This window comes from Galeopterus variegatus, unplaced genomic scaffold (genome assembly GCF_000696425.1).
Source record: "Galeopterus variegatus unplaced genomic scaffold, G_variegatus-3.0.2 Scaffold1643, whole genome shotgun sequence".
In the NCBI taxonomy this organism is placed as follows: Eukaryota; Metazoa; Chordata; class Mammalia; order Dermoptera; family Cynocephalidae; genus Galeopterus; species Galeopterus variegatus.
This window is the reverse complement of record NW_007727754.1, coordinates 136,149-280,327: the sequence shown is the minus strand read 5'-3', so window position 1 is coordinate 280,327 and position 144,179 is coordinate 136,149. Positions and strand designations below refer to the sequence as shown.

At 37.6% G+C, this 144,179-nt stretch overlaps 1 long non-coding RNA gene across 1 annotated transcript in view; it reads left to right on the top strand.

Moving 5' to 3' along the window:
• Positions 1 to 2,188, top strand: part of LOC103594912 — a 2,239-nt gene extending 51 nt beyond the window's left edge. The window contains exons 1-4 of the long non-coding RNA XR_550888.1: positions 1 to 91; positions 673 to 777; positions 1,360 to 1,488; positions 2,014 to 2,188. The exon at positions 1 to 91 is cut by the window's left edge and continues 51 nt beyond it. This is a non-coding gene — a long non-coding RNA (uncharacterized LOC103594912). The remainder of the gene's footprint in view (positions 92 to 672; positions 778 to 1,359; positions 1,489 to 2,013) is intronic.
• Positions 2,189 to 144,179: the final 141,991 nt, after the last annotated feature.

Genomic DNA, 144,179 nt, shown 5'->3' with positions numbered 1-144,179 from the left:
AACCAGCCCACAATGACAGCAGGGAGTATATTCAGACACACCCAGAGAAATCTGCCCAGGGTGAAACAAATACCTTTGAGGTTAGAATCAGGTGTGTGAAGAATGCTGGAAACATGATTCTTATTTTGCTGTTGCTGTTGTTGTTTGCATTTATGTTTGTCAAGAAAAGTGGGAATGCTTGGTGGTTTTTGCCCTTTCTTCCAACTCTTTCAGTTGTGTAAAACACACCCAAAAGTTTAACCCACTATCTCTCCTAGGATTTTATGCTCTACTCCACTCTTTCGAAGGTCTTCAATTTTATCAAAGCTTTAGATTTCAAAGGCATGACTGTGGTTTTTCATACTCAAAAATATTTTGATTTTGGAGATATTTTTAAATTGCAAATTGAACTTTGATAGGCTTTACCATTTGTCCATTTCTTTAGGAAAGTAAATGCTATTTATAGGCTATGAGTTAGCTGCAAGAAACCTAAGAAAATTATGTTCAAGTTATCTTTAAGTATAGATGTTCACATTATCTTTAAACAGTTGTTAAATGGCTCAGAAAAATCAAGCAATGTTAACATTTTTAGAAAATAACCACATTTTCTTGCAGGATGAAGTTGTGCTTAATAGCCTATGTTTAATTCATTCAGAAACTACACGATCTTTGTTGCTATATTTTGTTAGAAAGGAAGGAGAGGCTGTTTCTACAGGTGTCATAGAAAAATCAATACTGAGCCACGGATTATTGGATCCCATAGAACCATGGAGACTTGGCAGTGAAATTCTTCCAAAGGTGAGTAGGGACATCGATTTTCCTTCTCATGCCTAGAGAAATATGACACAAGGAATGGAAGCTAAATTTAGACTGGAAACAAGTCTTACATGAAACTATAGCTTTAAGAAATTAGCAGTAATTTTTTCAGAAAAAAATAAATGAGGAAATTTTATTAGAATCTGAACATATACAATTTTCTTATTTATTTTTCTTAGATTCACTTCTTTTTTTTTATTCTCTTGGGGACTTTGGGAAAAAACCTATTGACTCTTTGACATTTATCTGTAGTGCAGATCCAGTGATTTCCTTGTGGAATTCTTGTGTTAGCCAATATAAAACAGTCTCTTTCTTAAATCTATAACCAAGAATGCAATAGCCTTTCAGTTTCTAAGAAAAAGTATATTATTTACAGAATTGCATTTAAAAATATGAGCCCATCACTGAACTTCCTTATTTAAACTGTATATTTTTACAGCTAATTTGTGCTATAATTTTTCGACACAACTTGCTTGTTCGTTTACTTATTTTACAGTTTCTTCTAGATTTCTCAAAGTTGAAAACCTATTCATAATGCTTTGGTTGTTTCACTGCCTTGCTTAGCATTCCATTCGTGCAGGCAGGCAGTGTTCCTAGGTTTGGATGTATAAATCCCATGGGAAGTCAGCTGAAGAACATTTTATGCATCACTCATCCTGTTTTGAGCCCAGTGCTCTTCCATCTCTCTAAAAGGTAAGAGATTTATTGTGAGCTGCCTTCCAGAAGTAGAAAATGTTGTATGCTAATGGATCTTGCTTCAAAGTGTATGTTTTTGGAAATCATAATAAGGATATAGAAATTGTTTCAAAAGCAAATTGGAACAATTTAAGTTACCCACACACTATATAGCACGCTTACCTGTCCCTAGGTAGCATTTGGTTATTCTATTCTGGGACCCACATTCTATAGTATTATCTTCCTCATGTGAATGAGGTAGTAAATTGGTCATTTTTACAATGAATTTGATCAGAGTAGATAATTAAGGAGGATAATTCTGGTCTCAAACTAGAAAATTGCCAAATTACCATCTCGTTTTGTCTGGAGGTAGATATAAGTTGAGTTTTAGTAATTTGTGGGATCAAAAATTGATTATAAAAAAGTTAAATATAAAATGCTAGCAAGTTAGTGGTGATATATATAATGACCTTAGTATTGATTTTTTCTTTTTGCTGGTCAGTGGAAAATTCTTATTTACTTTTCTTGTCCTGAACTTTACAGACTGACTGAAACGACAATAACAAAAGTTGTTTATAATTTGTTCTCTAACTCTGGATCACCTAATTAGTATCCTGATTCTGATTATACCCGGTGATAATGCTTTATAAAAAAGAATATTTATTCAAAAGATGTTACTGCATTTTTAATAAAATCACAGGGAAAATGCAACATTTTGGATGTCTCATTTGACAAGGTAAGATTTTCTCATGTCCCATAAAATGAGATTTCATTGGATTTTATTTATCACTGTCCCAGGCCCAAGAAAGTTTGCATTTATCTGTTTAACACAGAAACCTGTAATACAAAGGTTCATATACATGGTCTGAGTTGTGACCAGTTTGAGACCTTTAAAGCCAAGCTATTTGACTATATTATATTTATGTATAAATCACATTATTTTTATAGTTTTCTATCCTTTACAGCTTAGAAAACTCAGCATATCATATAACAATTTAAATATAATATAAATTGTGTACATTATAATTCTCATGGGGGAAAATGGTTTTGTTATGTTAATTCTTAAACTGAACAAACCAAAGACAAGGGTATACTTTGATGTGTTCTAAAGTTAGAAGGATCACTGATGTCAAGGGTTCAGATCCCCGTACCAGCCAGCCACGGAGAAAAAATAAATTAAGTATAAATAAATAAATAAAGTTAAGAGGGGAAATAATTTCGTAGTAAGTGGCAGCCTCGCATTTACTTTTGTAATAATATAATGTCTGCATGGGAAGGAAGAAAAGTACAAAAGACAATGACAAGATCATAGAGGAGCTGAACTTAAGTTCCAGGTGCCTGTAGATACAACATGAGGGTGCTCCAATATCTAGCCCTCTTCATTCGGTACATGCACTGTAATCCATCGAAATGCAGGTGCTCTCTTTGTAGTCCAACATTGCTACCCTGGATGTTTATACTAAAATCTTCCATAATACATAATATTTACATTATCCACCTCTGAGAAATGGAATGTAGCCATTCACCCTTTGGGGTAAGCTTATCATACAACTTTTTAAAAAATGTCAACAAGATGGATATCTACTAGACACTTCGTAATTTGTAAAATATCATGAATTTCTGAAGGGAAAGCAATTAGTCGAAGCATAATTATCTTCCATGTGAGAATAGCCTGGGATGCCAACCTTACTGAGCACAATGTCTTTGACTCTATTATTTTCTTTGCTTGCTTTGTTGCTATCCTTCTGGTTCTTTCTGGATCCATCTCTCTTTTGTTTCCCTTTGACTCCTCTATTGTATTCCAGTTGGCAGTTAAAGAACAGAAACCTAGCAATATGACGGCATGCCTACATTTTCCCAGTCCCACCAACTGGGAGTTAAGCTGACTAACATTTTGAATGCCAGCCCATTTTGTTCACAGCAGGTTGTTAGATAAAAGCACGTCTATATTAAAGAACACACTCTGTTTCTTCAGGTTCTTGGTCTAATTTTTCTTGTTTGCCCATTGAGGGGAGAAATGAAATTAGGTTAGATCAAATGCCTGGGGTATTTAATCAAATGCCCAGTGACTCCTGATTATAGGATGCAGAAATTTCACATTCGAGGATTGACCATGGTGGATTTTGTCAACCAGAATGGGTGTCCCCTTCTACCCAGCATGCTCTTGGGCTACTTCCTACCATTGACTAAATAGAATGTAGTGGACAAATTCCAAAATATTTTAATAATAAAATGGGTTATTAGAAACTTGGGCCAGCCCGGTGGCGCACTGCTACAGTGCGCCGCTTGGGAGTGCGGCGGCACTCCCGCCAAGGGTTCGGATGCCACATACAGACCGGTTCCCGCTCACTGGCTGAGCAAGGTGCGGGCACAACACCGAGGGTTGCGATCCCGTTGCCGGTCCCGGTCCGGTACGGGCGCGACACTGAGGGTTGCAATCTGTTGCCGGACATGAAAAAAAAAAAAAAAGAAAAAAGAAACTAAATATGCAGGGTGAAAATTCCAGCTAAATATACACATTTGTAAAGTACCTCAAACAGGACATTTTACATGTCATTGTTTGCTTCTATTAGAACAAGAAATTGAAAACTGATTTCACAGTGTTATGTTATTTTGATTACTATTACCTAAGTGGTAAGTATACACCTCCTTATGTATTTGTGAAGCTCAGTTAATAAAGCAAATTATATCACACAACACAGCACTCTATTGACCCTTGACCTTTGACCTGCCACTCTGCCATGTGGGATGCTTTGTTCTGTGTCCATGCAGATGACAGCTTAGGGGCAGAAAGTGTCAGGAGAGGCATTAGCCCTTTTTGCTGAGCAGCAGTGGGCTGTGGAATTGTCTCCTTGAAGCGGATTTTCCCTGTGAGTGGTGAAATTGGGATGAATAACATCAGTTCACATTCATACTAAATGTATTTTTAAGGAAGCCTAGATCACTCTACAAGAGTCATTTAGGATGGATGAATGTAATAAACATTTATGGTGGGAAGGCTAAAGTTCTGAGAGGTGTTGAATTACTGTGGTAATATTGTCACTCACTTTATGAAGAAATCAGAATGCTCCTTAGTGGGGGCCACGTGCTCATATGCTGAAATAAATGTTACAAAGCCTCTTCTTCCACTGGAGTTAGAGCCTTCACGTGCGCCATCTTGTCATGGAGTATAAACCTGGTTTGTTTTGTTTTACATTCTATGACCATTCTCTGGATATTTCTTATCAGATTGGATCAAAAGTTAACAGAGGGTGCAATGGAAAAAATATAATCACTTTTTCTGTGAAGTTTTAGCCAGAAAAACATGAGTGATTAAAGGCCAGTGGATGCTCGTACCATGATCGTACCTGGAATTTTTTCAAGGAGTGAGGTCCCTTCTGTTTTAGCAGACTAATTCTTTAGCCAATTTGGCCTCAAGTTGACAAAGGTTTTCTATTTATAAATGTCCCTTGAGGTCCATGAGGAATTTTAGGGACTCATTTATTTTATAAAGAAGGGTTCAGGATCAATAACTTCAAAATGTTTCAAAGTTACCATGTCCTTGTTTGCTTGACTATAGCAACACTGCCATGGATAGAGACAAATTTATTTAGACACTGGTCAGGGCCACCTCTGCTGCACTTTAGTACTCTAAATGGCCTCCTGGTTGTCTAATAGCATGAAGCTTCACATTTATTTAGTTAGTGCCTTCTGATTTTTCAAAACCCTTTCCCAAGATAGTCATGGTTAAGGGTGAGCTTTGGAGGAGTAGAGCATAATGATGACTTTGTGTGTGTGTTTTCTTTCTAATCTTTTAAATGAAAAATGCCAGAGAATGAAATGTCTTTTGTTTTCAAATCAAATAATCGCATAAAATGTGAACCACAATGTAATTGTTACCGTGAGGAGAAAGGAAAGGAGGCTGTCCCCCTTTGGCTGCTATGGTTCTTAGGGGCCCACTGTGCTATCTGTTAATAGGCTTGCAGCAAAAAAGAAGGATGGACCATTTCTTTCTAACATGGCGTAAAGATAATAGTTCCCTTGGACAGATGCATTTTAAAGTATGAAGATCAATGATACATGATCCAGGTCAAATACCTGCACACGCATACTCATATGTGCATACGTGACAAATTGTTCAGCCAAGTTGGCAAACAGTGGAGGGGAAGAACAAGGACTCCTAAGGGTCTGGGATGTTGCCCTAAGCAGGTAGCAAAGCAAGACCACTCTTGATCTGAAGCTTTGGGTGTTAGCTGAGAAATTCACTCACATTTTGCATTTCATCCCATTATATAATGTGATTGCTTTATTATTAAAGAGAAGTTTTAATTTGCTTACCTTGAGTAAAGCTAATAATTGAGATGAGTGTGCCATGTTTGCTCTTCCACGACTCTGTTCAGAGAACATTTATTGGGCTTCTACTGTGTACCAGTCACTATTTTACCCTGTCCTCCAACACTCTCACATCTCAGACATACCTATTCAAGTCTGAAAAGCACAGAAGAGAGAAATACAAAGTTATCAGGCAGATGAGTTGACAATACATAGGTGAATTATAAATTACCATAATTATATGATACTATGTACATTTTTCTACCTAGAGGCATTAGATGGTCATCATTATAACTTAGAAAAAAGCTCCATCACAATTTGTAAAATTTTGTTTTACTTAAAGCGATTCTTCCTGGCTGAAGAAAGTTACATTTGTCTGCTTTCAGAGATACAAAAAGTTCTTTGTTTTCTATTTCTACCTTGATAAATGTTCCACACTTTAAGGTTTTATTCAATTTTCACTTTTTCCTTTCTTCTTTCCTATCTTTTTTGAAAATGAACTGCTGCATTTTTTTCCTTTTTAGTCCAATTTTTGTGTACTTTTTAGTCCAAATTTTGTGTTTTAAACCAGGAGATTAAAAACTCAGTGGATGGGGGCTCTGGCTTCCTTGCTATGGGGTCTAGAATATTGAGGGGTGTGTATGTGTGTGTGTGTATGTGTGTGTGTGTGTTATGATGAAAACATTGCAGCTTAAGTTTAGTACAGAAATGTGGTTGAACTGGAATTGAATTGACTTGTTTGAATTCCTGCTCCACCGGTTACTAGCCGTATAAATAGTTTCTAAACCTGCTTCTTCATCTGTAAAATGAAGAAGGTAGTCATACCACCCCCATAGGGTGACTGAAGATTAAATGAGATGAGTGTAAAGCACAGTGCTTGACATATGTTAAGAAGTCAGTAAACATTAGCAATGATCTTTGATATTATTATTTATTGTGTGTCTGTGCATATACTCACATATCCCATATACACAGTTTTCTATATGATGCATTATTATTCAAAGAATGTTGGCTAATATCAGGAAAATTTGTGAAAAGGAAATATTTTCCTGCCAGCTTTTATTGAGGAGGTGTACTCAATCCTTAATCCTGTAGAATGCCCAGTGCCCTGACTCTCTGCTTCCCTTTACTGGGAAAACCCCCTTTCAAGAAAGGACCTCAAACTCATCCACACAAAGGTCTAGATGACTGAGAACATTTGAGATGCTGCCCTTGTAAAGGTGACTGACCTCTTAGCAAGGATCAAATACAGAGCTGATGAGATTGCAGGCATCTGGTGGCAGCTGGAGAAATTTTTCTGAGTGTGATCTATCCCGTGCCTTTTGGAGAGCTCCCCAGAGTGGGAATAGTTAACTGGGCCAAGGGGTAAGGTTAGTTCTGCTGCTGAAGGTGCCTGCTGGGGCTTTCTGTGGGGTTTGTCTGACATCCTCAAAGGCCACTTCTGTCTCTAAGCCTGGGGCCATTTATGAGTGTCTGTCGGCTTTTCCTTTTTTTTTTTTCCATTTGTGTCTGTGGGTTTTGAATCTAGTTATGACTTAGACACAAGCTGTAGTCTTTTGAACACTTTTTCCTAATATTCATCTTTATTTTTGAATATACATGAATTTTCTCCTACCCACATCCCATCCATATATTCATTCTTGGTTCATTGTATTGCTTTCACGAAGGTCTACACTCATGATTTAAAGTTATTCACATATCAAACTGTTTTTCTGAGACCTTCTCCTGAAATATTCTTTTGTATATAACTTTGCTTCATCTGTATTTTCTATGTACAGATTTTAGGATTTGAAGGATCGGGCTCAAGTTTAAGGTATGCCCTTACTAGCAATATATGTTTGGAAAAGCATTTGATTTCTCAGCCTAAGTTTACTGGTTAAATGGGAATAAAAAGGTCTGACCATAGTGTCGTAAGAATCAAATCAGATTAAAATGTTTTGTAAACTCAGAAGTGGTGTAGAAGCTTTTTTTCTTTTTCCTGGTCTTCTTTTTACTCATTACAACTACCCCTCAAGTATTTTTTTTAAGAGGGCATGAAAAGACACATTATGTTAGTAATTTGTGAAAGAAGAAAGAGGATTATCTCTCTTTGCCATTTTCCTCCATTACCTGAAATAGCTAGTCTTTGTATTCTCATGATATGACTGTCAATTGCCTTCTGCCAGCATTATATCATTTAATGCAGAGACAGCCCAGAGACAAATATTCTCTGATGTAAATATGAGGAGAAGGGTCCACTGGTAAATAGAGGGGCCTATATCGATGGGTTACATCCACATACCTTCTCAAAGACTCTCGATCATTCTTTAGAGCATCAGTATATGGCATGGTCAGGTGGAGATGCCCCAGGTCACTCAGAAGTTTGAACTTAAGGCCATGAGCCACGATAGTTTCAGGATTCTCTATACAAATAAAAAGTTGATATTTATTAATTACCTACTATGTGTAATACATTTTCAATAATAATAACTGCTAACTTTTTGCTGGACACTGAATAGGCACAGAGCTGCAGACTTTCCCCAAGGTTTTGCAGCTGAGGAAACTGGGAGCTCTCTAATGCCAAGAATCTCGAGATATAGATTTCCTTATGTGCATTTTGCAGCTGAGTCCATTGGGATACAAAGGGTTTAAGAAATTTGTCCACATGGCTTTGTGTGGAAAGGCTGGAATCCCATCCTGATCCTGCACACTATGCGGCACTGCCTTTCTGAGTGTTTTAATTCTTGGGAAGGATGTTTCTTTCTTTTAATTTACCATCTATTGTGGATTGATACTTTCATAAAATAGAATAAAATTGAATTACTAGAAAAATAAAATTAAAACAGACATACAAAACACAAACTCAGCTTTTTGTTATTAGATTCTACAAACATAAAATTACTGTGTCATGTTGCTATAGGTATTTCTAAAGGCTTGCTCATAATTTCTGTGCCTGTCTCGTGGTGGACTAGTAACAAAACTGCTTGTCTCAGCACCGATCTGTGGGAAAGAGTTTGAGGAGCACTGCTCTAGGCTTTTGGAATATGATCTAGGTGAAAATAAGGCAGTGTACTCATTCATTAGCAGTATTGTAGCCATGGATTTAATATTAGTATTTACCAATAAGGCCCTGGATAATACCCAGGTATGAAATATAGCAAAAGATAGTTAAAAGTTAAAGTCATTGCCCTTACTTTTTGTGGTTTTTATCTTACTAAAGTTAAATAGAATGTCTTAACAATATACCTGTAAGGATTAAATTAATTTTGTATGGAATGCATATTTGAAGGCCTACTGCCTCAAAACCTATATAACCAAGAAATGTGGATCACTGTAAATTAGATTATTTGATATAACAGAGATACAACTATATTGCAGGTATATCGCTTTCTCTCCAGAATATAGGCTTGTTCTTATGTTGATTAATTAATATTCTTTTCCACTGCATCCAAGCAGGTTAAAGAAATTAAAAGAAGCATGATAACACAGCCAGAAGAGCAAACATTTTTGGTTTATTCCTACAGTGACTAGAGAAATACTTGTCGCCTGTTTCTTCTTGCCGGGCAGAGCAAGTCAGCTTACCATCAGTCCCTTTTTTAGCATTTCTGAAAGCAAATCTTAAAATAGAATGGCCATGAAAAATAACAAACACGTTTCCCAGTGGAGAACAGGGACTACAGCAGGTACCTATCTCCACATCCATCTATATAAATACCCGCAGAAAATAGATGAGAGAAAAGGGCTTAATAAATAGAAAATGTAAGCATTGCTATTTTTGATGTTTATCTAGCAACACTGTATTCTGGATTTCAAGCCAAAACCTAATTTGTCTTGATTCCTAGTCCACCCCTCCAAGCACACCACTGCTGTTTGGAAGGCTGCATTAACTGGATATTAGCTCCCATTATGATGAATCTTGATTGGGCTTTAACTTCAGAAGAGGTGCTAGATTAGAGGATCTGTGTGGAGCAATCATCATGTTATGTGAGTTACAGCCATGTCAATGTAGAACCTCTGTGCAATCAGTGGAGGTAAAAATAATGGCAGAAGATTCAAAGGACCCTCATTTGTCCTTAAAATGAAGACTTTGCTGCCCATTACACTGGTGACCTTAATACCATGAAATCCAAATGAAGCTCTATTGTTGTCTTAGGAAATGCTCTGTCTTGGTATCTAAGCCATTATTGAAATGTAGTGTAATCCTTCAAACCTTATTTATTTATGGAGTACCACTGTGTATCAAGTCCTGTAAAAGACTGCCAGATATTGGAGATACAATTATGAAGATTTGGTTGTTCCTCAAGAAGTTTCCAGCTGGGTTGGGGAGGCTCATAGATACAGAGACGTAGAGCACTATAGCACCTGCTATAATAAACGAAGGACAGACCGTCCTATGATTGTGGAGGAAATGACAAACTTGGGCTGTGGAGTCGGGAAATACTGTACACGATAGTTGACATTTAGTCCAGCTATGGAAAAATAAATGAGTTTTAAATGCAGTAGTAATAACTACTTACAACAATACTTTTGTACAATGTAGCTTGTGATCTTTTCATACATGATCTATTTTCTTAGGATTCTTAGTCTCCCAATAGAACAACCATGTTGATGAAATCTTTTATGCCGTTTCTCTGCTTCTCCACATCACATACCTGTGTCTGGACAAGAGCTAAAAGTTTGTGTGGTTAAAAACAACTTTTATTTATGCTTTCAATATCTCCCTCCTGTCTGTATGTGCCGTATTGATTGCCAGCAGCTTCTTTCTAGTTTCAGAAACTGAGCATCTGCTGATTTTTTAAATTTTCTTCTTCCCTTGTGACAAAATTCTTCAGTAGTTAATGAGCTTGTAACTATTAAATAGGACTTTGGCCTTGCCTCCAAGGATTTACAAGAAAAGGCACACCTAAGAGGATATTTAATTTTTTAAAAATAGGCTTATTCTTATGCAATTTAGCTATGGGAACTTAGACAAAATGCAGGCTTTTCTTTAAAAAAACTGAAAATAAGTAAATAATTCATATGGAGATTAGAGGATGTTTTAAAACACTTCCTTTTTATTTTCATTTATTTATTTATTTAGAATTCCAGCGGGAAGGTATGGTACTTATAAAATAAATAAATAAGCACTTTGAGGCATAAAGACTGTAACCATGAATTACTAACTGACTAATCAGATAAGGTTAACAAAGAAAAAAGACAATGTTGAACAACAGAAAACATTGCCCGAGTGAGCCAGACTGGCCGCCTTACAATGTTTGGCTACAAATTGAGTATTGGTGGATCCACACAGAATCTGAGTCACTAATAAGTGCCAAAACTACAATAAATGTCGGCTAAAAGGTGAAGGTAGCAAAGCCCTATATATGTCAAGAAATTGGCAAAAGTAAATCTCAGTATCTTATTTTTGTACAAACACATACTCCATCCCCATCCACAACAGTGCAGTTCTGATATGAATAAAGATTAATGCACCTGAAGATACAGATAGTAAGTGCTTGATAAATGTCAGTTGCTATTCATCAATTAAGATAGACTGATCCAACTAAAACACTGTTTTTAAAAACAAAAACTAGGTCTCACGCCTACACATGTGCCACAGTTCTTCTAAAGAGTGGAGACCCTGCAATGAAGGATAAACGCTTATTCCCTATCCTATAGCACTTGTGGCCCAGACAGGAAGACAGATATTCATCTCATTTAAGCATGTGACAACAGGGTAAGTAGAAGGCGCAATGGGTGTAACTAACAAAGAAATCTATACAAGTGTTGGGGGATATGTCTGAGAATGTTTCCTCAGGAAGTCTTTAAGCATGTGACAACAGGGTAAGTAGAAGGCGCAATGGGTGTAACTAACAAAGAAATCTAGGGGGATGTTGGGGGATATGTCTGAGAATGTTTCCTCAGGAAGTTAGGTTTCAGATGGGATCTGAAGGATCAATAGAAGCTAGACAGAAATGAATAGAGGGTGCAGTTGAGCAGAGTTTGGGGTCCACGGGTAGGATGGAGTGGAAGAAAATGCTGAGCAGATGTAAGAGAGAGGATTGGATATCATAATAGGGTTGACCTGTTGGCTAAATTCCAGAATCTAAGAATTGGAATATAGCCCGGGGACGTTGGAGGAGTAGAAAGACCAGTTACCAGGAGACAAAGACCGAAGATCCACATGTACCAGGGCAGGTGTGTCTCTTGGCCTCTCACAGCTTCTCTCCCCTCATCTGTAAGAGGGGGAATGGTGTATATCTTGCCTATTGCATAGGGTGACTGTGTAGCTCTAATTAACATACAACAGTACTTTTGTAAGCAATGAAGCACATATGCTTTATTTATAAACAGGTTTAATTTATTAGTACTTTATATGGCAAGAAAAAAATATCTGGAAAAAAATTATCTCAAAATATAAGTCATTCTTGGAATATCTAGATAAGAGATGGTAAAGTGAGCCAGGCAGGTGATATTAATAGTGAATGTGGCTCAGTCATTGCCATAATATGGAATAGTGGGGACTGTGACAAACTAGAGATAGCATGACCTGCCTGAAAATAAAGACAATGTATGTTCATGTGAGAATACAGATATAGCAATGCCAGATCTATGTTTAACTTCTACATTTTTAAAGATCTCATCTTAAAGCTGAAAATTTAGATGTTTACGTGAACCTAGTTGGTTACTAGTTCAAATATTCAACAAGGGCACAGTGTGGGTCAATGTATGACAACAGCACCCTCCATAGTTCCCCCACCCCTGCCCCACCAAGTCTGTGAATTCTGGCCTGTGAGCTGTGAAGTCAGGTTCAGATGAATGGAGGAGAGTAAATACATCCCTATTATTTGAAATTAATGTCAATGTCAATAAGTGAGCCATGTTCTTTGGAGCACAAAGATAGAATACTGGGCTAGAATACTGAGTGATGTAAATGGCAGTCTTTATGTTCCTTGTTGCCAGACTGGTAAGACATTTTGCTTACTCTTTTATCTTTTTTTGCCATTCTGCAAAACCTAATGCAGCCCTCAGAGTCATATTTGTTTTCTTTGATATTGAATGTGCCACTCCTTGTTCAAAAATTGCAAGTATCTCCCATCACATACTGCATCAAGCTCAAAGTCTTAACCTCAGCCCACTTTTCTTGCTGCTTCTTCCTCCTCATTCATTCCACTGGATCCATTTTTTCTGGATCCACTCTATTCTCTCTGTCTTACTAAGATCCAGCTGTGTGCTTTTACCCATGCAAATTGAGCCTTCTGAAACATTTTTATTGGCTATCAGCTCTCAGAGTTCTTTAAAATCACAAATCCACAATTGCAGAGCTTGTAGTTATTTTTAATGGACTCTGAGCAATTTTCTTAAGCTGAGCAAGAAATGTGAATCTTGTTAATCATTTATCAGTATGGCCCTGTCTTATTAAACTATATCAAATCTTAAGCCAACTGAAAGTAGATGTGAATACCTGATTAAGAACACACAGATACACACACTTGAATGACTGGGTTTAATGTAAACTTTAAAGACTAGATTTCCTAAAATATACTTCTTATTTTGTGTTAGCGTTTTCTTCATAATATTAAAACATTGCTCTGAAAAATTATTAACACAATAACCTGAATGTGTAATGGGTATGATATCAGAAAACCTCATCTTTTATTTTTGGCTTTTGCATTAACAATAAATGATGTTATATTTCTTTTTGTGAATTTGAAGAAAAAGGAAAGTCCTAGAAAAAATTACATTTGCTAAAAGGGGTCACTCATATTTATTTTCACCATATTTTAGATATCCTAATACATATGGCTTCAGACATCAATTTGTTTTACATCCAAGGTATGAAATATAAGGAAACTGAGTGATTTCTTTTCACATATTGCAATACTGAATTCTTCCCTTTGTATATGTGGAAAATGGCTGTTTGACTTGACTCTCATGATTAGAGAAGGAAATGGTAAAGGAGGTAATATAAGAAGGATTAGTTTCTTGGAAACCTTGGTCTCCTGTGTTATAGAACCTCTCCTTTTAATCTTCATGCTATGGTCACATTTCTTTCACTTTGCTAGTCATGGTTTATGAAAGATTTTAATTGGAAAATGTGATTCCCATTTTTTCTCTGTGATTTCTACTTCAAAATAGGTGAAATTTAGTTGTCTGATGTGTGCAAATTACTTTGAGGTGTCTAAGGCAAAATCGATGTAATGGATTCCCTTAAGGCACTCACAAGGCAATTAGAAAAATATTAGTACTTAACTCATTATTATACTTACAGAATTGCAAGTGAGCATCAGTTCTGATTTAAAAATATCTCAGTGACCAATGATGACTGCAAATCTCCTCAAATGAGTGGTTGCTTTTGGATTTTGACAAAAGTGTAAACAAAAATTGACAGCTGCATAGGGCTGTGTTTAAATCTCTTCTATGATAGTGCACTGGCAGGTGCTTGGGTCTGACAGCAAAGACTGAAAAGGTTTATGGGGAAAACTAACTGAGAGGAACACTTGTCTTCTGCAGTGATGAATACTTCAAGCTTCTCACCGTGAATTATAAATGCTTTCTTTCATGCAAACCATAAATATAAATGGTGACAATGCCGTGTATTACTAACTTCTGCCGTTCATATCCATTAACTAACAAAATATACATAGTTGCTGTTGCATATGGATAATGGGTGGATGACACACAGGTGGCTTCTGTTTTACTAAGATCACTTATTTTTATTCTTCTGGGGTTTTTGACATAATCCAAATAAAATTTTCAGAGCTAGATTTAGGTTTTGATATCACTGGTGTGATTGTGTTTAAAATGAATTTAAGATAATCTCTACTTATAAATTTTTCATTGCAAAAAAAAATTTCAACAATTTGCTTTGTACATTTTCAGATAGAATGGAAAGAAAATATGGTTAGATTTTGGTACACAAAAAGCAGTTTTTTAATATACATTACCACAGGATAAATACAAAATAAATTTGGAAGTCATTTTATTATTTTAAAAAGCAGGTATTTTAATAAAAGTGGTCATTATAACTATTACAAGTGCATTTAATGGTGCATTATATTCTTAATATATAAATCAATAGACAAATACACTGAAAAATGTAAACATATGTGATCACATTAAATTTTATATTATAATTAAAAGGCATTTATTAGCTATCAAGCTATGTTGTTAAAGTTCAAATTCATACGATAATTATAACTTTATAAAATGGCTTTAAAACCTACCTTTTTATTACTGATTTATCTAATTTATGAAAGTGATCTGTATTTAAGATGATAGACATATTGAAATAAAAATAATGCTGTCTTCTTCCCTATCTAAATTCCCATCATTAATTTTTAATGATTAATGTAAAATACTTATTTATCACAAATATTTATCAACATGATTATCTACTGTATTTATCAATACTGATTACATCTATATTTCAGGCACTGTGTTAGGCTCTGAAGATAATGAGATGAATGAAATACATTCACTGTCATAAAGGACTTTACTGTCAAGTGGGAATAACAGGAAAACAGTTAAAATGCCACACAAAGAATTAAAGAGGACAGTGTCAGTAAATCTCTATAGGGTAGCTGGAAAGCTTTCACATAAAAAGATGACATTTAAGATGACTGATAAAGTATGTAGAATGAAGACATAGGGGGAAGTCATTTCAGGCAGAGAAAATAACACCTGCAAAGGTATCCCATAGTTATGGTGGGAATTTCAATATGGTGGATCACTGAACGTGCATGTGCCGGATGGGAGGCAAACAGTGAATTAGAAAGATGTGATAAGACCAGATGGTAAAGAGCTTTAAATACAAAGCAAAGGAATCTGGATTTTTAATCTTGTAGGAAATAGCCAACCAAGGTACACGATTGCATTTTTGTTTTTTAAAAAAACCTTGTGATTTGAAATGCTGTACTGTTATTGTTTTGTTTTGTTTTGTTTTGTTTTTAAGATGGCCAACCATGGAAAAATGTACATACTGGCATGGGAGAAACAAGAGGGGAAAGATGAGGAATTTTTAAAAAAACCTTGTGATTTGAAATGCTGTACTGTTATTGTTTTGTTTTGTTTTGTTTTTAAGATGGCCAACCATGGAAAAATGTACATACTGGCATGGGAGAAACAAGAGGGGAAAGATGAGGAAGTTTCATAATTTTCCAGTCCCCCCCACTCCAAAAAAAAAGAGCTGATTTTAGGCATAGTAATGGAATGAGGAAGAGAGGCTTGACTCAATAAATGTTTCTGAGTTAGTATCAGTAAATGTCAGTGACCAATTGAATGTAATATGACGGAGAGAGGGAGGAGTTAAGAGTGGCACAGAATGTCCGGGTTTAGAAGACTATAAGCGATGACAACGCCATTCTGATCGATATTGGTAGCAGGCCAATTTAATGGAGATGGAAGGGAGATAAATATTAGGTTTGAAATGCCTGTAAGAAATCCTAGGAGAGATCTCCAGAGGTTAGTCCTGTGCGCATGGAACTCGAAGGTTGTGACTGTTTTGTTTGTATTTATTCCTCTTGAGACAGGCGAGTGTTGAATGGAGGAGGTGGTATTCACGAGTCAGTAGAGAGTACCTTTTCCCTCAACCCCTGATCTAGAAGAATAAATGAAAGCGTGGAAGAGGCCACAGCTGGAAATGAGGCTGGAGAGCTCACATTTCAAGGATGCGTAGAATGGAAGAGTCTGTCAAAGGGGACATGATGAAATAAGGGAGATATAGACGAGAGTGACACGGTGGAAACCCAGGCACAAATGGATTTTGAGCAGAAGGGAGTCATATCGATGCCGAATTTCACTAAGTTGCTCAGTAGTGTGAAGACGTGCTGAAGTAGCATCGGCCTTTGATTGGCAATGAGGAAGTTTACGGTCTACTCAGAAAGAGCCAATTAGTGGGGATGTGAGTTATATTGTAATGGATGGAATAATGAATATGACCGAGGAAGTTAAGAGTCAGCAATGGTAGGCGGCCTACATTTTCTACAAATTTGGTGTTGAAGAAAAGGTGGGAGATAGACTGGTGTCTACAAGGGGTGGCAAGATCAAAGGGAGGCTTTTGAGAAAGTGAGAGAATTGAGCACATTAATAGGGAAAGATGTTTGTTAAGAAAGAGAGAAAGAGAAGAGAAACACATTACTTAATGAAGCAACTCTTGGGGGAGGTAGAAGAGGCACCATCCAGTGCCCAGGAAGAGAGGCCTTGGAGAGAAAAATGTATACCTCCCACCTCCAGGACAGGAGGAAAGAAGCTAAAGGTGACTGCCAACTGGTAAAATGAAGACATTTCCTCGCTTTTATTCTTTAGGAAGTAGGTAGCAAGGTGGTCAGCTGAAAGCTGACAAGAGGAGAGGAGTTAAGATTTGTAACAGCTGCTGTGAGAACTAACCCTGTGTAGGAGCTGAGTAGGGGCTGGTGGAGGAGTTTCTGAGAGGCAATGAGGTGCCAAGTTAGGGCTGGAAGCCATCCCTTCGTAGCATCAATCTGCCCAGTGATGTAACTTTTTCAGCATCATTAAATAGCTTGGGAGCAGGAGGAGAGTAGATCTATTGATTAATTTACCCAGAGTAGATGATTGATCCCAGGGGTTGATGGAAGGACAATAAAGCAAAATGTAAATGTCTGAAAGTAGCAACGTGGGGTGGCAGAGACTATACAGTCAAGACTTACAACATCGCTTCTACTTTTTTACTACAACCGTGGAAGTTTAGGCAGAAAGACAATTTATTCCAAGGCAGCTTTAAAAAGAAGGCAAATATTTAGACAGGAATCAGCTTCTCTTCTTCACTAGATTCATCATTGTGTAAGGCAGCATAAATGGAGGAAACCTAGACTTATTGGCTTAATTTTCTTGAGTTTTTGTAGTAAAAACAGTTCTCAGAAAGTTCATTCTTTGAATAGGATTTTAACCAGGAGACCATCACTACTGTGACTCAGCAGCTATCTCTGCAATTGCTTAAATTCCTCCTTGCAATTTGAGTTAGTACGGGATAATAAAGCTTGACCTTTGGGAAGGGATCGTTATAAATTTATTTATAAAGATTCCGTTGTAGGCGTGCAGCTGATACTCGAGTTCCTCTGTTCTGCTGGCATCTTAAATAGTCAAACCTTTAATTTACTGCCACTGAAATTTGTTGAAGTCTGCCTTCAAGTATAAAAAGCTTTTTCATTAATCCATTCTACGGGGTGTGACATAGAAGACTATATACTGAACTTGTGGGCTGCATTCTGCCCTCAACCACTTACATCCAAATATGTCACTTTACTTTTCAGGGCCTCAGTGTAATCAGCATAAAAATAACTGTGCTTCCCTTCAAGGTTCAGACTGAGAGCCTGCCATGTAGCAAAAAATCACTTTTTAATCAAATTCCCTTGGATGGAGAACTACAAGGGTTCTGTCTTCTCTCTCTCTCCCTCCTTCACCCCTCCCTCCTTTCATACTAAATGAGAGCATAATATTCTAGAGACAAATTTAAGTAAAGTCAAGCGTCATAATAACATGAGATTAGTTAATAGACCTGTACAATCATTTATGCTCCAAGACTTATAATAGAGGAAATATATTCATGGAAGAGATAGTATAACTGCTATGTTAAATACCAAAAAAAGTACATTTAATTAATTTGATTTGTTCTGTGACCTCGGAAATTAAGCAACTTTGTGATTTTGGGGAAAGTTATGGCTAAATTTTTTAAGTGTTTTCTTCTTATAAAAACCAGAGAGAGGCAGGTTGAGTCCATAGAGAAAATAAGATCTTTGGTTTTCATTGTTGTCATCTAAGAAGTGATTTCTATGAGTCACTAACTTATTTTGTAATTGAGCGAGTCATAAAATAAACTGAGCTTCCACAGCTTTGTTACAAATGAAGATGGACCATCATGTGCTGTTATTTAATAAGAGAGTGAATTTTCAAGGTAGTTAAGAAAGCTGGTACATTGTGTGGTCAGAATGCCATGAATCAAAGACGTGATTATCCGGTTTCTTTCAGTAGAATATTAGTTAGCCTATTTGAAAGGAATATTTTCACTAAGTTAGCAATTGCTTGAATTTATTAGTCAAAATTGCCATAATCTTTCATCACAATCAAGTAGATGGGCTGAATTTTTTTTTTCATTCAGTTTTTTTTTTTTCTTTAAGTTGAATTAAGTAGTTGATTTAACATTGGGCAAACACAGTTTATTCACCTGGAGTCCATGAGTGGAATCGTGTTTCTCCTCTCCTAAATCTTTTTATCGTTTTCTACTTCCATCAGCTTCCTCAGCCACATGAATGAAAATTGAAAATCTGACTTAAATTTTGAAGTTGAAATTTCTTTTATTATTTTTATCTCTTAATCGTTTGGGACTGTAGAGCAGAGAAGAGAAAGTATCTTAAGGAAATTGGTTTTCTAGAGGGAAATTATAATAAACCCTTTGGGAAATTATACTTTTTCTCTCCATAAAAGGAAGATACAAAGTATCCCACAGAGTCTGTCTTTAGAAATTCCTTGCGTTTGTTTCTTTCATATTATCTTTCCATTTCCTAAAAAGAAATGCATGGGATAGTGAAAAGAATATAGGATTGGTTTGGATTGTCAGGTACTTGTTTCTGAATCCTGACCTGAAATTTACATATGGTGTAACCCAGGGCAAGTTTTTAATCTTGCTGTGCCTCAATTGTCTCATATGGGAAATGAGTGTTACTTTGAAGACTAAATACAATAACTAATTACAGCAGGATTAAAAGTGAACGAATTTGGGCCGGCCCGGTGGCGCACTGGATAAGTGCGCCGCTTGGGAAGCGTGGCAGCGCTCCCGCCCGAGGGTTCGGATCCCACATACAGACCGGTTCCCTCTCACCAGCTGAGCGAGGCGCGGGGGCAACACTGAGGGTTGCAATCCCGTTGCCGGTCCCCGGTCCGGTATGGGGGCAACACTGAGGGTTGCGATCCGTTGCCGGACACGGAAAAAGACAAAAAAAAAAAAAAAAGTGAACGAATTAACCTACAGAGATGTTTACTTTGTAGTTGAAAGCTATAGAGTATGACAATGACAAAATGACTGAACCCATTAAGTCTTTTAGGCTAACCACAGCCAGTACTTTATGGTCACCTTTACGCATACACCATCAGCTATATATGCATTTGGGTCTGGTTTTGACTATTGGAAACACTCAATCTAAACCATGAAGACAATATTCAACAGATACAAAGCCCTGTATTTAGATTTTTAAAAATCAATTTCATGAGTAGGGAATGGAAGAGACATGGCTTGTCAAAAATACAAATAAGCAAAGGTCCAGCAGCTTTAATTGATTGATTGATTTCTACATTAATTGCCCAAATATTTATTGAGTGCCTACATTGTGCTAAATGCTGAAAATGGAGAGTAAACAAAACAGATAAGAATTTCTGCCATCAGGGTGCTTCTGTTCTGGTCAATCATAAACTTAGCCATAAACAAATCTGATGAAGCTGTTATGAAAGAGAAAGAAAGAAGGAATTGTATTACCCATATACATGCAGTTTCCAAGTACGGTAAGTAAATCAGGGCTCTAATAGATTTTATTCTTATGTTTATTTCTGGTGATTTAAATTGAAAGAGCTATTGATAAATTGGATTGTCTTGGGAAGATAATGCCATGATTTTTCTGAAAACCCTGTACTATGGTGAATGATGTGCTATGAGAAATGGGTGAAGGAACTAGACAGGTTATGTCCAGAGAAGAAAAGTGTCAGGAGAATTGATAGCTGACCTGCTGATTCAAAGGAAAGGCCACAGACTGGGCTTATGCTGTTTCAATGTTGGACTAGAACCAAGGAGTGGCAGTTTCTGAAAAGGTAGATTTTAGCTCAAGATAGAAATTTTTCTAATTAGAAGAGTTATTCTGTAAACAAGAGGCTGTCAAGGGGCAAGATGTCACCAGCCTTCTCTTTGCTGAAGGTAAAGCTGGAAGGACAGGGTTAAGGGTCCTGTTTGGTGAAGCAGAAGTTGAAAGCACAGGGTCAAGGGTCATATTTGAGTAGGAGATTGGCAAGACTTGCTTTGGATTCTATAGCTCTAACACCATTATTGCTACGTAGTTATATAGTGCAATAATTTGTAGCCCCAAAAGACTCACAGCCAACGTATTTCCAGATGACAATATCCCTGTAGGTTTTTGACCTTTCAAGTTTCTTACAATTTTGCCACTCAAATTATCTCTCTACCTGGTAAATTTTATAGAAAAAGACAATGAGGCTTTTCTTATTTATCAGCCATGTTCAAGAAAGGTTTTCTTGGTGTATGGATTTCACTTTTGTTTTTTAAAATGATGACCCCTGGGGGACTTGACTGTCCAAATCCATTTTCTTTTCAGAATTGAAGATGGCAGTTTATTCTAATCCCCAAATATTAATTTCTATGGCATATCTATATATTTCATCAGCCAACCTTCTGTGAGTTTTCTGGATTTCAATTAGTATGTCCTAAACTCTTGGCAAGCTGGATTTCTCTAACAGTCTTCAATTCATTGCATTAAATGCCCATTCAGCCTTAGAAGATATATTGATTTTTTTTTCTCAGTGAAATGACAAATACCATTTTTATGACTATAATAGAGATTGATTACATTTTATGGAACACAGAGAGAGAAGTGATCTTAGTGAGAAAACCTAAGGGCTGGCAAAAATGAAAAAACCATTTGAATTAATAATGGAGTTAATGAATTCATCTGTTGCTGATGAAGTAGAAGTATTTTGAGAAAAGAGTGAAAAGTTCTGCAGCTGCACAAACACTGTGAAGAATTAAGACTACTTTCAATATTTTGGATGTGCTGGTTTTGTGAAACATTTTAAAAAGTTAGTAGTCATTGTTTTCAAAGCTAACGCTATGACATTTACCCCTTGGCACACCTGAGCATGCTGTGTAATAGTAATTATATTGAAAGACATTTTTCAATTAACTTAAGACAAATCACGATCGATGGGAACGGTATTTGAAATATTAAGAAGTCCATGGGGAGCAGTCTGTGCTTCTGATATGATTTATGGAGTCAAGATTTAAAATTTAACTGGTTTCCTTTCATTTTAGGCTTTTTATAGTTAGACCTAAACTAGACCAAATGTTAATGTGTTTTTATTATTTTGCCTTGCTGCCCAGTACCCTTTACCTTATAACCTAAAAAGTATTATAAACAACAACAATAACAAAAAATACACAAAAAATGCATACTTGTCGTAGGCTTAATGTACGTAAATGGTACGTACTATGTTTTTTGAAAATGTAGAGAAAGAAGAAACGAAAGGTTAGTATTTAGGATGTTGAAATAAGCCATGGCAGACCTGGAAAACATTTTTAAGGGAGATTATGGAATTATTTTCTCTGAAAAAACTTTGAAACAAGGAAACCAGTTCATGTCTATTTAAGAACCTTACCTACTTCTTCTTCTGTACCTGCCACTAGCATTGTACCTAACATAACGTCTAGGTAATAGTAGGAGCTCTGCAGTATTTGTTAAATGAATAAACAATTTTTCCTGATAGGGGAAAGAAATAAAAATCATCATAGCAACCAATTTTTGTTGAGCTCCTAATATGTGCCACGAAACCACATATTTCACCTCTGATATTTGTAATTCTTACACGGCTGCAGAGTGATAAGTCCCAGGGTGGAGGGAATCAGGAAAACAAACACTAATGAAGCTGAAGAATATTTAAACATATTCTGAAAATATCTGCTTACAAGTTTGGTAAACCTGAGGATTTGGGAAACACTGAGAATTTATTGTGGGTATTTATTGTGGCTTATCCTTTTATTCTGTGATTGCACGGGACAGAGTAACACTTTATTATTTTTAAAATATTTTCTAATGGTGTCACAGGTATATGCTTTGTCTTTTCTATAAGCTCTTTGTTGGTCCTTTTTTTTTTTTTTTTGGTACCTCCTAGATGATTTTAAATTTATGGAATGAGTACTTTTGCTCAAGAACCTAATGTTTGCTCAGGTATTCTCACTGTTTGTAAAACATGGCTTTAAAAATAACTTAAATATAGTAACAGGTGTAAGATTTGCTAACTGCCTTCAAATCCTAAGAAACCCTGCAGTAAGTGGTTTTCTAACCATTATTCCCTATGAGGGGGCTTGGCAGAGCTGTCCTTTTCCTGTAATATATACAGCCAGCAGGGATACAGGTGTATCATTGGTGCTGTTAAATATCTGAAACTTGATTTAATTTACCCTATAACTATTTTATAATTTACTTCTTCTTCATATTTCTTAAAATTGGAGTGAACCTAAACTCAGATGAGAAAAAATTACTGAGAAGTTGAAAAATGAAACCTAGGAAATCCATAAATCTACCTAACTATAGTGAATGTCATCATGAAGTTATGTTCTTTTCTATAATGTTTGAAAGTTCAAAGAAATTTCCTGACTTTAAAATAATTCATAAGTTAGTTTTGTGCTACTTATTTTAGAAATGGCAATATTGGATGTAGAAAAAAAGCCATCTTTATATAGTATAAAGTTAGTGACTTAAGTAGCATCTATTGGGCATCATTTTGAAAACAAATTGCTAATTAAACTACTTCCTGTATATAGTAAGCTGTGATATTCTATGGGAATCAAGTACCTAATAGTTGTGCATCCAAGAATGAGTGCCGTGGTCTCATGGTATCTAAGGAGTGATCAAGTTGCATAATTACATAATTTAGCCTACAAATTCTAGTATTTATGTGTATGTGTTTATTTCAGACCCTACTCTTTAATGATGTAAAGATAAAGTCACCACCATTAGATGGAAAGATTGATAGATTAATTAAAGTGGAAAGCTTTTTATAACATGGAAGTCAATATGTACATCATTAACTCTTCTGAATGATTTTTAAAGGCTGCAATTTCATTAAATTTTGAGAATTCATTAATCAAAAGGAAAGGAAGCCAGTTTTCTCTTCACACCATCCCCAAGTGACACTATTTTCTGAAGCTATTAAAATCTTTGGCAAGATTTTTTCAAACACTATATAAATAGATTTTTTCAAATACTATATAATAGATTTTTTCAAATACTATATAAATTTTTTAGCTACTTCAAAGTTAAAATTTTAAGTTTGTTTTTTTAAGTTACAGAAGAGCTTCTGCTCATTGTTAAAAAAGCTAGGTGATACAGACATGAGTAAAGAAGGAAAGCCTTCTGTTCACATCTTGTCCCACTCTCCAGATCTACTGTTGACTGAGGTTTTTCTATAAACAAAGAAACATACACATAAATACACATGTGAACACCCATAGCTTTTTTTTCATAAAAATTGGATTATTCTATACATGTTTTCTATAATTTCCTTTTACAAATCAGTTATTTATCTTGAACATTATTCCACAATCACAGATTTTTTAGAATTTGAGATTATAACTGCATAGTTTTCCATAGTATGTATGCACCTTGATATAACTATTCCCTTATTGATGTTCTTATAAATTGTCTCCCACTTTTTTCTGTAAATTAATGATTATATGACTGTCTGTGTGTCTGTGCTTGCTTGCTGTCTATCTATTGATCTATCATGTGCTTCTGTGGTTATTTTTCTAAGCTAGACTATAAGCAACTTTTTTTATTAAAGAATATGGTGCATAAAAATATTTTTTAGGTATTACCAGTGGTCCCTTGAGATGGTGTATCTATTTAAACATCCATATATACGTATCAATTATCCTCTTCCCAGTACCTTCACCAGCACTTAATATTAATTATTCTCTTAACTTTTGACCAATATTACAGTATTTATGGATGATTTGTTAATTTGTGTAATGATTACCCAAACTGACTTTTACTTATCTGAATGGTCAGTATTGAGTGAGACCCCTGAAAATGAGCACTTGAAGTAGAGTTATCAGAAAGAAGCAGAATAGTGTACTTTAAATTTTTTTTAAGATAATAGAAACATTTTACCGAATCAGTTGAACTTCAGAATCATTTTTAAAAATAAATTGGAATATTAATATACTTGTATAGGAAAATGTGATGAGATTTTTGGACTTAGAAATTCTGCTTTTGAGACAACTGGAAACGTTAATGTTTATTTGGAACAAAAATAATTGTTATTACCACATACTTGGGTTTAAATAAAGAATTCTGATTTGGGCTGTTGCTCAGAGTTTCTTCCTCTGTCTGTCCACCCTCCTTTCCCAAGTGCTTCAAACATACCCTTTAGTTCACTTTTCTCAAAACGTTTTAAAGGTTTTCTGGTGCCTCATTGAGATTAAAAATAATATCATAACTTGTGAGCTCTTTCAAAAATCCAGTTTCCAGGTCTCATCCCTGAGGGTCCAGTCTCAGTGCCTTAAGTGGGTCTGATAACCTGAGTTTTCAATAAGAACGTCAGGTGATTTTCAAGACTACATCTTGGGAAGGACTGGGGAAACAGTTTAACTTGTTTATGTTCTAATAAAGTCTCCTCGTAATGACCTTTGTTAACTTTTTAACTCGCATGTCTCTCTCTCTATCTTTAGCCGAATGGAATCACACTCACTCTCTCAAACTGGATTCTAGGCTGTTCTGTCTCTGTTCATTCCCCATGGGAAGCCAATTCCTTCCTCTCACCTCTGTCTTTAACTCATTAAGTCCAAATCAAATCCCACCTCTTCAATGAAGACTTCTATTTCTTTGTCCACAATGGGCAACTTCTATAACATCTGTCCTCATCACACATCTGGCACTTAGGGTTCAGTATTGTTACTTATGGTTCACTCGTAATTCTTCTCTGTGTCCCTCAGAGTGCCCTGCACGTAATCCACTTGATAAAAACATACTGGTTGAATGAGTGAGTGATGTGATTAGACTGTAAAGAGCAGGTCAAAGTCTGCACTTCAACCCCATGACGTCATTTCTTGACATTTTTGTGGCTTGTTCTATTCCAGGAGATTTTCATTGCTCTCACTTCAAATAGGGTATTGCTTGTCTTGATGATAAAATGAAACTAATGCTTACTACCATTCATTTGAGTCTATAAATTGCATATTTAAATCTTCCTATATCCAGAGCTTGAGGAAATCAATCCATACCAAAGTTAGGCTTTTTAAATTTCATTTGGAATCTAATGTTATAATACCATAGAATTCCCACTAATTTTATGTTGCTAAAGGGCCAGCTTGCTTGGCTTTTTAAAAAGTACTTCAGCTTTCTTAAGAAAATTGTTTTGATGTTCAGAATAACTTCTTATCAGTAGCTACAATCTAATATTGTGGTGAGGCCATTAGAATAAATGTAATGTTTGTCACAAGCACAGAACCTTAAGTGCGCTTGATTCCTGTGCTTCATTCTTACTAGATAGAACCAGATTATATCATTGAATATAGGTAGGAGTATAACCCGGCATGTCTTCATAAAATTTGGGATATACTTTATGCTACCGAAAATGGTAATTTCCTGAGAATGGAAAATGGAGATGGCTGCTTAGCTCACTCTGTAGCGTGTGGTGCTGATAACACCAAGGTCAAGAATTCGGATCCCCAAACCCGCCAGCTGCTAAAAAAAGAAAAGAAAATAGAGCTAGCATATATTTACCAACTTTTTCAAGATCGTCTCAAGAAAAGTACTATTCATTTGAAAAAAAAAAATTGATTGTGAGGTAGGCATCTTCTTAATACTGTTTCATGGTATAAGAAAATTCTCTATTTTTTTTCTTATTTTGAAAGTCAAGCACTTGGTAAATGACCTTGGAAAAAAATGGAGGTGATTTATTAATTTGTCATTTGTCTGGACTGAAAACGTCCTGACAAATGAAAAGATGCCCATCAGACACATATTTCTTTTTCTTAAAGCCAGCAATTTAGTACATTAGTGGAACGTCTTTGGCCATGCTGTTCTCCTGTAGGTTTGGCTGTGGAGGAGCAGGTGTATGCTTCCAAAGTGTCTTTACAAGTGTCTCAGTGGGGCTTCCCTCCCATGCCTCCGCAGGAGACAGCTCATCTGTTTAATCCTTACGTTTCAGTCAACCTTTCTTATTATGCAGACAGGGCTCTGAGGCTCAGCTGGATTTTGACTCTCCAGATGAATTGATGGGGCTCTTTGATCTTAACTATGTATTGCATCTGTTTTATCTTTCCACTTGGTGCATGGGCTTCCAAACTCCAATTCTAGCTGGTGCTCCAAAAACAAATTTATAATTATACAAACAAACAAATAAAAATTGTCTTTTTAAAACTCAGGCACCAACCCCAGTTTTTATTTTGAACTCTTTTTTTTTTGCATAATAAACTTCCTTGAAAAATCCCCCAAACACTGGTTATGTTGCTCTGTAAGGGACCACCAGCTTTGAAAATATTTAACTATGCACCTATGAGTGTGAATATGTGTTTTATAGGGTCAGATTTGCATAGAAAATGGAACTGCTGGTCTTTGCAATTTAGTAAATTGTATGACAGCATAAAATCTTATGAACAGACAGTATTGGAGCAAAAGGCATACAACCTACTTAGAAAAATCTACCATGCTATTCAGTTTCTCTTTTTGATGGGATGGAGGAAGGCTGAATACCAGAGAAAACCAGTTAGAATCAGAACAAATCCATATGGAGAAATCATTCTATGTCCTAAGATGCTAAAATATCTTTTTCTTTCACAAATTTTTCAAATGAAATGCCTACATTCCTGTTTGAGGTGGGCATAAAGACAGATTGAAGAAACAGTACGGACTGTTTGCTTACCCACACTAAAGCATATACAGAGTCATGATTAATTAAACCAGTTTTTATCTAAATAAACTATGATATTCTAATCTGGCATTTTGGAGACTTGTATTTATTCTTTTCATTTTTAATTCTCCATGAATCTTTATTTGTCTTTAAGTATACCACAATTTTATGATGATACTGTAATGTCAGAGCTGTCAGAATAATTTCAGCTGGGCAAAAAACTGATGTTTCAAAAGAGCCAGAGGCCCTTGAGAGAGTTACAAGAGTCTCTGTCCAAGAGGAGGAATATTGTGATATGACCTTCTAGTCTACTAAACATATATTTTATCCCGATATATATTCTAAATATGTTAATAATTATTAATGAATCGTCAGACTGCACATTTTCCGTGGATACATTTAGAGGAAAAATATATAAAAAATTAGATTCCTAATCATAACTCTATAATATTGCTGTTTTAAAAATATTCAGCTATCTTTCTTCTACTCAAAAGTATCTCTCAAGCCCCCGCATGGTACCCAACTCTGAACTAGGGAGATTTTCATCACTATTTTTGTACTTCCCATATGGAATCTGAGAATAACTGTGCAGAAAGGAAATGCGAAAGGTTACCCCAATCTTCTCCAGGGAGAACTACACCGAGACCCACTAAAGATAGCTTTACTCGCTTGTATCCAGTGTGTCTATCTTGCTGCCAGCTGGGATATGACTGATTGATTGATCGATTGATTTCCAGTTAATGTTGCAATTTGAAAGAAAAGATCTAGTGACCAGCCAAGCAAAGATATATCATTTCAATGTACTTCATTTAGGTTCCCTGACTTTATTTGCCTTAGTTTTAGTTTTACACACCTGATTACTATGTTTCTTCTATAAAAGCAAAACAAAAAAAAGCGACACTCTTATTCTATGACCATTCTGTGCTGTTTGAACTTCTTAAAGATACAATCTGGCCTTGTCCGCGTGAAAAGAATCAACACAAACCAAAATCTCTCAGTTTATTTCTGTGCTTTCTTATGATTTTACATGTCCCTAAACGTTTCAGTTTCCTTAGAATAATGTCCATTTGGGCCACTGATGTAACTCCTAGGTAAATGCAGTTTACTATATTAGAATTTATTTAAAAGATGCTAAATTGCCACCTGCACATTTCCTTGTGTTTATCAATTCTGACCTATATTCACTTTTGTTTTTTAACATTTACTTGTACATATTTATGGGATGTAGTGTGTCACTTCAATACATGCATATACTGCACATTGATTGATTCACTTAGGGTTGCTAGCATAGTTTTGTACCCATTAGGCCACTGCAATACTCATTCTTAAGTTGCTGTCTTATTATTTCCTAATAGTAATTGAGTGATTCATTTCACCTCCATTATGCTACCTAAATTTTCTTATATTATCCTGCAGAGAAGGTAGAGGAGAAAAGGGTTATATTGGGTGGAGATGTGGTTTCTAACCATTAACTGTCACTAAAATGTCCTTGTACAGGCTCCCTGCCCATGCCTTTTGGTCTATAACTGTCATTGTGGCCTCACTTCTTAAACATCTCTTGTACTCACAAACTTCCAGAGAACCAGCCTCATATCCCAGCAGTTTCCAAAGCTGTGCTATTTTCAAACTCAGAAGTTTGAATGACTCATTAGTGGGTCATAAAATCAACTTAGTAAATCACAACCAGCATTAAAAATAAAAAAGTGAAAGAAAAATTAGGAATATCAGAGCACATTGCATGTAGTAGGAGTAGGTTTTGTGTCATGAATACATTTTTTCAAACATATTTGGAGTGTGGGGAGGGTACTTGATTGTGCTATAAATATTTTCTTACTATGGATTTCAGTCAAAAATCCTGAAAAACAAAATAAAAAAACACTAAGTTAGACCATATAGCCTCCAGTAAGCTTTTGCCTAGATGCTGGGCTTCCTAATTTAGAGTATTATTTTACCATATTCAAATTCTATTATCTTTTCACCAGTTATCCTCAAGGAAATCAAGGGAATTAGCTCATGACAATGGAAAATAATAATGGAAGCTTAACAGATACTTTCCAGAATTGTTACGAGCTGGTCTGTATCCAGCTTTACTGACAGTACAATGTTCTTACTGACTAAACCATCTAGCTTTAGGTAATAGTGCATAAATACTATATTTAATTGCACAAGAGAAGCATACAGTTCACAGAAAAAGGATTTTGTTAATACCTTATTTTGTTGTTGGGGCAAACAGAATGAATAATCTATGACTGTATACTGGTGTTATGACAAGAAAGGAAATAAAGTTATCACTCTTTTATAATGTCTGAAGGTTAAAATCTTTGCCTTTTCATTTAAAAAAAGTTTTGTAAATGTGACCTTTCATTTCAATAAGAATAGTATAATTTTTTCCCCCTGCCTTTGTATCCACCAGGAGTTAACACAGGGAAGGAACTCTAATTGTATTTTTATTTCACATTTGCATTTTATCTCAGGACTGAGAAATATGAGTGCTATTCAGCATGAGAGAGAAAAGAAAAACATTGTAATTTGATCGTGCACATAAGCATATGGCGTAATATTCGCTGTGTTCATTACCAAACATGTCATTCTTACTCTGTAACTTCCATGATGGAAAATAACTGTTACTCCGTGACCAGCAGCAGCAGCAGCAGCACTTGAAAGCTTGGTAGAAATGTAGAATCTCAGGTGCCAACCCAGACCTACTGAATCAAAATCTGCATTTTAACAAGATCTTTAGGTGATTTACATGATCATGAAAGTTTGAGAAGTGCCGGTATATAGAATAAGTATTACCAATTCCTGTATGGACCTGTGTTCATTTCATGGATAGCACTTGCTCTGGAAAAGAAAAATTAACAAGTAGAATGAACTAGCAGTTTTTCATACCCTAGAGCTGTGACTGACCACATAATGGTTTTTAAAATTAACAATGATGGCAATGCCGCTGCTGCTAATGATGAGAACACCCATTATCAAGTGCTTCCAACCCATTTACCCATCATCTTTCCCCTGTGAGTTTCAAGCTGTTTTATAGACAAGGCAAGTGAAGCAACAGTTTGCCTAAGATCATCATCCCGTTGTAAATCCAGGCAGTCTGATGGCTAGCATCAGGAATGCCCAAGGCACACTCTGTGATGGGTAGTTGCACCTTTTAAAAGTAAGAAAGACTTCATTTCAGAGAGTAGAATAGTAGAATAATGGTCCAGAGGGCAGGGGAGAAACAATAGTGGACTAATGGATACAAAACTACGCTATCTACCCTGTGTGAATCACTGTGCAGTATATGCATGTATTGAAACAGCAGCACAGTACCCCACAAATAACAAATATGTACAAGTAAATATTAAAATATTTTGAATTAAATAATCAGGCAAAAAATAAAAATAAAAAAGAAAGACTACTTATTTCAAATAGGGAATAATGTGACACTTGAAAGATTCCTATGAAGGTATCATTTAACATTTGGACATCTGTTTTGATATTTGTAATGACAAAGATGTTCTCAAACTTTCAGGTTATCAGTTCATAATTCATTACGTACTAGGAGTAGTGCCACATGGTAACTTGTGCCCCATTAGAAGCCCTTAGCTCTAGACATCCATGGGCATCTAGAGGACTTAGCCTTGAGAGTAAATTGCCTCCCTGAGTACAAACATCTGTACGTGTGTAACATGACGAAAGGACTCCCTACTTGAAATGACTCTAGAATTGTACAGAATGTAGGAATACAGTCTGCCTCTTGCGTTCTGAATTAAATACTTTTTAAGGCTGTTGACACCAAGGTCTAGGGTTTGATCCCTGTACTGGCCACCTGCCAAAATAAATACATGCATACATACATGCATACATACTTTTTAAGGAAGGCACCTTTTGAGGAAGGAGATGCTACAGGAATATCAACATTTTGACATTTATTGGGTGAGGAAAATCAACTCATGGAACAAATGGTATTGAAAACAGCATCGAATGAGAGTTAGAAGCAAAAGTAGCATGGTCATGTTATGGTGCAGGAAAACAAGGCTATGTGCGCTGCTGATTAACCAGGCAGGCAAAGTTGGTGAATCAGATCTATCGGCATGGGAGAGTGGAGGACTTCTAGGCCTTTGAATAAGGAAACTGAAGTAGACTGATTGCACATTCAAGTAGAACAATAAAATTTTTTTTTAAAAGTTGTAAAATTTGTTACTGTTACAAAAGGAGAGCTATAGATAAATAACAAAATTCATACAATAGCAAAGGATGTATGTGAAGAGTAGTTCTTTCTCCTCTCCTGTCCCCTGGAGCAACCACTGTCAACAGTTCCTTGTGTATATTTCAGAGACGTTCTTTAAATACATAAACATGATGTACAACATTCTTATTAAATAAAAGGGTAATATACAGTACACATGGTCTGCACCATTCTTCTTTCCCTTGAAATGTATCATAGAAATGATTTTATATCAGTGTTTCTACTTAAACTTCACTCATTTTAATGGCTACATGGCATTCCAAAGTATGGATATAACACACCTTATTTAACCAGTTATGTTTGCTGGCTTTTTAGATCATTCTCAGCCTTTTGCTATTATAAATAGTGTTGTAACTGGGATCCTTGTTCATATACTACAAAAAATATGGGAATTTATGTATTCTCGGGTCTTCACATTCAAACTCCTGATTTAGTTTTACCAAAAATAGTGAAGCAATGGGAAGAAATAACCAATTAGCATAGAAGGCAGGGTAATAATAATAACTGGAGACATTATTTACTCTGTGGTAGTTTATAAGTAGACATTTAATTCTTATAACTCTGTGAGGAAGATGTTATTATTATGGATATTGTTATCAGTTACTCAAGTGAGAAAGACAGGATTTGAATTCACCCAACAAGCTTGACTCTGGATCCTTTGCCCCTATTTGCTAGACTGTATTTTTTCTAAGCAATTCTATTGCTGCTTTGGTGATGACAGAGCATTTATTGAATATCTACGATGTGCTAAGCAGCTGACATGTATTATTCAAAATCTTCAGAATAACATTACAAGATTGTTGTTGTTGTTGTTTAACCAAGTCTTAATGAGGTTGAATAACTTGCCCAAAGTCCCAGAGCTGGTAAGTAAGGAGCCAGGAATGCAATGGAAGCAGGATATCTGACTTCTGAGGCTATTGCACAACAGAGAAGGGAATTTCAGGCATTTGATTCTACATCTAGCAGGCTGAAAGGCAGAAATAAAATTAATATGCATATGAGACTTAATTAAACATATTCAAGTGATCAGAGAGATAGGAAAGGCTGTCACAAGGGCCAAAGATGGGCAGTTTGTGGCACAGTAATAAAAGAATCCCTAGCAGAAAGTGGGGCTTAGGGGTCCATGTAGATCTCAAATGGGTCCTTCTCTATGGAGAGTGCTTCCAAATGCAGGCTGCTTTGTTCTCACTGACTACTTCAACCTTTTAAAAATTCTACACCTATGCATTGTGTTTATATAATCAACAACCCATTGTGAAGTGTGGTAGTTGTATGCCCTAGAGGAAGAGCAGCCTTAGGTGACTCTGCTTTGAGTTGAACTTTGTGGCTACAGGGAGCAGAAGTCAGCAAGTGCCAAGGATGGAAAATAAAAGTAAGAGCTCCAAGAAATGTAAGAGCGCTGAGATTTCACAAAGTGGTGCCAATTTCTCCAGGTCAGTTTCTCCTATTTTAATCTCAGTGTTTCAAGCAGTTCCGCATCTTTACAGGCATGTTATAAGCAGCCATCGAGTAGTCTTACAGGATTTATACAGATTATAATTTGTAACTGAAGTTTTGTGTATCTGCTGGTTATTATTTAAAATCTAAGCTGTGTTTCTGTGCCTGACCTCTTGTGTTTAAAATACTGGGTTTTTCTTGTTTCAGAACGCTTCATTTAATTCAATGAATTTCTGGTAATGTTTCGTAGAAAAAACAAAAGATGTAGCATAGATAGACATGTAAAGATTATTTGTATGGTGGTTATAATAAAAATAACAACTAAGCTATACAAAAATAATAACTAAGCTGTATAATGAGTGCTGCAGGTCAGGAAATATGCCAAGGGTTTTGTATTCATTATCTGGTTTAACACCATAAACAGGGGAGTATTATTATGATGATTGCCATTCCTATTTCATAGAGGAAGTCTTTTAATCTACTTTTTTAGATTAACAATTATAATGGGGTTAAAGCAAGTTTTTGAAAAAGAAGAAAATACTTTCTAATCCTACAGAGCGTTTTCTGTTTTGGCATTTTTACTTTCAGTCTTTGTTCAAATGTATTCATTAGCTGATATATGTAAAATTTTGTATTCTGCTTTTCTCATTCAGTGTCATCATAAGAAGTTGGTTTTCTCGATATTCACTATCACATCATGACTACATACAAATAATTGCCAAAGTTTATTCACAAATTTCCTTCTTTGGGGATATTGAGTTGTTTACATTTTCTCTTATAGATACTACTGCAATGAAAAACTTCGTGTGCACGGCATATTTTAGTCTGTTTGGATTTCCTAGGAAAAAGTTCCTTTTTCAATTAGACTAAAGAGCTTTTGACTCATTCTAACTTCCTGAGTCAGAATCATTTTTGTAGGAGCAAAGAGTGAGCATTTTCGAAATACTTATTTTGGAATCTTAAGAGAAATGTCTATTTTGAACTCTTTTTAGGTATGAACTATTTCCAGCATTTTAAAGATATAATTTCAAACAAATATATGAGTAATTAATATATGCCAACCAATACAAGGCCTAATGAGTGAATTTTTGCAGTATCTAATTTTAAACGTAGGTAAATTGGGCTTTAAGGAGGATGATGTACACAGTATAAGTGTTCATTCTTCATCAATATGTGTTTCTTGAGAACCTACTATGTACCAGGCCCTGTGGTGGTTGCTAAGTCTAAAATAGTGAATGCTCTGGAAACAGCTCATTCCCGGACAGAGCGTTACTGAAAGTCATATCAAAGATTCTTTGTCCTTGACATTGTGTCACAACGTGCTCATCCTCTGACACTTCCGACTTCTTTGTTCTTTTGCTTTTATGGAATCTGACTCACTTCTTAATATCAGCACAAGACATAAAAGATAAAGAGTATCCTACCCTCAGAAAGATACCTAGATTGTTATTGACATAGATATAAATATATAATTTCCAAGAATTACTGAAACCATATTTTTTCTGTCCCATCACAGTTCTGGTGGGATTTTACAAATTCTTTGTCTTCCCAGGATGACAGTATCTTGATCTGTGGTTTGGGGGATTCCTAAATCATTTTGTCCCTGTTGTATATATCTGAGGTGTTGCATCCAGATACATTTATACATCTATCTTCTCAGCATTTTAGGCTAAATTAATTAAGTGCTGGGACTTTGGGTCCTTCATTACAGGAACATCCTCTTGTGAAAATAAAATGTAAATTTAGGGTACATACAATGATCTATTTAGGGTACCATAATGATCTATAGTGGACAATAAATGCAGTTTTCACAGAGATATCCATTTTGGTCCCTTTCAGGAGTCAAATATACAGAATTCTTATGTAAAATGAACTTTAAAACTACATTTTAACTTTTCACCAAATTTCTTCATCCAAACATACTTAACCAATTTGTTTGAATATAACTTTAATGTTACATCACATAGTTTTTCTTTTCAAATTCTGTGGTGCAAACTTTTTATTTTGTTGAAGCTTAAACATTACAATGGGGAAAATAATTTCTTAGAAAAATTGCATCAGTTTAATGGCTTACTGTGTAGATTAAGCTCTTTGCTAACTGACTGAATGCTTCAAAAATATTGTTGTAGATTAAGCTCTTTGCTAACTGACTGAATGCTTCAAAAATATTGTTGTATTATTGTGTAAAAATATTGTTATTGTTATATCATTGTGTAGAAGGAATGTTACTAGATGTGTTATATCATCGTGTAGGAGTGTCACTACATGTGTTACTAATAATATTGAAATTTCAGTATATTCAATATATATATATATTTGTGTGCATCTATTGATAGATTGATCAATAGATATATTCACACATACGTGATTTCAGTTGACTGATTTTTTGGAGAAGAAAATTTGTATTAGGATGTAGAGATGTCTGTCCCCCACCTCAAAGTTATATGAGTTATTTTTAGCTGACATGCCTAAATTGGTTTCTCATATTATTCTGTGTAAATATCATTCGAACTTCAATGGGATGATAAGTTTCCGGAACTTGAATTTATAGATTACTCTTCCTGATGAAGGAGGGATTGGTAAAGACAATTTTATAATGTCAGAATATTACTTCCCCAGGTCAGACTACTTAGCCATGAAGCTCACTTTGCTGATTATCAATCTGCCCATAGACATTATCAAGATAACATAGAGATGGAAAGAAAATACAAGGGCATCTGAAAAAGGAACTCTGATAGATTTTTAAAAACTCTCCTTCAATTTATAAAATCCTGTTGCTTTAGGATTGGTATTGAAGTCCTCCCTATTGCAATTTTGCACATTTTTTGAACTCCAAACCCTAGATGTCTGAGATCTGAATGCATTCTTGGTCCCAATGAATCTTGTCACTCCTCGGAAAGCAATGCAAGATAATAAGTAGTATTCACCTGATTGCTTTCCTGCTCCAAGACAGCTGGTGACGCGTGTCTCCCTGATAACCAGGAGTTTCAGATCTAAGGCAAGGATAAAGGAAAGCTGGGAGCTTGCGGAATCTAAATTTGACAGTCGATGGCTGAGGAGAGGGTCAGAAGGGATAGAATCTGTGACACGTATGAAAAACGAACAGAATTTATCTGCTCTGGTTGCAATGATTAGACATCTCTTTGTCTGGCTTTCTTACAGTGGGTGACTGATCATACCCACCAGCTGGCTAATATCATAATTAACAAAGTTGCCACTGCGTCTGCAGAGTTTAATCAAAAAATTTGCCAGCAATATGATGGCATTGTCACAAAGATCACAAGGGACATGGAGCTGACTTTTGCCCAAGGTGGAACGGCAAAGCTGTGTAGGCAAGATGAGAAATTGTGAACTTGTTCAGCCAAAGGTATGTTTCTTTTATAATTTCACATCTTGGGTTTTCCTATTAAGATATTTATTTGATGGTTAGTAGGTTCATTTTTGTTTTATAACTGAAATGATTCATAGAATGATCCATATGCTTTTTGAGCATTTACAGCATATTCTCTGAAATCTTTGAATTTTTGGGGTTTTTTTTCCAAATCTGGAAATTCGGTATATTAACTAAATAGCATTTGATACTGAGAATGGAGTATAAAGCAATATTTTGTCTGTTGAGTCTAGCTAATCTTTACCTGTTTTCACAATGAGTATTTGATAGCAAGTATCAATTGAAGATTTATATTGTGTAGCTTGGATTTATTTTGCTTAGTAATGTAAAAGCCGTTGCTCTGTTTTACTCTACTGTGTTAACCTAGTTACAGAAGAGAAGATACAGCAAGTGTAGTTATAAAATATGTAGAGGCTCTATTATAGTTTCAAGAATGCTCGTAGTTGGGGCAGGGAAAGCTGAGGTCTTGATTTAAGTCACATAAAGTAATTGGAGCTTTTTTACAACATTTATAGAAACCAGTATTTATGAAATTTTGTGCTATTCTCCAATGCCAGTCTATCCATTGACTGTCTTACCTATATTTTCTTTTTACTGTGATTTGCTTTGCTTGATTGAATACTCAAGCTCTGGGGAGTTTCCTAAATTATAGCCTTCACATATCGCTAATTAATGAGTGTAAATATTGATGAGGAGGGGCACGCGCCTCTGTATAAGCCTGTGCATTTCATCTGAGTCTAAAGAGGGAGGAAGGGGCCTCAAAAAATATGCAGAAGGCAAGTTTGGGTTATTTATGCTGTGTCACACTACTGCTATAATACCAAGGCGATCCATTTGCAGTATAATCAGGGATATACATTGAGGTTATTTTTTAACTTTTCCTCTGTAGTTATCCTGGTCATTATATCATGGCAAAAAGCAGTAATTTATCTTTTCCTCATTACTATTGTCTTTTGTGTTAATAGCAATTTTTAAACACCATGAAATAACGTTTTGGAAACAAATTAATGCACTGCATGTGTATATTAAATAAGACTGTTTAAAACGTCTCATGGTTTTATTCCTAACTATGGGAGACTAGACATTCTCAATATATTGATTTGAAAGGCTGACAATTAAATTTCATATTCTCAAATAAAAAATGAATCATTTTATGGGATGACAAATTTTAAAGCCTTTTAATGTCCAGATCATTTTAAATACTGTTTATCAAAAGTTTTGTTAAAATTTGACAGCACATTTCCAGTCTTCACTGCAATTTAATGATGTTGATAAGAAAAGCTGAAAGTGGAGATTTTGATCATTTTATTTCGGATGTCATTTTCACAAGAAAATGTTATTCTCGTGATAGAGACTCTTTTTTTCCTTTAACTTTGATTTCCACCCCCTCCTTCAGCCCAGTATCTGGCACATAATAGGCACTCGATATACATTTATCGAGTGAATGAATTAATGAACTTAAGTATTTCTACTGGTATTCAAAAATGGTTAACATTTGCTCCCTCCACATCAATAACTTTTGTACGCAGTAAACATGTGATGAATGGCATATTCACAGACAATAGGGAGGATTAAATTTCTAAAATAATATTTTGTCATTTTAACCTGTCTCCATAATATTTTGTGTAATTGATATTTGGTATTGTAAGAACTCTGTTGTAGTATCGAAGGTCTACAAGGATTAGAAAAGGACAGAAAAGTGATTCACAGCTGATGCCTTGTGTTTTTTTAAACAGGATTTTCTCCTGAGATGTGTAGAAATGAACTCTTGTCAGTTTCACAGGAATTAATATTTTTGGTAAAATGTGCTAATGTAAAGAGTTAGAAGATTAGTAATGCATAATGAAAGCAATGCATTCTTTCTCATGGAAATAGGAATATAAAAATGTCCTGCAGGTGATTGGGGCTGTAGCAATTTTATTGAAGATTAAAGTTTGATTGACCTCTGTTAGGGTGATTAACCTTTTTGAAATTAAAAGCTAGAGCTGAATTATTCTGTTCAATTTAAATGCAGACATTGAGCAAGTCCCATGTCATTCAAATAATAATAATAAAAAACCCTCCTATTTTAATTTTCATTTTTGTGTGTCTAAATGGTGTCCTGCTTTGGAAGGACCAAGAGCATCCCAGTGGCAGAGAATATATAATAATGTATAGATAATTGGGAGCACATGGAAAAAGAGTTCCAAGAACCACTCCCCCCATAAAGAACATCAAAACCACAACCCCAACAAAAGCAGGGAGTATGAAACCAATCTCCGCACACCGAAAATGCCTGCTGTCAATAGAAAAATCTAGAAATGTCCTGAAGAGATTAGGAATAAATAACCATGACATCTCTATTCTAATGTGATGCCAACCATCTAAACTGCATTTTATGTCCAGGCTAAATCTACACGGTGCCTCCTGAAAATGTGTGCTTTTTGGTACCATTGCTTAGGAAGTAGTTCCTAAAAGTTCATTATTTCTGATGTCTGGAATTTCGTTCCCCACCGTTTCTGATAGTCTCTGGATATATTCAGTATTTTCATTAAGTTCAAAAATGTTATTGGAGAAGCAAACTAATTACTTGCAAAGCCATTTAACGGTTTAGTTTTATTTTTCTTTGTTACATTTTCTAAGCCTTTGTAGAAAGTGACATTTTTATATTACTTCGGAAAACGGTTTCTATTTTTGAGATCATATTAAATTTCTTTATTACTAAGTCAGTGAATATTTTTAGTTTTAGGTCCCACTGCATAGTGAAAACTTCTTCCTTTTATGTGTCTGTGAACCATTAAAATGATAATAAAGGTCTCTTCCTTCCATATGTAATTTATTTCTCTCTCTTTTCATTAAAGAATTCACTCTGAATGTGTCAAGATAGAAAAGTCCAAGGCATTATAGTGTAAAAATTAAGAAGCCTGAGGTCCTATAGTTTACTTTTGCACAAGCTTTTCATGTGCTCTCTGAACATCTTTTTGAAAGATAGGCTTCTATTCCAGGCCTATGAAGAAAGCCAAAGATGAAAAAGTGATAGAGTGACTGAGATTATTCACCTAGCAAAGTGACTCTCGCATCCTCCAGAGAGTAGATAATACCTTGAAGCACAGATTAATAATATGTTTAACTAAGATCTGTTTGCTGTAAGGATGATTTCCTAATTCTTAATTGTTGGATAAGTATTCATCCATAAGTTGTAAACAAATAATGTTATTCTGTACTTTGATAAAGTGTAGACGACCAACTTTAGCTTTGGTACATTGAATTGTCAAACTTTTAAAAAATTCTGTGCCGAGCCCGCGGCGCACTCGGGAGAGTGCGGCGCTGGGAAGCACAGCAGCGCTCCCGCCGCCGCGGGTTCGGATCCTATGTAAGGATGACTGGTGCGCTCACTGACTGAGCGCGGTGCGGCCGGTCTCAAAAAGGACAAAAAAAAAAGAAAAAACTTAAAAAAAATTCAGTAGTTTCATGCTAATACTTGTTTTCTTATTAAAGATAATTTTTGCTAAAAAAAAAAGAAAAAACTTAAAAAAAATTCAGTAGTTTCATGCTAATACTTGTTTTCTTATTAAAGATAATTTTTGCTAAAAAAAAAAAGAAAACACAACCACTAAATTAAATCCCTAAAATAAGCACTATTAATTCTCCAGATATAATTCAACAATCTTCTCTAATTTAGATTAATCTTGTTTTCCTCTTACTAGAGCTAAATGAAAATAATTTTCAATATTAAAGTTTGTTGTAAATACAACAACAATCTTTAAGCATAAAAAGCTAATATACTAAATTGTTGACAACATCCTTCTCTATAATGTCATTATAAAGAAAAATGTCATTTTTCATAAAAGAAAATCATGGCATAGGAAAGTGAAATTCATACTGTTTTAATGTAGAGGAAAGTGTTGGTAAAAGAGCAAAGGAAAATAAGATTATGTTTTGTTAAATCCAAAATCCAATCATTCGTTTTGCTTCAGTATGCTTGTTTTCGTTTCTTTATATTGCCTTTGTTTTCTAGCAATCGGTTCCCCTCTCATCTACCCAGTTCCAGACCTGACTTTTCCTTTTATAGTTGTGAAATAACATTCTTTGCCATTAATAAACCAAGATTAATACATTTGATATTTTTATGAATCCCATATTTTAGCTGGGGTCCTTTAAAAAGTGACCAATGAAATTTAGTCATTACGTATTGTTTGTGAATCAGTGATTTAATTTCACAAAAATTTAGAGTAGGCCTACTATGAGCTATTTCATTCTTCTGAACTAAAGACAGATAAACAGTAGCAAACTCAAGGATTTTCAAAGGCTTTTAAATCATTCATAGTTGAAAAATAGTCACATATGAATATTTCAAGATATTATTCTCTTTAATAGACATTCATTCTAGAATAAAATTATTCAGTTAATAATGGTCAAGTGAATTATTTCTTATAATTTGTTTCATAAAAATCATAAAAATACTCTGGAACCAATGAATGCCCCAATGTTAATGTTGCAACTTAATTGGGAAAGTTAGTTCCCTGACACTAGTTTTCAAGTAAGTTGGAAGGTGACCTACCATAGTGTAGTGGTGTGTGGCCTATTTGGTAAATTCAGTGCTATTAGTATTAAAATTATCACACCACTTCTACATATTTACCTTGGAATCTGGAGAACCACTAAAAAAGATATCTCTAACTAAAGCTTCTTCAGCATTGGCATTTCCAGACAGCATTGACCAAAGCTGTCCTTGTGACATTGCATTCCATTTTGCTAAATCTTTGTGACTACAAAAACAAGATTCTTAGAAGATAAATTTACACCCCTTTCCCAGACAAATGAATTCACTAAAACCCAGAAAGCACAACAAAAGAATTAATCCTCTCCTGATTCACTCTGGAGGAAGAGAGGAGGTGGTTTAGCTTGCCTTGGATTAGTCACCCATGCAATGAACTTCACTGAGTTGGTTCATTTCATGGAGACTAGAAATTATCCTCCCCAAATACTGATCACTTAATTCATTGAAAACCAGTCATTAGGATCTTTTAGAAATTGTCCTTAAAATGTTTGGCATTTTACCAATGAGGGAAGAGAAATCATCATTAATATGTATATTATGCAGAGTAAAATGCCTAAATTAAATTTTAATTTTAATTAGCTTGTATTTTCAGAAATCAAATCATATTTTTCGTAAATGTTTTCCTCAGTGTTTCCACATAGTAAAGTTGATTCACATATGCATCTTCCCCGAGAGATGTCAATATTTACCTATCTCTCATTTAAAATTTATAAATAATTACATCCAACAGAATCTTAAAGTTGGAGGAGTCTTTGTCCCATCTTATAGAGTTTCATTGGTGTGAGTAATTTGACAACCTATTGATAAATGTGCCTCCCTATTTTATGATTTCTGCTCTTAAAACTGGGTATAAGCACAGAGTCTATTATGTTTATATACTGTAGGGAATTGTCCAATTGTTTATGCCAAATGCACTAAAAGCAATATGTGGGGAAAAAATCCTTTGGATAAATACTAAAATGTATACATACAAGTTGTATGCATTGCTGCAAGGTGAGAAAAGACGTTGTGCTAAAAAAATTGGCAAAACAATTTTTGTTCTATTTCCTGATTTATTTTGAAAATGGAATTATCCTGAGTTAGACGAAAAAGTAAACCTTTGTAAATTAGCCCAAAAGGTTCCAAAAGCTTGAAATTGAAAGATACATTTTCACTTGGTGACTTTGTCCACCTTTTGAGGGTTGATTCTGTGGTTTGTAAACTCTCTGAAGTTGGCTCAGAGGACTGTGATCAGTATAAATCCATCTCTGTATCAACCCACAGAGCCTACAAGAGTTTCCAATACATGGTAGGCACTGAGAAATGTCTGTTAAATTGGATTGAAAGTGACTATAATTATTAACCCTATACTTCATGATAAAAGCGGGTGTTTACAGTAAAATGTCATCTTCAAAGTCTGAAGGGGGAAATACACACACGCACAAACACACACACATATACATGAGTGTGTGTGTATATGTATCTCCATATATGTGTTCCCATACTTACTTCGGAATGCTTTTGAAAATGGTCATTTTCTCCTTTAATTTTGCTTTAACGTTATGCCCATGAATACTCCCCAACCCCAAACTTGTTACTCACTAGTTAGCCACTTACTACATACCAGCAGTTAAACTAGCTTTTCTGAACTGATCAGAATATTTAATCAAAATTATCAGCTTGGTTGATGTTTGTAGAGAGAAACGAAAAATAATTCACAGTAGTCATTTTGAAAATGAATGAGAAAGCAATGAAAGAGCATTGTATAGAAGGAGGGAAGTTGAAGAGTAATTGCAGGAAAGTAAGAAATGACTGTTGTGATTCCAACTGCAAATGAAAGCATTTTGTAGCAGCGAAAATTAAAGTGCGTAATAAAACAAGACATACTGAGATCCTTTTCCCTAAGAGATGCCAGGCAAGATGGAAGAGCAAGTTTGACCAACATCTTTTCTAATTATATAAATACTTGAGAATTCATTAACCATTTGAGTCCTGCTTGATGATGATTAAACCCTTAGGCAGATGTGAATCAACTCTACTATGTGGAAACATTGAGGAAAACATTTATGAAAAATATGATCCAATTTCTGAAAATATAGGCCAATTAAAGATTGAGATTTAATTTAGAAATTTTACTCTGTCTGCATGATATATATATTAATGATGATTTCTCTCCCCTCATTCTTCATCTTCCTAAGGAAAAGGAGATTTTTACTTATTGACATATTACTGAAGAATCTAGCTTTTTTCCAAAATTACACATTTTTTGCATAAATGTGCCTAATTACCTGAATTCAGTTTTGATTAGCAGTGTTAATTGATGCAGCTGTGGATGGTATCTGTTTACCTAAATTACCATGTGCAAACAGCAATATGTCTGGAAGTGAATATGCTAAACTGAAAATACTAATTAGCTAAGACAGATTGTTATTCAAGTCACATTGAGGAGCTTTCTAATGAAAGCCTGAATGTGTCAGGGTTTTATGATATTCAGACAGAAATGTCTATATTACATATGATTTCTAAATTTAATTCATAAGAACAGATGGGATGTCAGCCAGGGTTCTTCTGCCTTATTCCGGTATTAATGTGAATATTTTACTCAACTGGAGATATATTCATATGTTTTTTTTGTAAGAAACTCACCATGGGCTTTGACAATGAGCCAGCCTTGTACATCCAGACTCATCTATTTCTTAACCAATATATTCACAGATTATATCCACCTACTGTCCGGAAGATGAAGATAAATAAACCATCTTGCAAGTTTAATCACATCAGCTGGTTAATTTAATCAAATCAAATAGCAGAAAGTTTAGTTAAAGGGACAGCTTAGACTGAGCAGTATTTTATGGGTGTTTTCTTTTTTGCATCCCAAATAAATAATAATAATAATAAAGGCTTGATCCTAGAAATCACTGAGCAATTCGCAGGTCTGAACAGTGAGTTTTCGTTGCCTTCAGACTGTCTTGAATCTTCAATCACTTAAAAATATATAGTGAATCAGTGCTTATTTTTAAATTCTTGATTTTAAAGTGTTACAGTCTTTGTTGTGTCTTTGGTTCCCATTACCTCTTCATGAAGCATGACCTGCTTTGCTTAAGGTTTCTCTCTAAAGAAAGCATCAATCTTTTACCATCTGCTGTGGCACTCAGCACTCATTAATGGCACTGTAACTTAGAGGCATCTGAAGATTATAGTACAAATCCCACACATCATATAGTGAAGAAATAATGGACCCATCTTCCCTTTCCCAAGAGGCTGAATAACTGTGCTTAATGCATAATAAGTCTCCTCTTCCCAAAGGCTGTGAAAATAAGGCCTCTTGACTCAACCTTAAGAGTTTAAGATCAGATATTTTAAGATGCCATGAGCAAAATGGGGATAATTTTCATGATGCAAATTTGAACATAATTATAGTTTGGCATATTTAATTTAGGTTTAAGTGAGAATTATAATTGCCAAAAATTGAATTATTTCAATTATGCTAATTTCTATCCCTAAAGTTTTGTGTAATTTGGGTTCTCTGAGATAGGTTTAGATCCAGTAAAATTATAATGGAGTCTAATACTAAAAACAAGGAACGTGTGAAAATGACTCTGCTCTAGTTACATCTTGGCTATTAAAATGTTCAAGTACTGTTAAGTGGCCCAGGAAAACACAAAGTGCTTGAAATGGCTTAAATGAAAAGTGGAAATAAAGAACATTATGTATTAAATGCATGGGCCATTTTGTGTCATAACCAAAGGCAAGACAACTATTGTTGCTATTTGCTGTCTAATCAATGAAGCTAACCCCAGTATTTTAAAAATAAAATTCATGTGTGTTAATAGTATACTTTCAGAAAAAATTACTAAAGTCACCTTCAGAATTGTTTTGCCTTTGGTAATCATTTTAGCCTTAGTCCTTTCAAAGGTGCTTAATGTCATATTTATTTATTCTTGGAGATGAAAACTTGGAAGGTTTTATATCCCAGTGGCTAATGGTAGCTTGCTAAGTGTTCTGTGGATGGTCTAAGAGAGTTCATTGTTATAGAACCAAAGTGTGTGTGTGTGTGTGTGTGTGTGTGTGTGTGTGTGTACATGCATTCACAAAATCACCTAGGTGACGAGATGCTTCTTTGCACCAGAGTCGACCAACCAGTTAATTGTTCATTGTTATAGAACCACAGTGTGTGTGTGTGTGTGTGTGTGTGTGTGTGTGTGTGTACATGCATTCACAAAATCACCTAGGTGACGAGATGCTTCTTTGCACCAGAGTCGACCAACCAGTTAATTGTCAGGTATGTTTACTTTCTGTATAAATGTAAGTCTGCTTTAGAGCATGGACAGAGGAAGAAGATTCCTGCCTGGAATGTACAGCTATCTATCCCATGCAAAGCAATGCTTGGGGTACTCTTTGCTCATCAGGAGATTCTCTAAAGATTTTAGTAAAAGGTTTTATTTTTTTCTTCCATGTGTAAATGTGAAGTTGCTTTGGCTCAGTCTGTTTGTTGACATTTCTAAACAGTAACTTTCAAATGGGAAAAGACAACAGGTCAGTGATGTCAAATCAGAGATGGAATTATGGAGTTTTATCAGACATTTCAATGAACTGTCTTTAGGCAAATCACTTAACCTCAGCGTACAAATTAGTTAATTTTAAGAATAAATATAGTGATCTTTCTGACTTATTAAGGATTTATCACTTGTGCCCAAGGTTCAATGGATCTGTAAATGAAGTATATGAATCTTTTCTTTGAACTCTAATTGGCATGTGGGGGAGGCAGGTCTGACTGTGTTAAAGGCTGAAGAATTTAATCCTTTGAAGAAATTTTGATTTAGTTTTATTACTTCTAAGTATTGCTAATGTATTCCAAGATTAATTTAACTCTGACTGCTTTGTGTATTCTGATTTCCTTTCTGAAGGATAAATTGTAGTAGGCTCCCTGAGGGAAATCGACTTCCTTCGTAAATCCTCCCCTCCCCCTTCTCAGTGATTAAAGCCCTTAGTTTTATCACTGAGAAGTGGTGTGCACACAGTAGGGTCACTCAAGTTTCTCCTGAGGTGAACAATGGTTACCAATGAATAAAGGCAATATCCACTAACCCCATTTGCAACTCTTAATAACCTATATTATAGAATATGATGAATTACCTGTCTCAGGTGTGGTAAACCCCCTGAAGAAATTTAAAATTTTTAAAGCTCCTGATTATTTTGAAAAAAAACTACATATTTTTGATTAGTTTATATTCTGGTCAGAAGGAATCCTAATATTCACAAAAGACGAAATTCATTTGCAATTGTTTCCTAGAAAGTATAGCACATGGATTAATATTCACTTATATTAATGATAATTTCAAATGAATGGATTTAAATTGATAAGCAAAGTTTTGTAGACAGGTAGACCTAAATTCAGATTTTGCCTCTGGCATTTGCTAGCAGGGTTACCGTTGGGCATTTTCTTAACTTTTTTGAGCCTTTGTTTACCCATGCACAAAAGAGAAATAATAATACCTATTTGTACTGGTGTTACGATGAATGTACTATATAATGTGTATAAACACCTTAACCCAATGCATCAAGTTGACACTCAGTAAACAGTGGCTATAATTACTGTATAAAACACAGTAGCTCTGCATCAGAAAACAAGAGGCCATTGGAGAAAATTTTCGAATGTGGCATTCAGTAACTCACTTATATTTTTATGCAGTGAATTTTCCCACATATATATAGACATACAAACGCATACACACACACGCAAGCACATTTTGCCTGGTGTATATGTGTGCATGTGTGTGTGTGTGTGTGTACATGTACATATCATTTACATAAGGAAAAATGAGATACTTGGCTGCCTGAAAGTATATGATACATGAACTTCTAGCTTTCTTTTCTAATAATTTCTGACAGCTGTATAACACTTCATAGCTCAAAAATAGATCTGTACACATTATTGTCTGATCTTCACTACAGCAAGACAAGACAAATGACGTTATACTCTTTATACATGGGGTACACAGAGATGTTAAGTGATTTACCTAATGTCACTTAACTGCAGTGAGCAAAATAAGGGTAGAAGAATAAACTTGGAGTCTGTTTCTGGACTGTTTGGTAAAAAAAAAGCTAATAATGCTGTTCTTCCTTGGAATATTGGCAGAGTAATGTCCTAAATGAAGAGTATTACGTTTAAGTATAGGGCCAGGAATGAGCATATTATAAAATCCAGGACATTATTCAGATTTTGGCAGGTGGATGGAATTAGTTTCTCTTCAATAAATGTTTACTAAGACATTCTCACTTGTTGCATTGCTTAAAATAGCTAAACATTATCATTTCCACTGTTATTTCTAAGGCTTGTGTGGAAATGGGATGGGCCAGAGTTGGAAAAGCTGTCACCAGGAACTTAGGTCTCCCTCAGGCCTGGACAAAGTCCCGAAGAACTAAACATAGGAAAATGTCTAGGAATTTCTTAAGAAATTAGCACATGGAGCCAGATTCCAGAAAAAAAATCTATTCTTTCGTCATATGAGTTAGTCACAAGAGAGGGAAAATAACCCAAGGAAGCCATTTTATTCATTTATAATTTATTGTGTTGGGTTAAAATATTTCACTGATTCAGGAAATGTCTTAAAAATGCTTTCTTTTTTTTTAAAAAAAGGAATTTGTTGTTTTTTTTAAAATGGAAACTATTATACATATTTATGGGGTACAGAGTTATACTTCAATACACGTATACAATGTGTGATGGTCAAATCAGGGTAGTTAGCATATTTATCATCCCCAAATTTATCATTTCTTTGTGATGAAAAATTTTGAACTTCTCTCTTCTAGCAATTTGAGAACACACAATAAATTACTGTTAATTATAGATGCCTAGCACTACTGTATACCACTAGAACTTATTTTCCTATCTACCTGCAATTTTGTGCCCATTAACCAACCTCTATTTTGAGGTATTGCAAAAGGCACTGTAGAGACATAGAAAGTACAAGGCCCAATGCTTTCTAGCATTCTAAATAACTGTCCTATTATTGTATACCTATTAGTGCAATAGCAATATAGGTTAAGTGATGAATTCTTCTTTAATTCTAAGGAGATGAAGGAATGCACACATGCACTTATTCATTCACGTATTTATTCAACAAGCATTTATTTCTCCTTGCACTGGGTAGTGGAATACAAATGTGGGCTTTGAAGTCAAATGGCCTGAGTTTAGATTCCTGGTTCTCCACTAATTAGAGGTGGGCAAAATTATGTGAATCATTAGCTTTCTTGTCTCTAGAATTGACTTGATCATACGATTGATACAGGGATTACGAATATTTGTAAGGTACTCCCCACTGTTCATGACACACACAGTGCTATCATCACTATTCTGTGAAAGTGAATGCTTCTTCACTCAAGGGATGGAGAAGTAGTTGGAGAGTGGAAATATACATACCTAGAGCAATGGGAGATTTTTAATGTGGCATGTAGGGAAGTGCAATCTAATATGGCCCAGAATCCATAGGTGATGACAGAATTTAGAAAGGAGAAAGGGTTTTTAGAGAAAGGGAAACAATAGCAAAAATGCTTTGTGTACACTGTGGTGTCTAGAGCCAGCCATGCCTTTATGCAATATATGCAGCCTGATGAACATCTCCCTGGAGACCACTGTTAATTTAGGAACCAACAACATCTGTGCAATTTAAATAGGACCACAGCCCAAACCGCGAAACACGATTTCCTATTCAGTGTGGTTGAATAGGACCACATCCGTCCCTGGGCTTTGATTTGTGAACTACATGGGTCTAATTGACACTGGGTTATTGCCGTTTCAGATAGCACGCATGATAGAGTTTTGGTGTATTTGGACTTGTCCAAGGTTCTTATGTCCAGAAAGTCCAAATTAGATTTTTGTCATTAGCTTGTCAAGCTTGTCTTAAGCCCACTTAATGAGGTCTGCGGTGGAATGTCTTTTATGTTCTGCGGCCTTTATTCTTAGTCTCAGCAATTCTAAACTGTGGCTGAGAAGTTAATGAAGTTAACGCAGTGCTCACTTGAGGTCTGCTGCTTTTGAAAACACACCTCATATGTGTTTGGGTATTTAAATTCTGTTTTCTAGCTTTTAGGATTTATATCCTCGTGGTGCATTCAAGCGCTATGGAAATAAGACCAGATGGAGGTGACAACCAGCCATTCGGGAAATTACATACACATTACATTTTAGAAAACCAGTGTACATATGTCTATCTGGATGTGTTCATATGCTGTATTATTTTTGTTGCATCCAAATGGTTGAGATTTCAGTGAAGAAGTTACCTAGAATATGAGCATGAGGGTTCCCTTCAGGGAAAGAGCAGAGCCTGCACCAAGCCAAACACGGCCGGATGTAGGGACAGAGTAAAGGTCACTCTACATTTCTCTAACTTCCTTTAGTTTTCTCCATGGTACTCACCACTACCTTATAGTACAAATTTGTTTATTGCCTATCATCGCCTTAGAACGTACACTCTAAGGACAGGGAATTTTTCTGCTCTGTTTAATACTGTAGCATTTGACACATAGTAAGCACTCTATATGTGATAATGAATAAACTTGCTCTCACTGAGATAATGAAATGGTATTTAATTCTCTCTTGTGCTGAAGCCAGCATAACATGGAGGTTTTCTTTTGTCTCTTCAATGATGAGCATGACTGTGAATAATGATGCCTAACATTTATATAATGTTTACTATGTGCCAGGCACCGTTCTAAGCATTTTACACCCCATCCTGACAAAAACCCTTTGATGTGGGGGCTTTTATTCTCCCTATTTTATGAGTGGGAAAAACTGAAGTACAAATACTGTATGACAGAGCCAGGCTTCAAACCCACCAGCCTGATCTTCCACAGCTCATGTTGTTAAAATGTGGTTTCCAGGGTTTGAGAATAAGTCATCTCAGGAATTTATCCACCCCTTCAATTAGCAAAAATCATCACCTAACCATGATCTCTTAGTTCTGTTCTATTCTTAAATATGTTATTCATTTCAACCCAGTGGTGCAAGGAGAATTGTTCCCATTTTGCTCTAAGGAGTAGGAATATGTAGAGGCAATCACTTTTTCTATTTTATATCTCTTTATTGATTTGCCTGCCCTTCTGTGGAAAAGGAGACTAGATGATTAATGCTGTAAATAAATGCTCTGGGTTTCTGTGCTAGTTAAAATATTGTGTTAACAAGCCCAAAGCATATTGTCAAGCTAAATGGAAAAATTGGTATTTAGGATTTTATCTTGGCTTACTCATGGTTACTCAAATTCATTCTTACTGACTCAAATTGCAATAGATTTAGATTTTAAATTAAAACATATCATAGAACTTTTAGCAACAAATGCATCTGCCCAACTGGTTTTGGTAAGGCCAATATTAAAGATTAGTTTGTATACCTCAGTACAGAACCCATGTAATATTATAGGCTTTATCCCAGGTGAGTGCTGGAAAAAATGGAAAGGCCAAAATAGAATTGTAAATCTCCTAAAACCTGGTAAAAACATAAGCAGTTAGGTAGTGGACAGTGTGTGCAGTCTAATGGCTGACGAATCTTCAAAAAACATGGCACAGTTTTTATGGATGCATTCCTTGGCTAGGGAAACTGTGTTTCATAGCTAGAAAGCACCATATCTTCTTTAAAATTGTGAATTACATTCATTACATATACATTTCCTTGAAACCTTTCCTATTGTCTATCCACACAGCAGTATTACGTTACCAATTCATTTCCCTGGCCCTCCTCCAATCAGTCCAGATATCAAAATATTTTCTTGCATCCCTTTCTCTCCTGAATTAATCAGTTCCATGGAATCTCATTCAAAAATAAAATAGCTTTATTTGGGGTTTACATAATTCTATTGATTCCTTTTATATAATATGCACTTACATAATCTTGATATTACCTACCATGTAGCTCCCACTTACTTAGTGAGATAATTTATCCAACATGCTTAGCAATAGTAAGCACATGGTAACAAACTCCAAGATTAGGCATCTATTACCTGTAAACATATTTAAATACCTTGGAAGAGAATTGAAGAAATCCATTGCACACACAAGACCTTTTGGATGAGCCCATGATTTTTTCCATTCAGACTCAGATTAATGAAATCATACATTTGTATTAAATTATTCTCTTGGACTTCATGCTCTCTCTAGTCTATTTCCTTATACCTTTCCTTTCATATATTATGAAAACAACTAATCCTCATCTAACAATCATCATCATCACCATCATCGCTACCATGATAAATAAACCTCTGAAAAACACTACCAATATTTATAGCGTAGTTTACAGCTCATAAGGCACCTTCCTATATGTTTTCTTTCCACAACCCACAGAGGTTGTTGTTGCAAGTACAGAGGAAACAGATCATGGAGCTAGTGTGGGACAGATCTAAGATTTGGTGTATGACTCTTAGACTGAACACCACAATAATAAAAGGGAAATTTGTGAGATTATTCATGCTGCAGATCATTTTTAATAACACATGCAGGCATGTCTCACCTTCACAGAATAAACTTTTTTAACTAATCAGTTATTGAGCTTGACCTTAAAGAATGTAGACATTCTCTCCTATATCTCTTCCCCTGCCACCTCCAGTTAAAGTCTTTGGAGAAGGTTCTCAGACATTGGCTTCCAGCTGCCCCAAGCTCTTCTAGCAGGCAGAAAGGTACGCAGGTCCTCGGTGTATAAGGCTAGGAATATTTGCTTTGTCATCAGGGTTGTAATATGGCAAGGGCAGAAGTATGGCAGGTCATGGAATTTAATGAGGAAAACATCCTAGGGATGAACAAGTTCTATATAATGTTTCTAATACTGCAGCATTCCTTGTGACTCCACATAAATATGTCTAACAGCTTTATAGCTGTAGAAGAGATGAACGGCCCATGCTTTTTGCAAATTACTTGTGTTGTTGAGTAGTATGAGAAATAGGAATATGCCAGTTTCTTATTTAAACAGTTCACTAAGTGACATGAACATTTCAGATAACAGGAAAGATGTATCTGCTGGTGCAGTTTTGAGTGCTTAGTCCTCAAAGGTACAAGAGGAAGTGAGAAATGAAAGAGGAGGATTTATGTAGGACTGAGGGAGATGTGCCTTAACCATCACTATTATCAACTAACTATTATTATTGTTCCATCATATACCCTAAATTTGGATGTCATTTCCATCCTTAAATGGCTTATTTCTGAATAGATTGTTACTTTTGCTGACTATTTTTTTGAGTATCTGAAAATATTTTTTAAAATACGAAGTTTTTTTGGTGTAGAGAATATTTAATCTTTTGTATCTGCATTTTTAATCAAGAAAATGTTGAGGTCAAAGTAAATTTTTGTGACTTTGACTATTTTGTGGTGGTAGAGAGTAAGAAAAAAACATTTTTAATTGACAAAAATGATATATATTTATCATGTACAACATGATGTTTTGAAATATGTATGTATACATTGTGAAATGGCTCAATTAAGCTAATCAGCATATGTATTACCTTATATACTTATTTTTTTGTGGTGAGAACACTTAGAATCTACTGTTTAGTAATTTTCAAGAATTCAATATATTGTTGTTATTGAACTTACTCCTCCTAACTGAAATTTATACCCTTTGACCAACATCTCTCCATCCCATCACCCTTTGCAGCCCCTGTTAAATATATTCTACTCTCTACTTCTATAAATTTAACTTTTTTAGATTCCACATATAAGTGAGTTCATACAGTGTTTGTCTTTCTGTATCTGGTTTATTTCACTTAACATAGTGTCCTCAGGGTTCATCCATGTTGCTGCAAATGACAGGATTTTCTTTATTAAGGCTGAATAGCATTCCATTATGTCTATATACCACATTTTCTTTATCTGTACATCTGTTGATGGACACTTAGGTTGACTTCACATTTTGGTTATTGAGAACAATGCTACAGTGAATATGGGAGTGCACAAATCTCTTTAACATACTAATTTCATTTCCTTTGGATATAAGCCCAGTAGAGAGATGGCTGGAGCATATGGTAGTTCTATTTATAATTTTTTGAAGAACTTCCATATTGTTTTCCCTAACGGCTGTACTAATTTACATCCCCACCAACAGTGTGCAAGGGTTTTCCTTTCTACATATCCAAGATAATGCTTATCTTCCATCTTTTTAATAATAGCCATTCTGACAGGTGCGAGGTGATATCTCATTGTGGTTTTAATTTGCATTTTCGTGACGATTAGTGATGTTGAACATTTTTTCATATACCTGTTGCCCAGTGTAGGTCTTCTTTTGAGAAATGTCCCCATTATTCAGGTTCTTTGCCCATTTTTTAATTAGGTTATCTGTTTTCTTGCCATTGAGTTATATGAGTTTCTTATATATTTTGGATATTAACCCCTTAATAGATGTATAGATTGCAAATATTTTCTCCCATTTTGTAGGTTGTTTCTTCACTCTGTTGATTGTTTCCTTTGCTGTGCAGGAGCTTTTTAGTCTGATATAATCTCATGTCTCTATTTTTGTTTTTGTTTCCTGTGCATTTGGGGTCATAGCCAAAAAATTATTGCCCAGGCCAATATCGTGGAGCTTTTCCCTTATGTTTTCTTCCAGTAGTTTTACAGTTTCAGGTCTTATGTTTAAGTGTTTAATTGAGATTATTTTTGTATATGGTGTGGGATAAGAGTCTAATTCCATTCTTCTGCCTGAGGACATTCAGTTTTCTCAACACCAGTTATTGAAGAAACTTTATTTTTCCCGTTGTGTGTTCATGGCAACTTTGTCAAAATTAATTGACCTTAAACAGATGAATTTATTTGGGGGCTTTCGTTGTTTTATATGTCTGTTTTTATGCCAAGCACCATGTTGCACGTTGTTTTGGTTGCTACAGTTTTATAGTATATTTTGAAGTCAGATAGTGTGATACCTTTAGCTTTATTCCTTTTGTCCAACGTTACTTTGGCTATTTGTGTTTTTTCCTGTGCTTCCATATGAATTTTAGGATTTTTTTTCTGTTTCTTTTATACATGTTTTATAGGTTCCAGTGTATTTCACTTCCTTGGTTAATTTATTCCTAAGAGGGTTTTTTTGAGTTTTTTGTTTGTTTGTTTTTGTGTTTTGTTTTTTTGTAGCTTTTGTAAATGGGATTGTTATCTTGATCTCTTTTTTGATAGATCATTATTAATGTACAGAAATGCTGCTGATTTTTGTATGTTGACTTTGTATCCTGCAACTTTACTAAACTTAGTTTTAATTGCTTTTTTTTTTTAATGCTGCTGATTTTTGTATGTTGACTTTGTATCCTGCAACTTTACTAAACTTAGTTTTAATGGCTTTTTTGTGTGTGTGTGTGTGTGTGTGTGTGTGTGTGTGTGATATATTTAGGGTTTTCCATATACAAGATCATGTTATCTGCAAAGAGGTACAACTTAATTTCTTCCTTTCCAATTTGGATGCAAAAAATATATTTTGACCATATTTAAAAAAACAAATGAAGAAAAGTCTACCAATTGAATTCTAAAAATAACTAATGGAGATTGACTTAAAAGGTTTATTTTAATTTTATCCCATGCAATAGATATTTTGTCCATCTCTAACATCTTCTAAGTTCTGACAGCGAAACATTACGAAGTATAATTTGTGCACACTGACAAAACAAAAAAAGATTTTAGAATTTGCAGGAAGACAGAGCTGCTGGTTTCCTACTGCTCACCTGGGATGGTTTTAAACTCTGAAAGGGACTATAGAACAATCTGCACACAATTAGCATTAAAAGGAGTTCCTGTAAGAAGTCAAATATTCTTAAGGAAACAAATTGGCAGAGCTCCACATCCTGTTTGGATTGCAGAAGAGAACATGTTGTACCTTTCTGTACCATAGAGTTACCGGCAGAGAGGTGAGGATACCTTTTGTATACTAATGTACTTGTTTGGTTTGTCAAAAGGCCCTCTCCCTTCACAGCCAGAGGAGCCATTCCCAGAATGCATGCAGGCAATCAAAATATGTGCAAATCCTATAAGCTAAGGACACACCAACTTTTGATTTATTTATTGAAGTGTGTCTTGCTAAACAATTTTTTTAAAAAACTAACCCCAAAGGGCAATAAGCTAGGCCTCAATTAGTCCTACATGGATAAGAAAGATGAAGATTAAAGGACCTTCGGCAGGAATGCCCTGCACATGTTGTCTGTCTCAAGATGTAGGCTCAATCAGGTAAGTTTAAACAGGGAAAGGTAAACACAGAACCATCACTCTGTGTTCATGCAGAGCAGTAAGACTTTCTCAGGAGCATGCTCATCACAAACTCAACTCAAGTAGGCAGCACATTTCTCAACAAAACATACATATGAAAGTTTTTCTTTCTTATTTTCCTGTCCTAATCTCATTACTATGTGTCAGCAGTATGTTAGGTATTGATAAGGAAATACAGACATTCAAGAAATTGATGGGTAGGTTTTCATAAAAATGGCATGGTTGACATACAGCAGATATTAGATAATGAAGGATAGGTCAAGACCAGTGCTCTGTAGAAAGAGAACAAAATGACATAAACCAAGTTTGATTTTTAAATCTCTACAGGACTCAGTGTTTTGTAATGAATGTTTCCTTTCCATTTTATATGCCAAGAAGTCAAAACACACAACTTTTGCTAAGTAATGAGCATCAATCAAAAGTTCCAAGTTGAAAGCAAGTTGAGAAAATGAAAGGATATTATTGGTGAAACAGCCTTTTTGTGTGTTCTAAGTGCTGTATTGACAACCATTAAAAAGAAATACTAAAAGGACTGAAGTAATGTACATGGTGTCCAGATATGGGGGCATTTTTCTTTCAACAATTCAACTAGCTCAGGGAATTCACCTGTGTCTGATAATTTTTGGTACGATTAGCAAATCCTTACTTCCTTTGAATCACATAATATATTTGTGAGTTCCTGTCAGTTGCTGCAAAGTTAAATTTAAAACCCCAGTCTTGGCTCCATGAGATAAAATATTTTTATAGGATGTCTATTTTCTTGACCTTATTTCCAGCGTAATATGTATTACTCCTACATAATCCCATGCCACCATGGATCCAGAACAAAACATCATATTTTATGGCATCTCCCCTTAATAAATGTCTTTGGGGCCATACATTCATCCACATACATAAAAAGTGGGATGGGAAAGTGTTTGCCTTACCAAACCCTAGAATCACAAAAGCTATCGAGGAAGGTGAACGTAGCTGCCCTTATTGAGCGCCTACAATGTTCTAAGTAGTTTACATATATAACTTCTAATTGTCACAACAACCCAGGAAAATGGACAACATTATTACTTTTTTGTAGAAGAGAAATCTAAACTAATTGTGTTAAATCAACCTTTCAAAGGTTTTCCAGGTCAGATTTTTAAATGAGGGCTAACTCATATTCTTCTTATCAGACCATAATATGCTACTTCACTATCTTGAGAAGGTGTACCAATTTAAAATATTAAAAGAATCAATGGTGTTCATGGTCAGTTGTTAAAAAACACTAAGTCCTATCCTATTTCTCAACTGAGACTCCTAGGTTCTCTTGTAATCAAATAACCAAGTCCTGCATTTTGCATGCTGTCTAGGGAAACATAAAAAGGTGGATAAAGGAGAAAAAAATAAAACAAGAAAAGAGAATGTTGCATGTGTCTACTATGTGGCGGCTCTTAGAGGAATTAAAAAGAAGATCCTTGTTTTCCCACTAATTTATTTCTGTTTAGAAGAGAAAAGGGTGGCCTGGGGAAGGGTAAATAGAGGATACTGATGAGCAAAACACAGCAGAGAAGGGTTGGCTTGGGAGGTAATTCTCCCTTTCTCTGGTCATCCCACCCTTCACTGAATGAGAGTATTCCGTTTGGCTTTCAAGCTAGGGTTGTCATGCAAGAAGTCTATGTTAATTTCATATTTTCTCATAACTTTCTTTTGGGGATAAGCATTTTGGTTGTCTCCTGTTTATTATTTCAAAGGCATCTATATGCTAATATGTTTTATGCTAACTATTTTCATGTTTGCCCCTTAGGTTATGCTTCATATCACCCACTAGGAAGGATCATCTCTCATGAAAACTTTCGAATTTGATTTTGAAAATTATTCAGAAAAATTTAAGCCATGCTATCTCTCGATGTAAAAACGAATATGCTCTGGAGAATCTTATAATTCACAGAAAATGGACTGGGATAACATTTGCGTTCTCGTGCTACCAAATACTCTTGAGAAGGACAGCCAGGTACTCAAATCATTTGACACTGTGACATCCAAATGTCGGAAGAATGTACAGAATAAAAATCTAATAACAGACTATTAGACACCACTAAATTACTATGTTTGATCCAGAGTTGCAGAAGGAAAAGCTGTTTTCATCCTCCACAGTGTCTGAGGTGTATTAACTGCTTCTATTACTATAAATACCATATTTTAATTGTATGTCATCGTTCCTTAACATCATTTCTAGAAGGTTAATTCTAATGATATTAATACCTGCAGCTGAGTTTGTGCTTAGAGGTAAAATCAAGTAAAATAGGAATCTCATATAATCAGCTTGATGTTTTCTTTCAGCACTTTTATTACAGACATTTTAAAAATAAAGTTGTAATTTGTTTGAGAGCAGATTGCTATTTTTTAAAAAAAATGGAAGTTAGCCAATTAACCTGTCTTAAAAATTTTTTTTTCAGGCATCTTCTTTTTAAGATAACCAAGGCTTAAAAACTGATCCCTTGACATGAGATATTAAAACTTAGATTACTTTGGAGGGTATTTTACTCTTTTTCATTGGTGGGGAATTGGACTCCTTTTGTTCCCATGCACTTCACAGGTGCAAAGAAAAGTCCTCATTTCACTCCTGTGTTGTCCTCTGCCCTGTTCTGTGCTTAAGAAAAGTGAGGAGTCAGAAACACCAGGAGATTTCTCCTCTAGATTTAAGTTCACTTTGTGAACTGGCTTCCTCTTTATCCTGTTCCTCTCTCCACCTTTTCAGTAGCTTCACCTAATTTCCTTTCTATCTTGTAAATGCTTTCACTTTTAGACCTCAATAGTGACTTCATTCTGCAAGAAGTGTAGCCCAGATGCTGGTATTTCTCCCCTAGGCTCATTTTAATGCCTCTTAGCTCCAAGACAGCTTTGTTAATAGAAGAGTTTGCTTTCAGGATTGGAAGAAAGGTCTCCTTCTGAAAGGGGGCCTGACAAATAAACTAGGCTCTCCTCCAGACAGGAGGGATCAGAGTGGGCCTACAACAGGCAGGTGGAGACAGGTATCTGGACAATGCGTTCTGGGACTGCCACCCAGCCTTTCAACACTTACGGTTATAATCTCTGTATAAGTAAGTCGGAAGAACCAATGCTGGGGATACATTTGGTACATTGGCTAGAATAAATGATTGTCACATAAGGGTAATATAACATTTTGTTGAAACCTGGCTGTTTGGTACATTCTGTTGCAATAAAAGACCTTGCAGTAGTTTATGTGCTAAACCCTGTGACCCATCACTTTCTTTTTACTCTACATATGTGCCTGTGATGATAATAAAATAACTACACATTTTTCCTTTTAAAGTTGTGTTCGGAAAAGGATTTATTGAATCAATACATTTGGCCTTAATGCAGCCCAAGCTAAGGAGAAACTTTCTCTTCTTGTTCATCCCTGAACATAATTCAAAGATAAGTCAAGTAGAAAGGCAATTTGTGTGCAATTAGGCTCCAAAATTTATTAGGTGCTGGTGTACCATGCAACCTGATTAAGGAGGCTGCTATGAGAGTATTTTCTATGAGTGTATTATTCTCTCTTCATGCACTAAATTCCATGAGCACGGGAAAGATGCTTATCAGCAGCTATTAGCTGGTAGCTCTAGAAGGAGGCTGCACATTGTGGACTTTTAACAAATGTTTGGTGAATATAGGTCAGTCTACATGAGCAGTGAAATTTGGTTCAACACAGCACCATACATGCTGTATGATCTGGAAAGATTGGCACTCCTGAGCCTGTAATGTCCATGGAGCATATTTAAATGCTCGCTTTATGGTTAAAGCAAACTTTATGGCTTTAAGCCTGGATTTGAGCCTCAGCATCAATACCTACTTGTTTTCTGACCTAGATGAGTCTTTTGGTCTCCCTGAGCCTCATTCTTCTCATGGATAATATTCAGAGAAAAAAATCACATTTACTCAAGTTGGCTGTGAGGATTAAGTGGGCTGATGTCTTTGCATGGTGCCTACCCATAGTAAATGTTCAATTAATGGTCACTACGTCTATAATCACTTTCAATATTATCACTTACTATTTCAGTAGTAATAATACTTTTAGGATTGTTATTGTCATCATTATTAATGATATGAATGGTTATGCAAAAATGGTTATCAAAATTTTTCCTCACAAAGAACTCAGGTAGTGGAAATAAAAAAATACATGCATTAAATAGTTTTTCTGACAGTGAAACAGGGCCTATAAAAAAATGATGTGGAAAACTTCCAGTTTTAAATGTGATTCACTGGAGGCCTATACATCATCACGAAGTTTGAATAAATACTGCTATTTACAAAAAAAAAAAAAAGTCTGAGATGCTCCACAAGGTGAACACTTTAAAAATTCACAAAATTTTATTGCTTGTATCTAACCAATGCCAAATATTCAGATGAGATAAGGAAAAAAAGTCAGTTAAGAGCTAGATTTTTCTACTCATATTGCCAAGAATTCAGATGTCTAGCTAATACGTTTACTTTTCACTTTCTTTTGGATATCTGATACTATGAAAGCTATTTTGTGATTGGCTTCCTATGTTGCTGGTAGTGTGGGCTTGTTGATTACAGTGTGCAATATGAAATCCCTGAGAATGAAGCTTTCCATAGGTAAAGACATCTTGTTGTTTGAAGAGCTCTAGTGAGGACCCAGGACATCTTCCTGAGGCCAGAATATTATATGAAAGCATGCAGCAAGGTCTCAAGGCCATTACAAAATTTTCGCCTTGCTGCTAAACGAGAGAAGAATAAATAGGCTTATGTTTGCCTCTAAAACACATGGCTCCGCACAGAAAGAAAAGTCAGATGTTAATTAAACCTTTGCAGGGTTGAAATGGATTATGCCATTCTGTATTAAAAAGTCAGCTTTGACTTCTAATTGCATGCTAGAAAAAAGAATTTTAAAAAAAAAGAGGATCCACAAATATATTTGCTAACAAATGTACAAGTCTTATTTAAAGTAAAAGTAGGAATCTCTTTTTTTTTTTGTATTTGGAAGGGCTCTAATGACAATAAGCCTTCATTAAAATAATATCTTAAGTGTATATTTATATGTTTCTTTTAATTTTCACTCTTTCTTGTGTATTTCCCTCTTTCACAAAGCCACCCCTCAAAGAAAATGTTGGCAATAAATTAACATCTATACTCTGGTGTATTTTATAGTGTTTCATTTTAAACATTCACACTTGGATTAAAGCACAGCATCATTTACCTTTCACAATGCTTGGCATAGAGACTAAATAAATAGCAATTAGAAAATAACCTCACTAGAATCATAGTGATGTTTTCCTAGATTTCATTTCCATTCTGTCAGTCTTCAGTGAAGTTGGTATAATTTCTCCTCAGATGGGCAAGATCTGGAATTGTTCACAGTCACAAGTGAGAAACAAAATAAGAGAGATTTTTATTTATAAGACTGCCTTTCTCTTATCTATTGGGCTTGCTTTCCAGACTGTCTGTCTGTCTTTGGAAAGCAAAGTCAATAAAAATGATTAGAGTTGGCATCTCACAAATGTACACCCTTAAACCATGAAGCAGTAATGCTGTGCAGGAAATATTTGTCTGACCTTTTCAAATTGCATCCAACTGTCTTGGGAATTTCTCAGTGACTAGAGGTAATAAGGTTCAATCCATTTTACTGGCTGGCTTCGAATTTAGTTCTTCCAAAGCTCTCACTTATCTATTCTTTGCATCTTGGTCCTGGCATCATCCATTCAATACAGAAGTCCATGCATCTAATCTTTTTTCTCCTTCTCAGGTTTTTGCTAAAGGATCACACTGTGGAATCCACAACCATGACAATTGTCCACTTACTGCCCCCTTCCGGAACAAAATATGAGTATTAGATGTGAATATTAGTGGACAGGTTGTCTTTTGAGAAGCCCTTGTTGAATGTAATTAGTTTTTAGATTTCCTCCCATCTTACATCTCAGTTTTTACCTATGTGATTTATGCCTCAGCAATCTTCATTACACAAAACTTTTTCCACTTAACTATACCATAGGCACTCTCTAGAATATTAAAGAGGCAAAAATAGATGAATTTGGGGGGTGTTAAATTGATTTCAGTTTTTCTTCTGTGAGTCCGAAAGCAATGGACAAATTTTCCCAGTAAGGAAGGAGTCATCCAAGTGTGACATGCTAAAAGCTGGGTGGCTTCACCGTGTTCCCTGAAGGAGAACAGAAAACAGAAGCTGGGACACATTTCCTGACCTCGCAAAAGTGTTGTATGTCAGGAAGTCTTGACAAGGAGTTAAAATGCTTGTCTTACTTTCTATATTTAGAGCATGCTGAATGTGATTCTAGGGAGATATCAGTGTTTCCTCATTTGTAGGACACACCAAATTCAACAGCGTACTCTGTTGTTCGCTCCCATCCATTGCCTTCTGCAGAGAAGATTAGAATCTTGGCTGGAATTTCCTGTGGTCAGTGGAGCTTGGAGCCTCTTTCTGGCTTGGAAGGCATGTTCATGGGCAAACAGCCACCAGGAGCAGAAAGTCTTTTTGAAGTTGCCCTTCTAAGAGTCTGTGTTTTCTTGTACACTAATTGTCAAGTTTGATCATCATAAGATGTTTGGCTTTACAAAAATGAGATCATTTCAAACAATCCTATTTAGAATGCATTACATTTCAGCAATGTGTTTTTTTCTTAAAAGAGACTGCATAGTATACTTACGCCAAAATGTATCTTCATAATGTGGTTTATATTTTTCATTTTAATTTTTTTAATGTTTGGTTAAAGCTAAAATGAAATGTACAAAATGTGTTTAAGAATAAGCTACTGTTTTGTCATCTGAAATTTAATCCATCTTGATAGTAGAGTCACAGTCCTGCTGTTGTCCATTTACAACCTAAGTATGGTTAGCTGACATTTTGATGAGTAGAGATGAGGTATTCTGATGGTTTTGCAAAAATCAGATTTATCCAGTATTTGCAATGCAGCTTACTGCCTTTATTACCAGCTGGGGAAGAGTGAGACTTTCAGGTGCAGTAATTAAAGCAGGTCTGTTTCATGAGTGGAGCTGCAGTACACCTGAGAGGTTGTTACTGCAGGTGTGTGTATGTCTGCATGCGTGTGTGCAGTCATGTGTGAGATGTGCACGCTAACTTGAATTTGGAATTGGAAGACAACAATCCCTAAACCAAATGGATTCTAGTTTCTCCCTGTGGATGTCATCTCTCAGTAAATTGGAATCTTGGCTATACCTATGAAACCGTTTCAGAACAGAGAATGGCTTAGCCAGTTGGGTCTAATCATTACACATGTAGTGCCTCCTCTTTCTTATTTCTAAAATTCATCATCTTTCCTACCCTTCAGGACATGGAGGAGAAACAAAGTCAATGTTCAGACTTTGCAAGCATAAAGCGATTTGAATCTGGTGGAAGAAAGGAATGAGGTGGTGCTGGGGACCCTTTGTACTGTGTTATTTTGCTTTGCCGGGTGTTCTTAGAGTTTGGGGGTGGCTGGGAAATTAATCAGGAACTTTCAGGTAGAGAGGCACATGGGGAGCAGGACGCCTAGTCAACAGTGCCAGGAATGACAGTATCTGTTTCTTTTAGGATAACTAATATGTACAGGGTGTTATCATTGAGAACTGATGTAGCTTCATTCTATCTCCACAGGACCCCAATAAGACCAGCACAACTATCCCAACTAGCCTCGATTTACAGGAGGAGAAAGTGAGGCTAGAGAGGGGGATTGTGTGAAGAGAACTATTTTTACATGAAAAGGAATAAAGTATTTATTTGTTGTAATCAGTGGGTTTTTGACTTCTCCTCTCTTTTCTTCTAACTTGACTTCTTCTCCTTTATTTGTCTTTTTTCAAAGAGAGAATACAATGAGGCCAGATTGTTAAATACCGTCCCACTGGATCTTCTTCAACAGCACAGCCATTCTTCTCTCCTTCCTCATTGAGTTGCTTTCAGTAGAGCTACCTATTTAATTATTTTGAAAGCTTAATAAGGGCCAAGAGTTCCAGCTAGTGGCTTATATTATCATCACCTACTTTTTTATTACCTTAAAATAATATCGCAGGTGGCCGAAAATGGTGATGTGTGCTGATCTCACAAACTCTCATTGAACCCTGCCTAATCTATCTTTTGTCTGTGTTAATGATTGCCCAGGGATAAAAGGAGGAAAGTATAGATTGAGGAAAGCAGATGTTGAAAGGTATTTTTGTGGCTAACCCAGTAAAACCTGTTTCTATATAAATAATGTGTTTCTATATCAGGATATCTAGGAAATTAAATCTCTTCATATATACAACTGAGATCTTTTTTCTTCTTCTATTTGCCTTGCATATCAATATTACAAAAATAAACATCCTTGCTTGTCAAAGCAGGCTTGTTATTGTGCCATGAGTTCAGTGGAGATATTGATGCATAGGGATTCGATTTCACTCTTAGAGTGACGCCTAATAGACTTCAATTTGTATCTCAGTGAAGAGACTGGCTTATTTATCCCCGGCAAACTGGGCATCTTGTGTTGCCACAGCATCACTTTAGGCTCCTGATACGAAGGCCTGCAACCTGACAGGGCCCCATTTGTTCCCAGACATATCAGAAGACAGAAAATTGATCCAAATCTAAGCAGAGTAGTAGAATCTCAAAAACTGTGTCACCACCATTCACTGCAAATATACTCTTCCTAGAGTGGGGGTTCCAAAGATGCATCTCACTTGTGATGAAGGTCCCCTTCTAAAAAATTTCTAACAGAACTACACAGAAAAGGCAGCATAGTTTTAGATGCAAATATGACTTCAAGATTTCTCTCTCTCTCTCTCTTTCTCTCTTGAATATGCATGTGATCTCAGTTCATGGTTTGTAAAAGACTTTGTGTTTTGCACAAGGCCCCTTCCATTCCCACTATCACCCATTTTTGAAATAAACTTGAATAAATGCCCATTTTTGAAATAAACTTGAATAAATGGTTCTGAGACTATCTGCCACACACAGTTCATCTTCTACACTTTGCTTTCCATTACTGCCGAAGGAAGGAAAATGACAGCATCAGCTTTAAATCTGTAAATTGAGTAGTGGGGCACCTGCCTGTGCTTCTGTGATATACTAGTAATCTCCACTTACTGTCAGGGCTGCAGCAGTATTTATTCTCCCTTAATTGGAGCCCCACTGATACCCTGTGGGATTTCCTTTCCTTTGCAAGGCAATATATCCATATACACCTAGAGCATAGCCACCATGGTGTATTGCAATATTATAGTCAGAAATATCAACATGAGGATCAAAATTAAACCAACACCTAGGCTAATGGAGTTTCTAGACTGCCTTCTAATATTATTAGGAACTCACCATTTTTCTCAGTGTTTATCTTTGGAGTTAAAGCAATGTCAGCAGAAGCCCAAATTGAATACACTTTGTCACAGTATTTTCTCTTCTGTTTAATTTGTCATTTCATTGCTTCAAGGAAGTGTGGGGATAACTGATAAAATTACCAACTATTAGCCATAATGAGCAAGTAAAAAACAAACACAAGAGGTTTGAGCACTATATAGAAATGTTACCTTTTAAATATATTTTCCTCTTTTTTAGGTGAACAAGTATATAAGATGCCTGGAAAAGCCTTAATTTTATTAAGATTAAATTAATTAAAATTAATAAGCAAATCCCCTTTATCTTAACTTCGGATGTCAAAACAGAATTCGTTGTGTTGGACATTACAAAGCCACTTCATTGTTTGTATTTATGGTTTCAGCTTTTGCATTTGCTTTTCCCTTGTGCTATTTTTATTTTTGTCATTGAAGTTCATGAAGACTTAATCATTAGCCCTCTAATTTTCCAGGAAAAAAAAAATGTTGGTTTATTGAACTGGCTGCAGAAAAAGAAGAAGGGGAAGATCAATCTGACATTGTAGGTTAATAGTAGGGAACAAAACACATTCATAATTAGAAGAGAAAGGGACTGTCCTTGTTCGTTGCAGTTTATAATAAAAAAGCCCCTCGCCAAAGTGTCTTGGAAAATAATGCATTCAGACTGAGTCGAATTACAGCCTAGCAGATTCTATTTATCTGTAGCTTAAAAAGCAGCTGCGTTTTTATAAAAAAGCAATGAATGTGGCAGTCCTACTTAAAGGTAGAAGAGAAAGAACACCCCTTGTTTTGTAATAAGGGGATTTTCAATTTAAAAGAGCGAGCGAGCCTGTTGTGTGAAGTAGGGTTATTACATTCACTGTATTCTATCTCACCCACCAGGAGGCTAATAATGAAGGGGCCAGGGAAGGAGGCCGGTGCTACAAGGGTTATCTCACAACCTCAGATGCAGGATCAGTCGAAGGAGGCAGACTCGCTTTGGGATGACATTCAGAAAGGCCGGAGTGATGATTTGCAAGAGAAAAGCCTGCCTATTCTTTCCAAGGTAAACAGTTCATTTCATCTGTCAGCTGCATGTTTCAGTATAAAAATATGTTTGTCTAAAGATATCTATAAAGTTTGCCTTTTAAAAAATCATTTTAGGTGTGCGAATATTCTCCTGACCTGCCCGCCCAATGATGAATTATTGGAAACCTGCCTTAGACAAAGGATGCACTTGGAGCTCCAGCACACCTAAAGCCATGCTTTGAAGGATCTGCCAAGCTCACTTTTAATCATGAGAAAGAAATTACCCACATGGAGTCAGCAGAAAATGAGAAAGTAGAGCTCGTGCTGTGAATAATTCCAGCAAGTGCCAAGGGGCTAGTTGAGGAATTGGCTGCATGAGGTGAATATCCTTAGCTTGTACTTAGGGCTTGGTTAGCATATAATCATTTTCTCTTTTAGGAGCCATGACGATCCTAAGTGTATTTCCTAAGTAAAGAGTGTTCAGAGCATTCGTCAGGACGTTGACAGGTTTAATATCATTCTTGCCCTTGTTGTTATTTACTAGGACTAGGTTTATATTTGCAAGGATGCAAAGATCAGTTTAGGCGGAAAGGCTCTCTGGGCCAGTGACTCACCAGCTGTGTGGATTTGTGTGCCTCGCTGTGCCTGCGTGTCCGGTAATTTCTGTCCCTGTGTTTGTATGTGCCCTTGTTCATGTCTTCTCTCTGTTGTGAACACAGGATGGGAGAATTAGCCAACCAATGGGTTCTCAGATGTGGTCCAAGGCTTTCATTTCATTTTTGGAACAGGAAAAAAAGAACGTGTCACATCGTGATTAATGGTCAATCTGAATTTTCAATTCATATGAAAGGAGGAGGGGGGAGGGGATGGGAGTCGAGTGACAAGACTAACCTTTTCCCTTTGGGATGAGCATGATTCAAATTAAACATCACTTTCAGTGTGAAATTAGTTTGAAGGCCTCTTTTCTCTCCCCCGTTGGCCCCTGGTTTAACTCCTTGATGGCTGCTCTTTCAGAGAGAATCCCTTCCGTCCCTGCTCTGGGCCTGAGTTTATTCCCAGTTACCCATCCTCCCTCTTCCTTTGTTTTATTTTTTAAAGTTCAGGTCCAAGAAAAGAATATTTTACTATCTCAGGATTAGCGTGAAAAGAAGAGACAATCCACAGAACTAGCATGATTTTACCTTCTGTCTTTGTAGATGTGTATTTTGGGCTGTTATGTGTTTGTAGAGGTATATTTGAAACATTTCAGGAAAAATAAAAGAATATTTTACTATTTCAAAAGCTTCATTACACACAAGATAAGATTGTCCCTAAAACGTGATTTCCTTGTGTCTCCAACTAATGTCTCAATAAATTAAACAAACAAATATACAAATAACATTCTTCTTTCTTTAAGGATAATTTTTCCCGGGAGGAGGGAGAGAGAAAGCCAGGGATCCTTTGGAAAGACATTTTGAGTGCCCTCTGCTTTGTGCCAGTGTTTGCTGGCTGAGCGAGCCACAGAGCAAGAACAGTGACAAAACCCCCCAAGTTCTCTCCTGAGTCTCTAGTTCCCACATAACTGAGTCACACGATCACCATGCCAACCTTAAGCCATTCTGGCTTCAAGAAAGCATGCACCTCGACACTTTGAAACTACCCTTCAGCCCTGGTCCAAAGGACTCAGGCCCAGACTTGTAGAAAGAACCCGCTGTCCAAGAAAATGCTAGGTGGCTTTCCCATCTGTACACGTCCTTAGCAGCCACAGTTAAGCATTGGCATGTGATTGATTCTCTTCCTGGAGGATGGTGGCTTGTGGGGAAAGGGAAAGTATTGACATGGCTGAGAAACAGGATTATTCTTCCAATGTATTTTCCAAAGGAAAGTGGTAGCGCTGCTCTTCAATACCTCCTGTCCCTAAAGGAAGGAGAGGAGTGGTGGGGAAGTCAGCCCAGGGGGTAGCTTGAGGTAGGGGAGCTGGACGAGCTGGGGGTGGAGGTGGAGGTGGAGTGGGGAAGGTAGAAGGTGAAGACAGATGAGCAGCTGTGTTTATTTTAATATATATCATTTAACCCTCACCTAAAAACAAATTGGAGAGGTTTGGGAGTGCATTAATCTGGACCCAATTAGCATGTCTTTCTCCTTCAAAAGTGCAACCTGAGATTAATGAATGTAAACTAGAATTTCAGATGCAGTGCTGAAATCATTTGCATGTTTCATGCATGATAATTGAATTTATGTATGCACTTCCTTTCATTTAACTATTTCCTGGCTCCTTCTTGTGATTCACAGAAACCAAGATATCATTATAGTAACCTCTAGGTGCAAATAGCTTGCCTAGATTTTACTCCTAGTGAGAAACTCAAATTCTTATTTCCTTTACTTGAATTTAAATAATATAATATTTTTTTGGAAGCAGAGGGCAGTGCTTAATAGTCTGGAATACTGTTTCAGAGTTGGTAAATAGGCACCTCAAGTTTACTTTTGAAAGGTCAGAAAAAAACATGAGAACTTATGGTGCTGAGTTTTTAGTGGTCCCGGAGAATTGGGTTTCAGTGTGACCACTTTAAAGTGTACTAATAAAACTAAGAGCAATGTCACTTGAATGCAGCATAAAGAATGTTCTTGGGCTTTGGACCTGAGTTATTTAGATCACTGAGAGGTTTCAGTGCATGGTATTGTTTTTGGCATAGTTAGATATTTGCTTCCGTAGGTTGGGGTGGGGGATGGTGTCAGCCTCTATGAAAGGCTATAGGGGAGCAGTTAGCACTTGTGGTCCCTTAGTATGCTGTAGGTTTTATCCTTTATTCTTCCTTTTTGTTATTTAGCTGTAGAAGACTTAATGCTTACATAGTGCAAACAGGAGCTAAGGCCTCCCTCCTTTCCACCTGTCCCCAAATGAAAAGTCTGTAAGCCATGTAAGAAAGCTTTGTGGGAAAGAGGTTGAAGTGAGAGGCTTGAAATAATTCCCCTGGTATCAGTTTGTATCAGTGATTTGTCTGTCTTCTGTCTTCCTTGTGTGTTTCCAAGTTCAATGTCAAAGTGATGAGCTTTTCTCTAGGAATTCTCCCCAGTGTCCTTTGTTTTTGGTGAATCTAATGGTTGAATGTTGCTGAGTGTCTCCTGGTCTTGTTTCCTGGTCCTTGTAGCTAAGAATGTCATTGAAGGATAAAATCTTGTTAATTTGTGATGTCACAATTTAAGTGTGCTTCCTGTCACTTGTGTGTAGTTTAAAATGTTCTTTAATGTAGCATGAAATGATTGGTTAGCTTTGAAATGGTTGTGAAGTCATGTGAAGAAAATAAGTTTTGCATCCGACCAAGATAAATTCACTCTAGTGCTTTATGGCTTTTTATTCCTATGTGATAGTAATAAAGTCTCATGTAGGGATGGAAGCCATGAAATACATTGTGAAAAATCATCAACTAAGAAGGGTCCACCAGTATAGAGAATATTAGCCTGGGAACGTGATGGAGAAATGATTTAGTGTATAGCTCTGCTACGTGCTTGGTGTTCCTTTGAGTTTCTCTTTCCTTAGATTTTGACAGCTAAGGAATCTAGATTATAAGAGTCGATTCATCTTCGTAATCGTTGATTAACATGCACATTCGGGTTTGCACATTTCTGTTTATCATACATTTTTCTCCATTTTCTATTAACAAAGATGTTCTAGGGGAACTGTTAATAGTCTACCAGTCTGGTAGGCAGCATTCAATCCTTCTATGCCTTATTTTCGCCAACTGTTGAGGTCTTTCTTCTGAAACAAAGAAGAAATAGACAAATCAGACTTGCCCTCTTGGAAATGTGGTCCAGATTTCTCTACTCCCAAGCTCCAAAAAAGGTATACATTGAATGGGCTAGCTCAACACTTCCTGAGATCTGTAAATCAACTAAGAGTTGTTTTCCTCTGAAGGGTGTGGTAGAGTGGAGAAGCATCTGATGTTAGGAACGAAGGAGGACTTTGGAGTGGAGTTGAGTTCTAAACTCTTCACCACTTCAACTATGTGACCTCGGGCAAGTGATTTAAACTCTGAGCCTCTTTTTTTATCTTTAAATTGGGGAGAGGTAATACCTACCTTGCAAGAGTTGTGAAGATTAAAGGAAGTGATGCATATAGTACCTAACAAAATATTTGACATATATATATTTTAAAGCTCATGAAATATTAGTTTTTCTTCCTTCCCCTGCCTTTCCCCTTGTTTCCTTCTCTCCCCCTCCCGTGTCCTCCTCTTCCTTCAGATGTTTATCTAAAACAGCAGCTTTGGATCTAAGCAGCACCCTTGAGAAAGAAAAGACCTCTTCAAGAATGTATAATTGTACCTCATTTCCATATGTGGCTTAAATGGCTAGGTTGGATCAAGAGTTCAATTTTTTTTTTTTTTACTTGTACTGTTTAATGTTGGCTATTGGCCTATATTTATTTTTACTGTTTTCCATATAGTTATTTTTGCTTGAACTGTTTTAATATTAATTATTGACCTATAGTCATTTTTACTGGTTTTCTGTATTTTTTTCAGTGAAAATTCTAATAAAAATTATTTTTGTTATCTTTTGCCTCTCTGTTTCCTTCACACAATGAGACTTTAGCCAGTGCTCTCAAAATGTCTGGGCTACCCCAGTAAGACAAATGATACCTGTTCCTTAGAAACCACCTACTGGTAGTGCCAAGAGAACTATATCTCACCCCCAACTCCCACCCCCTGCATTTTATTTTCATATCAATGTGTTTAGGAAAACTTAACAATTTAGTTGTTACTTCAATGCTCATTTATTTTTTAAATGTATAAAAGTTAGAATTTGACTATCACCAAAGTCTGTAGAATAATTGTGGATAAGGAAGAGGATTTTGCAAGTACACATACTGAAATTTTTAAATTACAGGGTAATGTAAGGGTGTTGCTACCAAAAATAGAATATAGTAAAAACTCAATGACACCACATTTATATCCAGAGTTCTTTTATTATAATTGAATTTGTCCTTTAAACCCTATACTTACCCCGTATATCCCCAGTTTCTAGTCATGTCTCTGATACTTAGTAGATGTTCAAATATTTGTGCATAAATGAATGGGGAATGGAGGGGAAAAGAAGACAGGGGGAGGGAGAGAGGGAGAACAGTAAAGGCAATAAAGAAGTAAAAGGCCATATCACCATAGAAAATATTTTAGTGTATGTTTAGGGAAGCTGGGCAAACACACACAGACATAAACAAAGGCCTAGTACAATAGTGAAGAGAGTTTCAATTTGCAGTACAGTAGATATTACTGGGCCACTTAGGATAAAATGTAATATGAGCAGTATAGACAGAATCACTGTAGGGATCCAGGGCAAGAAAATTTCCCTAGAATCAGGGAAAGATCCATGTCAGGATATATAACACTTGCTAAATTTCCACAGGCAAGAGTCAAAGATTTGAGAAGTAATTTGTCAAGGAATTCATGAAAAACTTAAGTGAGTGGTTTTTGGAAAGTTTTCTAACATACAATGTGTTCTAGCCTGGAGAATATATTTACTTCTAAATATCTTCATGACTACCATTAGAAGCAGATAGTAGATTTTAATGGACATACTTAGATTAATTAATTGCTGCTGAGTCTCATTGGCTGCAATTAGCTCTTACCCACGTGAGATAGGATGAGTCTAAGCTGCCAGTACTCCTGTGATTTCAAGGATGCCCATGTACCTGCCCAGTCCCTTCCCGCTCTTTACTCTTGGTGTGGTTGTATTTAAACTCCACTACTTGCTTTAACTCTGAGGTAACTTGTGCAATAGCAGTTGCCTTTAAGAAGGGCTTCCCATCTCCCAACAGCTCTGGATATTGAATCAGTCACTAGACACTGGCCTTTCTAGGGTTATTGGTTGACAATAAGTCTCACAGGGTATTCCTATGTAAAGTGCATATAAATGTGGTAGCCAGGGGAGCAGAATGCAATGCAAAGGGATCTCACTCAGCAAATGAGTAAGTCTCTCGATCTTGCCGGTGGCCTTGGTGCAAGCAGAAGACATGAGCATCAGCAGAGGGTGAGAGCGTGCAAATGGGACAGAAGCGTCCTTCTCACTTAGTTTCACTCCATGCACTCATCAGAAGTTTCTCCTCATCAGAGATTTCACCTGCAACATTGTTTTAGTCAATGGAGGATAATATCCATGGGAACTGGGTTTGGGCAGCTTAAGGAAATCCACACATTGTCCTACACATCAAATTCCAAAATGGCGCTGTGGAGTCATGAGGCCTCTGAGAAAGGTGAAATAAACAGTTCAGAATTCTTTCTCATGCTTTGAGTGGTACCAGGTGCTCTGAGTTTGTGGTTCAAATAGCAAGGCCTAATCTTTCTAGTCACCTCACCAATAAGTGTGTATTCTGAGTTGTCTTTGCCCAAGTGGGAAGGGGCTCATGCAGGTCCCCACACGTTCTCTGTCCTACCTTTATCACCAACATCACCATGCCTGCATGTGAAGCGTGACTTTAGAGGACCTTCAACCAGCAGCTCTGGATCAGAGTGAGGTCTACACAGGTGAGCAGAGATTGGAACCTCAGTGAGCACCAAATAACATGACCCTCTTGGTCATAAACTTCAGGTTTTCTATCTCTAAACCAATTATTGGAGTCAGATCTCTTAAAGATAGCAACTCCAGAAAGGCTGTTCTTATGGATTAGACTATCCTTGGATTTGAAATGCTGATGATTAAAGGGTGGAATGGAATGGGACTTAAGAAAATCTTTCATGATTCTACTGAATGCCCTTCTCACCACCTTCCACAAGAGAGACTCCTAAACACAGGACAATCCAGCCAGGGAGGTCAAGTTCACCAGGCCTCCTCACCTTTCTCTTCTCCTTTACTCCTTATCAAGAATACGAAATAAATTGGTTGGTTTAAGGCAATAATATTAGCCTTCACAGTTCATTGTTTTATTCCATTTCACCACCTTCCACAAGAGAGACTCCTAAACACAGGACAATCCAGCCAGGGAGGTCAAGTTCGCCAGGCCTCCTCACCTTTCTCTTCTCCTTTACTCCTTATCAAGAAGAATGCGAAATAAATTGGTTGGTTTAAGGCAATAATATTAGCCTTCACAGTTCATTGTTTTATTCCATTAGCTTTTTTCTCTTTCATGTGATTCACAGGGCATTAAGAAAAAAAAAAAAAAACTTTATAGCCAAGACATAAAAAATATTCTGAGAGTATGTTTTAGCAGGGAATATATAAGCAACTTATTGGTAGTCCCAAATTAGGGTAGACAATAAAATGAGGGCTCCTTAAGTATTGATGACTTAATTGCTAGCTTAATTCAGTTCAGAGTCCTTACAGTGATCCACAGGCCCACGTGGCCTGCATTCACCGCATCTTTCTGACTTCCTCTCTGGCCACTTTCCCCCCAGCTCATCTACTCCAGCCTCTCCTGCCTACATGTCTCTCTCTCTCTCACTGCCTCAGGTTTCTGCTGAAACATCTCCTCTCAGTGAGACCTGCCCTGACTATCGGTCTCCTTCTCCTCTAGACTTCCACCACCGTGCCCTGGTTTGTTTTCCTGCAGGATAGCACTATTCATCATCTGCCACCCTACATATTCACCTGCCACCCTATGTGTTCACCTTATTGTCTTACTTCATAAGAACGTAAGCTCCAGGAGACCAGGGAATGATGAGTCTGCCTTTTTTACTTACTGCCTTGTCTCCAGAGACTAGAATTGTGTCTGCACATAGCAGACACTCAAATATTTGTTGAATGAAGTTATACATATCTGGCACTTCCTGGCATCAGTGTGTCAAAATGCTGACATTACGTATCATAACAACAGAAAATCACTTGTGAATTAACCATGCTTTAACCATCGTCTTCTTGTAAGACACATAGCTTTGCTTTTCTAGTTTCCCCTCTTATAAATAATGCTGTGATGCATCTTTGCCCATCGGCTTTTATTCCCGTTCTTAGAATAAATTCTTAGCAGTGGAATTACTGAGTCAGAAGTTAATGGGCATTTTTGTGGCTCTCTCTATATAATCAAATTGCTTTCCAAGCATGTTGTACCAACCCACACTCCTAGCAGAAGGCAAATGTTTGACTTTTTTTTTAACATGGATGTTATGATGGTTTCTAAAAAGCTAACCAAATCCCCTTGCTGTCTCCATTCCTTTGTCGTGTTCCTTCTGAGAGTGTCTGTCAAAGTGTGCCATTTTCAACTTGGATTCTAAATTTCTAGAATAAAATATTTTTTTTATAAATGGAAGAAATTTATAAATTATTTTTTCCAATTTCCCTATTCTACATATAAAGAAACAAAGTTCCAAGATCATACTACTGGCTACCAGCAAGGTTAGGAGTGAGGGACACAAGACTTATGACTCTCAAGTCAGCACCTGGAAACATTTGGAAACTGTGAGTCATCTAACAGGAATCAAAGTACATCATGCTAACTTTTAAATATCAGTGTCTACCTGTTCCTTATTAAAGTTAATGCCAAAATGTCCTCAAGAGTATCTCTTGATGTTGAGAGATTAGATATATTTATGGTGCTTAAGAAATAACTTGTAAGTTGCACTACTTGTTCTACTTACTGTTAACTTGTTCTAGAATCCTTTGTTTATCTCTGTCCCCCTTACACAATCTGGCTCCTTCACCTTTGCCTTCTTTCAGAATTTTGTAAAATTCTAAGGCAACCAAGAAGCTAGCAGCATTTTTTGCATATCTTTGAATACAAGCAAAATAATCAGATAGCTGGTCTTCTTACTAAAGCTTCTCTGGAGCTAACACAAATTGTCATTTGAAAGCTTTGTGGAATGACTATTCAAACCAGTGTACATTTATACACTCCTTCGGAAACATACTGTATTAATCCATTTTTGTTGCTTATAACAAAATATGTGGAACTGGGTAATTTATAAAGAAAATGAAATTTATTGCTTACAGTTTCTGAGGCTGGGAGGTCCAAAGTCCATCTGGTGGTGGTGACAGTTGACCCAGGGGTCTCACATTGCAAGATGGTGGAAGCAGAGAGAGCAGAGAGAGACAGACTCTCCTCTTCTTTTAAAGCCCTCAGAACAATGCCCCTGACCACCATTTTTAATCCATTCACTACTCTGTGGTCCCACAATCCAATCACCTCTTCAAGGCTCCACCTTTCAATTCCCTTTATGGATTTCCCACCTTCTTAACACTGTCAGAGTGGGGGCCAAGTTTCTAATACATAAAACTTGGGGGACACAATTCAAGCTTCAGTGAATTTTGAGGGGACATTATTCAATTCACTACACATACAAACATCTGTCTTCACAGATAAACACATGCAATCTCTCATTTCTCTTTAATATACATTAATAGAAAACCTGGAACTATACATTTTGAAGATTTCTTTGAAATTTTCAAAACTGGTCCTGTATTTTTTTTCACATATTCAATTCACTACACATACAAACATCTGTCTTCACAGATAAACACATGCAATCTCTCATTTGTCTTTAATATACATTAATAGAAAACCTGGAACTATACATTTTGAAGATTTCTTTGAAATTTTCAAAACTGGTCCTGTATTTTTTTTCACGTGTGTGCCTTCATAAGATTTTTTTTTTTCAGATAAGTTTTTCTTACTTTACCCATGAATTGAATTGTTGTAAGAATGCCATAACTGAAGATCAAATGGTGGTTAATACACATGGTAAACAAGAATCGTGAACAGAGTTTTTGTTTATTTTCAGACAGATTTTGAAGGATGTATCAGTTGAGAATTTAAGCAGGACACTGTTCTGATGAAAATCATTAGCATATAAATGTATGTCTTAACCCAGTGACTATAAATGCAGAAGATCTGAAATTCCAAACCTTTTGTGGCAAATATGCTATTATTTACTGATAGACATTAATGTCTGTAAGAAAATGTAAGTGCCCAGGTAAAATAAACAAATGATTCACAAATAAATTGACAGGAGAACTCCAAAAGGAACAATAATGGATGAATTTAACAGTTGCTGACTATGGTTGTATGTGTAGATGTGTACATGTGTAGATGTGTACATGTGTACATCTGTTTGTTTCAGAAGCAAAAATTTATTTTAAATTCAAGGGCAGAAAGGCATGAGCCTCACCCAGAAGAAACCACGCTTTGCACAAATATCACACATGATTTTGCAAATTTTATTTTCACTTTAAATATGCACTTCTTGGTTATGGCCCTCTCTTATACAGATTGTAAAAATTAATTTCAGTAGATATTTTCCTCAGTTTTATCAAATCCAAATCTTTAAAGCCCAGCTGGACCCCCAACATCCGTCAGGAGTTAGAGCTTCTCAAATCTGGAAAACAGCTTTCTCTTCAGATGTTCTGGCCTCATCACCTCTCTCTCTATTTCCACACCATCTTCCCCTCCAAGATGCACATAAAACTAAGAAAACAGTGAACTGCCAAGAGCCTGTTAGAAGCTGTATTCTTTACTTACATTCTCTAGATTAGTCCTCTCAATTTCACCAGGAAATGATTGTCCTCATTTTTTTTTTTTCAGATTTGGAAACTGAGGCTCTGAGAGATTGTAATAGGCTGGGCTCCTTTTCACAGTCATGTCCCTGATGTCATTCCTCAAACCCAAGGCGTGACTTGTACAAGGTGTGCCAGTTATCAAGATATTGTCTCTCAGCTGCAAACCTACCTTCTATGCTTTGTTCAAGGGTACTTCAAAAAGCTCATGGAAAAATGGGATTAAAAGATAATACGAATCTTCCCGTGCACTTTTTGAAGATCCCTTATATATGGTGATACCATAGAATCCCTTCACTTTTTCTACTTCTGAGAGCTTTGAGGTCAAAGATTGAATCCCCCAATTCCCACCCCTCCACATACATTTCCTTGCTCTTCTGGTGGTTGATCCTGCCCAGGAAGGGAAGCCTTGTAACCCCTCTAAACCCCTCTGTCCGTGTTGCCAGCCTTTCCCTATAATTCCTGCTAAAGATCAGAATGATGCTAGAAAAGGCAGGGATTGCCCTATCAAGGAAAAATGTCCTCTGAGTACCTTGGCAATAAGTTTCCTGCTCCCATGAAGGAAGCAAAGTATCAGGGGTCACTGGGTCCCCATAGGGAGGATTTTCAGATTTTCCCCACCTCCCTGTGCAGACAACATAATTGAAGAAAGCCTGTATCCTCATTCTACTCAGGCATGTGACATCAAGAATAAAGGAGAATTCCAAAGTAGGTATTTCAAAGAGACCAAACCATCCTTTTACAATCCACGGAAGTTTTTGAGAATGGAGCACAGAGCACATTGTGCAATCACACCAAGAGAACAGAGTAGTGGTGTTACAGTGAGAGGGGCCAACTCTGCCCCTGTCTAGAAGAGCGGCCACCAGAAGATCACTCACTCCCTGAAGCCCAAGTTCCTCCTCTGCAATCTGGGATAATTTCCACCCTTCCCATTTCAGTTTTTTTTTTGAAGAGATACATAAGCAGAAATGCTTTGGTAAACCATACTAGTACTTTAAGGGTAGAACAAATATCTTCAGGGTTATTAGGTTTGGGAATTGACACCAAAAAGACGAAAATGTCATTTCACTTGAAATTTAATGCAGAAATTTTATGTTCATTAAAATTAAGATTAAAATTAAATTAAAATTAAGATTCACATGCCAAGCCCTGTGCCAGGGGTTTGGGATGTCACCACAAACAAGGCAGGTGCAGTTTCCAATAGGGACTAATGGCATGGTGGGGAGGGACACAGACTGAACACGTGTAAAAGTGGAAAGAATGTGTGGAAAGGGACGTCCAATGCTCAATGGCTGTATAGAGGGGTTTCTTTGGGGGCTCTGAGAAGGTCTCCTCGAGAAGTGACATTTCACCCTGGTTTCAATAGTAGGAGGCCACAACTTCCTGACTATCATAGAATAACAGCACCCAGAACTGATATTCTCCCAGTCTCCGATTTCCACACTTTGAATAAGGAATCAATGTAGTTCCTCTACTGTTGTCCAGCTATAAAAATAAAAAGGAATTCTTAGGCTGAGGGTGGTAACTTTTACAGAAACCACTTTTCATTCTGATCCTCCTCCACTAGCTGAGCAGGGCTCAGTCTCTCCTGAACTGTGGTTGAGAGACACAACTCCTTTTCTCCCTCCAGCTACACATAGGGAACCGCGTCTTCACTTCTTTGAGGGGATACAAAATACATTTCCCACCCTACATAAACAAACCAAGGGCTTCCCTCTAAAGGTCAAGGACAAGTCAATCCCAAAGCTTTCCAGCTGCTTTCCTGAATAAATCTCTCCTCCCCTTCATGTACAAAACTTCTTTAGAGAATTGTCATTGCGTGTGAACTTGGACAAGTGATTTATCCCCTCTATGGAGGAATAGTAAAACCACAGGTTGTTTTTCCTATAGGGTTGTTCTAAGGATTAAATGAGGTGTGACTTAAAATAGTGCCTGGAACATAGTAAATGTTATACAAGTAGAAGCTAATATTTTTGTGATTATAACCGTCATATGCATGTTCTTACCTCCTCCTTGCTCTCAGTTCATTCCAATTTGCCTTATAACCCATGACTCATATCTGTAAATAGCTCTTGCAAAGGTCACCAATAACCACCATGTAGCTAAATCTAATGAATTATTTGAGTCCTCATTTTACTGATTTCTCCATAACAATCTATCCTGTTGATCAGTGACATGTATCTCTCTCTCTCTCTCTCTCTCTCTCTCTCTCTCTCTATATATATATATATATATATATATCCTCTCATTCTGGCCTCTATGGCACAACAATTTCCCCTTTTTCTTCTCTCTCTGCCTACAGCTCCGTTTCTTTTGCAGCCTTGTCCATAATTTAATTTGAACTTACTCAAGATTCTGGGGCTTTTTCTGGGCCTGGGTCTTTTCATCTTCACTTTCTAGGAAACCTCTTACAGGCCTGTGGCTTCAATAACTTCCTTTCTGATCTCTCTTCTGAATTCTTAATCCATGTATGCAACTGCCTTGTAGACATTGCCACTGGAATATTTCGAAGATACAACACTTGCAACACATTCAAAACAAATTAGTTATCTTCTGCCCTAAGTCTGGGTCTCCTGCAGGATTCCCCATCTCATCAGGTTATATCATTTGCATAAAGTAGAAATCCAAGAATAATTCTTGATCCATTTCTTGACCCATTTCTAATCTAATGTCAAGATACATTGGCTTTTAGCTCTTTCGTATCTATTAAATCCATCTACTTCCTTCTGTCCCCACTGCCACCAGCCAGCGTCAATACTCCAGAACTACTGCAACAGCCTACCACTCTAATCAGTTCTGTGTTATCTCTGTGACTCCAGTCTCAAGGTGCAGCCAGCCCCCTTCCAATTCCAGTCTGACATGCCAACTTCTTCTCCTTCTTAAAACCTTTAATGGTTTTCCAATGTTGTTAAAATAAAGGCCTGTCTACTTCTCCAGCCTTATTCCCAATGCTCTGTGCACTCCATTCACCTTAGCGTCCCTCAGTGCCTCAAACATGTTTGTGCTTTCCCACCTCCTTACTTCACGGCCACCTCCACCTGGAAGGCTCTCCAAGCCCACCATTCCACCTCCCTCTTTCTGGCTAATGTCTATTCAACCTTCAGATAGGCCACCTGCTAGCTTTCTAGTCCAGATCAGGTTTATCTGTTACATGTTCCCACCAAAGTATGTTTCATTGGGGGGGGGGGGCATTTGACTCAGTTTCTGATGATTCATTCATGTGAGAATTCATTTTTTTCCCAATCCATGCAAGGAGAGGGTCTTTCTAATTTTGTCCTTATTTATCTTCAGCACTTACCAGAGGGCCTGACACTTAGAAGGAACTACACATTTGTTGAATGAATGATTTCTCCAATCTGGGATAAGTTATCTAAATATTTCATGTTTCTTTTCAAAAATCTCAAATCACTTCCAAAACTTGATCTCATCACATAATAACTCCGATAAATAAATTCGAAGATTATAATTAAGGTTTTGGCTAAAACATAGCAAAAATTCCTTTATAATAGGTGTGGTCTTCCTATAAAAGTGAGATCATTAAAGTAGAAGTTGAAAGAATTTGTAAAAACACCCTCAAATAAAGTATACAGGATTCAAATGGGAGCATAGCAGCAATTAATTTGAAACCTAAATTGTATCTTTGCATCAACAAAGTTATAGAAAAATGAGTCATTAATTGCTATTGTGACATAACTTCATGCTATATTGAAGTACTTTGTGCTGCTATAATGTCAGACTACCTTGAGGTTTGTCACATTCTTTAATTTTCTGATTGATTAAATGGATTATTTGACATTCTGGCAGATCGTAGAAATTGCTGAATAACAGAGACTCCTTTTATTCCTTATTATATGCTGTCTTTGAGCTCAATGCAAATTCTTCAGAAACAAAGGTGCAATACTTCCTTTTCTACAATTTTATTTCAGTGTTGTATTTTTACTGATAATAGTGGCAGTTCCTACACAAAAATATCACATTATTAACTTTGCTATCATTCTCTCTAATTAAAATGTAATGCATAATAAGATTTGAACTTCATATCACATTCAGACTTTTGTCATTTGTACAGAGGATTACATACTTTTGTATTCTTGTCATTGGAACAGAGGATAAAAAAAAAAACTTCACTAGTGATGGAAAGTTTTTTTTAGTTTTGGTGCCAATGTATCCTTTGGGGGACTAGGTATTTCCAGGTGGTCAGTTAAATGATGGTTTGGACAGTGATTACATTGACTAGACTGGCCAGGGAAGAGCTTTTCGGTTCCAAGTTCATTTTCTGTATTCTATTCAGTTAGTAGTGATTATATAAATATTGCATAGTCACCTCTCATCCCCTGGAACACCCACAGACCTCTATTTACAACCTTCATCTAACCTCTGACTTGCAAAAGTTCCTTAGGTTAGCCTCTCTGATCCAATTCTCAGGGCTACTCAAGGAAAGAGGATATTTGTTACAGGACTGATGGTCTAGAAAGGCTACCCCACAAATATTCATTGAGTTCCTACCACATGACGGGCATCAGAAACAGACGCTGAAAAGACACCATCTTGTCTTTACAGATGCAAGTGGAAGAAATAATGATGATGTAGCACAATAACCGCTATATTAGGAGATTTAACCATCCTCTACACAAACTTGGCAAGCAGGGGAAGGCTTGTCAAGGAAGTCACATCTCAGCAGAGATTTGAAAGCTAGACAGGAGAAAACCCTGTGAAGAAGGGGGAAGGGGATGTGTAGAGCATTCAGAATAAAGAAGCAAGGCTGGCCAGTTAGCTCAGTTGATTAGAGCACAGCCTTGTAACACCAAGGTCGTGGGTTCAGATCCCTTTGCCAGGCCCCCCTTGCTCCTTCATTCTTCATTCAGCTGCCAACAACAACAACAACAACAACAACAATAATAATAATAATAATAAAGAATCAGCATATGATAAACGTGGAAACATCATCCACCAGGACAAGGTTCAAGATATGTAATCAATTCAGTACATCATGAGCACAACCTATAAAAGAGGAGATTCAAGTAGAGACCTGAAGGGTGTGTCAAAGGAGTTATATTTTATCTGTGCGCAATGGAGAGCCACTTAAGGTTCAGAGACAAGGAGGGCTGTGATCAGCTTTGTTCTCAGAAGATCTCTCCAGCTGCAGGGTGGGAAGAAAAGATAAGACGCAGTAGGATGCTAACTCAGTAATCCAGGAGGGAATTTATCAGGACCCAAACTACAGTGGTAGCAACGGAGATGGAGACAACAGGTGACAGATTAAAAGCAATTAAGAAGGAATATTAGGCAGGAGTTTACAACCGATTGAACACAGGCAGGGAGGGAAGAGGTGGAGTTGAAGGCATCGCTTAGCTTCCCTCAGCTCCTGCATGGATGGCATTATGTTCGTGAGATAACACATGCTTCCTATTGGCAGTGCTAATTAAAAATAGGTGGGCACACTCCTGGGTCCTGGGCATTTTAAGTAGAAGGGATCCATAGTGTCCTGTAGCTGGAAACTTTCCTCTCTATGCAAGAGATTAGTGACTGTGGCTTTTTTCCTCCATGGGGGGGTCTTCAGTTAAGTGGTTGTTTATGTTCTTATGTCCGCCCTCCCCTCTGGACTTAGCACTTTTATAATACAGATCAGCTGGTGCTATCATTTGTTTCTTTACTTAACTGGTTTCCCCACCAGACTGTGAGCACTTTTGGAGCAGCAACTGAGTCTTATGAATTATTACTTAGGTATTCCTGATCTCAGCAATGTACTCAAAGTTCTTAGTGCCTACCATGTGTCAGGCACTAATTCACTGGATGCTCCTGGCTGAGATTCCTGAAGAAGGCTTCCTATATAAAGAGTTATCTTGAGGGAAGAGTATGATAATTTTAAACTTAATTAAACACCATACTTTTTGTTATGAACAATTAAGATGTATGCACTTTGCATGGTACCTGGCACGTAGGAGACCCCCAATGAATGTTTGATGGATTGAATTCATCCCAGCATGTAATTCATTTGGCTACTATTCAAACACTTTTGCTAAATGTGAGGAAATCTCAGAGTGTAAGTTTTTTGCAACGCATTCAAGAGTAATCCTATTCCCATCCAAGCTAAACTTTCTTCTTTACTCACTTCCATCACTGAACTCCAGCCACGAAGGGACAAGTTTTTCTCCTGTCTTGTTTTATCAATCTCTTACCCTTCTGGTCAGGCTGCATCTTGGTAGTACCCCATACAGAGACCAATAATGTTTGCTATTTTTTCAGGATAACAGGGACTAACCATTGGTGCATTGCAATCAATCCAACCTGCATTCAAATTCTGATCCTGTCATTGATTAGTGAGATGTCACATCCATTTTATTTCATTTTCAGAGTTCCCAATTTCTCATCCTCATCAAAATGAGGATAGTAGTGATAGTACCAACATCACTGGATTGTGGTAAGGAATAAATAAATTATTAAAAGCCTAACTCAGTAGTTGACATACAGAACTCACTAAATTTACCTACAGTGATTCTGTTTATGGAAACACTTTTCAACTTTCAGCATTTATTTAATAATACTTATTGAAGATCTATGATGCATAAAACCTTGTAGCATGGAGGATGCAAGGACACGTATCTTAAGTCTAGTAAAGGAGGTAAAATAATGAATAGACACATTTCCATACTAAAAGGAAGCATCACTAAGTATTACAAGAATGGTCTGATGTGATTTCGCAGCGTGGCTTTTATAAAATATTGATGCTTAACCCCACCTTCAGAAATTTTGATTCAATTGGTATCTGATAATTTTTTAAGTGCACCCTGGGTGGTTCTGTGTATAGCAGGTTGCAGAACCACAGATATAGAAATTCAGTGAGGAGAAAATTTCTTCTGGATAAAATTCCTGAAGGCTTCCTATAGAGAGAGTTATCTTGAGAGAGGAGTATGATAGTTTTAAAACTTAATTAAACATCATACTTTTTTTACTATAAACAATTAAAATGGTAAAGACTATTTTGAAAAAAAATAAGAAAATCCCACTCCCAAATACTGTCATTGTTTTAGAACATTGTCTTTATTTCTATACAGCTTTTCTCCCTACCCATACTTTTTTGTTATGCTAAGGCAGAACTATTTCATAAAAATATAATGTGAGCCACAAATTCAAGCCACGCATGTAATTTTAAATTTCCCAAGATACATATTATAAAAATTAAAAAGATACAGGTAAAAGTAATTCTAGTTTTTTATTTAACCTAATATATCCAGATACTGTCATTTCAACACGTAGTCAATGAAAAATTGATGAGATATATCACACTCTTTTTATATACTAAAGCTTAAAAATACAGTGTGTATTTCACATTTACAGCACATCTCAATTTGGACTAGCCTCATTTCAAGTGCTTAATAGCCACATGTGGCTACCATGTTGGACAACATAGTTCTAGAAGGTATGATTTATATAAGACATAGTAACATTCAGAACTAGTCAATACACTGTAACTATCATTATTGTTTTTTGCTGATGATAACGTAGAGATCTGGTACAAGACAAATCCCATAGAATCAGACCTGAGTGTGGATTACCAGGTTATGGAATTTGGATTTTATTTAATGGCCATAAGAAAGCACTGACAATTTTGAGTAAGAATATGATTTAGCTGGGATATGTTCAATGAATTGGAAGAAAGGGCAGTTGGAAGTGAGAAGACATCAATTAGAAGTCCAAGGGAGAGGTAATTAAGACGTGGATTCCAGCCAAGGCAGAGAAAATGGGAAGGAAAGAAAAAATGAGATAACACTCACAAAGACACGCAGATTTATTTAATTTGAAATTGCAGTAGAGAAATAACAGAGTCAAAGATGAGAAAGTTGGGGCCGGCCCGGTGGTGCACTGGATAAGTGCGCCGCTTGGGAAGCGTGGCGGCGCTCCCACCCGCGGGTTCGGATCCCACATACAGACCAGTTCCTGCTCACTGGCTGAGTGAGGCGCGGGAGCAACACCGAGGGTTGCGATCCCATTGCCATTCCCCGGTCCGGTACGGGGGCAACACTGAGGGTTGCGATCCGTTGCCGGACACGGAAAAAGACAAAAGACAAAAAAAAAAAAAAAAAAAAAGATGAGAAAGTTGGGGAAAGGAGTTGGTCTAGAGGGTACAGGCATGATCCTATTCGGTTTTTGTCTTGTTGACTTTGAGATCTAAGCAAGAAGACTTCCTGATCCAAATGGGTAGCCAATGATGAAATGTGAAATTGGAGGTAACCTAGCGTGAGAGCTGAAACCAGAGAGTGCATTACACCACAAAGGAGATCTGTATGGGAATATGAAACCTGTCTTTAAATACCAGAAGAACTGATGTCTGGGAAAATAGACACAGCTTACCAGTGCAGCTCTGCAAGGCAGAAGTGGCACTAGTTGAGAAAACGATAGAGAAGGCAGAGTTTAGCTTCATATGTAAATAACTTATCTAATACATAGATAATTGTTTGTGCATAGAATAGGTTGCCTCAAAAGGCCCTTTCTTAGAGCAAACATCTAGAAACAAAAGTACATATAAAATACAGATCAGATGCCTTTCTTTCTAACTAAACTTTGCATCATTTCTATAAGAGCTTATTTAAACTCCAGTCTTAAACACACAGCCTGAGTAGACTGTTAGCCTCTAAGGAACTCCTTTATTCCTAAGATGCTGGGCTTCATACCATTCGTAGTTTAACCACTGGCAGACAGGTTCCGCTAGCTTCTCTGGATTAAATCTTCCTCTGCTTCCTCTCTGAGTCTTTCCGAGAGACTGATCTCATCACACAGTTCCTCAGTTCTCCAGCCAGAGCTCCGTCTTCCACTGGCTTTCTTCTCTCCATCCTACAAGGGAACTATTAAGAGGATGTGTGTGTTTGGGCTTCAAAGGACAGTTCATGACTCCCTTTACATCTCCTTCCTCTTCTTAGATTGACTCAGAATCAGTGAAGAGGACATTTATTCAATTATAGGGTTATGTGGTATGGTTTTGGTACGATGTGAAAAAAGTTCATATCTGAACCTACTACATGAGGCTGCATGTGTTCTCTCTCTCTCACCCCTTTTTCCATCCCCCTGCCTTTCCCTCTTTCTCCTCTTCTCTTGAATCTTTTTCTTATTTTTTTCTTAATATTGGAAGTACTAACGTTAAAAAAGGGGCCTCAGACTTGCTCACACTAGAAACATGGACTCTTTCCCTTCTACCTTTTCCTAACAAGCAGGATTCTGAAAGGGTTTTGAGCAAGCCAGATGACACTTCATTTTCTTTTTTGTTTTTGACCCAACTCCTGAAGGCAAAACAGACTTTGTGGATCCATATGGCCTAGGCTATTAATTAAATCCTCCTCTATTAGGAGAGAATACAATGAAGTAGCTAAGAGCATAGACTCTGGAATCAAGCTACCAGGTTTAGTCCTAGCCCACCACTCACTAGTAGTGTGTTCTGGATTAAATTGTTTAACCTCTTTGTTCCTCCATTTCTCATTTGTAAAATTGGGATGCATTATTTCTACATTCATGTGGATGACACTGAGGATACAGCAGTAATAAAACAGGTAATGTCTCTACTCTGATGGAGTTTACATTCTAGCAAAGAAGTCAGAAAACAAACAAATAAGTATAAAATTTGTCAAGTAGTGATAAGAAAGAGCAAAGAAGAAAAACCAAACAAGGTAAAGGGATGGAGAATGAAGAAAAGGTTAGTTTTATGGATAACTAGGTAAAGCTTTTGTGAGTAATGATATTTCAGCAAAAATTGCGTGTGTGTGTGTGTGTGCACGTGTGCGTGTGCATGTGTGTGTGTGTGTGCGCGTGTGTGTGTGTGTAATTAATCATAATTAAGCTGAGGGAACAGCTGGTATAAGACCCTGATGAGGAAAGCTGCTTTGAGTATTCAAGGAGCAGCACAGAGACCAGCATGACGATTAGAGTGAGAGAGGAAAAGGGTGGCAGGAGATGAAGTCAGAAAGGTAAAGGAAGGACAGATTATTTATGGTCTGGAGGCTACGGTATGGAGGTTGGAGGGTATTCTGAGTGAAACGGAAAGCCATGGGAGAGCAGTCAGAGATGATTGTGAAGTATTTTGCCAGTGCATTGATTCTGTATAAACTTGTCATTTATGGAGGTGATGGAAGATTGAGAGAGAAGCAGAGTATGAAGATCAAGAATTTATAACCAAATACGTTAAATTTGAGATGACTATTAAATTTTCAATTGAAAAAGTCAAGTTGGATGTTGAATATATACATTTGGAGTTCAAATACTGTTGTGAGTCCATAGGAGATGAGAACTGAGTACTGACTATTGAATTTAATAACAGAGAGATCATTAATGACCTTGACAAGAATATTTTAATATTTTTATATTTCCATGGGAAGATGAAAATCTGACAGCAGAGAGTTACAGAGAGAATAGGAAGACTCTGCTTCTAGCTATGATGGTTAAGCTTGTATCAAACCATCCCTCTGCTGAAATAACTAGAAAAGCTAGATTTAATAAATCCATTAGAAGATATTTGAGAGCTGCTAAAACTGAAAGTACTAATTGGCCAAGATCCAGAAAGAAGGGAAGTGTGTTGAAGAAAGATTAACATTCATTGCTATGTTTTTTTGTTTTTGTTTTTGTTTTTGCTTTTTTTTCCCACTTGAGGCATTTGCTTATTTATAAGTGGTAGTCAGAGTAGAGGCTGGGAGGCCAAGAAGAGAGTGACAGCCAAAGAATTAAGAAGGTGACTAGACCTGTAGACAGTCTAGTAGAGCTGCAAAGACAAAAGGTTAAAGGGGAGGGGGCTGGTAAATAACTAAGAATTTCACTTGAGAACCCCAAAGGGATTTACCCTAAGAGTAAAAAGAGCAGAAATAGACCAATCTTCCTGAAGAGTAAAACCCAGCTTCTACTTACCTCAAACATAGACTAGAGTAACTGTCTTCCTGAAGCAAAAATAAATCCTCTACAGTAAAGCTGTCCAAGAGAACTTTTTGGATGGTGGAAATGTTCTATATCTGTGCTGTTTAATGAGGTAGCCACTAGCCACATGTGGCTATTGAGCACTTTAAATATGACCAGTATGACCAAAGAAATAATTTTTAATTTTATTTAATTTTAGTTAAAATAGCTATACATGCCTAGTTGCTATTATATTGGACAATGTATATCTGGAGGAAGATAACATCATCCAGTACCTCAAATTATCTCTATATTTTTTTACATATTATGTCTACTTTTAATAAAAAAATTACCAGGCTTGTCAGAATGCAAGAGAAAATAAACAAAAGACAATTGAAGAAATATTTAGAAAGATAATCATAGAGAGACAACTATGATTAATATATTTTCAAAACTTAATGGAAACAATTTTCTGTTTTTAATGGAAATTTAATTCTTAATTCTTAATGGAAAAAATTTCAGCAGAACAATGGTGATAGAAAAATAGAAATGAGTAGAAATTACAACAAATACAATCTAGAAACTCAGTTTGACCATAGTTTAGAAACAACTAATAAGAAGATTTATGAACTGGAATATAGGTCAATAGAAAATATCTGAATTAAAATAAAAGAGAAAAAGGAATGGATAATATAGAAAAGCATCCATCAGGCATATGAGACACAGTAAAAAGATATCGTAAGCATGTAATCAAAGTACCAGAAGGAGAAGAGAGAGAATGGAGGAGAAATAAACATTTGAGATATAAGAAGTTCTCAAAACTGATGATAGGGCTTCACATGCAATTCAAGAAACTTCAAACATTCCAAGTAAGACAAATGTAAAAAACTACATTTGAGCACATTAGAGAAAGGCTACCAAAAATAAAAGACAAAAAGTAGTCTAAAAATAGTCAAAGTATATTAAAGATGCATTACCTTCAAAGGAGCAAGAGTAAGACTTCAGCTGACTTCTAAATGAAAATGATGGAAGTAGTAAAACAATGGAGCATCTTTATAGGGCTGAAACAAAAGAACTGCCAATCTAGAATTCTATACTTAAATGAAGACATCCACTTAAAATGAAGGCCAAATAACAGGGGTTTTTTCAGAAATACTAAAAGAGGTGTTCTAGGAAGCAGGATTTTACAGAAGGATTTAGCAGATTGTTTTGATCCCAGACAAAGGTACAAAAGTACCAGAGGAATGAAAATCACTAGAAAGATTAAAATGTGGAAAATTCATATAAAACATCATAATGGCTACTTGATGGCAAGGAGGGGTGAGCTATGATGGTACATATTTCAGGATTCTATAGTCAAATAAATCATATAATTCCCTTTCATATATCCTATATTAGTTTCTGACGCAATTGAATTATAGCACTGTATCTCTTACAACTCCAAAATAAGCTAGGATAAATCTATGCAAAATTCCAGATTGGTTAGCAGGTTATCCTTATAAACCTAAGTAATAAACCTTATTACAACAGGCACAGTTGGAAAAATTAAACACAACAGAGCAATGCATTTAAGAGAACATACCACACAGATGGAAACCAAAACTAAGCAAGAGTAGCCATTCTTATATTGAACAAAATAGACTTTAAATCAAAAACCATAAGAAGAGACAAAGAAGGCCATTTTTATAAGGATAAAAGGATCTATCCAGCAAGAGATATAACAATCATAAATATATATGTACCCAGTACCAGAACACCCAGATATATAAAGCAAACAGTATTAGACCTAAAGAAAGAGGTAGTCCTCAATACAATAATAGTGGGGGACATGAACACCCATCTCTCAGCATTGAACAGATCATCTAGGCAAACAAATCAACAGAGAAACACAGGATTTAAACTACACTTAGACCAGTTGGACCTGGCAGATATCTACAGAACATTTCATCCAACAACTATCAAATATACATTCTTCTCATCAGCACATGGAACATTCTCCAGGATAGAACCCATGCTAGGTCACAGATCAACTCTCAACTAATTTTATAACACTGAAATCATTTCAAGTACCTTTTCAGACCACAATGGATTAACACTAGAAATCAATAACCAGTGATACTCTGGAAACTATACAAATACATGGAAATGAAACAACACACTCTTGAATGACCTATGGGTCCAATAAGAAATTAGGCAGGAAATCAAAAACGTTTCTTGAAACTAATGAAAATAAAGGCACATCATACCAAAACCTGTGGAATACTGCAAAAGCAGTACTAAGACGGAAGTTAATTGTAATAAATGTTTTTATTAAAAGAACAGAAAGATTTCAAATAAAGAGTCTAACACTACATCTCAAAGAAATAGAAAAACAAGAACAATCCAATTCCAAAATTAGTAGACAGACAGAAATAATAAAGATCAGAGCAGAACTAAAAGTTATAGAGACCCAAAAAATCAATGAAACAAAAAGTTGTTTTTCGAGAAGATAAATAAAATAGACACACTATTAGCTAGGCTAACTAAAATAAAGAGAGAGAGAGAGAGAGAGAAGACCCAAATAATACAAATCAGAAAGGAGAGAGGAGACATAACAACCAATACCACAGAAATTGAAGAATCATTAGAGGCTATTATAAACAACTATACACCAACAAATTTGAAAACCTGGAAGAAATGGATGAATTTCTGTACATACAAAAACTACCAAGACTAAGCCAAGAAGAAATGGAAAATCTGATAAGACTAATAACAAGCAGTGAGAAAGAAGTGGTAATCAGCAGCCTCCCAACAAAGAAAAAACTGAGACCAGATCACTTTAATGCTCAATTCTACCAAACATTTAAAGAGGAATTAATACTGATTCTTTTCAAACTGTTCCAAAAAATTCAGACAGAGGCCCTTCTCCAAAACTCATTAAAGAGAATACAAACAGACAGAAAGACCTTCCATGTTCCTGGATTGCAAGAATTAACATTGTGAAAATGTCCATACTACCTAAAGCAATCTACAGATTCAATGCAATCCCCATCAAAATACCAATTGCATTCTTCACAGAAATAGAAAAATTAATCCTAACACTCATAGGGAACAACAAAAGACCCTGAATAGCCAAAGCAATCCTGAGCAAAACCAAATAAATCCAGAGGCATAACACTACTTGACTACAAATTATAGTACAAAACTATAGTAACCAAAACAGCATGGTACTGACATAAAAACAGACATTCAGACTGAAGAAGAGAATAGAGAACCCAGATAATCCACAAACTTACAGCCAACTGATCTTTGACAAAGCCAACAAGAACATACATTGAGGAAAAAACTGCCTCTTCAATAAATGGTGCTGGGTAAACTGGACATTCATGTGTAGAAGAATGAAACTAAACCTATACCTCTCACCATATGCCAAAATCAACTCAAAGTGGATTAAAGACTTATATATAAGACCTGAAACTATTAAACTCTTAAAAGAAAACTTGGGAAACACTTCAGGAAGTAGGACTGGGCAAAGACTTTATGAATAAAACCCTGAAAGCACAGACAACAAAAGAAAAATAAACAAATTGGATTATATCAAACTAAAACGCATCTGCACAGCAAAAGAAACAGTTAACAGAGTGAAAAGACAACCTGCAGAATGGGAGAACATATTTGCAAACTATGCGGTTACTAATATCCAGAATATACAAAGAACTCAAACAACGGTAAAAAAACAAGTAACATTTTAAAAATAGGCAAAGGAGCTGAATAGACATTTCTCAAAGGAAGACATACAAATGGCCAACAGACATGAAAAAATGCTCAACATCATTAAGCATCGGGGCATTGCAAATCAAAACCACACTAAGATATCATCTCACCCCAGTTATACTGGCTATTATCAGAAAGACAAAGAATAACAAATGCTGATGAGGATGCAGACAAAGGGGAATCCTACTACACTGTTAATGGGACTGTACATTAGTGTAGCCATTATGGAAAACGAAATGGAGGTTCCTCAAACAACTACAGGTAGAACTGCCATGCGATCTAGCAATCCTACACTCCCATGTTTATTGCAGCTCTATTTACAATAGCCATGAGTTGGAACCAACCTAAATGTTCATCGGTGGATGACTGGATAAGGAAAATAAGATATTTATACACAATGCATTACTATTCTGTCATAAAAAGAATGAAATTTTGTCATTTGCAGAAACATGGATGAACTTAGAGAAAATTATGTTAAATGAAATAAGCTTGGCACAGAAAGAGAAATACCACATATCCTCACTTATAAGTGAGAGCTAAGAAAATATACAAAAAGTAAAACAAAAAAGAAAAATATAACAATCACAATAATTTGTTGAAATTTTGAAAAGGGAGAACAGAACTGTGGTTATTGGAAATGGGATGGGGGAGAAAGGGGGGCTTAGTGAGAAAGTGGTAAAGGGCCACTAAAAATGATTATAGTATGTGAGATTGAATATACTAAATTATCCTGATTTTAGCATCTCATATTGCACACAGGTATTGATATTCAATGTTGTACCCCACGGATATGTGCAATCATGTTTCAATAAATAAATGAAAAGATAGATAAATAAATAAATAAAATTTTTAAAAAGAAGAGATCATAAATGAAAATAAATACTTATTTTGTGTTGAACTTCTGACTCTGTTTCCTTCTAGTCACACGGGAAACTGTAGGCATTGTATGTACTAATTCTAAATATTTTATTCACTACCATTTTGTTTTAAGACAATAGATTGGACCATATACTTAATAGAAATATGTTTCTTAGTTCTATTTTCCATATTAATACAAAGCACTACACTTCTTGGAACTTATTTTTAATGAAAGGGAATAGAGAATAAAAATATGACAATGAATCACAACAATTCCTTGAACTTTTTAAAACAAGTGAACAGATATGATGTAGGGGTGGAGAGGAGAGAGGGAGTGGGAAAAGAGGAACAGGTAAAGGGTCATGAAAAAGAACTACAATGCATATTGAGAAGTTAAAATTAAAATTAAAAATTAGAAAAAATATGACAATGAGCCGAACACTTGAAATGGGAACCTTACTTAGAAGTAAAATAATGTAACTGGAAAGGTCATAAAGGTCATTTAGTCCAGGCAGTTCTGGAGGTTTAGAAGAGGGTTGGGTGTAGGTAGGGTGGGCAGAAGGTCAGTAGGGGTCTTCTGGTTTATTCCTTTAGCTAGAGCTAGACAGGTGTTCAATTATGATTGTATATGAGGGAAGGTTTCCACTGATTACACAGAGGGGGAAAAAATCTTGCAAATTAAATGGCTGCTACTGGTGTAGTCCAACCCCCTCAATGAGGAAACTGGCTCACAGATGAAAAAATGAACAGCAAAGCTTCATATTCTAATTTTGTGTACCTTTGAAGTAAATTTTTGTTTAAATAATCCCAAAGCTTTATTCAGTAGGAGTACTCATGTGTGAAACCCCAAATTAGTCAGGTGGAGAAAATTACCCAGATAATTTCATTGGCAAATAAATCAGTAATCTGAAATGATTTAGCATGGGACTAATGACACTTTATATCATTTTAAGTGCAGTTAAACTTCTTAATTACCTACACTCTGGAGACAGAAAAATTGCTAAAATAATGGCATGTCATTAATTCTAAGGAAACACGGCTTCCTGGGCAACACCTGTTAAGTACAGACAGTTGCCAGGTTAATATGGGATATTAGGAATTAAGAGTTTCCTTGCTTTTATGCCACAGTGAACTCCTGAAATCTCTACCCAGTTGCCCTGGTGTTTACAGTTGCTCATTTCAATATGTTATGTTTATCTGCTTACATTTCATACCCTTCAGAGATTGAGAAAATCTAATACAAGTATCACGTGTTGGTCATAGAAAGGCTGAAGCATATTCCTCGGAACTGCACATTCTAAAAACAAATCTTTTAAGGAGAGTAGTATGTATGTATTTAGTGCAAGATTACAGAATTGAAAATAAAAGATGGCACCTCCATATTTTCACTTATTCAACTACAAAAGTTAAATAAACAGTAATGCTCTTCTTTTTATCATTTCATAGGTGTCTGATGGGCTAAGAAACATATTTATGTTCATTTTCTTCAGCTTTGACCAACTTATCCTTCAGCTTTAACTATGAAAGCTTTCAGATCTTCTGGCCCTCAGAATTCAGGCAGAATTTTGCCTGCACATGCTACATGTATTACAAAACTGTAAGGAGAAATCTGTAGCCATGCAAGTCATCCATGTTCTTTAATATCAGTGTGGTGATAATAACAGTTAACATTGAGTATCAACTCCATGCCTGGTCATATGCTTCGCACACATTATCCCAATACCATTTATTCAACAATGCTATACATACTGTAATACATATGTCTAAGCTCGGCCTGGATTCCTACTTCTTGCTCCAAAATCTATGCCTGAAAGGCATATTTAACTCTGCTTGAAATACTGTGGCCAGAAAAAAAATGCTATCTCACATTTGAATAATAAAGCTTTGTAGTTCACAAAGTCCTTCACGTTACCTGGTTATATCTGATCCATAAACCTCCTCAGTGAGGTAGAAAGGTAAGGAACCTAGGACAGGAAGAGGTTATGACATATCCAATATCCTATACATATTTTTTTTACTACAAAGCCCAAGTTCTTTCCTCTAAACTACAATTCTCCCCCATGCAGTAAAATAGTTAATAATAATAACAATAAAATAATGTAAACATGCATCAAATGCTTACCATGTACGAAGAGGCTTCTCTCCTCTTTGCCATTATCCTGTGCTCGAATATATTAACATTTTTATGTCTACATTAATGTTTATGGGCCCACAATTGTCTTTCAATTTGGAATTATCTTTCTATTATGCACCGTCCCTGTACATCTACACACATTCAGAATGAATGTAGGTTATTCCTTTACCCTTTTCTTGCTATTCTCAATATTACTAACTTAGCACAAGATCTCTTCATTTCACACCTGAACTACTACACCTTCCTGATCAATCTTGTCTCCTCCAATTTTATCTTCTTGCTTCTATACTATACTATCCCTCAGCTGTATACTCTTTAGCAAAGTAACTTACCTCACAAATTCTTTTCTTCTTTGCTGTAATTAAATCATTTGTGTTAGAAAAATGCCAAAGTTTCTTAAAATCCTGATATTTACTGACTCCTAAAGCACTGTTTCTACCAGGTCACCTTCCTGTTTACCTTTCCATGGCTCCCCATTACCTACATTTTAAGTGCCAATTTTTAAAAAAATGTATTTATTTATTAATATTAGTATTTCTTTTACATTCTAAGATGTTGCAAAGCAGTTGAGGGGGAGGGGGAGAAGAAAAAGGGAAGAGAAATAGGGTCAGAGGGGGAAGAAAGAAAAGGGGCATGGTCAAAGCTCATGCACCCCCCTCATTCCAGCAGGGGAGACTGGGGCCTTCCAGCAGTAGCTCGGTTGTTGCTGGGCTGGATGCAGATGTCAGGGGGATGTGGCTGAAGCCCTCAGCCCCACACCAGCCCGGCTCAGGAGCCCACGGTGTTTCCAGTGAAGCCTCAGTGGTCGTCACTGTTAAATGCCAATATTTTTAAACTTAAGAATATTTTCTTCTTCAATCATGTACTGACTTATCTTTCCAATCTTTTGTTCCTTTATTTTCATTATGCTTTATTCCATGAATGGCAAGTTGGCTGCACACTGTGTTCTTCCCACACCCATTATTTTTCTCATTAAGTCTCATAACTTTTCCCATCAGAGAGCTCCAGGATACCACTACGAATAGAACAGTGAAATCTGAAACAATAACATCAGCACATTTAAAATATTTGAAGAGATAAAGGAAGGAATAGAATCAATAATGGAAAAATAGAACCTTACAAAAAATAATAAGGAAGATTTAAAAAAGAACCAAACAGAGTTTTTAAAATAAAAAGCTAAATAGATTAGAGCATACACTAAATAAAACTGATAATAGAATCAGTAAGCTAGAAGATTGATTTGGGAAATCATTTAGAATGCAAAACATAGAGATAAAGTAGAAAATTTAAAAGAGCATTTAAAAGATGTGAAATCCAGAATGCGAAATTCCAATAACACTTCTAATAAGTGTTGTAAGAAATGAGGGAGGTGAGAAGATAATTTCAAAGAAATAATGGCTGGAAGTTTTTCTTTTATTTTATTTATTTATTTATTTTTTGGTCTTTTTTTGTGACTGGTAAGGGGATGCAACCCTTGGCTTGGTGTCACCCACATCGCGCTCAGCCAGTGAGCACACCGGCCATCCTTATATAGGATCCGAACCAGCGGTGGGAGCGCCTCTGCACTCCCAAGCGCCGCACTCTCCCGAGTGCGCCACAGGGCTGGCCCGGAAGTTTTTCTTTTAATTGAAGAAAACATAAACCCATTGAAGAAGCACTGATTAGAAAGCTGTTGCAGAAAATAAAAATAAATCTACTCCTATATAGATCCTATTTGTATTAGTCCATTTTCTGTTACTGATAACAGAATACCTGAACTGTGTAACTTACAAAGAAGAATGGTTTATTTATTTTTTGCCATTTCAGAAGCTGGGAAGTCCAAGGTCCAGGGGGCACATCTGGGGATACCCTTCTTCTTGGTAGGGGCTCTCAGCAGAGACCTGAGGCAGCACAGAATATCACATGGTGAGAATGACAAAAGCATTTTAACATGCTCACTTGCTTTCCTTATAAACCCACCAGTCTACACCCTGATAATCCACTAAAGCAGTAAGCCTTTACTCCATGAATGGATTAACCCATCCATAAAGGCATACTCCTCATGATCCAATCACCTCTTAAAGGCCCTTCCTTTCAAATACCATGCTTGAGATTAAGTTCCAACATGAGTTTGGGGGGACTTTCAAACTACAGCACTAGTGAAATTGTAGAACATAGAAGACAAATAAAAAGTAAGATACGGAACAAAATAAAAAGATAGATTACCTACACAAGAATGAATTATAGTGACAACAGATTTATTCATAACAATAGGTGATATAATACCAAGGAATTAATATCTTCAAATAGTCAACCTAAAATTCTATATCTTGATAAATTCTTCTACAAGAATAAGAGCAAAATAAATACCTGTACAGGAAATGATAAAATTACATGAAATTATGGTTGTCCCAGAAACTCAAGAATCTGTAAATGTATTGCTTACCTTTACAGAATTTATGCACTGCTAGAGAAAATAATGCATTCATTTCTCATTATTTGTCACTAATTTATTATCTTACACTAGGTCTATTAGTACAATTCTTCCTCCACATTGTTTTCTGATTAACTTAAAAATCAGTCTTGATCATACTACTTCATACTTAATTCTTAAATGTTGGCTGCCTAAATTATCTATATTATATCAGGGGTCAGCACATTTTTTCTCCAAATATTTTAAATGCTGCATGAATATTTTACACTTTGTGGACCATATATTGTCTTTGTTGCATATTCTTCTTTATCGTTTTTGTTAAATTCCTTTAAAAATGTCAAACCATCATGTACAGCTCACATGCTATATGAAAACAGGCTAAGGGCAGGATTACATGAGCTAATTTTGCTGACACCCAATCTAAACTTTCAACTTGTCATTCAATGTCTACTCTCTTTGCGGGCTTTCTTTTAAATACTACACCACAGAAATACTCTATTTTGATGTGCTTGACACAATAAAATATGTCTATGACAAATAATAGCATAGAAATATACGTTATCTTTCTGGACTGTCCCAAATACTACAGGTGAATGGGATAGTTGTTGGCCAGTGAAATTCAGAAAAGGTTCCTCTTTAACAGGGCTATGATTTAAAAGTAAAGCAGTCAACTGGAGGCTTTATCAGTTCATATTTATCCTTGGAACTATGCCATGAATACTAGACCACAAAAATTAATAAGGTTTCCATCCTAAATGTGAACAATTTAGCATAACATGCACATTTTATGAATACCCTGAACAAATCAAAAACTGGCTTAATTGCTGGGGTTGCAAAGATGAATAAAGCAGTCACTTCCTTAGAGGAACTTAGAATCTACAAAGAAGAGAATTCAGGTGACTTAGTTAAAGAATAACATTTTAAGTTAATAATCATCAGTTTCAAACCATTGTCTATTAAGAGGAAGTCAAAGACAAAGTCTAGAGATTAATCCTGAACACCTGCCACAAGCCACTTAAAAAACAAAATCAAAACACTTCTGCCACACAGAAAAATACTTGGTTATTTCATGGTTCTGTTTTCTTTGGGCTATAATTTATTAGTTACACAAATATTCAAAATATATCTATCTCCTCAGGTTCTTATTTGCTCATATACATCCTTGCCCTTTTCCTATCAACCCTTGTGTTTAGGGAGGGTTTAGAACAAAGATTGCTCAAAGTCAGTTATGTTTTCTGCAGAGAATGTGTCTGTCTGTGGGGTGTGTGGGGTGTGTGCCTGTGTGTGTGTGTGTTGGTGGGGGTGGGGGGTGAGAATGCGTATCGCTGTTAGTAGAGGGATGGAAAGGTCTCCCTTAAGAAACAAGGAAATTGCTTTTCCTTCTTGATCTTTTAAACAACCGAGAAATCCCTGTGAATTCTGTTCTGCTTCCAATCACCAATTACATCATTCAATCAAAACCCCAGTGCAATCACCTTCAGCTCCCCACATAGCCAGTGCTACACAACATAACTCCAGCTATCTCAGCACTGAAGCCACAGCACTAACAGAATGTATCAAGTTGCTTCTGATGCTTCATTCGCCGTAATCAGAAAAAGAAGTCAAGCGAGCACATTTATCATGGGGACCGTGGAGTTTGTAGGTGAGACGCTCTGAAGGGAGAAGATACCTTTGATTAAGTTAAGACAAAGTATAATGGATGAGAGTTCTGCTCAAGTCCAATAAATCACCTGAGCCCTTCTAGGCTAGCAGAAATAGGAATTATTGGTAAATTAGAATTTGCTGGGGTGGCTGTGCCGATGCCTTTAATGTGGATTCTTCCCAGACATCTCTGCAGAGGAAAGCTGGGAAAGGAAGTCTAAATATTTTTGAGAGGACACTCGTGAGTCGTGATTGACAACTACAAAATGTATTACCCATTGGGCTTATTCAGGGCTGTGCTTTAATGAAGCTCAGTCCCTTGAAACTGGGATGGTGATAGGTTGCTGGGCTCAGTGTTAGCCCTCAGATTGGCAGACTAAAATGGCAGTTGTGTTGGGACCATTGTGTTTGTGGACCAACATCTCCTGAAAGGGGCTTGGAGTCAGAAGAGCCATTTGAAATAAGAATCTGGGAGCTTTTTTGTTTTGGGTTTCTCTGTGTCTATAAATTTTTGGATATTTTCCCCCTTGGGATTCCGAGACCATGAATAAAATATGAGCATGTTCTATTTCTTTTTCCTTAATGAGAGATTACCCTGGATGGTAGGACATTCCCTACACAGAGAAAGCCACACACTGGATTTATTAACTCTTAGCAAATGTTTGTTCGAAGCTGAGTAATGAGGAGGTTGGCCAGTGCGGCAAGATAAAAGGCTTCCCCACATTGTGTTTATCCTCTGGGTAATGAAAAAACAAATTGGCGATTTTGTATTTTTCCTGTTGGAAATTCATAAGGTCACCCGGGGAAAACAGAGAAGGTTAACTGGCATGCACACTTGCCTGTAAGCAGAGTGTCAGGAGAGAAAGGTCACAAATGGATGAAATATCCCAAACCATAACCCGTACTGCTGCAAATGCAGGGCCCGGGGAGAAGGAATTGCATTTAATGAAAGCAGAGCCCTGGGAATTGCACTGACTGGCATGCAATGAATCCTGTGTTTTCAGCATGCATACGTTGAGAAAACTTTTCAGAAAGCCTGTAGTATAATATTTCCCTTGCAAAAGTCCTTTGCACTCTGCCACCTTCCACTATCTCCCATTCTGTTGGGGTTTTGGTTTTGGGGTTCCCCCCCATTATCCCTCTGTCTTCTGTTCCTCCACCCTTTCCTTTTTCATCTCTTACTGCAGAGAAAAGCTGCTTGCTAAAGGTCAGAAGGTGGCAGTAGGAGAGGCTTGGGGAACCTGAAGCTATAGCCTTCGCGTGATTGATAATCTACTCAGAGTTCACTGCTTCAGTTACTGATTTTTCTTAACACGGAGTGAGATTGGTCCTTTCTCTCCTTTGTTAGACACCGACTCATGAGAAACCAAAGAAATGAGATTTCCTGCAAGTTTGCAGAGTATTTCAGTTGGATATTTTGCTACAAAGTTACACTGGTCATTCCCCCTGGATGAATAAAACAGTTTAGTTAAAGATTCTGTTGAGTTGGAGGGCAAAGGCCAGGGTCGTTTCCTGCCAGCAATCTTATTTCTCTGCCTTGGGAAAAAATTGCCTTTCTCCATCTCTTTAGGAATCCCTATTCTGCTCCACAACAATCTAGATTGGTTTTGACTTGAAAGAAAACTCCTCTGATTGACCGATTGCTTTTCCAGAATGCAAAATAATTATTGTCTTTCATGGGGGAGACAGACAGGTGATGTTTGTCACTAGAATAGGAAAACTAAAGAAGAATGAGAGAGAAAAAGTAAGACGATGAAAGAGAAAGAAGGAAAGAGTGGAAAGAGAAATGGAAAGATGGTGACAGTGAAGGATCGATCTATGAGAAGGAGGGAAGCTGTGGAAGAAAGACAAAGAGACTAGGAGAAGTCAAGCTGGAAAGTGAAGTTGGAACAAGATGGAGTGGACAAGGGTTGCAGGAAATAAGTTAATTCAGAAATGGATAATGTTGGATTCCAATCATTCCCCTAGTTTTTCTGTCCTTCACAAGTGGGAAATGGACAGGATTCTGATGGGAAAAACTCAACCTCTTCATTCTGTACCGGGAAGGAAGGGAAGACCAGAAACAGCTCAGAGGAAATGGCGTTGTGCACATGTTGAGTCAACTTTGAAGCTTTGAAGAAGCCTATGGGTCATGGACTCTCAAAGTTGGAGAGGACCACTGACATCTATCAGGTCTAACTTGCTCATTTTGCAGATGAGAAAATCAAGGTCCAGACTGTTGGAGGGGCTTATCCAAAGTCAAGACAGTGTGTTCTAGCAATACAGTTGGGAGTTGAACCCAAATTATCTGCCTCCCTGTCATGTGACTTCTACAGCTGCTGCTGGAGCTGACCATTTATTTCTCGTCACAGGCACCTGGTCTCTGACAGAGCTCTGAGCTTCTGCCAGCTGCTCACCCCTCAGCTCTGACACTAGAAACAATAGGGGGCTACTAAAGGTTTCCAAGCAGGGGAGTGATGCAACAAAACTGGGCTGGCAGAGGATCATTCTAGCAGCCAAGAGTGGTGAGCAGGTGGAGTATAAAGAAATCACAACACCATAAGGCACCTGTGTGACCTTGAAAAAACCCTTATCCCCGAACCCAATTTTTTCATATATAAAATGATGGTGTTGGATGGTACTATGCACCTCTAACATTTTTACGGTTCTGAATCATTCCTGTCTGCAGTCGTGGCAGTTAACATTTCTTAATTGCAGCAGCCGACAGGCTATAACACGCCTGTCATTTATTTTACTCAATGTTAGCCACACAGGCCCTGAGATAAATTGGTCATTCTGCATAAATTCCCTGAAAAATGGCAACCTAGCAGTTTGCCAGAGCCTGGACCATGGGATCCAAATGGGGAAAAGAGAGGAGTACACAAATGTCTGTTTAACTCTGCTCTCTTTGATTAATGAATATTATTCAAGGTAATAGTCGTAAAATCTATAGAATTTACACTGCAAGAGACTCAACATCAGTTTCCCCAATCCCAACCAGCTAATAAGAATAGAATCCCAGGGGTTCTGGCTGAAGTAGTTCAGTATTTAATTGAAGGCAAAGAAATAACAGTCAGCTAATTCTGTCACTGGTAACATTGTCATTATAAAGAAAATCCAACTCCTGCATTGTTTCAAATCAGTTGCTCTCTTATTCTGTGTTTTAAAAAGTGTCTTTTCAAAGAAATGGCTATCTCTTGGCAGAATTTACCCTTTAAAATCTGATTGATCATAGCCCATTATGTAGAGAAAGGGGTCAATAATGACAGTCTGGAAAATAGTTACTTCTTGTCATATATAAAGAGAAAAGAGCCCTCTGAAAGAGTAAAACGTTATATGGAGAATATTCTTCTAATTTTTAGAAATGTGTGAGTTATTGTTTATAAAGCATTCTCTGAAGTTTGAGAAAAAGTTAGCTGCAAATGCTAAATTAACAAACAGCTTTGGGATGTTGATTAAAGACAGGAAGACTGAACCAGAATTGACTGTTGGATAATTGAACTTAATACCCACAACTGATAGGAGGAGCTGAAATGATGACAAAGAAATGGATTTGTCTGGAAGGAAGAACTAGGCAAGCACTGAACATCTGCCCACCTGAAAGTACAATACTGTGCGTCTCTGACTCACTGGGCAGACTGAAGGAAGACATGAGATTAGTAGGTGCCATCTTGCTCTTCACTGTATTTTTCTTATGAGTAATTCACAAGTCAAATCAGGGAATTTGCAATTGCATGACTAAGGTTTTTATTTTTATGGTAACCATTCATGAGAGATTTCCATTTACCTTAATTGAGATGACTTCTGTTTGATTTCTTGATAAGAGCTTTGTCTTAGGTACTATGCAGCAATATTTAGATAAGTCTAAAAATCACCAGCTGAACATTAACAGCATGGGCACCAACTCTGTCAAAAAAAGCAACGCAAGATGGGAAACGAAAGAACTAAAAGAGAGAAGTATTTGCTCTCTTAACAAATAGTTATATTGGGCTTCTATATGCCAGGCACTATGCTATAAACATAAGATCACTGTTTGAGTTTTCAGAGGTTTCCTTTGAATATTTTATTGAATGACATTATTTAACAAATGCTTTTATTCATAACTTATTGGAAGTCATATATTTGATTAATAGAGAAAGGTAATACACCTCAACTCTTTGTTCTAATTTCCGATAATTTTATCACATAAATAAATGTATATATCTCTTCTTTATTCAATTTTAAAAAGTATCTTATGGGGGCCGGCCCGGTGGCGCACTGGATAGTGCGCCGCTTGGGAAGCGCGGCGGCGCTCCCGCCCGAGGGTTCGGATCCCACATGCAGACCGGTTCCCGCTCACTGGCTGAGCGAGGCGCGGGAGCAACACCGAGGGTTGCGATCCCGTTGCCGGTCCCCGGTCCGGTACGGGGGCAACACTGAGGGTACTTAGAGGGCCGGCCCGGTGGCGCACTGGATAGTGCGCCGCTTGGGAAGCGCGGCGGCGCTCCCGCCCGAGGGTTCGGATCCCACATGCAGACCGGTTCCCGCTCACTGGCTGAGCGAGGCGCGGGAGCAACACCGAGGGTTGCGATCCCGTTGCCGGTCCCCGGTCCGGTACGGGGGCAACACTGAGGGTTGCGATCCGTTGCCGGACACGGAAAAAAGACAAAAAAAAAAGACAAAAAAAAAAAAGACAAAAAAAAAAATGTATCTTATGGCCATGCAACTTTTAAATAAAGACATTAGCAACATTATCTTTTGTCGCCTCTATTTCCCTCTTCCCCTTCCCAATTTTTTCAGATGTTGTCTATAAAAGTAGATTTTCTTTTAATTTTATATTATCAAAGCTGATAACATTTACATTTTGTTTTGTAATTATAATAAAACCTTACAATAAATTTTGCCTATACGTTGAAAGCATTTAAAAGTATATACGTTATTCTGACTACGTAAATGTATTTTACTGCTGAGCCAGTGTTGTGCTGATTCCATCTCTTTCTTTGTTTCTCTGTAACACTAAAAAATTGAATATTTCCAGAACCAAGGTCAAAGGATTCTTTATTCTTACACTTCACCAAATTCTAATTTATTTTATATTTGAAACACAACATTCTTGTTTGCTTTCTAAAGACTTTAATTGTTTCTTGCCTTAAGAGAAGAAAAATGCAATTGTTCCTGTCCAGCTCTTAATCATTCTAGCTACGCCTCTTCCTGAAGGCATGCTCATTGGGTGAACAACTTCATGTTCAATATTTAGCTGGTTCTGTTTCTGGCCATCGCACAAACGTCATCCTGATCATTCTTTTCACTGGACTCTTGGTTAATTCTCTCATTTCTTATGTACTATATCTTCATTTTTCTAGTTCTTGATATCTGTTTTGTTAAAGTACATTCTTAAGTAATTGAAGGAGATAAACTTTCAGAATCCTCACATATCTGAAAATGACATGACTTTATTCACATTCCTTGTGAATTTGATTAATTATAGAATTCTAGGATGGAAATAACTTTCTCAGAAGTTTGAGGGTTTTATTTCATTGTTTCTAGCATTTATTATTATTAGTGGTGAGATTTTTGATAATGATGTGCTTTTATTCCTCTGTAGATTATATTTTTCTATCTTTTTGGTAACTTTTGAGACCTCATTATCTTTGGCATTAAGAAATTTTAGAAAATATGGAATGATGTTTCTTGTTGTAGATCCTTTTTTTTAATACTTGAAAGGCTCTTTTTAAAGTAAAGATTCATTTCCCTTCAGTGCTGGAAATTTTTGTTTATATTCCTTCAGTTTGTTTTACTTCAAATTTTTATTTATGTATAATTTACTTGGAGAAAAATTAGTGTCATAAGAGTATACTTAATATTTTTTCACAGGCTGAAAATATCCTTGTAACCAGCTCTAAGAACAGGAAATGGAATGATCCCAGCACCCTGGAAGGTTTTCCCATGCTCTCTTCTCACTACCCTGCCAAGGTACCCATTATCTTGATGTCTAATAGGAAGAATCATATTTTCTGTTTCTATCTTTTATGTAAATGGAATCAATATATTATTTCTTTACTAATTTCCCCCTATTGACACGTTTTATCTTTTCTCTAGAACTCCTAGTAGTCAGGTGTTGGACCTTCTGGGCTAATACTTTATTATCTGTTCACTTTCATTTTTTTTTTTCTATTTTAGCTGCACATACTGGGGCATATCCTCATGTTGTCTTCTAATATTTCATTTTCGGGCCATTTTATTATTTAATTTCTCTGTACTTTTTTTGTTCTCTATTTTTTTATATCATCTACACTATTGATATAAATCTGGGTTGCTGTCACAGTAAACCCCCAAATATGTGACTTAAATAGTACCAAACTTTATTTCACTCTTGTGTCACTTATGTAAGATGGATGGGGGTGACTGTGCTGCCTGAAGCCATTCAGGAGCCCAAGTTCCCTCCATCTTGCCACCATATCATCCCTCAAGGCACTGTTCTCATTTACGTGGTCAAAGCTGTGTCATAGCCACATCCACATGTGGAGGGAACAAGAAAGTTCAGGACAGTCATTGCATACATTGCTTTTCCCTTTCATATGAAATAGAGTAGAACTTAGTCACATGTCGAAGGTATCTCTGAAGGACTAAGGACAATACATTGTCTAGCTGGATACCATCAGGAAGAAGGGTAGAATGGAATTAGACAGAAAAAGTGAAGCTCTGTCACACCTTCCTGTATTCGTATTATTGATAAAATATCTTCTCAACTTTCTTGAAAAATAAATAGAATCTTCTTTCTTTTTTTTCTTGCTTTCTTTTCTTCTCTCTCTCTCTCTCCTTTTCTTTCTTTCAGTTTTTGTCTATTTCCTGAATCATCTCTCTTTCTCCTGGGATCATATTTTGGGGGATATATTATTTAGACTTTAGACTGGGGCTTTCCCTAGATGCATGGCGAACCTTGCTCATCTGTTCACAGGGTTAAGAATGAGGAAAGATGAATGTAGACTGTGATAATCACACATATAGCTCAAATACTGTAAGGAAGCTTTTCCTCAATGTATGTGCACCAGTTACTACTATGCCGGGCCTCCCATATCCAAAAAAAAAAATAAATAATAAAATAAGAATGATGAGGCTTTTTATTCTGGAGCAGCAATATCCACAACAGCTAGTTTGAGTCTCTCCAGTTTGTTCTTTAAAGGAGAGATTCACTTGTGTGTGCATGTGTGTGTGTGTATCTGTGTGTCTGTGTCCATGTGCATTTTGTTTCCTTATTTCATATTGCTGTTTGTATTAGTCAGTTTAGGGTAAGCTATGTTATAAGAACAAACAACCCCACAAAATCCGAATGGCTTACAATAACAAAGATTATCACAAGTCTACCATGTATCAATTTATGTTCTGCTCCATGTCATTTTATTACCTGATCTGGGCTAAAGGAGTAGCCCATCTCAGGGATATTGGCAGTACCGTGACAAAGAGAACAGAGACATGGTGAAGGTGAACCATGTGCTGGCCCTTAAAGTTCGTATTAGTCCATTTCTGTTGCTTATAACAAAATACACGGAACTAGGTAATTTGTAAGAAAATGAAATTTATTGCTTACAGTTTCATAGGCTAGGCAGTTCAAAGTCCAGGGAACATATCTGGTGAGTCGTCTTTGGTGGTGGCTTGACAGCAATACAAGGGTCTCAGATGCAGAAAATGGTGGAGCAGAGAGAACAAGAGACTAATCTCCTCATTCACTCTTCTTTTAAAGCCCTTCAAACTGCTCCCATGACCACGATTTTTAATCCATTCGCTACAGCCTGGTCCTACAATCTAATCATTTCTTCAAGGACTCACCTTTCAATTACCATAATAGGATTTACCACCCTCTTAACACTGTCACAAGGGGGACTAAGTTTGGGGGAAAGCTTTAACCCAAGGCAAAGCTCCTGCTTGGAAGTGAAACACATCACTTCTGCTAACATTTATTGCCAAAGAAATCACATGACCATGACAGGACAACAGGCTATACAACTCATGAGTAGGCCTGGGTACCACAGAGAGGGACACTTCAGGAAAAGATGGAAATATTCTTAAATAAGAGTACAGCCTCCAAAAGGGTTAAATACTAGCCTTGTGTTTCTTTTGTTTGGGGCTAAGGGGTGAGGGATTGACTTTCCTATACACATACCTAAAATCTGCTGCTGTGTTGAGCCCCTCTTCTTATGTCTCCCTTTCACTTTTCCTATGACTTCTAGGTAGGGAACCTTCCCAGAAATGAGCCAGAAGTCTCCAGCACTCTTCACTGTAGCCCCCACTTACCTGCAATGAGATAAGTGTGCTTAGGCTGAAGCTTTTGAACCTTTTCTTAATCGGTCAGCCCCCCCATCTTCTATCTGTCATCCAGAAATTGTTGAAATCTGTCATCTGCTTACGATTCATCTTTCTGTTTTCCTTACTGTCATGAGTTCATACGTTTCAAAATTCTTCTACTATATGATATTCATGATTTCCAAAAAAGAAAGAGAAATTTTGTGCTCACTCTGCTATACCAAATGGAAGAAAAAACTGAAGTCATGTGAAAGAACTGCTGCAAGTCAGATAAGTGTTTACACATACACACGTACACATTCACATACACAACCTATTTTCTTTAAAAAAAAAAAAAACTCTCAAGAACTAAGAAAAAAAGGATCACGAAAAATAGTAAGAGGTTAGAATCTTTTGTTTTGTTTTTCTAATAACAGGTTTCAACTTTAAATATCATGTGTTGACTCCCTGCTATTAAAAAAGGACAAACTTGTCTTTTATCTCCTTTTTCCTATACCAACCCCTAACTTCTACTTAATTTGCTATTACATCAGAACGCCAACATTTATAACAATTATGTCTGATTCTGTAATATTGTTCCCCATGTTTTAAAATCATAATTTATGTTTAAACAGAGTCACGGCTCACCACCATAACTTGTATCATATTTCTCCACCTGCGAATTGTTTATTTTGAGTCATCTTCAGGTGGGTGGATGTAGAGACAAGCAAACAAAGAATGATTATGTTTTGCAATGATGAATATGCTAAATTATCCTGATTTGATCATCACATATTGTACACAAATACCAACAGTCAACTCTGTGTCCCACAAATATGTATAATCAATTATTTTTTAAAAAAAGATTTGGAAAGGAATGCTATAATTTACTGAAGTTATGCATGCTTGAAAATTGTTTGTCTATTTTTTTTTATTGAAGAAAAACTGATTTGTTTTAAATTTTTAACATTTAGCTTCTGCTTTTGGCCAAGATGGAATAACAATGCTCCTACTTGCTCTCCTGCCTTAAACATAAACAAATAAATAAAAACCAGACAAAATATATGAAACAGTGGTCTTCAAAATACTGGACATCCGATAACAAGTAAGATTGCTCTCTGGAAGCCAAGAAACAAAGTGAGCCTTGAGATTGCTTTAGGTAACTGCCCAAAGAGAGATTCCAGGTCATTACTCAGAGAGGGGGTGATCCTGGCAGAGCCTGGCAGTCTCCTTGACATGAACGGAGGAAGTTAGGGTGCTAGGAACCCACATGATCAGAGTTCACAGGGCAGAGTGCAGGAACGAAGAGGCCTGCACACAGAGAGAGAGAACTCTGGGGGTGAGCAGAGTCCACCTCTGTCTTCAGCTGAGAACTTCTGATCAGTACATGTGTGTGGAGACACACCCATAAAAAAATCTTACTCTCTTTCTGTCAGAATTTTAATAATCTTTTGCCTTCTCCTTAATAATTGAGTAGGGCTTTAGAAAATTATCACTTACTTTTAGGGAAACATATGGTTTTCTTCCTTTGGTGTTGTGTTCATTTTTCTGTCTTGACGATTACTTTTTCCACTTTTTTTGTGCTGTTTTTGTTCTTTGTTAATTTAGTGAGATTCAAGAGAGAAAGTAAAATAAAAGGATCATACACCCACCACCTTTACACTTTTATTTTCTCTGGAAGATAAATGTGTAGGACATACTTGCCCCTGGAAAAATGATGTGATTCATGCTGATCCCAGTGGGTTAGAATCATCATGATAAAACAACCTAGGTCTGTCCAGCAGCATAACTGGCATGCAGTAGAGCAGCTGAGGCAAAGACAGATCCTTTTCCAAGGATCTAGCTAGATTTATTACAAGATGAAAGAAAAAAAAAAACATACAATTATCACCGTATTGTTAAAACCTGGATTTTAAAAATTAATTTTTATTTAAAAAAAAATTTTTTTTGCATCACAGACAAAATATCTGCTTGGCTAGCCACCTGCTCATCAAGGATTTCAACTGGTCACAAACTTGACATGAATCAGCCATGTTGTACTATTGTGAAAAAGCTACCATTATTCTGGGTCATATTAAATAATTATGAGGTAAGAGAAATTGGAACTGTTACTTCTAGCAATTTGTCAGGCCCTTACTAAAATAAAATATTTAGTCCCATTCACAAATACTTACTATGCATCTTCTACCCGTGCAAGGCTCTGTGCTGAACACCAATGATACAATGGGGGAAACTCTGTGCTCCCCTCACACTTTGAAGTGCCAAGTCCCCCTCTGTTACCCTTCTATTGTAGATCTCAGTTGCTAGAAACACCTTCCTCAAAATTTCCCAGGTCCCTATTTCTCTGCTTTTGGAGGAGCTGCTCAAACCAGTAGCTGGGGTCTGTAAGATGCCCTGAGATGTTCCAGTACTTATCCCTATGGTGTCGTCCCAGGTCTGGAGCTAGGACCCGATTCCAGGGGAAAGTCTGGCAAGCAAATTTCTCCTGCTGGTTAGTTTGATATATCTTTCCAGGATGATGTCAACAGCCACGAGGGTGCTGACTCATACTGTTTATACAGATGGAAATCCTCAGGAATTTGCCTGGGACCTTGTCTACCTCAGAAGCAAACCTCAGATAAGGAACACACTTTCTGTTAGAGGAACAGAATGTTAGAGGCCCAGGTGCAAGAGAGCACGGTGACATAGGCAAGTCATTTGGATGGTAGAAAACGAGGTGCTCTGCACCCCACAGAAAGAAGGTGGACTTAAGATCAGTGGGAAGCCAATAAAGGGATTTAAATGGGGAAGGCACCTGATCAGATTAGTGTCACCCTACTTCAGAAAACTAATAAAGATAATGCCTAATACAGTAGAGCAAAGAGAAACAAAATAACCAAAGGAAAGAAGACAGTGGGAGGAAAGACTGCAAGGATAACTTAAGTTTTATCCTCTTCCACATGAAGATTTGGGGAAAAAGGACATGGAATTTCTCTATGACTTTCTAAGAGGAAATCAGCTTAGTTTATAGTAGGAGAAAATTTGTCTGAACATTAAGAAGATGTTCTCTTCTATAAGGGGGATATAAGAATGATCCACCCAATGTATTTCTGGTCTCTAGCTCTGGAAACTTATGAGAAAACATGCCACCTCCAGTGGCTTCTATACTCACCTGCCTCAAAGGATGATGAAATAGAGAATTTTAGGAATTAGTGAGGGCACTTTCAGTTTCAAGTGACAGGGGTGCATCTCAAATAGGTTAAATAAGAGGGAGGATTTAATGGCTTGCATAATTAAAAGTCAAAGAATAGACTTCAGGTATGGCTGGATCCAGAGACACAAAATATGTCATTTGTAATAGATTTCTCTTCATCTCTTCCTTTTGCTCTCCTTTTGTTGATTAAATTGCTTCAGGAAGCAGTTCCAAACTTACATTCTACTTCTTTAGCAAGCTCAGTGAAATGATAATGCTCCTCTCCCAAGAGTACCAGGAAAATCCTGCAGTTGACTCTGTTTTGGTGTGAGTCAAGGGCTCATTTGTGAAACAATGGCTGAGACTACATCGTTTGAACTGTTCGATTAGTCACTCTTGGGTCATATGCCCAAACTTGGAGCTGGGGGGATTGGGTCAACCTCACCTAAACTAAGGGTTTGAGCATGACAAAATGGTGATGATGGGGCAAAATATTTAAAAATATTTTTTAAAACATCCAAAAATAGTTTAGGGTGTTTTTAGTAAGGAAGAAAGGTATGCTAAACAGGCAAAACAAATAAACAACTCCGCCACCCAATCCCCATACACAGATGTCCACTCTACCTTTTAAAGTCTCTTTCAAGTCTGTATTTACAATGATAGCTCAGAATGATGAGCCCAGCCAAGAGCATTCCTAGATTCACTAAATTTTACACGAGGATTATTTATGCCTTTGCTGTCATTCTCCAAAAACTTGATTTAAGTTTCCCTCCTGCACACTTCGTAGTGATGAAATGCTGAGGCATAATGAAACTAACTTCTTGGCTGTGGGTCACCCAACTAAGTGTGTTCCCGTATATGCTCTGGACTGGAAATACTTCTTGGCAAAAAAATAATGGAGCTAGCTGCCCTCATTGAAAGGGAGAAGAGCCATGTGTAGCTTATGTCTGAAATAAAAAACCCAGTGTACAACCTTCAAACAACAGATTGTCCCCAGCATAGCTGAGCCATGGGCAGTGACAAATAAAGCCTTCTCAGGCTGTCCCCTATACCTTAGTTGTGTTCTGAACTGAGCAGAGCTGCAGCCGAGAGTGGCTGAGGCACCGTGCCCAGTTAATCCTTAGTGCTTGTGCCAAGACTGTCAACAAAGGGTCCCATTGTCATGGCACAGGGGGGATTTGGGGACCAGTATGCTAGGAACTGGATGGAGACCACCAAATTCACTGACTGAAATGCTTTCTTCCACCCCCACCCCAAACAGAAATCAATGTCTGGCACTTGGTATTCATGAGCTGTCCAACAATGCCAATCTCAACGTGCACATGCTTGTGAGGAAGAAGAGATGCGTAAGCTGAGCAGACTTCACTTCCAAACCTCAGAGGGACTGCTCACATCATTGAGAGAAATCAATTTAGCAAAATTATGGCTAGTCCTGACTGCCCTTTTAATTGCATGCTGAGTTTGGTGATGATGTCTCTGATTTTCCTCATGCCAAAAAAAAAAAAAGAAAGAAAGAAAATTGAAGCAGAAAGAAAAAAAATGGGAATCAAGAATCCCTGAAATTTCTTTTTAAATTTTCAGTCTCAGCACTACCGTGCTAGATCTTTCTCTTTATTCTTTGCTAAATGATCTCGCTTTCAGTGTTGGAGGTTATTTTCTTGAACCATTTCAGACAGTTTTCTGTTATTACTTTAATTCTCTGTAAGCTGTTGGCAATTGCTACCAAATTGCTTCATGGATCAATTCTTCCCTCATAGCCCATTAAATTTTGCTTTTTTGTCCTGAGTAAGAAGTCACAAACTCATTTGGTTACATTTGGTCAGCAGGCCATAAGCCCTTTACTTCTCTTTAGAGTTTACTTCAGGAGACTCACATTAGGATTTCTGAATGCCCCACATTTATGGGCTTTTCCATATTCAGTACCATTTCTTGCTATTATGAAAAGGTCTGTTGGAATTCATTGTTGTTATTTGCTTAAATTGGTAACCAGGAAGGGGAGTGAGTGACAGGGTGTAGTTATATTTGTTAAATCTCAATAGTCTTGTTGGAGATTTTAAAAATAGCCAAATATTAGTAACCTTTCTTTATCCAGGCAGCTTTGCAATATGGCTTGGCAGCACCTCTTACCAAGAAGTTGGTCCCTTTCCCCATCCCTTTAATATGGCCTGGCCCCGTGACATGCTTTGACCAACAGCATGTGGCAGAAGTCATGTCGTGCTAGTCCCATGCCTGGATTTTAAGAAGCCACTTTGTGTACCACAACTGGCTGCCTTAGAGCACTGCTTACTCCAGGAAAGCAAGCCCAGCCTAGCCTGCTGGAAGGTGACAGGCCCCTTGGAGGAGAGCCCAGGTGCCCTGGCCTACAATATACCCAGATGACCAAGCAGCTGACTCCACATACAGCTAAGCCCAGCCCATTTACTCCTAGAGTTGAGTAAATGGCTATTGTCTGAAGCCACTGAGTTTGGGGATGGTTTGCTATACCACATATAACTGATGGAATCCTTACCTTATTGGTTTTGGTGGCCCTTGCCATTCTTACTCTGTAAATATCACCATCTAGCTTCTATTCGAAACTGAGAAATGCTTGCAGCATGCCTACTCAGGAAATTAATAAATAATAGGCATCTATTACCAAAGCATTCATGTCTATGATGGTGTCACTCCCCTGTTAGAAGGCTATGAACAGCTCCCTTCTGCCTTCTGTACATTGCTCAAACTGACTGACCCACATGTAAGGCCCACCATAATTTGTTTTTAGCCCACCCTTTCAGCCTTGCATCTATCTCCTTCCACTCAAAACCATTTTTTTTCCAGACTATTTGTGCTATTCTATTTTTCCCAAATTATGATGCTTTCCCATCTCCTTGTCTTTGCTCAAACTGTTTCCACTGCCTTGATGACCTTCCCCTCATCTCTGCATGGTAAAATCCTACACAACCACCAAAGTCCATTTCAAATGCTACTTCTTTTTTTTTTTTTCAAATGCTTTTCCAAATCATCCTAATCAAAAGGGACGATTCCTTCTTCCCTTGGAATGCTGAAAAATCTTGGCATGTGACCCACAAGAGTCAGCAAAGGTGCTCCTCTTGGATTCTGATTGCTCTGTCCCTTGTGAGTTCTGGAATAGGATATCACCTCTACTATCCTTATCATAGAACTTCTGAGAGCTCACCATAGGCCAGACCCTTTGCAGGGCACGTTACACATATTAGCTCATTTAGTGCTCTTAATTACTCTCTCTGGTAAGTGTTATTACTTTCAGTTTATAGGTGACAAAAAAGAAGCTCAAAGACCTAAAGAATTGGTCCCACAGATACTGGAATGGCAGACGCGATATTGAATGTGTCTCACTCAACCTCTTAGATCTCCTTCATAGCCCTTTGTGCAAGGACAGACAGCAGTTGACTGGAGTGTCCAGATCAGTGGCTGGGAGGAAGTCATATCAAAGCTTTGACCTCACATGGTGGCTCAAAGGGGCATCCTGACTCAGGGGAGTCAACTGAAGGGACGACATCTGCAGAGGAGAGTTGATGAGGAGAGGCTGCCCTGGGGTAGATGATTAGCAACACTGGGGCTAATTGGGACTTGTTTCTTCAAATTCCTGTGCCTAATCTAGAATGTTCTGAAAATTTTATTGGGGGGGTATTATTACCAGCAAGTGGTTCACCATTATAGACAGTAAGCTTCCTGCTGGTTTGCTGCTAATTGCCTGGGAACTAATAACTTTTTCCCTCTTCTAGTAGTAATGAATTTCTGTTTGCTTAGTCTAGCATGTCCATAAAATTGGCTATGTGATGTCCAGGAGGTTGGTCCTACTGATGAGATTTCAATATGGCCACTGCCGTTGTGCCCAGGCACTACAGTGCAAGTTCAGCAGCGGTGATTCCCAAGTGAGAAAGAAAAGCCTTGCCACTCAGGAGGTGCAGGGCCTAGTTAGATTATTCTGAAAGCCACAGATTATTCTCTCACACACTCATGGAAAGTGGGAAAATCTCCCTATATTTGTGAGTGATGTTTTTCTTAAAATAGTAAAAAAGAAAGAGACCCAACAGGCCTCATATTTTGGTGCCACTGAGAGATGTCCTTGTAGACAGGAATATGTGGAGTGTGGTTTTGAATGGCAAAAAGGGTGAGCCTGCTGGGCCCTGGTCTCGGGCATGGTAATACACAGTAATCATCCTTCCGTGCAGTCATGAGGTGGTGTCCACTTGACAGGCACAGCTCACACCTGGGGTCTCACATCAGAAGAGGTGGGAGGTCTGCCCTTGAGCCCAGGTTTTTAAGGAGTCAGCCTTCCTGAATAAACCAGTGTCCCCACTAAAGAGTTTCCCAGGTCTCTATCTCCTACAAGGGGTGCACCTTGCCAGAACTGCGGCTGCCTCACCATGCAGCGCATGTGCCTTGCAGACTGCGGCAGGGCTCCATCTCACCTGAAGAAGTAGCTGCCCACTTACGAGGCTCTGGGATGGAGAATTAGTTACCACCAGGGTACAGTATCTGATTTTGGAAATGGTGCTTTGTACCAAGTTCCTTCCCTGGTTTCCTGAAAGTCTGACCCCAGGGGAGCTGCGGCCCACTGGTGGCAAACATGCCTGCAATTCAATTTGATTCAACAAATACCTTTAGGTTCTCCGAAGGCCTGGCAGTGCACTAGGCCCAGAAGAGAATTAGACTTGACTTCTATTCTCCAAAATCTCTTCAAGGAGATGATATAAATACACGATGACAACAGCAAGAAAAAAATAACCAAAACAAACAAAAAACCAGAGAGCTAAAGCTCATAGTACAAACCGCTTCTCCTTGTGTCTCCTGTATGTTCACTCCATCGGATTTCATCTGCTTGCTCTTTCTTGATTTTGCTTTCTTATTTTAAGTTCTGAAAACAGGAGAGGCAACAGGTAACTCCTGATTGTTTAGCTTCTTCTTGCCAATTACTGTGCTTCACTGAAACAATAATCTGTCATTTGAAAAAAGCAGTTCCTGGAGGTTCATGACTGGACTCCTGCAGTGCCTTGCACATAGTAGGTACACAGTAAGTATGCACTGAGTGGAAGTATTTACTACTTGTATATAAGGAGGTGCAGCAAAGTGGTTACACAGTGTTCTATGGCATCAGGATGCCTAGGTTTGAAGGTTGGCCCTGCCACTTACTTGTTGTGACACTTTGGGCAAGTGTCTTCTCTCAAAGTCCCAATATGAGTCCTCATCTGTCAAATTAGGACAATAGTACCAATAATAATAATAATAATGTTAGTACCTAATCTGGGGGTTGTTACAGGATTAAGCAGTAATCCCAGTACAGAACACATATTAAGCACATAACAAATAAAATTATTATCATTGTTATGATCATTATAATTGTTATTGTCAAGCATTATGCAAAGTACTTTGTCTGTGTTCTGTGAGTATATATGTGTGCACATATATACCCACCTATTTCAAACTGTATACTTTGAACATATATGAACTATACATTTTGAACATAGATGTATGCACACGTGTATATACTCACTCATATATACCCACCTATTTCAAACTGTACATTTTGAGCATATATGTATGTATGTATTCTCCAATGGAAAATCAAGACAGAGAGAGAATGAATTTGTCCAAGGTCATAGAACACCTTGACTTTGAAGCCTCAACCCACAACAATGTGGCGGGGTGAGGAGAGAAAAGCTCTCTATCAACTTTTTAAAAATACCCTGTAAAGTTTATGGGAAGCTTATTGTTCTAGAACTGGCAAGGGTTATTCCACACAGCTCAGGTGGTGAATAAGTTTGCTGCCCCTTGCAGCAGGATAATTGAGTCAGAGCTAAGTTCTCTCTGAAGTCTCCTTGTGGAATGGTCATATTATTTCCCACCAGATAGAATACAAGGGCTCCCATTTCTTAGTTGCTGGAAACCTCCCTTTCTCAGGCCACTCATCACACAGGAACCTGTAGGCAGGTTATAATTTGGATCTCTTTGGCAGCCTCAGGGTCCCATCCAAATTTGAGTCCCCAACCCCATCAGGTCTCCCAGTGGGGCAGAGGGTGCTGAAACACTAAAATACTAACTCTCTCTGATGAGCTGTGTACCTGCTGCACCCCAGACACACATGTGCCCCCACCCGGCCAAGAGTGTCTTCAGGAGGGTGGAGCGAGCAGCAGCTGCTAAATGATAATATTTTCCACAGTCCTTGAATCTGGAATTTGGTCACTTCTGATCCTTGGCTTTTTCTGCAATTGTTTCTGGTAAAGGAGATTCCAAAGAGGCCCAGTTCCAGGGAGGTCTCCCAGCAGTGACTGTGGCAGCTCCCAACAGCAAGGTCTCCCAAAAGCTCCTCCTTGTTCATGGACCTACTGTGTGTGGGATGTCGTAGGTGCTGGCACCATGCCTGCCCTTAGGGAGCTTCCTTTTAGCATAGGACTCCTCTTGGCAGCATCCTTCAGTGACAGTGGCTGCTGGTTTCCTGTAGTACCGGTGAGAGACACTCTTAGGGAACACCTTTCCAGCTCTTGGACTGCACAGTAATGACGGCTACAACTAATAATAATGATAATAAATTAATATTAGTGATGGGTACCGTTTTCACACACTTGCCATGGGCAGGCACTGTACTAATATATTTTATCTTAATCACAATTTTACAAGGTAGGTCTCCCAATATCCATTTAAGACAAGGGAATTCAGGAGCAGACGAGCTAAACGACTTGCTCAAGGTTACAGTGTGGTAGGCGTCTGAACTCAAATTTGTCTGGCTTAAAAGCTCTTTTTATCCTTATACTGACATTTGATAAGTGACAGGTACTGTGCTGAGAGCCTTGTGTACATTAACGTGTAAAGAAAGGGCGTACTGACCACCCACCCTCTGAGCGGGCCACGGCTGGCATGTTCCCCTGGCTCAGTCTGAGCTCTCACTTGGAAGTACCTGTCAGGGCCCTGGCAAGAGTTTAAATTCTATATCACATCCCTATCTCTTCTCTGCCACCACCCCTTCCTTCTACTTTCTCAAAGCAAATCCCTGGAAATATCACTTTTCCTTAAGACATACAAATCAAACTCCCAATTTTGGCTGACCTAAATTTCCTGGAAATTGGTGATGATGAATATATTTTACACTAAGTAAACTGATTTGTGGGTCTCCCAGAAAGCAAGCTGAAGTCAAATCTAATAACTAGCATAAAATTCCAACTTTGATTTTCGATGAGTGGGGTATCTGCAGCAAAGACTTAATCCCACATGAGGTCACATGTTCAGAAGGGCTTGAAAAGTATAAAATATTCTACAAATGTCAAGCATGATTATTCTTGTCACTGCCACACTCGCTTTCCAAGCAGGTGTGTGCTGAGGGAGTACGCATGACTCCAGGATTAGTCTCAGCCAAGATGATTGGGAATGTAATCTCTATGATGGTGAGGTCCAATGATGTCAAAGTAAAAGCGCTTATATCACCATTGGGAAACCTGGGTCTGAGCCCTGACTCTGTCATTGACAAACTGGGGAAATTTGGGCAAGCCACTGGCTGCCTCTGATCTTCAATTCAACAATAATTCAATAATAATCTTAATAATAACATACATGAAATAAAATTGCAACTAGTGTTAATTTGTGTGTACTCACTTCAAGCCATGTGCTTTTCTAAGAGCTTTACATATAATATCTCATTTAATTCTCACAACAGTCCTCTGTGGTATTATCATCCCTATTTTACAGATGTATAAACAGAGGCCCAGAGAGGGTAAATGACTTATCTCTGGCCTCATAGCAAGAAAGAAAGGATCTAGGCCAAATTCTATTTTGCTAATCATTCCATAATCAAGTAGGAATGATTTGGGGGTATCTGTTTCCTGTTTCTATTTTGCTTGCAGAAAAGTTAGCTGTGGTTAGGTTTAGAATTTCTAAAGGAGGAGGAAGGAGCTTGATAGATTCTTCAAGAGAATAAACAGACTCCTAATTAGTGCAGCAGGTATGTGATTGATTATGACATTTTCCTAATACATGAACTGTGCTTGCCTTCTCTTTAGAAATGCTTTTCAGATTGAGGGCATAACTACCAGAAGAGGCCACCTTGGGAGAAAATGGAATGTTGTATTTACCTCCTTGTGTAGCAGCTATCGATTGAGACTTCTCTCTCTCTGTTTCTGTGTTGGACATTCTTTAAGGAAAGTACTGGATCTCATCTACATCCCCAGCACCTAGCACAGTGATTGACATATACTACATCCATGTCCAGTGGCAGAATAGATGGACCTGTGTTTGCAGAATGAATGAATGTATAAATGAATGAATGCCTGGCTCCTTGCCCTTACAATTGTTTGTTTCTTCCTGGTAGAGCCAATGACTAATCTTGTTCTTTGTCACTTTAGTCTAAAAAACACAGTTTAGAAGTGCAGGTATAAGTCAACCTTGGCACTCATGTTTCCCAGCTGTTGTGGGTCTCTGTCTTACTTCTGATAAAAGAGAAGTGGACATTGCTATTCATGGATTCCCAGAATCCATTTTAATTTCTTTCAGAAACATCTCCTCCCTCCTCTCAGTTCATGTGGTTCTGACTGGACTGACACCACTTTCCTTTCCCCAGTCCTGGGAGTGAACTGGGGATCCAGGTATGAACAATCAGTATACTCCTTCCCCTGGCCAGAGCAATTGCTTAGTTGTGGGATTACACATCATCCATACTAAATCATAGGACTGTGGTTGAATCAATAAGGAAAAAAAGCTGTTTTTCCACTGGGGACACTAAACCAGTGCAAAGTAAGCCTATAACTGCTAGTGGCCATCTTACTAGTGCAAGAGAATAGCTCACCTGAGAGTAAAGCCAAATTAGGAAGAGTTGTGCCAAGAGACGAAGAGAGAGCCATTCCTGACAACACAATCTGCATGCTATTTAAGTATTGATTCATGCTTGGGGCCAAGTCTGCTATTGGACTTCTAGTCAAACAGTCCAATAAACCCAGCCTCCTCCCGTGTGTGTGGAGGGGAGAGTGGCACGTAGGTGGTGGGATGGAGCATATGTGTGTGATCTGTCCACCAACTTGAACTGCCATAAAGCTCATACCCATGTTTGTGGAGTACTGTGCTTTAAGAATCTAACCCAACTTGCCCCTGCTACAGGATATAGGCAATTCTTCTGGCTGGTGTCTGCCCCACGCTGGTAGTTGTATATAGTCTGAAAATCTTTGTTCTCCAAGTGTGGGACTGTTCTACCATGAAGTGAGTCCTGGAGGGAGCTATTTTGGCATATCTTTGTGGAAATAACTGGTGGTTTTCAGATAAAGATATAGAAGTAGGGCCTAGTAGTTAAAAGCTTTGGATTCAGGTAGAGCTAGGTTTAAATCCCTCTTTGAGTATTCATACTCTATATAACCTTAGGAAAACTGCTTTATCTCCATGAAACTCAGTACTCTTGACCATAAACTGGAAATAAAAATGTTCACACTGCAAGGTTATTACAGGAATTAGATGAGATAAATATATAAAATGGGTAGAGTTTGGCCATACATAATAAATGTTCCATAAATGATGCATATTACATTATTTTCTTTTTATAAGGCTTAAAGACAATCTTCTATCTATCTATCTATCTATCTATCTATCTATCTATCTATCTATCTATCTATATCTATCTATCATCTATCTATCTCCTATGTAGTCCCACTCGAAGTTGTATACTGACTGCTGCATAAAAAAAGATGTAAAATGCATTTGAAAAGAAAGCACTATGATAAAGAATGATCCCTATGACAGACTGTATAATTACTGAAAACTTCAGAAACTGGAGGACATCAGGCATATACTGTTGTATCACGTTGACTTCAGAAAGAAGATAAAACGCTGTGAGATTTTTTTGTTTGTTTTTTGTTTATTAATTGAGAGCATTTGGGCAGAACAATAAAGATCTTACAATTTATAAAGCACAAAATAATTTATATGAATGCAAAGAGATATGGAAAACCATTATAGAGTTTAATAAAAAGGACTAGAGAAATATGGATAGGAGTTCTTGATATGAAAACAGCTAAATAAAATATCACAAGTAAACAAATATATAGAAGGCTTTATTGCAATAATTTATTTATAAGTATGCAATATTATACTGTGAATTTTTTAAAAGGCATATAATGTAGAAGAAGATAAAATGGTCTCTGGAACAGTTTTTTGGAATAGAAAAAATAAAGATAAAAATATGGTATGAAAAAGCCAAAAAACAACTGTGGTAGAATAGAAATATAAAGGAAAAAATAATACAGTGATATGCTGACAAAGCAATATTTCTAAAGCCATGAAATTCCTTAGAGAAAGAATAAAGAATGGTCTGCAGATGCAGTAGATTATAAATTAAATGACTAAAGACTGAGTTGCCTTATTGAGATCCTAGAACTTGCTTGGGAGGGAAACTGTCTCTGATCTGCAGAAGAGGTTAGCTGGAATGAAAAAAGAAATCCAGGTTTAAAAGGTGACCAAGGAGTAATCAAAGAAAAGACACCTAAGGAAGAACGTTAAGCCCACAGGATAAAGTATGGAGGAGTCAATGGAGTGGAAATGAAGAGAATCCAAAAACAGCAAGAGAAATGGGGCAGAGAGGAATGAGGTGAGGAAAGAGAAGGGAAGAACAGAGGATTTAACAAGCAGGTGGTGCAGTCAGGACAGGAGAAAGCACCTTTGAGTTAGTCGCATATCCCAGAGATTCTTTTCAGCAGGACACAATATCAATAGTGTTTGTAGGTGCTCTGCCAAAAGAGGGAAAAGTCTGTGGTCTGACAAGTCTATGAGGGTTGTGTGGGTTTCTTTACGCAGGACTTTATAGGAGTTTGTTATGTGTTGTTGGCTGAATACCTAAAAAAGTAGAAGAATAAGGAATGTAGCCTTTCACCAAATTTCAGGGAATGCGGTGTGTGTGTGTGTGTGTGTGTGTGTGTGTGTGTGTGTGTGTGTGTAAGAGAGAGCGAGAGAGAGACAGAGAGAGAGAGAGAGAGAGAGAGAGAGACAGACAGACAGAGAGACAGAGAGAGAGAAATTCAAAACTTTTTGTCAAGGTTTCTCTCATCACTCATTTCAGGAGGACTCAGGAATTAAATAGACTGCTGAGATAAAATTTTGCCCTGCTGGCATTTTGGCTCATGGGAAAATGTTTTCCATTGACCATAGTATCATCATGGAATGGTGAAATAGATCCTTTATCCTTCCAGCATTCCAGAACCCAGATTCCAGTAATACTGTGATCATCAGCTATGCCATGCTGAGTCCTTTTCTCGTCAATATATTTCTATTTGTATTTCTACCCCTCTATATCTCAGCATTTACTCTAGTAAGCACGTAATTTATTAATATTTTTAACTAATGTGTCTACATGAAGGCCTCACAGTCTAACACCAACACCAACAGAAATCTTCTTTCTAGTGTCTCAAGGTTGAATTTTTCTCAACTAATTGATTGCCTTAGGGTAAAAAAAGAATGAAAAGTGGACACCCTCGTAGGAGCCCCACTGTTTAAGAGATGAGGGCTTTGCTACTGAAACTGGTCTCCTCTTTCAAACGAGGCTGGATTCCATCTCCAATGCCTTTGGCCCTCGTCCCTTTAAATGTCACATCTGCCTGCATCACTCAATATGTCTGCATAGGTCAAGATGTTTCCCCAGCTCAGCTGAGGAGGGATGAAGGCTTGGACACTGACGATTCATCATCTTTATGGATGTTGAAAGTGCTCAACGTTGGAAAGAAAAGCCACGAAGAAATACCTTTACAGAAGGTTACGTGAAATCCTTTAATTCCTTTAATCCCCTAAGAAGTATTTTCAATGCCATCCTGGGGTACCTTTAGTGACATCAGGGAAGGGTGACTACTAACGAGTTAGTGAAAGTCACTTGTTAATGGTTGTGTGGCTGGGCTGTTGTGAGAATATTCTTTTTTTTTTTTTCTTCTTGGGTTTAAATGTCCATCAGGTATGCACACCTCATGCTGCAGATGCTGATGGGAGGTCAGCCTGGATTATCGGATGGAAAATGGACGAGCAGTCCTGCTTCTGAGCCACAAGGTGTGTACCACTGCATTCATGCAATGCTCCATGTGGACCAGTGTGCGTTTCAGTAGGAAAGTTATCCTTGAATCCTTTTGTACTCCGCACTGAAACTTGTAATTGGTGTGGTGTGTTTAAGTCATAGTCTAAGTTTTGTTTGCTCAGTTAACTCTCCCAGGATGTCTATTTTGAACAGAAATAGCAAGAATAGGAGGCGAGTGCTTTGCCTAGAGAATTAATCTAAGAACCCAAACAGAATCCTTTCCAGAGGCAAGAAAATTGACAGAAGATGATGGGTGAGACGCAGCTTGCTGTCAGAGTAATCATCTTTAGTTGTGCGAAGGGGGATGGAGGGTGAGAATGATCACCATTAAATAAAACAGGTATCATGGAGAACGCATTTCTGGGAGCACATTTTGATGGAGATGCCTCATCAACCACCAAATCTCTCGGCAGCTTTGCAAGGATCATTCTGCAAATGGCCATCACGGTCTGGATTTTATCGTTTCACATTTGCACCTTGCAGCTTTTAAGGGCCATTAGAACCTAAATACTGCCCCCATCAAAGCTCAACCTGAAAGGGGTTATTGCCAGTAGTCAGCACATGGAATCTCAGCATTCGACAGTTCTTATTAGGTAAATTCTTTTGCTTGTGAGAGAAAATGATGATCTGAAAATGTCGGTCGGTGGTCTAAAACTCTGGCTGCATCCCCAAGCAGTTGGAAATTTGACATTGGCTCCCATAACAGTCTTATGATAGCATCACTGTCCCAAGGGGTGGCACTGAATATCAGAGACTTTGTCTTTTGAAAAATTTACATAATGTGAGACATTAAAATTAAGGCTGGTGTTTACTGTTCGTTTCTTAGATAGATAATTCCAGATTCACAGCAAGATATTATTTCCCTTGGAAATGCTGTCTGTGCCTGCCAGTTACTGAATGCAATCAGATAGCTTGCATAGGCTAGCATACCAATTAGAAGCCTTGTCTGGGTTACGTGTGATGTGTTCCCTCCTAAACTCAATGGCTTGTCAGCAGATAAACGTACAGAGAGTAGAAAGCCCAATTTCTAATTCCCTCAAAACTATTTCTGTTCTTAAAATTACATGTATGTGTACTCAAGGTAGAAAGCAAAATAGCCATAAAGCATGGAGGATAAAAGAAGATTAATGAGGGAAAGAATCTGACAAAAATATTTAATTAGAATGCAATGGCCTGGCCCTATTATCTTGTATTATTATACATCTTGTCATTAACCAAATCTGTAGCTAAACTGTGGGCATTTGTCTTCATTATGTAGTAAAACGATATAATGAGCAGATTCCAAACAATGAATAAATGCCCCGAAATGATCACAAGCTTGCAGAATGGGAAACATTTTCATTTCAATTCAATGGCGTCTGATAGCTAGAGCTCAGCCTTGCTTTGAAAGGCGATGCAGGAAGAATTCGTCTATGTTTAAAGTTGTGGGTAGATACATAAAATCAAGGGGTCTTGTAGAGTGACATCCTATGAACTTGGCATCCATGAACCTGGTATCTCTTGTGAACTAACCATAAAACCTGCTCTGGATTACAGTTTCCTCATCTGTCAGACATAATGAAGCTCCGTCATCTTGAAGGTCACTTCTAGTGCTAATATTCTGTGTTCAAGAAAATGATATGAATTGTTAATTCCAGTATGGGGTCTAGTTTAACCGATACGCAGGAAGCCATTTTTTTATTCATTCATTTGTTCATCCACTAAATATTTACTGAGTGTTAATAGAATGCCAGATACAAGGGTTAATGGTCCAGAGATAAAAATTCTGCTTTTAAGCTAGTTCCTCCCAGTCCTAGCTGCACAGTAGATCAACTGGAGAAATATTTTTAAATTCTGATGCCTGGGCTCAGGCCCCAGAGATTCTAATTAAATGGGTTTGCAATAGGGCTTCATTCTAAAATGTAGCCTAGCTTGAGAAACTGGTCTAGTGGAAGATGTAGAAATAGCAATATATTATACTGCAGTGTTAAGTGTGGATTCTCTTAAAGGAACTCTTTCCACCCAATGAGAGAAGTAACAGTGTATAAAAGAAGCTCTTCTGCAGGAAGGAGCATCTGAGATTAATTTTGAGAGGCTGAGCAAGGGTTAATCTGGCTGAGAGGGAAAGCAAAGTTATCCCAGGAAGAGAAAGCAGCATACACAAGTGCAGAGACATGGGACAGGATGACAAAGTCCAGAATCTCAAGAAGTTTAGTATGGACAGGTCATGGAGAAAAAGGCTCGCGAGATGAAGTTTAGGAATAATGCACTTTGGCAGAGACTTTATTTGATCCCCAATATCCCTGAGTTGTAGGCAGATGGCAATGGCCATGCAACTAACAACCACATGCTCCGTCTCCCTGGCAACTAGGTATCACCAGGCACCTAAGTTTTGGCTCATGGAGATGTGAATGGAAAGTGATGTGAGCAACTTCTAGGGCTCATACTCAGGGGAAAGCTGCTAGCCTCCATTTCTTTCTTCCCCCTTCCCAGGAGCTGAAGCTGGAGACTCAGCCTCAACCATGCTGGTGAACAACATCCAAAGGAATGAATGATCAACAAAGCAGAAGAAATCCTTGCTCTGAACAGTACCTGCATCGCCCACCAGCTTGGACTGAAAGAAAGCAAGCTTTTACCTTGCTTGAGCAACTCTTTCTTACTTTGTCCCAGCAGTCCAAGCTGTTCTCTAATTAATATACCACTAGAAGCTTATTTTCTTGGGAAGAACAAAATCACTACTTTTGGAGGGGTGGCTTTTATGAATATCTGCTCTTGTGAAGTTCTGTTGTAAAAAGTATAGCACTGGATTCTTACAAAATCCTAGTGAAGGAAGCAATTCTGTGAATGATAATTTTTCATAAACTGCCTCTTACTTTCAGTACAGTTTTAGTGTATCTAGCATGTGCTAGTGTTTCTAAATGTCTCAAGATTATAGATAAATATTCTTAATTCAATAACCAAGTCTGCCTTAAATTGATTAAATCACAGCTGTAATTCCAAAGATCTGTATTGTTGGATAGAACCAGAATTGGCCTTTTGTTTAATATGCTGGGATATGATTTCAGTGTGCAATTCCCAGCCTCCAGGATAGTACAAGCTCTGAGACACTTTATTGGGTTTTGATTGAGAATATTTGCAGGAGCAATTTCCAAGGGAACGTTTAGGTGATATGCCTCAGGAGGCTAGAGAGCCAGCTGCAATCTCAGGTCCCAAGGGCAAGGAAATCACCAGTGGAAACGTGACTATTACTGGGGAAATAGATCTTCCTGACAGGACATAAATCAGAACCTCTGACCAGACATGGCAATGAAAATGCCCTTGGTTGTCCTACGAGACCAGAGGTGTTAACCCTAACATTGTCAGGACAGGAGAGCAAAGAAAACTGGCTTGCATGCCAGAGCCCTTCCTTCTACTTGACTCTGTCATTCACAGACCTGCCTGCAAACACTGAGCAACTGGAGAAGTCACTCAGCTGTCTTGTAGGGCCTGTCTTCCCAGCTGACAGTGGCTCTCACCTTCCTTTCTCTGGGACTGAGTGCCCTGATTTAGTCTTGTCCCCAAGACTCTGTCTCGTCTGGGGACTCTCTCCCTACCATCTCCAAGGTTCCTATTCTCCTTTGCTGCTGCCTTGGTTCATGTCGCCGTCATCATTACCTGGGCTACTGCAGCAATCGGCTTCCAACTGGTCTTCCATCCTCCCTTGGTCCTCTTCGCTCTGACCTCATACCTGATCACACTGCTCCCTTTCTCCAGCCCCGCAATGTCTTCCCTTTGCCTGCAGGATCCTTATCAGACAAGGTTTGCCAACTTCTTTATAGCTCCTCTGGTTTCACTCCTCATTCTTCTTGTTCTAGCTTGGCAGATGTATTGTTTCCCGTTGCCTTTGGGAATGGGACACATCATTTTCAAGGGTGGTGGTGGGGTGGAGAGGGGGGAGACACTGCAGCCTCTCAGGGCATCTGTATGCCTAGGCTTCCTACCCTTCTCCCATTTGCCCCAGCTCTCGGGGGTCAGCAGTTCTGCATGTGGGTGCAGCCAAAGAGTCTAACTGCTATTGGGGTACTTGTAACTGCCTTCTCACCATTCAACACACACACACACACACACAAAATTTCTTATTCCCCCAAGCCAAAACATTATTTAAAACACCAAGGGCAGCAACAGAGAACAAGAGAATATCAAATGGGGTGACAAAAAAAAAGACAAAAAGAGGGAAGACAGTGGTCTTGAAAGTCCAAGACAAACTTTGAAACTTCAAATACTTCACAGTTGTGTCAAGAGCTGGCCCTAGACCCAGGCATCTGTGATCTATAGCCAAGGTTGGCTGGAGTTTGGTGCCCTGCAGATCAATGACTTCCAAGACTTCTAACATTTGTAATTGCCCATAAGAAAACCCTCTAAAAAGATGGGATGCTTGGTCACTAGTCCTCTTTCTCTGAATCTCTTGAGGAATGAGAATGCAAGATACAATTACAAAGATACGAATACAAAGATGAGATATAAGGAGCACATAGTGAGGGTAAGAAAAATTGGCTTTCAGTACCAGATTTTCCATTTACTACCTGTGTAAATCACTTACTAAACTTCAGTCTACTCAGTGGCAAACATGGGAACACAAATACCTACTTACCAGTCTACCATGAGTCTCAATGACATAAGGATGTCTAATTACCGGTATTAAACCAGCACATCGAGGTGATCACCAAATCTCATCTCTTCTGAGAATTAATTCCATCTATGTCCAATGGTAGAGGGGTTATTTGCTCTGTCTCTGTCAGAGACCTGTTATGTTCTATCACTATATGATGTACACTGAAAGACCATTGTACGTCATAAAGCACTGTACCATGTCAGCAAGATGTCTCTGTCGTTGCTGCTGCTTAGTTCATTATTGTTATAATTTTTGTAATGATTATTTATGGTTACCTGAAACTTAACACTCTGCTTTTAAAATGTTAATGATCATTAGTCTAAGAAATATAGTTACTAACTTTTTAGACAATATACATCACTTCTGGAGGCTTGGTTGGCCATCTTGGGAAGAAGAAAGAAAACCAATGTCAGTGAAAGACTTGGCAGTACCCTGGGGAGGAGAATTAATGGAGACTGAGCAGGTTGGGACCTGGCCTTTGCACTACAGTCTCTGCTCCCAGATGACAGGAGAAATCTCAGAGCTGTTTTGTTGGAGTAGAGTGGTGGTGAAACAGCAGTCGATGTTATATGACATCAGGATGTCATATGACGATGTTATATGACATCAGGATGTTATATGACGATGTTATATGAAACAGCAGGAGTCGATGTTATATGACAGGAGTCAATACTTGGTGAACTTCTACCCCTATCTCTAACTCAGCTTAAGATTCACCTACTTCATTTGGGTTTGATCTCTTCTTCTGTATGTTCCCACAGCACCCCACGTTTATCTCTATTAATGCAGCTATCATATAACGTTACACATCATTCATCCGTCCGTCCATCCTCCCATCCGTCCATCCTCCCATCCATCCGTCCACCCATTGTTCCATAAATGTCTATGTTTTTCGATGGGCCAGGCACTGTGCTAAGTGTTGAAGTTATAGCAGTTGGTTCATTCACCTATTCCCTAGAGAATTAGACTGATAGTTCTCTGATCTTTTTTTATTCATGTCCATATCCTTGGGGCTTAGCCCAGAGTCTGGCACATAATAGACACCCAGGACACAGTACAGTATCATGATTAAGAACATGGCAAGTCCTACATAGTTGCTTAAGCCTTAAACCTCATTTCCTTAACTGTTATAATAGTACCTATCCCTGATGTTGACTGCAAGGAAAGAAATGGGATACTCACATAAAGCACATAGCAAGGTACCTGGGATCTTCTCAGTGCTATAAAAATGATAGCAATAATCATAATGAATAAATTACTTAGACTTACACTCCCAGGCATAGGGGACTGGCCTGTCACAATGGATGGGGGTAGCTCATCCTTCCTCTTCCCCTTTTTCTCACCCCTCCCCACTTGCCCTCACCTCTTAATGCATCCATGGCCACACGCACCTACAGCAGCATCTTCTGGGCCCCTCTCGCCCAGGAGCTTGGCTGGGATGTAGAATTTGCTATGATCTCTGACACATCTTCCCAGCACCAGGTATCATCTGCCCAATTCTGAGCAACTTTGTCCCCCTTTCTGCTCTTACTTCAAGGAGTTACAGCATCCCAAAGGGCAAAACTCATACGCAAGCACAAAACACTTCCCTTTAGAAGCAATACTGAAACTGTCTGGCCATGAACAATGTTCTTTTCCCCAGGATTAATGTTCCCTTTTCATAACTGCTGATCAAATTAAGACTGAAGTGAGAGAGCAGAGAATGACAGAAAGGAGACTACAGAGTAAAGAGAATTCTTTTTCCCTCCCCACATAGCCAACCACATACTGCTAGAAGCTAAAATAAAATTGAAGGGAAAGAGAGAGAGAAAGACCAAACTGATTAGGTACTGGTATGCAGTTTAGAAAATCAGTTTAACAGAAGTTTTTTTTTTTTTTTTTTTTTTTTTTTTTTTAAGTGCTGTGGTGGTTCCTGTTATTGAATTTAAAAATTCATCTCCCAGATAAAATGCATTTTGTCACTCTGCAGCCCTGTGTTCTGCCTCCAAGTCATCCTGATGCTGGATCAGTAGTCTGAACAGTGTCTCCTACCTCCATGGCCTGAATCAATGTGATGCTCAGCTAGTGACAGCCACGCTTCCAGGGTCACTAGGAAGAGTCTTAATCAAAAACATGGGTTTTGGGTCAGTTAAATCTGGGTTCCATTCCAGAGTCATCTTTTTTGAGTTATGCAGGCTTCAGCAAGTTTTTGGACCTCTGTGAACTTGTTTCCCCATTTGTAAAATGAGTATGATAACACCCACCTCCCCGTGTGGTAACGAGGACTCCATAGGAACATAAATTGTCCAGCACAGAGTAGGTGATCCACACAGAGAGTTCCTTCTTCCTTGATGCTCGAGGCATGTTATGTTTGCTGTCCTTTCATCCCCTTTAAAATGCAAATACCCGTGATAAGGGCAACTCTTCAATCTGTTATCTGTTATTTGCCACTGTATTGGTTTCAGATTATTTTTTTTCTAAATATATACAGGCTATAGAGAAGGTGAAGGGGCAAATAGAATGTGCTGGTTACAGAATAGCCACTGGATCCTTGGTTCGCTCCTGAGTGTGGAAGAATTACGGAATCAGGAGACCAATAGCACCAGGACATCATACCTCTTCTAAAAGATGATCAATAGCTGATAATTCCTTCCTGCCTTCCTCTTTCCTTCCCTCCCTCCTTTCCTTCTTTCCTTCTTTCCTTTCTCTTTCCTTCCTTCCTTTTTTCCTTCTTTTTTTCCTTTCTTCCCTCTTTCCTTTCTTCCTCTCTTTAAATTTTAATGTTGCAAATGATATGGTCATGTTGGCCAAAGAAATGAGTGAGAGGTCCAAAAATTGATCTGTTCTTTAAACACAGAATTAAAAGTGTCCTGGGGATACTGGATGCAGTAACTGTGGGCAGAGTCATGGCTTGCAGCCTTGGATATTTTTCTGCTTCTTGACTCTTTGGGCAATTTTCAAGTGCTGAAGGGAGAAACAGACACACACGCGCGCACACACACACACACACACACACACACACACACACACACCCCACAGTGTATAACTCCATTCATTGAGTTTTTATTATATCGTAGATGCAAAGGGCCTTATATTATATATATTATAGTTGAACTCTCAAAACTCATGTATAAATTAAATTTATTTCAGTTAAAATTTTCACAAATCCAATTCAAACAATCTAGTACAAAAAGAAGAATTTATTGACTTATGGAACCAAAAAATTAAGAGCTGCAGCAGGATCTAGGGACTCAAATCTGTCTCTTTCCATCTCCCTTCTGTCTTTTTCTCTGTTAGGTTTATGCTTGGGCATGTTTTTTCCAAGGTTTCCAACAGTGTCAGTTTTAATTCCTATCAGCTTAGTAACTCCAGTACCCAGAGATCATCTTTCCCAATAATTCCCTAAAATGTCTTTAGTAGCAGTCTCATTGTCCCAGCCTGTGTCACACGCACAATGTTGAAGCAACTCCCATGACCAAGCAGCTGAGATGCTCTGGTGGTCCAGGTGCATACCAAGCTTCCCCTCCCAAGAGTCAGAGGTGGTGTTATCCCTCAAAACCTCATGCCTTGAGAGTGGAAAGTGTGCTCTTCCAAAGATAATTGAAGTTCTGTTACCAAAAGTGTGGAAATGGGTGCCCAGGTTTGGTGAGATGTCCACCACAGCACTCTAGGAGGGAGATGTTATTTACAGATGAAGAAACTGAGGGTTAAAAAGATTAAATGACCTGCTCAAGGTCACAGAGCTGGTGAATAACAGAGCCGGGGTTTGAGCTGACATCTGCCAACTTCAGGCCTTCCACTTCCATCTAGTACTCTGCTGCATAAACTAGAACTTGACAGTGAATGGTTAAGTATTAGAAGGTCTCTATATTGAGAAAACTCACTTGTTTGTTTTTAAAGACAATATAAAATGAATGTTTCCTCCCCCTCCACTGCCTTAGATCCATCTCTCTCTCCTTTCTTCCTCCTGAACAGATAATGGCTCTTCCAATCTACACTTCCTGAAAGGCAAAGCCTTTATGTAAATAAGTTCTTATTAGTAAATTTTGGCTGTATTTTACTGCTTCCAGCTTTAAAAAAATAAATAAAAATAAAGAAAAGAAAGAAAGAAAGAAAAAGAAAAAGAAAGAAAAATTCTTCTCAGCAATGTCAGCTCTGTCAAACTGAAAAGTGTAGAAATCTAAGTGTGGCAGCCAGGGGTCCATAGTGGGGATAGATTTTTTTTTTTTTTAATTCATTTCTACATTTGTGTTAAGGTCAGTGTATTCATTTCACAGTAGGGAAGGATGAATTTTGACATTTTTATAAGGGTGATTGATTGGTTTGTGTCCATTTGTGAGACTCTACATGGCAAGAGGCCATGGCTAATGGAAAAGGGGGGGAAAAAACAAACAAAAAAAATGACTATTTTTCTCAGAAGTGAGCCTATCACCATTTTGGAAGGTACCCAGAAATGTTGATCATGGACACAGATCTGAGCAGAAGACAGAAAAGTGTTTGACACACATTAATTAAAGGACAAAGGGGGAGGTTATTGACAGAAATTTCATTTGAATTATGTATCCCAGCTGCCTGAAAGAGTTCAAGCTCTTGAAAGCTGCCATCGCCCCCAAGTGCCCCACCCCTGCTCATATCCCTTCTGTGCTACTGGTGAGGAAGTGTTAGAGATGAACGAGATCTTCACAACCAAGGGCAGCATGCTAGACCCTCTGCCTACACTTCATGGTCTCCATTTCAAGCTCATCTTAAGTGGACCTTCCTCGGGGTTGGGAGTGTCTTTGGGAGCCTTCAGACCCAGACTAATTTTCTATGTCCTGACCCTTCAGCCTCCACATGGTGATAATCAGAGTACTTGTAACCACTACTTTATAACTTCCTGGCTAGACTCTAGGTTTATTGAGGGTTAGGGGCTTGTGTATCTGCTATCATTGAATCTCATGCTGACCCTCAGGCATAGTATTTGTAGTAGGCACTGTCAACTATTTGTTGAATAAATGAATGAATTAATGAATGGCTTTCTAACCATTTCCATGTCTGCCTTTTCAATTATGGCATAAACACTGACTCCTTGGCTTATGTCCAAGGATGGAAACAGACTTCCTTTAAATTGCTGCACTTATAGATTACTGATAGGGAACCATAAACATTTAACTGGGAAGCAATTTCTCTTAAAAGCAGAATACTGTTCCTTGGTGATTCATCACATTTCTCTGGGATGACATCATTGACTGTTTAACCACAGGGAAGCTTCCATGTGGACTCCAGGACTGTTTATTCTTGTGAATCCATGTGTATTAGGCCTTGTTCTAGAGCATTTGAAGTCTGAAGACCTCTGTGTGAAGAGATCTTTATGGCCACCCCAAAGCCATAAAGCTGACCACACTAACGCTGGTGATCCCAGGTTTGAGCATTCCATGACTCCACTGATATTTCCGTGGGGCCTCTGCAGGTGGAAATCGCGTGATTCCACAGGCTCCATGGGCAGTTCACGGCATAGCTAATAAGTTGTATCGCGCAGGGATTCACTGGGGTCAATTATGCCTAGAAAAGTAGCCTCAAATGTTGTACTTTCTGCTTGGGGCTTTAGCTTGCATGCTGTCATAAAGGGACAAAATTATTAACTGATGCATATTCCCAGCCTGGCCTTTGCCATTCTCACCCCTAAAGGCAGTTCTGGCTTTATGGGTCAGCTTTTTCCCCTCCTCTGTTCTATTCCCAGAGTGGTTCCTTGGGTTTCCATCTTGCAGAATCTGAAAGGTAGTGTGGAATAGAAAACACTTATTCCAGGAGGTGGTTTAAGGCAACATCATGGACCGAAATCAAGCTGCGCTCCTCAGAAGTGATGGGTTGGGTTGAGGGAAAGAGCGTGAAGTGCAGGGAGCACATTCTTGCTTTCACACATGCCTTACAGTGTGGGACAGAAATGCAAAAACAGGGGAGTGGTGTGATGAGACATGAGTAGGAAATACCTGGAAATTGCATGATGTTGGGAAACTAGGTGATGACTAGGGTCACCAATAACAGCATCCATGAATTATGTATAACAGTCTGCTTTATGATTTTCAAGGGACATGAGGATATTTGGAAATTCTGTTTAGACCACGCTTCTTCACTTTAGGCTCTACAAGTAGGTCAGGACCCAAACAAATAGACCAGGGCCCAAAGTATTACTGCCACTTTCCATGTCTGTCACCAAAATGAGTGGGCTTTCACTGTCGCTTGTTTCAGGCCCTGTCTTTATCCTCGTTCCTCCTCCCCACTTGTCACATTTGATTCACCTCTAGACTGAGAAGACTGTGGAAACTGCAGTGACAGTGTCCTGCCCATGTACTTTCTCATACTCCTCCTTGCAAATTTAATTTACAATTTGCAAACCAAGTCTTGTCACACAGTATCCAACTGCTGCTGACTTGGGCCCTAGGAGATTGGTTGGAAAGTTCATGGTTCTCATTCTTAATGGCTGCTTCAAAAGAACTTTATGGTCTTTACATAACTCTTTACAGTTGCCCTCCCTACTGTAATCTAAACTTCTGGACCTGCATTTTGCTCCTTCTCCCTAAATCATCCCTTAAAACAGGGTGTGTTCCCAGCCCAGTACATGACATGCCTTGTGCTCTTTTTTAAATCCGCCCTTTACAAAATTCAAAAGATAATTAATTGCACATATATTTTTCAAAGATCTAAACCCACTCCTGACTTTTTTTTAAAGTGACTTTTTTATTATAAATTTATTTTTTAAATTGACAAATAAAAATTGTGTATATTTATGGTGTACAACATGATGCTTTGATGAACAGACTTTGTGGAACGGCTAAACCAAGCTGATTAACACATGCATTACCTCCCATACTTGTTTTGTGTGTGTGTGTGTGGTGAGAACAAAAACTCCACTCTCTTAGTAATTTTCAATTATATGCTATAGTGTTATTAACTATAGTCACTATATTGTACAGTAGAGCTCTCAAACTTATTCTTCCTAACTGAAATTTTGTATCCTTTGAGCAATATCTCCCCAATCTCCACCCACCCCAAGTCCCACCCTCAGTCTCTGGTAACAACCATTCTACTCTGCTTCTACAAGTTCAACTATTTTAGATTCCACCATTATGTGAGATCACACGATATCTGTCTTTGTATGCCTGGCTTAGTTCACTTAACATAATGTCCTCCAGGTTCGTCCATGTTGTTCCAAATAACAGGATTTCCTTATTTTTTTAAGGCTGAAGAGTATTATCTTGTGTATACATACGCCACATTTTTTTCCATTCCCCATTGACAGACACTCAGGTTGTTTCCATATCTTGGCTATTGTGAATAGTGCTGCCATGAACAGGGAAGCCACACACCTGTCTTCTTCGATGGCACAGCTCTTCCTACTTGCCCAAATTCTGTTTATTTCTTCCTTTCTTTTTCACCTGTAAATGTGGAATCTACCATTCCACCTCCTTCTCCAAAGCCTTGTCCTAGGCGTAAGGGGAAGAGCAAACCAGCAGGGAAGTTTCTCTTTCCAAGGTTTTGCAACTAGTACAAGTATTTGACACATAGTAGGTACCCAATAAATATTTGTTGAATGAATGGTTTTGCTTCAAAGATTCCTGGGACTGTATTCTCACAGTGTCAGGTAGAGTGAAGAATTAAGTTATCAAATTATCCCACTTATAAATTGCTCACCAGAATTGAAAAGGGTTATATTCATTCAGACAGAATGAATTCTGCCTTGGTTCCAGGATAAATTCCAGGTCCCTGGTGTTATCTTAATGCCTTTTTCAGATGGATAAAGAACCTGGATTTGCATGATTCAAAGACTTTGGTTTAAATCCTGCTGTATCACAGGACTATGTGATTGTAGGAAGTGATTCCACCTCACTGACAGTGAGGATTTTTATCACTGGGATGCCTTCCTCACAAAGCCATGAGACCCAAGTGAGAGAAGAAGACACAGGACTTGGCTCACAGTGGATATTCCATAAATGCTGGCAATCAATTTGATTCCTTGAAAATTCTACTCCAGAACATTAGAAGTTTTGACTAAAGTCACCATGGGTTCATTTTTAAGGAGAAACAAATTTTAGAAAATATAAAAAATTTTTTAGCATAAGAATGTTGCTCTTATCTCCCTCTGTAACTCATCTATTTTATGTTGAAACAATCCCACTGTTGGAAAATTCAGGCTCATCTTCCCTAGGCGGGGGCTAATTTCCTCTGTAGAAAATAACTCCTCTGTGGTCAGCTTTATGGCTTTGGGGTGGCCATAACTCATGATCCTCTGCCTAATAACTCCTCATATGCTTGGAGACCATTTGTTGATATAAACTGCACAAAGTAAAATTTTCATTTCACTTGACCTGTTTGTTATTTTCCTAGGCATGATGGAATTAGGTCTATGGCCGCAAGTCTTAGCATTCTGGGCCACTGCCCATAGAGGAAACCATCACTAATTAGCACCTTTGTGTGAGTCTGTGGAGGGGTTGCTGTGGTGTTTTGTTTTATTTTTGTTTTTTCTTCTTTTATTCCCCAGAAGGCTAGTCATAAATGCTAACGAAATAACAATTTCTGTTGGAAGATAAGGCCCCAGAATATTTGAAAGCTCAAAAACTCTCTTTGCTGTGTGGTGCATGGTCGTGTATATGAATACTCTTTTGATACCTGCTTTTTAATATGAGTTAATATCAATTTAATCAGCATTTTTCAAAAATAAGGCATAGTCTCTGACTTTTCTCACCATCAGCTGGGCAACTCATTCTAATTACCTGGTATGGGTGGAATACATCATCTTTATCCTTTGAGGGTCAAAGAGTCTTGGTGATAAAAACTACATAAATACATAGCTGGATAGATGTGAACTGTCAGTCTCTCAAGAGCTAGAAATATGAATACCTGAAAGAACATGATACAACGATTTCAAGTGATACACTTTCTTAGAGCTACGGATTTGATAGGATGCAGCCCCCATCAAAAAGAGAAAACCAAACACCGGAAACAAGCAATATAAAAGCTGCAACATTTAATATTAACCTTCCAAATAAGCAATTCAATCTGCTTTTTGGCCCCCAGCAAAAATGTCAAGGGTATCAGCAGCCTGAAGTTTACACACTCATCCTAATACCCCACTCAAGGGCATGCGGAGGGGAGGAAATATGCACTATAGTTCATACACAATAAGAGCATTGTGCACTCTCTGAAGAGTGAGTTGGTCTTGGTTGCTTCTTAAATATTGTAATTCCAGCTTACCCATCTACTTTAATCTCTCTGTTATTTCTTTTACCCAGCCTTATTCCCTCACCTTATCTGTGACTACACACTGGTGTCTGATGCTTCACTATAGAGTTTCAGGTCTTGACAGCGTTTCCCATCACAGTGTGAGAATTTTCTATTTTCCCAGGCCCTTGAGATCAGCTCCATCTTTTGTGAGAAGGAGGCTTTCAAAAGACAGCTGAAGTGGATAAGAACGGCGCTGGGCTCGCCGAGGAGGAGGCAGCACAGGAGCTGCCAACCGTGGTATTAGCTTTGCTCCAGCCCGGCTCTGGAATCACTGATTTGGAGAGGTTTGGCTTAAGCCTATGGAAATAAAAAGACTTTTCAATTCTACCTGTGCCTGGGATGTGCCAGAGTTATCATTCAGAAAGCACAGGGGGCCCCAGCCCAGAGGAAAACCAACAAAACTCATTTTAATTATAGCAGCTGAGTTCCACAGCACAACAGTTTTAACAAGGTCAGACAAATGCGGCCCTTCCTCTCCTGGCCCTCTGCTATTTTCTTGTTTATTTATATATTCAGGAACTCCCCCAACAGCAATGTGAATCCTTCTCTCCTCCAGACATCGATGCTAGGGTAGACTTCTGAGTAAGAGTTTCTGCACATCAGTCAACCAGATTGTTGTCCAGGTTAAGTGAGGAGAGTGTTGTCATGTGTGTAATACAAGAGAAAACCATTTTGCAAAATCAATATCTCCTTAAACACAAATTACTCTGATTAGGTTGGGACAGTGGAAGGACTGATCTGGGAAGAATGAACTAGCTTATTGCAATAATTGTTTATTTTTTAAATATAACCTTTCACTAAGTGGGTCAAGACATTTTGGGAACTGTTCCTTATACCCCAGGGCTGAGTTCCTTTTACTCTTCTGCTTTTGGGGCTACAGCAGAAGAACTGAGGTGTCATAAGAAGACTATTAGTGGTGGCCTAGGAGCTGGAAGCTGGCATTAATATGAGCTGAGACTGGCCCTTAAAGTCAGTTATGAGAGAGCAGGCAAGATGTGTGGAGTGGGGGCACTTATTGCATGGTTCTGTGGGAAGCGATGCATGGAAGGAACATTGGTATTATTTTTGACTTAGCTGCAAAATACTAATCTTCATTTCATCACGCCGAAGACAGAGAGCAAACACAAATGCCTCTATCAGAAGCATTACTTTCTACACAACATCACTTGAATAAAATTTTTGTCTTGGCAGAGAGATATCACCACACAGAGATTTTTGAGTTTTTGCTATGGGTAATAAGCAATCCAGTATGTGTAGTCAAAAAATGCAAAAAGATACACATCATAGAAGACCATCACTATCTAGTGTTGCTCAGGAAGAAAAACCTAATTAGATTGACACTAATGTTAAAGCACATATTTTAGCAGCATCTGTAACTCTGTTCTCCAATGGGGACAAAGAATGGGCTTTTAGCTAGAGCCATAATAACTTATTCAAACATTTTAAGTTCTCCCAAATCCAAAGGGAAATAATGCATGATAGCTCTTGGCATAATGGCATGGCTGATGGAATGAAATGTTATCCCAACTGTAGCCTACAGACATAGGAAAAGCCTCAGCATAGATGTTAAGAGTGCGAGGTACTTGACCTTGGCCCTGAATAGCATAAGAAGACCAAGAAAGGGATAGAAGACAGGAGGAAGGCTAAATGCTGCAGGCATATATTTATACTGGAGGTGGCTATGGTTGGCAGCTTCTTAAATACCCCTAGCTATCCCCACCTCCTGGTTTTCAACTCCTTGTGTAATCTCCTCCCCTTGAATATGTATAGTGACTCAATTCTGATGAATAAAACATGGCAGAAAGGGCAGGATGTTACCTCCAAGATTAGTTTACAAAGAGGTGGTGACTCCTGTCCTGCTTGCACTCTCCCAGTTATTTCTGCCTGCTTGCTTTAATGAAGCTCCTGCCACGTTGGGAGCTGCCTGTGGACAGGCTCAAGTGGCAAGGAACTGAAGGTGGCCTCCTGCTAACAGCCAAGGAGGAACTGACTCCTGCCAACCACCACGTGAGAGAGCTTGGAAGCAGCTCTTTCCACAGCAGAGAGCCTTCACATGACTACAACTCAGGCTCAGACTCTGCTGCCCATGAGAGATCCTGAGCCAGAGGAACGAGCCAAGCCTCACCTGGATTCCTGACCCACAGACACAGTGAGACAATACTGTACAATACAACAACAATACATGTTGTTGTTCAAAGCCACAAGTGTAGGGGTAATTTTTTACACAGTTGTATATGAAGGCATGGAGAACTGAAAATTCTGTGAACTCATGCATCACTTCTGGAGTGACTCAAGTCTCAATATTCCTTTTTTTAAAGGATTAAGACAACAACAGCACTCTTATCTATGGCACATAGACAAGAGCAAGAGTTTCTGCACATCAGTCAACCAGATTGTTGTCCAGGTTAAGTAAGGAGAAGGTTGTCATGTATGTAATACAAGAGAAAACCATCATGCATAATCAGTATTTCCTTAAACACAAATTACTGGCAGGAGTGGATTAGAAAGTTAAAAAAAAATGTAAGTGGGAGAGAAACCAAAGTTTGCACAAAAGTCTAGACTGGAGGAACACAGAGGATGCAAACCACGATGGCTCTCCTCTTAGAATCAGTCGTGAAAGAAAAGCCAACATAGATGTTTATGATTGGCCTCTGCTGCCTGGTAATTAGTGATATCAGCCAAGGGTTTGTCATCTCAGGAAAGTGCAGACCAGGTGAATTATGGAAGGCCTTAGACCTAGCTGGAAGGTCAGGACACAGAGAACAGCCATATATGCAAACAGCACATCTGAGGCTTCTATTAGAACAGTTTTTAGTAAAGTTTTTCTTTAAAGAGCCAGAGCTTAAATCTTTTAAGTTCTGTGGGACATATGGTCTATGCTGTTTTGGTGCAAAAGAAGCCATAGACAACACACACAAAAAATTAGCATGTCTATGTTCCAGTAAGACTTAATTTACAAAAACAGGCTGCAGGCTGGATTTGGCCAGCTGGCCATAGTTTGCCAACCCCTGGCATAGAACAAGGTATCCTGCTGATATAATAAAGCAGAGAATTGGAACCAAGGGCAGGGTCGCCATATCCAAGTCACCAAGTGCGTAAAGGTAAGGTGAAGAGTCCTGAATCAGGATCGGGTAGGATTGCCTAGACAGCTACTGCATCTGACCTTTGGCAGAAATCCTTGGTCAGAGATCAGACAGGCCAAGAGGGAGAAGGATAGTGAAGGATAGTGACAACAGAGAGAGTCTTGAGATGAACAGAAAAGGAGGTGGTAAGAAGCAGAAGACTAACTTGATGCACATGGGAAAGACCAAGTGACCAAGTAAACTATACTGAGCAAATGATAAGTACCTTTCTTTATAAACAGAGAGGGGCAAGATATTGGCTAGATGCTGCCTCAGAGGGAAAGGATGATTGTAGAGGAGCGTGCACCCTGCCCACTCTTTACCAGGCAGCTGTTTCTTGTATGTCCCCCTCTACCCCAGCCCCACAGCTCAGCCCCTCACCAGAAGTGCACTTATTGATATTCCACATGGTTAATGTTTTCCTAAATTTCTTCACAGAATTCAAAAGAGTGGTTTGATTTGGACATTTAATTTATACTCAGAGAATAAGACTGTAATTCATCTTTTATGCCTTTCTGCTTTGCACACCAAATGAAAGTCGAATTGTCATTCTTTGTTCAGAGTCAAACACCATCTTGAAATTGTTTACTCTTATTGTTTAAAATAATTCTGATTTTAGATTGCTCTTCTCTCTTGGGAAAACAATACACATTTAAGAAATTAAAAGTCAGATTATTTTTCCCATTGGAGTAAGTTTCTTTTAGGCAGAACATTGTTTTGCCAAAAATTGGGATGTCTCAATACTTTTTATAATATTTTTTTTCAGATAATGCTAGACGGGATGTTCAGAATTATCCCAAATCAGTGTCCTAGTTCAAACTCTGTCACTTATTAACCCCTGTAATATTGGGGAAATTGTGTAATTTCATTTTGCTTTATTTTATTTTTTTGCTTTTCTTCCTCATCTTCAGAGAAGAAAAGAGGTATTAATTCCAGCTCTTGTCTCTAGTAAGATTTTATAAGAATTTGATGAGTCACTATATGCAAATATATGCTGTAAATTGTAAAACTCTCTAAGAATAGTGGGTATTATTATTCATCAAGCATTTATTTTGTTCTTATTTTATACGAGTACTGTGCAATGGATGAGGAATACAAAAATGAATGAGACCAGTCTCTTTTCTCCAAAAGTTAATTATGTCAAGTAGTTGATAATTATGGTAGCTAACACTCTTATACCATTCACTATGTTCTTAGAACCCTATATATGTTTCATTTAGTTTTTACCGTATAAATAAGTACAATTATTATTTCCATTATAAAATGAGAATATTAACGCAAAGAAAAGTTAAGTACTAAAGTCACACAGTTAGTAAGTGGCTATACCAGCATCCCAACCTCAGATATCCACGTGCATCTCCATTACACTATATTGAATATCAGGACTACAAATACTTAAATGGAAGTAACAAGAAGGTTATTACTGATTTTAGAAAGTAAATAATCAGGAAAAAATTAAAAGGTATGCCAGATGAAATAAATATTCTCTTAAGGGTGTTCCATGGAAACAAATCCCGTAGATGCTCTGGGAGAAAAGGATTATGTGATCAGATGTTTGGGAAACATCCTGGCCCTCTTCAGAGAGTTACAATGCACATTAGCCTGGTAATGTCCTGCTTAGAGGTCCTACAGAAAAGAAATCTCTCTCCCTTTGTTTGGGCCAGTGTTCCCTAAAGTATTGTCTTTAGGATCCTTTTTTGCCAACAAGTTAATTGAGTTGTTTGAACGTAGTGTCTCCCTAAAACGCAGGTGTAGAACTTATCTTTGCGGAAACTTGACAAGGAGGAGAAGGATAGTGACTTGAAACTGCTAAATAAGAAAAACAAAGGGCTCTGACCTGGGGCAAAGTAAGGTATTGTTGAAGAGCTTGTGAGCTGCTGGGCTTGAAAACCAGCCTTCCATTGATGATCATGCCAATTGGCATGTTGTGCCATTGTCTGTAGCTGTGCTTGGTAGCTGCAAAGTTGGGGCAGAGAAAGTGGAAATTTGGGTTGATCCAGGATCGGGGATGGGCAAGGCAAATGAAGTAGAAAAGAATCAGGGGAATATGAATTTACTACTAGTATTTAAAGAAGAAAAGACAAAAATGATAAGTAATATGTTAAATATAATGCATAGCCTTCAGAAATGTCATTGTATAAGTAACTTAACAAAGAAGACAGAAACATGTGTTCCCAATTTTGAGAGAAAAATGGTTCTCTCCCTATGTTAATTTGGTGTCCTTTACACATTCCACTTAGAGTTGTGGCCAAGACTTCCAAAGCACTGATACTCAGACCCCTCTGCCACTCTTCCCAGTACTGACAGTAAATCCAGAGGTCCCTGTACCAGTCTGTTTCTGTTGCTTATTACAGAATACCTGAAACTGGGTAATTTATAAAGAAATGAAATTTATTTCTTATAGTTTGGAGGCTGGGAAATCCAAGGTCCAAGGAACACATCTGGTGAGGGCCTTCTACAGTGACACAGGATGTCACATGGCGAGGATGGGCTGAGCAAGAGAGCTAATCTGATCACTTCCTCTCTATTTAAAGCCATCAATGAATGCCCATTCTCTGTGAATGGATCAATATACCCATGAGGGCACAGTCCTCAAAATCTAATCATCTCTGAGAGGCACCATCTTTCAAGTATCATAATTAAATCTCCCACCCTTATAGCACTGTTACAGTGGTGGTTATGCTTCCAATACATGAAATTTTGGGGGACGAATTTAACCCATAGCAATCTCCTATGGTACATGCATATCTTGATGCGGGAAGGTTCAGTCTGGCTTGTTGTTATCTCAGGTTTTGCTGGCTGGACAGATGGCCCTGATCAGTTGTGACTAATGCATAGAGCTGGCTGAGGAGGGCAATTCACATGGCAACTGAGGAGTGTTGGAATGTGGGTCTCTTGAAAGGGAGCAGGAGGGAGTAGGGCTCATAAAGCACTAGTAGGAAATGGGGTCTCCCGACTGCTACTTCCAAAGGAACAAGTGCCCTCTAGCAGCAGGTCTTGCTTCATTAGTCCTTAAACTTTTCTTCTCAGGATTCCTTTATACTCTTAAAAATTATTAAGGTCCCCAAAGAGCTTTTGTTTATGTAGGTTATACGTACTGATATTTATTATGTTTGAAATGAAAAATAAGAAATTTTAAAAATACTTATGAATTAAAAAATAAAAGTAATAAATCTACTACATGTTAACATAACTAATATATTTTTGTAAAAAAATGTTTGTTTTTCCATGTAAAATTTACTGAAAAGAGTATTTTTTATTGCATTTTTGCAAATATTTTAAATCACTGCCTTGGTAAGAGGCATTTGGATTCATTTATCTGTTCCTGCATTTTTTACTTTGTCATGATTTGTTGCTTTGGTTGAGGAAAATTCTGCATCACACAGACACATCCTTGGAAAAAAAGAGAAGCATATAATTGCTTTTTCAAATAATTATGGATATTACTTGCTACTGTACCCAAACTCAGAAAGTGGTAGTTTCTTAATGGTTAGTTGCTATGTAGAAACTGAAACCATATCAATGAACTCTTTATACTCTGTTACATTAAAATTCATCAGCCCATCTTGTATTTTAAATCAGTCTTTTATTCATGCATTATTTTGTAATGTCATGCATTGGCTATTTGAAAAATATTGGTTTACTGAGAGGTGAAGATCTTCTGAATGTTAATATATTTCATTAGGCAACATAAAATATCACATTTATTAATATTACCTTCATCTTAAGATTCAGAAAGTTGTCAATCTCATGGCGGCCAACAGAAGTTTCCCAAAATTCTAACTTTTGTTTGAAAGCTCAAATATTATCATTGACAGCAAATACTATCAGTGTCTTCCTTAAAATGACAGGTCCACTTAGGGTGACCAACCATCCCAATTTACCCAAGACTGGTGGACTCCTGGGAAACTGCTAGAGTTTCAGTGTTAAAAGCAAAAAAGTCCTTAGAGTCATTCATTTTTGAGAGAATATCCATCACATACCCAAGTCAGATTGACTACAGTTTATCAGTCATTCTTTGATGTAAAAATGGTGTACCGTGACAAAAGTAACTAGTTCAGCTGGCAACTCAACTAACCACACAAGTATTTTTCCCTCAGATAACTGTTGGTATGCTTTGTGGGTATTTCCTACTTAGTCACACAGAATACTTAAAAGACATGTATTCCAGGGTCAATGTTTACTGCCTCATCAAAGGCATTTTTAAATAACACTGGCTTTTAAAAAAAATGTCAGTGTGTACCTGTGAAGAATATTACACCTACTTGTAGTATGGTGCCACTACATTGATTCTTGCTGAGTGTGACCCACCATTGCTTTTGCACTATTGGGGCAAATGTCAACACAGTTTTAAAAAAAAAAAAAAGGCAAATAATGCCTTTCTATGTTATGTAAATAGTTTCAGCCTCCTGAACTCACTGTCCCCAAGGGTCTATGAGTCACAGTTTGAGAAGCCCTGTCCTGGGGCAGAAGTCTTCCAGGAGGCTCTCTCTGTGTCAGAATTGGTTCCAACATTTGTCGCCTTATGAACCCATAATTACCATACTCTTTTTGTCCGCTCCAAGGATCTTCCCAGGGCTTGGGAAATTTTTTCTTTTAAATTCTCGAAGCACACAAGCACTGAATAAGCCCTTTTTTGTGCTTGGCAATGAAACAATGACTCTCTGCCTACACATCTAAATAAAGTTGCATTCAGTGATTTGAGAGTCCTCCATGCTCATCTTTCTAAGAGAATCTACCTTCTGTGATTCCAATATGGTGTTCTTGTCCCCTCCTTTTAAAAAAGAGTAAAGAGGAAATACAAATTTAATCTCAGTTGGGTCACAACCCTGCTAACATATTTTAATATGCTTTAATTTCCTAATAGTCATAATCAAGGCAGAAGACTTAGCCCTGAACAGGAGAAGAGTAAGACAGTTTTCAAATTAGCGAGAGTACTTATTTTCATTATTTTACTACAGATATTAACAGATTTCATTTTTGGCTGTAACATATACTTAATATTTGAGATTGATATTGCCAGTAAGAAACCTCAGTTGGAATTACAAAAATAAAAATGACATCTTGTAACCTTGAGGCTTCTGCATGAAAACAAGGCTGTGTAATAGAAAGTACACTCTGAGCCAATTTTTCTCAAGTCTTAGAGCTGCTAGGGTTCTCTTTATCTGTCAGAACATCTGCCATGGGCTGATGAAGAATGAAATAAATGTAGTACAATGGTGACATTTTGCTACATTTAGGATTTGAAATAACTTTTTTTTCATAATAAAGGACAGATTAAAAAAAGTTTGAGATGAGATTGACAGGTAGACATATTCCCTGGAGACATACATCGCTATTCTTTGGAGTCAGAAACATAGGCCAGAATTAATTTGCCTGCATTGTTATATTTTCCATTTATGTGGCATTTTATAATTTATTACACATTTAACATACACTATCTTATTCTCTTCACTACATTCATAAGGAAGGTTTCTGTTTATTTGGTTGTTTGTTTTTTCTCTCCATTTGACCAAGGGAAGCCAAGGCCAAATGATTTGCCCAAGGTCACACTACATATATCCAACCCACATCTGTGGGCCCAGAGTGCAGTGGTCCATCTTGTAGGCAGCAGTGGCTTCCTGGAAACCTTGATGCTTCAGAAGAGAGAGTGGAGGTTGAGAGGTTGAATACAGCAGATTGAAATCCCTTGTTTGTCTCCTCTTGTTCCTTGTGTTAGACTGTTGGCAACACAGCACCGTCCCCCTTCTATGCACCCCACCCACCCCGTATTCAGGGACTGGAAGCCTGGAGCACACTTCCCAGAATTCCTTGCCAGAGCATTTACAGGTTAGGTAGAAGGTAAAAGAGAGGCAGACGTGACTTTATGGTTCCTTTGGCAAGAATGTGCAGAGGTGTAGACTCAGTGGATGAGAGGTTTGCAGCTGCCTCCGGTGGTTTGCAATGTTGCACCTGACTCAGCGTCCTAAGCATCCTTGATCACTGTTGTTGCTTTCCTGTGGTGCCTGTGACTTTCCAACTCTCTGAAAGCTATGCTGAACCTGAGATTAAGTCGAGGTTTTACTTGATCTTTGAAACTCCAGCCCTTCCCACAGTGTCCTAAACA